Here is a 121,896-nt window from a genome sequence, read left to right as displayed (position 1 = left end):
TTTTATTATATAATAATTAATTTATTATATTAAAAATTAACTTTTTACATAAAAATTTTTGAACTTCAACCATTAAAATCGTATTTCGTACAAAAATATTAATAGTTATTTAAAATTCATTTTACTATTTTTTTAAAATGTTTAAGATTTTAAAATTTATATTTATCATATTTTCTCTAAAAATTAATAATTTTTAACAGTATTTTTTAATTAAAAAAGTCAATTATTTTTTTAAAAAATTATATATATAAATTTTTATTTTTATTTTTATTTTCATATTTTGTTATACAATAATTAATTTATCACATTAAAGGTACATTAAAAAAAAAGCATGTGACACAATTTTTTTATTTTTATATTTTATTGTATAATAAAAAAATCATATTAAATATTAACTTTTGAATTTCAACTATTAAAATCTTTGTTTCATAAAAATATTTAAAATTATTTAAAATTATTTTTACTATCTCTTAAAAAATTTAAAATTATTAAATTTCTGCCGGTCACAATATCCCAAAAGTTAACAATTTTTAATTACATTTTTATTAAATTAAAAAAAGAGTGAATTATTTTAAAAATTATATTAATATATACATATTTATATTTAAATAATTATTCACTAAAAAGTTAATTATAAAATTTAACCATTTACATTTAGAAACATTTCTTATTTTAAAATTTTAAAAACTTTGGTAATCATATTTTAAAAATTTCCACGTGTCATATAATTTTTTTACTTTATTTATTCGCTTATTGGTACATGTCAAATAATTTAAAAATAATAAAAATTAATATATTAATTAATTTATTTATTTATTAACACTTAAATAAAATTATAATTAATTAAGAATTTTTCATTAACATTTTATAATATGATTATAAAAATATAAAATATAGAAAAAATATGTTAGATTGATTTATTAAATAAAAAAATATATATTAATATAATTGTTTTGAAAAATAATTCATTCTTTTCATAAATTTATCATTGAAGCTATAACTATTTGAAGTTTGTTCACTTAGGCTCTGTTTATTTTAAGTAAAATATTTTTCTAAAAAATATTTTTTATATTTTCTAGCATTTGAGACATTCAATAAAATAGATTAACAAAAAATATTTTTCTGATTAGGAAGAAAATTAAGTTATTTTTAAGAAAAATAATTTCCTTTTTTAGAAAATGTGAGTTTGTTTTTATTTTTTAAACTTTGATAATCTTATTAAAATATGAACACTTATATATACATAATATAAACATATACCATTAATTTAATATTAAAATCAAACAATAGAAAATACTTTCATGGAAAATATTTTTTTAGAAAACATTTTCAACGAAAAATATTTTTTGAAAAATTTTATTAATTTAGAATTTAAGTTATATTTGTAAAAATATTTTAATTTTTCTTAGAAATCTTTCAATCAAAATAAAATAAGAAAAATAAGAATAAAAATAACTTATTTCTAAGAAAAATTTAATAAGCAAAGACTTGAACTTATTAAAAAACTAGAGATAAAACTAATTTAAAAAAAATAGAAAAAGGTCCATAAACTTAATTTTACCTATGTATCCCTTTAGGATTTAGAGGAATCAAAATTTTCAGTTATAAGTTGAGAGAAGGGAGATTGAGGTGGTTTGGTCATATGAAGCATAGAAATAGGAAAGCTCCAATTAAACAAGTAGAGCATATTGGGTTGAGGATAGAATGAAAATAATAGGTAGACCTAAACCTACTTAGAGGAGAATAGTACAATATGACCTAGAAGCATTACATATTTCCGAGGATTTAACCCAAAATCGTTTAGAGTGGAGAAAGAATCCATATAGCAGACCCCAATAAATTTTTGGGATAAAAGCTTAGTTGAATTGAGTATTATTTGCCCTTTTTAAAAAAATTATATGATAATAATTAAAAAAATATAAAAGAAAAAAAAATCAAAATAGATGGTATTGAAAATTTTATTGAAGATATAAAATAATAACAGAGTAATTGAGATAGTATTAAAAATTTCAGTGAGTATAAAAATAATAAAGTAGGGGAATTGTGACAGTACTGAGAATTAAAAGGAGTTTAGAAAATAATTATTTAGAAAATTTGAGAGAAATTGAAAGAGTATTAAGAATTAAAGAGAGTGTAGAGAATTAATAATATATATATATATGAATTAGGAGTAGAATGAAGTATTTATTGAATTTTTTGTATTTAAATCGCCGGTTTGGTCCGGTTGAAAATCGTCGGTTCAATCCGGTTCGGAACCGCCGGTTCACGGTTTCTAAAAATTATGAACCTGAACCAAACCGTCGAAGGACGGTTTCGGTCCGGTTTGAAGCCGGTTCCGGTTTTGACCGGTTTCGGTCCGGTTTTGACCGAACCGGTTCCGGTTCGGTTCCGGTTCGAAACCGAACCGTGGCCACCCCTACCTTTATCCCAAAAATTTCTCCACTTTCTCCACTTTCTCCACTTTCTCAACTCAGCTATATGGATTCACTTTCTCCACTCTAAATGATTTTGAGTTAAATCCTCAGAAATTTGTACATTCAATAAAATAGATTAATGGAAAATATTTTTCTGATTAGGAAGAAAATTAAGTTATTTTTAGGAAAAATAATTTCCTTTTTTAGAAAATGTGAGTTTGTTTTTATTTTTTAAACTTTGATAATCTTATTAAAATATGAACACTTATATATACATAATATAAACATATACCATTAATTTAATATTAAAATCAAACAATAGAAAATACTTTCATGGAAAATATTTTTTTAGAAAACATTTTCAACGAAAAATATTTTTTTAAGAAACATTGATGTGGCTTAACCGCAAGTGCACGAGTCATTTAAGTAGTATAGAAAAGATATCGTTCGCTCGAAAAGTTATGTTATAAATTGAATTTTTTGATATAAGAAATATACTAATCTAAATTGAATTTGGACTAACAAATAATTAAATGAAAAGATTGGGAATCAAAGGGTGTATTTGTAAATTCAATGAAGAAATTGCTTGACTAGAAAAATTCACTAAAATTATAAGAAATAGATTGAGCTAAATGCAATATTGTAAGAATAAAAGTAACAAGTAATTAAAATCAATTAACAATCAACAATGGTAAAAGGTGATTCCGAAGTTATGGGGTTCATATTTAAACTATTTTGAAATTTTGAATGGTTAACCAAACATATAAAAATTATGTGTTTCAAGAATATTAATTTTCATATCCTTTGAAAACCCTTTTGAGTGAGAGAAATAGTGCCTTAATTAATTTAATCCTACTTTCATAGAGTTAAAATTAATAAAGACCCATTAGGTTCTTTAATCAATCTATTAATCATCTTAATCCTTAGTCTATTTTTAGATCTAAATTAATTAAGTCTAATCTCTTAATTATCTATTACTGGATTTTATCCTTTCGGTGCTTCAATCAAGGATATAGAATATAACTTAATAGGATCTTACACTAAGCATTAGGCACACAAGAAATGGATAAAACTTCATAATAATTATAAAATCTGGATTAACCAGGTCAAATCTATAAAATATCTTAAATATTACATACCCAACTCCAGAATCTTAAAAGAACTACTCATTACTCATGTTTAATGCAAATGCTCTAACAAAAGAAGAAGTAAAAGATGAAAATAAAACTAAAACTGAGAAAACCCGATAAAAGAAACACAGAAAATGGTAGACATAGAGAAAAATCAAAGCTTCAGATGGAAATAACAAGATTCGTGGCTCCTTTTTCTCCTACCTTCCGAATCTTTCTTCTTACAGCAAAAATAAGATAATAATGCTTTTATACCCCCTGACATAAACCCTAAAATGAACTAAAAATGGTGTGTGGTGATGTCATACACGTGTGACAAGATCTTGTTCCCTCAGCCAATTAATGAGAAAGTTCATGATCGAAATTATGCCCATATAGCATCTTATGCGGAGTCAGAATTGGAGAAAATAAGTGGAAATAGCTTTGTATGGCCATGCAAGTCCTTGCGCATGTTTTGGCAAGCTTCAGAGAAATTTCCGTGAAGGTGCATAAGCAAGTGCATAGGCTATGCAAGAGGATATACACATTTCGACAAACTTTAGAAATTTTTTGGTACATAACCTATGCATGAAACTTTGCAGGTTTTGGCTGGTTTGAGTTCATCCTCCGTGAAGGTGCATAGGCTATGTAGGAAATTATGCATATTTTGGCATACTTGCAATATTTCTCCAGTCTCTTGCATCAAATGGTGCATAGGCTATGCAACTTTCGGCAACTTAAGAATTTCTTTCATTTTTTTGAACACATGCTGCATAGCATATGCAACTCTTTATGCAGCTTTCAAGAATCTTCAATTTTAGGCTTTATTTTTGGCATTTTTGAATCTGAAATTTACTTCTCACTTGCACAATTGCCTTTCATCCTTCAAGAATATCATTTTACCTACAAAATAAAACAAAATTATGAATTAATCCAAAATTTAACAATTATAAAAAATAAACTAAATAACTAATAAAATTAACTAAAAATGCCTAATAAAAGAATAAAATAACTTTGAAACTTAACGTAAATGATTATATGAAATACATATATCAAATAACATTTTTCATGGAAAACTTTTCAATACATAGATTAATTTTTGCAAAACAAATGTAGCATTAATTGAAAAATATTCAGCTTGCACAATTCAATACAGAAACCAAAATGATACAGATGATAAATATTGCCTAATTATTCCTTTTCCATTACAAGAAACGAGGACCATAATAACCAGTCTTGTTCCGTAAATCAAAGCACATAATGCACATACATTACAACACCAATTAAAAGAATATTGCAGCATCATTAAATATAAAACTCACTTTCAGCGAAACTCCATTTTTGGGTCTATGCCACTACGACCTTCATCTATAATGGCCAAACTCAACATTTCTGTGCAAAACTGATCGTCCAGTTTCAGCCATAAAGCCTGATTGAGAAGCAAATTTTAGAGGAGACGAAAGTAATGGTTCATAATATAATCAAGCTCTCCTCACATCATCAGATATTAAAATGCAAGTGAAATAAATATTATTTATCAGCTAAAAAAAGAGATGTATGCATGCACGTGTATGCCAGAGAGGCAGAGACAACTGAAAAAAAAAAAATTCCTTACACATTCAAAGAAACAACAGCGAAGGAAATTCCAGATTACAAACGTCGTGATGGCACGTAATTGCAGCAGTAAAATTATCCTGCACGAGGATAAAGAAAGAATGAGATAATACTTAAAAATCTAAAAGACAATGGAACTTGAAAATTTAAGGTTCTGTTCAATGTAGGAAAAATCTTACTACAAATAAAAGGGAAAAGGAATTTTAGTAGGACAAGAAGATGGGATATAATTGATCAGTTTTTGCTCTCAAAATTTCTTGTTTTGCAAGTTTTATAGGTCTAGTAGTTTATTATAAATTTTGTTAGTGGGCTGCTACTTCATATCACACCATTCATCTTAGCATTTTATCCTAATTATTTCGTGCTCGTGAATGTTGCCCTCACGATTGAGAATTGCAGTTTGCCTCTCCCAGTGGGGAAAATTCCTCAAAATAAAAAGGGATCTTAGTAAAGGTGTACAAATGCCAATTTCTTAGATTACACCCAGTTTGGTCATTCCCCATTCTCCTCATCCATTTCACTATGGTTACCAAAGCCAAATAGCTAAGGAATGCAAATGAGGACTTGATTTTTGTTCCTTATATGCTATCCTACAAGGTTATTTATATCAAGTGATTTTCTTCTTTGTTGTCTTCTTCATAGAAAGTTGCAAGTACTTTTTCTTCCATAAACCAAATTAAATGTTCAGTACATTCTATATATGTCAGAATTTAGCATGTTCATTTCCCACATCAACTCTTTTGTATCATAAATAAAATGGAATGTTCAAAATTTTATTTATAAAGTTTGGCTGAGAAAAAAAATTTTGTATCACTAAAAAGCATTAAATATAAGAGAATCATAACTTACGAAAGCTAATTTCATTATATTTTATACATTTTGTAAGTACCTTCAAGTTCAGCACTGACTCTCTTGGTTCATCATTACTTCCTAAAACTAGCAAAAATCACTACATGATTTTTTTCTCATTTATATATTTCAATCAAAACTTCAAATATATTACCATTATTTGTCGGCGCACATATGTTAGTGTAAAAATGATTTTTATGCATAAATAACTAAAATGGTATTTGCCTCAACTTGTTTCACCAAAAGAATTTGCCGAAACAGAAGCCAAATTTAGAAACGGATTAGTGTTGGTTTATAATTTGAAACGACTTTTTAAACGGAAATTAAGTATAAGGTGTCAAATATATTAGAAACTCCTTAGAAACTAATTTGAAACGGATTTGAAACTGAAATTAGAAACAGAACCTCTTCCGTTTCAAAAATATGCACCAAAGTTTGACGACAATTTTAGCATCGGTTTAGAAACCAATTACAAACCGAATTCTCAAACCTAAAATTTCGATTTCAAAATCCGAAACCTCTTTTACTTTTAATTAGAGATTGTTATTAGGGGCGAGCATTCGGTTCAAATAGAACTGAATCAAATTAAATTATGAAAACTGAATTACATATTTTAGAAACCAAACCAAACCAAACAGAAATGGATGAAAAATCGAATCGAACCGCTCTATTTCGGTTTGGTTCTGTTCAAATCGATCGGTTTTGATTTTTGATTGTTTTTTTAATTTATACTTGATTTTCAAGTTATTTAGTCTAATTTTGACTTTGGTTTTAACCTAATAACCATTAATCAATGAAATTAAACAATTTATATATATATAAAATTAAATATAATTCATAAATTCTCCATAAAAATAAATCAATTCAAAAATCGATTCGGTTCAATTTGAATATATAAAATTACTATTCGGTTAGGTTTGGTTTAAATGATTTTTTTTCTCTTCAAAACCGAACCGAACCGAAATAACTGAAATTTTTATAATATAAAATCGAACCGAATCGATTGATTTTTAAAACTGAATTGATTAAACCGAATTGATTCGGTTCAGTTCTGTTTTTCAGTTTGAACCGAAATCTGCTCACCCCTAATTGTTACTATTTTAGAAACCAATTGGTTCGGTTTCAAACTTTAAGGTAGGATTAGATTTCATAGTCATATTAGAAACTAATTTCATCGGTTTCTAATCCATTTATTTAGAAACCGAATGATTCGATTTCAAAATTAAAGGTAGGATTGTAAGATTTCATGGCTATATTAGAAATCGATTTGGTCAATTTCTAAACCGATTTTGTCGGTTTCAAAATTGAATGTAGGATTGTAAGTTTTTTTGGCCATATTAGAAACCAATTTTATTGGTTTCAAATCTCATACTTAGAAACTGATTAGTTCGGTTTCAAAATTTAAGGGAGAATAGTAGGATGTCATTGTCATATTAGAAACTGATTTCGCTGGTTTCTAATCCCTATATTTAGAAACCAATTGGTTCAGTTTCAAAATTTAAGGGAGGATTGTAGGATGCCATAGTCATATTAAATACCAATTTAGTCGATTTCTAATTCCTTTATTTAGAAATCGATATGTTCAATTTCAAAATTTAAGAGAGGATTGTAAGATGTCATTTTCATATTAGAAATTGATTACGTCGATCTTTAATTTCTTTATTTAGAAACTGATTTTTTCAGTTTTAAAATTTAACGGAGGATTTTTGGATGCCATGGACATATTAAAAACCAAGTTCATAAACCGATTTGTTCGGTTCCAAAACAAAGAGGATTGTAGGGCTCCATGGTCATTTTAGAAACTAATTTCGTCGGTTTTTAATCCTTTGTTTAGAGACCATTTTGTTCAGTTTCAAAACTTAAGGAGGATTGTGGGATGTCTCTATTCATTTTATTTAGAAACCGATTGGTTCGGTTTCCATTATGATTAAATAAAGTTAATACTAAATATGAAACTGCGTAGTTTTGGATTAAAACCTAAATGAGCCTAAAGTAGTAACACAATCATCTGTCTCTTTCATTTGCGTGTAGCCCTCGCCGCACACCAGATTCCTGTACCCTTGCCTCATTCCTTCGATTCCATCCACTTGCTGTTTTGATTTCTCCTCTTCGAACAAGGTCAGCGTTTCATCTTCGATTCCATCGGTATCAACACAGTGGGTATTTTGATTATTATTATTAGCTGTGATTGAACCCCATTCATTCGATGATAGTTTTTCATAGTGGGTATTTTGGTATCGCGATTTGAATATGTGAATTTTTGTGAAAGGAGACACATATATCACTGCCTTGTTTCTTTGCCTTTAGCATTCCTCAAGGAGGAGAAGAGTAACCTTCGCTGTATTTTCATTTTACAGAGAGAGACACGCGCATAGCTCTACCACTATCAGCTTGGCCTTGCCAAAGTGGAGCTTGAACCTGGATTCCTCAGTCCTTCTAATCCCTCTAACTGAGGCTACGGTTTTCGTTTGCTTTCCTCCTCCTCATCTTTTTCTATAAATATGATTCATTCGTGGATCCTCTTTGTGATTATTATTAGTGGATTTGATGTAAATATCACTGTTGTGCTTCCTTGTTTGAGTTACTGATTTGAGATTTTGAGATCTTAAGTGTGTTTTGTTGTTCATTTAAGGGACTTTTCACTCTGCTAAATATACCTTGAGATAGGTTTCAATTAGTTTAGTTAGTGACTGCAAGTTTAGCCTTTTGAGTTATTTTCTTAATGTGCTTTTATATTCTAGAAGTTGTAGGAGTAGAGGTTAGATCATCCGAAATTATTTTAGGAATTCCATACGATAACATTTGTCATTTTCTTTGATTGTAGAGTGTTAATTGTAATGATGGATTACTCACTTAAAGGTTTACCTTCAATATGAATTGCATAAGAATTCTCCTTCTCCATTTCTCTAATTTTTTTTTGTCTAAAATGATTATCACCTTAATAATATCAAAAAAATCAAATTAGCTAGGAATATGATTGTCGAATTGGATTAACAGATTTAGATAAAGTGGGAGTGAAATTTTCGATAATTGACAGGGAGCCAATACATCATGCTATAGCTGTTTATTAGAAGCTAATGATGCAGTGGAGCAAACCCCAAATGACACACTGCAATTCGTGTGATTAATGTTTTCTTAGTCCCCAAATTTCACTTTGATCCCATCAAGATGCAATTTTATCATAATGTTGATTTTTCTTTTTCCTTCTCAAATATTTATTGTTGTCCTGTCTATGAAAACTTGTTATCTTTTTTATAGAAATTGTACACATAAAATGTTATATTATCTATTCTCTGTTTTATATTATGTGGAATCTGTAAATAGTTTCATTTAGTAGGGGTTCCCAAAATAGTGAGGTAACTAATCCTTGTATGGTTTCCTAGAAAATTTATGAATAAGGAAAGTTGCTATTAAGATGCCATTATTAATGTTACTGAACTGACTATCTGCCCTCTTATGGGCCAATATTATAATTAGTGATGGGGAAGTTGAACATAATTTTGCTGTTAGCATTTTTTTTTTGTTTTATGTTTTATCTGCAGTTCAATTGAAATTGGAATGGCTTTTCTGCTATATTGGTGACCTAGGGTTGCTGTTTCTAGGATGCTTATATTGAAATGCTGGAAAAAAAACTCAAATATGGCTGATTTTGTGTGGCTGAACTCTGCAATTATTTGCTCAATTTTAGATCTGATTGCTATGATAGGTAAACAAAACTAAACATTCTATGCTTTTCATTGAGAATTTCATAGATAAAGTATTTTTTAAGAAAATTAAAATCATGACTAAGAATATTTTTAAAATAAAAAAAATGATAAAAATTAAAAAATTATCTTTAAAGGGAATTTCACTTTTATTCCTTTTACATTTATCGATGAAATTAAAATTAAAGAACTTATTTGAGACTAATTTTTTCCAAGCATTTTCAAACAATTTCAATTTTTTTAATGGCTCTTTAATCCACATCGACTTGATCCAGTAAAGTTTTTATCACTTTGCACATCAAGAACAATTTAAAATTTGTTTCAAATAAATTTTTGTACACTTATTTGATTTAATTTCAATGAATTTTTTATTATTAAAATTAATCTTACTTGAATTATGGACTAACATATTAATAAAAGAGAAAATTACATGTTTCGGAAAAATATATAGACCGTGCTTAATTAAAAAATTTTCCTAGTACTAGTTCTACTATTTTGGCACCATTAAGGCCACTTGTTGAGTACTGTGATTATTGTAGAATAATTTAGATTTACCACCCAACACATTTGAAAAGTTTTCCTAGTAAATTTTCTATGCATATTTATTTAAATTGCATAGCCTTAAAGTTCACAATAGGGAAGTTTCCTGGAACCTTGCTACTGACACCAGCCAATAAATAATCCAAATTTTCTGAATTATGGAGCTATCAATTCTAATTAAAGAGTAATGGTGATTTATCTATTTATTAATTGGCTTTTTACTTTTATGTTTTAATGGATTAATTGTTATGACCAATTCATGAGGATATATATATTGAGATTAGAAAAAAAAAAAAAAGAATCTATATATGTATACTCCAAGGGCTAGCTCCATGAAGAACATTTTTTTTCTATTAACTTTAAATATTAATTATGAGATGATTAAGTGCTTTCTCTTCATGACTCAATGAAATGATAGTTGACCATTTGGGAACTAAATGGTATTATTGCTTCTCTGTTTTTCTTACGCTATACATCTGTCAGACGTTTTCATCATCGTGCTTATTTTCTTTGTTTTTCCTAATCTGATACTAATAACCTCATAGAAATGCGCCTGGTTGTATGCCTTGGTTGATGAATGTAGTTGCTGGTTGAGAGCTTAATGTCTTATGAGAATATCTGTTTTTCCCATTCGAAAATATATAGGTTGTCACCATTACCAGTAATAGAGGTTGTGTAGGTAAATTAGACTAATGCGCTTTAAATTGACTTTAGAAGAATCTACAAGAAAAGATCATGCTTCATAATTGATGATTTGGTCATTGTCACTCCTTACAAATTGCCTCCTTGGTTATGTATGAAGGATGAGTATATGTTCCTAACGGTAATAGTTCCTGGTCTGAGAAACCCGAAGGACAAATTGGATGTGTACTTGTAGCCCCTTATTGCAGAGTTGAAACAGTTGTGGGAAGTTAGAGTTGAGACATACGATGCATCTAAGAAGAACAATTTTACAGCCCCAACTCCAGATGCGACTCATCAGGATGATGGTGGAGAGGCCGATGGTGGTGATGAGTGATGATATTGTTGATGACAAGTAGCTTGTTTTCTTGTTATTATGATATTTTATTTTTTCATACAGTACATTATTGTCATAACTCATCATTGTCATATCTATATATAATATTGACTGATATTTGATAGCCTGATATTGTAAATATTGTGATATTGAGCATTTAAAATTAATATTATATTATATGCTTCAATGTAGGAAATAATGTATTAAAAAAAATAAAAATTTTTCTAGTAATTTGAAACGGATTAGAAATGAATTTTCGTTTCTAATCTAAAACAGAAAAATTTTCGATTTCAAAATAAAAATAATTTTAGAAACGAATTTGAAACGAAATTTCTGTTTCTATTTAAAAATTAAATGCATTTCAGTTTTAAAAAGTGTTTTATTTGTTTTTACAATTTAAAAACTGATTGAAAAAGGAAATTCGTTTCAGATAAATTGAAACTAAAAATATCAATTTTTAAATTGAAACGGATTTTGAAATTGAATTAATGTGGTTTCTAACTTTGAAACGAAATAGCGGTTTAAAAACTGTTTTAGAAATTGAAATGAACCTCATTTTCCGTTTATAATTTATTTAGAAACATGTGAATTTTAAACCGAATATTTCGGTTTCAAATCAATTTCTAAATGATTTAAGAAATCGATGTTCACTTATATTCAAATCTCCTTTTTTCTTGTAGTGTTTTTTTAACTCAATTATCTCGCTTGACATGGCATTGATTCATTTATAATAAAACCTACCTACGTGTGAATTTTCAGCATTGAGTGTGCCAATGTTTACCAATAAGTTTGTGCCATGTTACGTGGTACAAAAATTGGTGGGATACATAGAACTTCTGCGTGTGTGTGTTTGTAAGATGTACACCAATAGAAGGAAATCAAGATGTACCTGCAAAAGATACGTATAGGCAAGACCAGCATAGGTAATTAAACTTCTGGTTGACAGTGTCAGTGCTCTGTCATAGCATGAAGTTGCTTCATGATACATCCTGCACAATGCAAGGTAATATAACTAGCATCACAAAAATGAAAAGTCAATTTTCCAGGATGAGGGCTAAGGGCACCAATAATAATAAAATTGCTGGCATCATTATATCAGCTTCACTGAATGAAACAGCAATCTCCCATAAAAGGACATTGTGACAGTTCAACATTCTACAGAGACACTGTAGAACATCCAATTCCTCTTCATGCTCATTGCAGATCTAGAGCAATTTTATTCATCTAAACATGCAGCTACGGGTCATAGTAAAGTGCTTTTATTTCCTTGTCAGGTTGCCAGAGACCTCAGCCAGCTACAGAATATCTACAATAACAAGATTGTTTGAAGAAGTGAAAAAGAAAATCTATTTTCCCACTTGTGGTTGAGATAAAGTATTTGGGTTTTCCATTAGGTAAAGAAACAAAAGTCACCAACATCAAATATCCTGAAGCACCTAAAAGGAAAGTAGAAACCAAGAAACGTGGGTAAAGCAAGTGATTCCAACATATTTTATAACACACTTTTAACTTCCTGCATGCGTGGGCTAGATTAACCACAGTCGGCTCCCACAATTGGCTTAAAGATGGAATGTGTGCCAAAGTCTTTTCAAACCACAGTGCAGCCTTATTGTACCTGAAAGCATTTCAGAAGAAAAAATTATACAAGACCAAATCGCTTAATTAGAATGACATAAAAAAATTTGTGGCCAGTTACCTAAAGAAGCCTTGCTAGTAAAATAATGACGACTTTATAACAGATTATTCTGTCATCGTGTAAAAAGCCTTAAATATTAACAATGTAAAAAAGCCTTGCTAGTAAAAGTTCCAAATCAAAGTCACTTCCAAAAAATAGATAATGATGGCGGCAGTGGCGGTAGCAATGAAACTATACCATCTAGTGAGGAGCCAACCTTACTCTTTCATGTTATAAGCAACAACACCTAATTCATTATAGACAAGTGGATCTGAAGGGCATATTGTCTTTGCCTGCATAAAAAACTGGAAAAAGGGGAAAGAAATTAGAATCCTGAAAACGATGAAAAGAACCATCAAGAACAATAAATAACATAGCTATTCCAATTACTGTTTTAGAGAAAGACAAAGGAAAATAAGACAAAAATACCAGAGGATTCCAAACAAGAAAGCATGGGCAAATTAAGAGTAATTTTATTAGGACCAAACTCCGTTTGTTTTATACATTAATTTAAAATAATTGTTCACAATCATTATTTTCTACTCTGAAATTGAAAAACAATGAAAATATTTAAATCTAAAAATTCCATTTTAACCATTCAATAAAAGCAAATATCTATAGTACCCAAAATAAAAATATATAAACATTAGAAATCACAAATTATAAATAATTTTCAATTGTTCTTTTTTGTAATTGAATTCATCTATTATAGAATTTTCTCTTTTATCTAAATTGAGAAAATATGCTAAAAATACATTTTTTAGTGAAAACTAATAATAGTACACCTGCAAAATATTTTGCATTTTTTTGTAATATCTCTTGGACTTCGTATAAAACAAGAAATAAGTAGTACAAATAAACTTTTTCTTTCAGGGCTTTGGTGGACTATATATATACTATAGAGCTCTCTTTTTTAGCTTGTGGAAGCCTAAGCTTGTTTCTGCTAGCTTAATATGATTATGTTCATAATCGATCCGTTATACATCTGTTTAGCAACCAAGCTGTCAAATTTTAGCCTCCTGGACTGCTATACCCTCACGCAATACGGTATTTGCTATTTTGTTCACGTAAAAGGGTCATATCAGCTTCAAATCCAAATGCAAGTTCAAAGGTCCAGGATTCTTGCACTTGAGCTATTAATGATTAAATGCCAAGCTTTATCCAACTTGGGAAGAAATTATGCTATGAAGTTAACAAAATGATTGGCTTCCTTTGTGCTTTAAGATTGACTATTTTTATCAGCATTCTAATACATTTTATTTAAAAGAGCTGAATTCTTTTGAATCTCTTCTATGAAGCCGCCACTTCATATCTTACGAGTTGCAGAGCAAAGTTAATTTTCTTTTTCCAGAGCCACTCACACCTATTGGATGTCTTTGTTGCCTCTCTTAAATTTTGGAGGGTTGTCACATTCCTATTAAGTAAATTTTTTCACCTGTAATGAATAATAAAATTTATAAATGCCCAAAAAGGGGTGCACATATTACACACGACAGAAAAATAAAAGAAATCTCCAATTCACTAGAAAGATCGATCAAAAGTCTAGTGGAATTACAAAAGGAGGCTTCTCAATATCCCTGTGATCAGGAAAAAGAGGAACTTCCAGGTGCGACAGTCCTATAGCTCCTCCCCACAATCACGTGAATCCCATAACCGCATGTTGGGTGGGGAGCATGAGAGTATCCTAAATAATATATTTCATAGTAAAAAAAAGCTTCTCAAGGTCACAGTTTTTTAAGAAGTAACCTCCACTCTGTCAAAACCCCCATAATTCCTTCCGAGAAGTAATCATAACTTTTCTCACCATGTTGAGGCATCAACTAATAAGCCAAAAGAGGACAACAAGATCCCAACACCAATTAATACAAAAAAGTGATTCTGAGGCCTAATTTGTGCGATGCATCTCCCAGCAGTATACTTTCACCTTTCCGCAAACTGACTATTCTAAGTAACCCTTAACCTTCAAAGTTCTACACAAATGCCATGCCCCTTAACTCTAAATCAATTTCCATTCATAAAATTACACTAACCCAATTATTTACATAGATATATTGCAGTTGTCCCTGCAGTCGAAACACAAATCTATCATAGCAGTTTTATCCTTAGGTTGCTGCGTGAGAGAAGGAAATTTAATTTGCCCATCTCGTTGACGTGGTGGTCTTCACTACATGTAGAAACACTAATTTGACAAGACTCTCTCTTAAAAATGAACAGTTCTGAATAAAATTTCGGTGGACGCAAAGGTACCAGAAGTGGTTCTCTGGTTACTAGGCAAAATGTTTGCACAGTTCTTAAGAAATCAAACAAATTTCGACCTTCTAACCATGTTCCATTTTTTGATCCATGGCTGCATAGTGAGTTGGTACTCACAAAGGAGATCACCCTCCTTGCTTGTGGATGATTTTAGGATCACATAAGCCTAATTCAAAATTTCATTATTGCAAGATAGCAGGCTCTCCCTTTCTCACACTAACCGGACAGAGCACAATGAAAACAGGTTATCAGGAACTCAAAGCTGCTGAAGCAATGGCAGTGTCACAACTACTAGACTCTTGACTCAATAGTACAAGAGAGATGGTTCAATCCCTAACCTCATAATAATCTCTAAAAGTAATGTACAAGACAATACTAGACGAGACTAGATCATCATCAGTACTATATTAAAACATTCATTACTGGTTGCTGATGCATAAAAATCAATAAACAAAATATGTTGATAGAACCATATACTTGCTAACACTTTCAGGTCATCTTTATATTTGCTAGGAGCCTGAATTTGATTTTCTTCAGTCGAGTAACTGCATCTTCCATATTGATCCTCTGCTGAGGTGAATTTGGGGTACATTCCAGAGCCAAACTAAAGATAGATGCAACGCATTGCTCCTTGGCAGCAAAATCTTTATCCTCCCTTCCCATTAAATTGCTGTCCGCAACTTCAGAGACTGAGTGAAGCAGAGAGTTACTCACCCAATGTGTCAGGCTCATTTCATCACTGAAAATTTCATCGGTTGGCTTCATTCTTGTGAACACCTCCATCAGCATAATACCATAACTGTAAACATCAGCTTTTGTAGATACAATCCCCTGTGCTCCATACTCTTCGCATGATAATATAATTTAATGAAAAAGGGGAAAAAAACAGAGAAGCAGCTTGTAAATCATTCTATAGGAAAAGAATAAAAAAGAAAATCTGAGCATGAAGTATATATAATATAGAACTAGGAAACACCTGGTGCTATATACCCCACTGTGGCAAGGGTGTTTGTTTGTATCATCTGCTCCTCTTTACCTAGGAGTTTTGCAACACCAAAATCACTTACATGTGCAACCATATCCTCATCTAGCAAAATATTGCTGGGCTTCAGATCGCAGTGTATTACAGGAAGAGGTTGATGATGATGAAGATACTCCAATGCGGATGCAACATCTATCATGATGTCTAGTCTCTGCTGGATATCCAAAAAATAATTGTAAGAATACAACCACTTTTCTAAGCTTCCATTAGGCATGTAATCGAGGATTAAGGCTTTGAAATCATTGCTGGAGCAACTGCTGATGATTTTGGCAAGATTTCGATGACGAAAATTGCACATCACTGCACATTCAGAATCAAAACTCCTCCAGGCCTCGTTTTGTTGCAAATTGAAAACCTTGATAGCAACATTCATTCCATCCGAGAGTGTTCCTTTATAAACAGAACCAAAACCTCCTCTACCTAGCAAGTTGCTTTGATCAAATCCATTTGTTGCTTGTGAAAGTTCTTGGTATGAGATTTTTCTCCATGTCATTGAGAGAGGCAATAAATTTGCTTCTACTGGAGATCTTCTATTCCTGTCTTGGCATCTGGTCAATGCAAAAATGATAACCAAAAGAAGTAGAACTGCTACTGCTCCAATTGGCAAAATAAAATTCAGTAGATGCATAACTGCTCTCGGATGTTGTTTCCCATTTCTGCACGGTGGGACTTGCAGACGGGGAGCACCACAAAGTGCATCATTCCTCATGTACGACTGGGCTGAGAAGTTCACAAAAGGTCCTTGTGTAGGAATTGGCCCCCGAAGTCTATTGCAGGAAACGTTAAAATATTTGAGATTTGAGATCTTCTCCAATGACATGGGTATCTCTCCTGAGAGATTGTTGTTGGAAAGATCCAAAAACTCCAGGCTTATCAAGCCATCAAATGATTCAGGTATAGACTCTTGCAATTTGTTATCTGCCAGGGAAAGGAAAACAAGATCTCTGAGTCTTCCGATGATGTATGGAATGTCACCTGACAATTGATTCCTTGATACATCTAGCTTTGTAATGACCCTCAAGTTTTTTATTTCTAATGGGAGGTAACCGCCAATGAAGTTCGATGATAAGTTCACTTCCAGGATATATGTTAGGTTCCACAGACTTAAGGGTATCATGGAAGTAAGCTTGTTGGAGCTCAAGTTTAGATACCTTAGAAAAGTCAGATTTGACAAGCATGGCTGTAAAGGCCCATAGAGCTCATTTCCTCCCAATGATAAGCTGCCCAAACTTTGCAATTGGCAAAGCTCAGGCGGTATTGATCCTTTTAATTCATTGCCTTCGAGACGCAAAACTTGCAGCTTCTGCAAACTTCCCACGGTTTTGGGAATAGGTCCTGTCAACTCATTGTTCGAAAGGTTCAACACAATAAGGCTGCTTAAATTCCCAATTCCCATTGGAATGCTACCCTTGATATTGCAAAAATCTGCATAAATAATTTCAAGAGATGAAGAAAGATTCCCAATTTGAGTTGGAAGGAAGCCGTTTAGCGGATTCTCTGAAATCCATAAGTTTTTCAAATACTTGCAATTTGTCAAAGATGCCAGAAAATTAATTTCTGATGTGGATGATTCAGTTGTCAGAAAATTCGCTTTGAAGGCGAGGCTCTGGAGGAGTCTCAAATTCCCAAGCGCGGCAGGAACAACACCAGAGAATGAGTTCCATGACAGAGCCAGCATTGTAAGCATAGAAGCATTAGAGATGGAGCTGGGAATTGGTCCATCAAGCTTATTTTCCCATAGAGTAAGCACTTTCAAGTTTGGAAGCCAGCGGCCGACGGTTGGTGGAAGACGGCCAGAAAGAGAGTTGATAGGCAGTTCAATGACTAGTAATTCCGAGATATTAAAGATTGAGGATGGAATGGTGCCAGTAAGGTTGTTTGCTCCCAATTCCAAGATCTGCAATTTAAGTAGTTGGCTAATCTCATCTGGTATTTTACCTGTGACAAAATTAATGCTTAGGATTCGATACACCACGACACTTCCAAATCTCTCTTGAAATTTTTTTTCAGTGTTTCACAACACCTCCCAATTTAAATAAAAAAAAAAACAATTAAATAATAAATACCAAATGAGATTCAACTGAATGTGGGGCTGTGCGGAGGCAGATGAAGCCTCTAGTCTCCAACTTTATCTCAGGTTGAGCTTATCCTTTTTTTCATTTTATTTCTCTGGGAGTTATTCTCATAATAACCGTATATCGAGGAATGACTATTGTTAGAATTATGATTCAAAATTTTAGTAGGATTTGGAGAAACCTTAATTTGAGTTGGAGAAATATTTCTCAATAGGATAGAGGAATATTTCTTATATAGAGTAAAACTATTAATGTAGTATTATTCCTAAATTGAGTGGAATTAAGGAAATTAATATTATAAATAAGAGAATGACAAAAAAAATTATTTGACTTTTAACTCATGGAGTGAGGCTGTCGCCCATTGTGGAGAGGGGTTTTGCCAATTGCTGAGGATTTGACTTTACCCATTGATGAGGAGGGGCTCCTACCTATTGCAGTCCCATGGAAGGAAAGAGGCTCAAAGAAAAAGCATAGAATTCAAAAGAAAGTAATTCTTGTCCATTGGCGAGAGGGCTCTTGCCCATATAATTAATGTAGTAGTAAATATATTAGGTCATGTCTAGAGGAGACTGAGAGGACTAACTAATGTATTTACTATGAGCAATTTGTAGTGTGGGTTATCTTGGGTATAATTGGGATGATGCGTAGTATAATTTGAGCTTGTAAATTGATGATTATTTATTTGAAGATGCTGGAAGATGGTATGCCTATGGATGTAGCCCTATGTTGAGAGGATGAACCACGTAAATATTATTGTTTAGTGTGTTTATTTTATTTCTTTGCAGTTTATATTTTTCTGCGGTACACAACAATTGTTATCAGAGTATGAGGATGATTTTGGTGAGTTTGGTTGAAGGTGGAGCTATTGTGATATATGTGGAAAGTTGCACATGCAACAATGGTGATGCAAGTTCAAGGTGATGGAGAGTTAAAATTCAGGCGGAGCTCTTGATGTGAAATCAAGATGGTTGATGACGCGAAGATTTTTTGAAGAAAGAAGCTAGTTACACCCAAGATGAAGATTGAAGAATGGAGATTTGAAGGGTTCAAGCTCATGCATGGAGATTTGATGATTTGATGACACCCAAGAATTTGAGATATGCAATGGTTGATGGATTTTGAGTCAAGTTAGAAATTGTTAGAATTATGACTTAAAATCCTAGTAGGATTTGGAGAGACCTTTTCCTAATTTGAGTTGGAGAAATATTCGTTAATAGGATTATGAAAATCCCAACTCTAGAATCATCTTTTGATTAATTAGCTTGTGTCTAAATAAATTAGTTTTAATTAGTTTTTCTTTCAACTTCTTTACTTTTTATTACTCTTTCATTTATTTAGTTGATGTGTGATAGTCTAGATAATCAATTTAATCATAGTTTTGTAATCAACACGATCCTCGTGGGAACAATATCTTTACATATTATTTATACGATCCGCGCACTTGCAGTTTTTGCAAATAACATCTTCTTTAAAGAGTTTGTCCATTTCTAAACATGGTCTGCCCATCTCACATTTACTATTTGCTTATGATTTAATTATCTTTTCTAAAGCTTTAGAAGTGGAAGTAGAGGAAATTAAGCAAATTCTTCATTGCTATGCTGATGCAAGTGGCCAATCAATCAACTTTAGCAAGTCTAGCTTGGTGTTTAGCAAATATACACCAAGGAGACTCCAACAACAAACTGCATCTAGTCTTCACATTAAAAGATATTAGATGTCCCAAAGTATTTTTTGGGGTTGTTTGTTAAAATTCCTAGATCAAAATGACATATCTTCCCCATAATTAAAGATCTCATGTACCAAAAAATAGCAGGTGGAAGGAACAATTGTTCCCCAAGGGTGGTAGATAGGTCTTGATCAAGGCAGTCACTTACGCCATTCCAGTCTATGCAATATCTTGCTTTAAGCTGCCTGCTACATTATGCTATGAGATCAATGATCTAGTCTCAAATTTCTAGCAACAAAATGAGAGGAAAATTCACTATATGCTTAAGATAAATTATGTAAACCCAAAACTAAAGGAGGGATGGGCTTTAGAAATCTAGAAGGATTCAATATGACATTAGTAGCAAAATATGGATTGCACATAACCCCAATTCACTGTTGGCCTGGTTACTCAAAGGGAAGTACTTCCCATTCACCTCCTTTTTAAGAGCACAAATAGGGAGTAGACAATCCTGGGGATGGCAGAGCATCATGTGGGAAAGGAAAATTCCAAAAAAAGGCATCCAGTGGCATGTGGGGAATTAGGAGTCCATCTTATGCAAGGATGAAAAATGGATACTGAATCCTTTACAACTCTACCCAAAGTTAAAGAGCAATGCTATCCGAAGATTGTATTGGTCTTGCAACTTATTGATCCTAATTCAAATTCTTAGAACAAACAAACCCTTAGAGCCGATTGTAAGGAGGAGGAAGTAGCTAACATCCTAGCCATTCCCTTGGGCATTCATAGGTAGGACGATAGACTGGTTTAGCATTTTGACAAAAGGGGATTTTTACTTGATTAAGTCTAGCCACTATGTAGCCTCGACAATTAGCATTTGATACAAGGTTAATAATGGTTAATTATTACTCTTGTAACTTTTAATCTCTTATTAATATTGTTTAGATATTTAAAAAGATTATATTAACTTTTTACTTCATTAGGTTAATATTTACCCTCTAAAGATTAAAATTTATAAGAGTAACATTTAACATTTAATTTTTTAACCTTGTACTAAACAAATTATTAATGGTAAAAAAATCATGCTAGACATTCAAAATGTAATCGGGAACAATACTATTATAGCACAAACATATTATATATATATATATATATATATATATATATATATATATATATGATGAGTAGAGTTTCATAATGCCCAAAATTTTAAAGTGAAGAATTTTAAAATTCTTAATAGATGTAGTAAAAAAATTGTTAAATAATTATATTATTTTTTGTATGAGATAAGGTTTTTAGTAGTTAAAATTTAAAAACATTTAGATATAAAATTAATATTGTTTAATATGATAAACTAATATTTTTAATATAGAAAATGCAAATATGAAGATAAAAAAGGCTATGCAGCATGTAACTTTTTGTAAACAAGCTTATTTAGGTGACTTACTCTCCTAAAGTGATTTTTACGATTTAAATTTAATATATATGAAAATTAACTCGCAGAATGATACCTGTCAAGTAATTTTGACGGAGCGCAATCTCCACAAGCAGGGTACAGTTACCAATCTCTGTTGGAATTCTTCCTGTACAATTAATATTGTAATCAAACAAAAATTAAGTTCCATATTTACTACACTTGGCCTTGGTGAATGAAAAAGGTTTTTTTTTTTTTTTTTTTTTTTTTTTTGACAGTTGCTCATACTAGAATTTAATATATAAAAATAATAAAAATTTAATGTTTGTTACATTTGACTAATAATAATAATAAAAAAAAAATAAAAATTAGAAAGATTAAAATTTATTTTCTTTCTTCAGTTTTTTTTAGGGTCTAAAAATAAAAATTAATAAATGTAATATAAATATACATATATAAAATTTTTTTTTTTTTTTTTTTTTTTTTTTATGACTACAAAAATAAATTTTTATTATTAAAAAATGATTTGCACAGAAATTTCATGATTTTTTTTTTGGTTTCATTGAATGAATATGAGAAAAAATAAAAAAAAGAGAAATTTGATTATTCAAAGTATAACGATTGATATGAAATAATTAACAAAATTAAATTGATTGAATGCTGGGATCAAATGTATACTGATACTGTGATACCTGTCAGCTTGTTGAAGCCAAGATACAGCCCTTTTAGGTTGGTCAACTTTCCAATATCTCTTGGTATTCCGCCATCGAATTTATTATCCCAGAGAGACAGGATATTAAGCTCTCTGCACTGAGATAAATTATTGGATGGAATGGGACCAAAAAGCCCATTACCAGCTACCGCGAGCACTTGAAGAAGAGTAAGTTTTTGGCACAAATCATCAGGAAGGCTACCAGACAGCCCATTGAATCCGAAGGATATGAGCCGCAACAAGGACATGTTCCAGAAAGTTGATGGAATGGAACCTGAAATCTGGTTCCAGCTCACATCTATCTCCTCTATATTACCAAACTCTGCTGGTGCTGGAATATTCCCGTGTAAAAGATTATGGGACAAATTAACATGCTTCAGTGTGGAAATGTTGAAGAGCCAAGTTGGAAGAGTGCCCATGAAATTGTTTCCATGAAGAACCAACCTTTCAAGCTTTGGCAAAAAGTTGAACAGTGATGGGATTTCTCCGCTGAAGTTATTGTTTGCGATATCAACGATTTTCAACCTGGGCAAATGAGCCAATTCACCGGGAAGAGAGCCATGAAAACTGTTGTTCGTGATTGTGAACGAAGAAAGGAAAGATAATTTTCCAATTTCAGGAGGGATGGTGCCCCAAAGACCCATGAACGAAAGATCCAACGCCGTCACTCTTTGGTGGCGAGCATCGCAAGTCACGCCAATCCAATAGCAAACAGAAGCGGTGGAGGTCCAATTTTCCGCCAAGAAATTTCGAGAATCGTGAGTGATGTGGGCTTTGAGAGTAAGGAGGGCATATTGGTCGGTGGTTATGTTCGTTCTTGAACGAAAATCTGGGGTGATATTGGTTCTTGTTATCGTCAAGCAGGCCAAAACATAAAGCACCGTGAAAGATGTGGAAAGTCCAGGTCTGCCACCCATGAAGGAAGAGATTTAGCTAACAAACTAGAGAAACAAGTATTTCACCAATGTATTATGTAGAGGACAAGACTTATCAGTGTGAAATATATTGCTCTCAATTAATGAATATAATTACTATATAATTTAATTGATTTAAAATATTCTAAATATTTTATGTGCCATCATTTTCATTCATAACATTTATCTATCAGCTGAATATAATATATTCGATGCAACCAAGTTTTTTCCATTCATCACCTAACCTACTTTTCAACAACTAACTCTTATATATATATATATGTTTAAAATTTGATGATTGAAAGCGGTCTTCGTCCTTCGTCAAAAATTATTAAAAAAACGATAATTATTGGCATTACTGACCTTTTTTTTTTGTCTGAAAACGATATTACTGACTTGTTACGCAGTAGAAGGTGTGAAGTAATGCGTAATGCATGAACTTGGGGCCGTGAAATGCACTCTGCCAGTAAAAATTAAAAAAAAAAAATAATAATAATAATAAAAGAAGGTGCAAAGTAGTTTATTCACCATTATCTAAATAATGTGATTTTACAAACAACTTATCATGATATTGTAAAATTTAAATTATTTATTAAAATAATATCTTGCTCATAAAATTATTAATTAAAATGGTGTTTCAATGTGTTATCATATCTGACAAGAGCAATAATTTTACGCAAAAAATATAAATTCGACGGATAATTTCAAGAGCACATTATAGAGTATTGTACAATGTCTAGTGTGTTATCACATCATCTGACAGGGCAAAAAAATTAAACATTGAACGTCATCTCAACTGCCAACTTCAAGAGTGCACGTAGCATTGAAAAAAAATTGGCAGTAGAGTGTAGAGAATTTATTCACGTAGAACATCCACGTTATTGCATGTAGATGATTATAAGTTAATTAGTACAAGGAAAATAAAGGAGGCTTGGAAAAAGGATAAGAATTTTTGAAACTAAAAATTTAAATGATTTGATAATTCTATTAAATAAGAAAAATATTTATATTAAGTCAGTAAAATTATTTGATGATAATATAATTATAAAAATAATTTAATATATAAATAATATAGAAGATTAAATCTATTTAAAAAGTATTATTAAGCTGTAATCCAAGATTTTTTCTTAGTTAAGAAAGAGACATGATAAAAGCAAGTGTGTATTTTTTTTTTATCAAATAATTTTTATTGTCACTAAATTATTAAAATTTATAGCTTCTAGCACACTAAAAAATAATAATTTAATTACTAAGCTTTAATTTAATTGTATTAGAATTGTTTATAAAATTGTGAAATTAAAGTTTGAATTCTAATAAAAAAAACTCAATAAATAAGTTTAAAAATATTTGAGCTCTAGTTTCTTATTGTTTTAGCATAGTGACAGCAATGAGCTCTAATTATTGTTCCACAAAATAATAATTTAAAAGATAAAATATATTTCAATTTTAAATTTTAGATACTAAAATATAATTTAATTTAAAAAGTTGAAAACTAAAACATAATGGAATGTATAATTATAATAAATCTCTATTTGTTTTGCAGTAAAAAAAATTAAAGATTAAAATATAAAGCAATAATAAATAATTTAAAAAATTAAAAAATATAATAAATTTTCTGCAATTTATATATTTTAATGTTTTAACGCGTTTTAACACAATCTAACACAAATTTAAAAAATATCATTTTAAATAATATTTTTATAAATAATTTGACACACCTTACAAATAGTCATTTTGATTAGCTATTTTTAGGTACCTAAACTGACACATCTAACACATATAAAATTACTTTTTCAATTAGCCATTTCTTTTTAAAACTGCTTTTTCAATGTTTTTAGCGAATATTATTTTATTAAATTCACATTAAAGTGGTAAATAACTTTTAAGCTTAAAATTTTCAGCTTAAAATTTTTATTTTAAGAAGGAAAATTTATTTTTTATATATATCTTGCTCCTTTGATTTCACCCTTATTATTTAATTAATTAAAACTTAAAGCCAATTAATAAAAAATAAATTTATTTATTTATTTTATAATTATAATTTCTTTATCCTTTTATTTAAACAAAACAAAAAATATTTTCCTTCCCTTCTCTTTTTTATTTAAATTTTAATTTTCCAAACACAATAAAGTAAACATTTTTTTCCTTCTCTTCAATTCCCTAATTTTTCCTTCCCTTCCCCACACATCATATAGCCATGCATCATATTAAAAAAGAGGAACCTGAAATCAATGTTTCACATCTACCAATTCTTATTTCCACACGACTCTTAACTTCATTCATTCTCTATCTATTTAACAATTAACAGACCCTTTTGATAAGCATTAAAATTTATTCATTAGATTAAAGAATTTCTGTGTCCTTAATGATTTTAATTTTTCTGTTGCATGCAAGTAATAAATATGATTTTTCTCAAAAATTGCTTGAATGAATCTAACTTCGTTAATGGTTTATAGACAACCAAATTAACTCAATTGACCACTTAATTCATTAATTAAGCTGATTGTTAAATTTTGAATATGTATCAAATTTTCATATATTAATTAATTATTTAAAATTAGAAAAGTATGCAGATATCTAGACTTTTTTTTTATGCAAATTGACTCTTCGAAGCGCATTGATTGGTTGGCAAAAAAAAAAAGTGATGCACAAAGTCAAGAAGTATTTGGCATTTGACTGGTTGATTGGTTATATGCAACAGATTTTTTTTTTTTTTTCCTTGCAGCAGATGTAACCTAATTTAGCCTGAAAAAATCACCCGCGTCCAGTGAACTAGCCTGGAAGCCCATGCATTGAGTCGGTATCAGCCATGGGCACCGACCGCCGCCAGAACTTACTGACATTTTGCCACCAAGAACAAACCTGGCATAGCACTGCCTCAGCTACTTTTGAATAATATAATAACGATGAATCTACAATGAGAATACCATTTTAAAAAAAAAAAAATTATTTCTATGAAATATGAAGAGATTAGATAATTATGATTTAATTATATATATATATATATAACCTTCTTTATATGTAAATTAATTTAGAAATGTCCCCTCCAGCATATTACAACCTAACTTACCAAAACTAAAATTAATTTTAAAAATTATGAATATAAGATTTATTTAAATGTTAACTCGAGATATACTAACTGTTATAAATAAATATTATATACATAACCTTCTTCTTTAACCAAACCTTGCCAGAATTTTCAGAAATTAAGTATTTGGTCAGAATTTTCCTTTTTGTTTTGTATAATCTGTTTTATTTTTTTATTTTTTTTTTATGGAGGTAGATTTGATACATTATTCCATGGAAAGTATCTATTAATTTGTTTCTTTTCTCAAGAATAGGTTAACAGATTACCAAGACTACCATTACCACAATGAATAAAACTAATAGAATTAATAATTGATATGCAAATAGATCCACACAAGCTCTCAAAATTCATTGCAAAATTTAACACTGAAGCTAAACCTATTCGAAGTTTGTTCACTTAATTGAAAAATATTCAGCTTGCACAATTCAATACAGAAACCAAAATGATGTAGTACAGATGATAAATATTGCCTAATTCTTCCCATTCCAATACAAGAAACGAGGACCAAAGTAACCAGTCGTAAATCATAGCACATAATGCACATACATTACAACACCAATTAAAAAGAATATTGCACCATCATTAAATATAAAACTCACTTTCAGCGAAACTCCATTTTTGGGTCTATGCCACTACGACCTTCATCTATAATGGCCAAACTCAACATTTCTGTGCAAAACTGATCGTCTGGTTTCAGCCATAAAGCCTGATTGAGAAGCAAATTTTAGAGGAGATGAAAGTAAATGGTTCATCACATAATCAAGCTGTCCTTACATCATCAGATATTAAAATTCAAGTGAAATAAACCTTATTTATCAGCTAAAAAAAGAGATGCATGCATGCAAGTGTATGACAGAGAGGCAGAGACAAACTGAAAAAATATTCCTTTCATATTCAATGAAACAACAGCAAAGGAAATTCCAGATTACAAACCTTGTGATAGTGCGTAATTGCAGCAGTAAAATTATCCTGCACGAGGATAAAGAAAGAATAACATGATACTTAAAAATCTAGAAAACAATGAAACTTGAAAATTTATGGTTCTGTTCAATGCAGAAAAATTTTACTACAAATAAGAGGGAAAAGGAATTTTAGTAAGACAAGAAGATAGACTATAATTGATCAGTTTTTGCTCTCAAAATTTCTTGTTTTGCATGTTTTATAGATCTAGTAGTTTATTGTAAATTTTTATTGGTGGATTGCTACTTCATATCACACCATTCATAGTAACATTTTATCCTAATTATTTCGGGCTAGTGAATATTGCCTTCACGATTGAGAACTGCAGTTTGCCTGTTGAACACCATTAATTTTTCTCCCAAAATTCCTCAAAATAACAAGGGAGGTGTACAAATGCCAATTTTGCAGATTACATCCAGTTTGGTCATTCCCTATTCTCATTCTCATTCATTTCACTATGGTTACCAAAGCCAAATACCCAAGGAATGCAAATGAGGACTTGATTTTTGTTCCGGATACACTATCCTACAAGGTTATTTATATCAAGTGATTTTCTTTGTTGTCTTCTTCATAGAAAGTTGCAAGTACTTTTTCTTCCATAAACAAAATTAAACGTTCAGCACATTCTATAGATGTCGGAATTTAGCATACGAATTTTCCACATTAACTCTTTTGTATCATTAATAAAATGGAATGTTCAAACTTTTATTTAAGAAGTTTGGCCAAGAAAAAAAAATCAGCATCGCTAAAAAGCATTAAATATAAGAGAATCATAACCTACTAAAGTTAATTTCATTATATTTTATACTTTTTGTAACTACCTTCAACCTCAGCACTGACCCTCTTGGTTCATCATTACTTCCCAAAACTAGCAAAAATCACTAAATGATTTTTTCTTATTTATATTTTTCAATCAAAATTTCAAATATATTACAATTATTGGTGGGCGCACATAAGTTAATGTAAAAAAGATTTTTATACATAAATAAATAAAATGATATTTGTCCCAACTTGTTTTTTAACTCAATTTTCTCACTTGACATGGCATTGATTCATTTATAATAAATTTGTGCCAATAACTACCTACGTGTGAATTTTCAGCATTGAGTGTGTCAATGTTTACCAATAAGTTTGGTGGGATAAATAGAACTTCTCATGTGTGTGTGCGTTTGTAAGATGTATACCAATAGCAGGAAATCAAGATATACCTGCAAATGATAAGTATATGCAAGACCTGCATAGGTACTTAAACTTCTGGTTGATAATGTCAGTGCTCTCTCATAGCATGAAGTTGCTTCATGATACATCCTGACACAATGCAAGGTAATATAATTAGGTTTGAATAAATGTTTTCTCGTTCATATTCTACTACAAAATAATACCACAAATAAGCATCACAAAAATGAAAAGTCAATTTTCCAGGATGAGGACTAAAGGCACCAATAATGATAAAAGTGCTTGCATCGTTATATCAGCTTCACTACTCAATGAAACAGCAATCTCCCATAAAAGGACATTGAGACAATTCAACATCCTACAGCAACACTGTAGAACATCCAATTCCTCTTCATGCTCATGGCAGATTTAGAGCAATTTTATTCTTCTAAACATGCAGCTATGGGTCACAGTAAAGTGCTTTTATTTCCTTGTCAGGTTGCCAGAGGCCTCAGCCAGCTACAGAATATCTACAATAACAAGATTGTTTGAAGAAGTGGAAAAGAAAATCTATTTTCCCACTTGTGGTTGAGATAAAGTATTTGGGTTTTCCAGTAGGTAAAGAAACAAAAGTCACCAACTTCAAATATCCTGAAGCACCTAAAGGAAAGTAGAAACCAAGAAACATGAGTAAAGGATGTGATTCCGACATATTTTATAACATACTTTAATTTCCTGTATGCATGAGCCAGATTAACAACAGTTGGCTCCCACAATTGGCTTAAAGATGGAATGTGTGCCAAAGTCTTCTCAAACCACAGTACAGCCTTATTGTACCTGAAAGGATTTCAGAAGAAAAAATTATGCAAGTCCAAATAGCTTAATTAGAATGACATAAAAAAATTTATGGCCAGTTACCTAAAGAAGCCTTGCTAGTAAAATAATGACAGCTTTTCTAACAGATTATTCTCTCATTGTGTAAAAAGCCTTAAATATTAACAATATAAAAAAGCCTTGCTGGTAAAAGTTCCAAACCGAAGTCACTTCCACAAAATGGATAATGATGGCAGAAGTGGTGATAGCAAACTAGCAATGAAACTATACTATCTAGTCAGGAGCCCTCCTTACTCTTTCATGTTATAAGCAACAACCCCTAATTCATTATACACAAGTGGATCTGAAGGGCATATCGTCTTTGCCTGCATAAAAAACTGGAAAAAGGGGAAAGAAATTAGAATCCTGAAAACAATGAAAAGAAGAACCATCAAGAACAATAAATAACATAGCCATTCCAATTATTGTTTAAGAGAAAGACAAGGAAAAATAAGACAAAAATACCAGAGGATTCCAAACAAGAAAGCATGGGCAAATTAAGAGTAATTTTATTTGGATCAAACTCCATTTAGTTTATACATTAATTAAAATAATTGTTCACAATCATTATTTTCTACTCTCAAATTGAAAAACAATGAAAATATTTAAATTTAAGACTTCGATTTTAACCATTCAAAAAAAGCAAATATCTACAGTACCCAAAATAAAAATATTTGGACATTAGAAATCACAAATTATAAATAATTTTCAATCATGCTGCTTTACCACTTGTTCTTTCCTGTAATTGAATTCATCTATTATAAAACTTTCTTATTTATCTAAATTGAGAAAATATACTAAAAATACATTCTTTTAGTGAAAACTAATAATAGTTCACCTGCAAAATATTTTGCATTTTTTGTAATATCTCTTGGACTTCGTATAAAACAAGAAATAAGTAGTACAAATAAACTTTTTCTTTCAGTGCTTTGGTGGACTATATATGTAATATAGAGCTCTTTTTTTTAGCTTGTGGAAGCCCAAGCTTGTTTCTGCTAGCTTAATATGATCATGTTCATAATCGATCAGTTATACATCTGTTTAGCAACCAAGCTGTCAAATTTTAGCCTCCTGGACAGCTATACCCTCATGCAAAACAGAATTTGCTATTTTGTTCACAGGCTAGAATAAAAAGTCATATCAGCTTCAAATCCAAATGCAAGTTCAAAGGTCCAGGATTCTTCCACTTGAGCAATTAATGATTAAATGACAAGCTTTATCCAACTTGGGAAGAAATTATGCTATGAAGTTAACAAACTGATTGGCCTCCTTGCTATGTACATTAAGATTGACTATTTTTATCAGCATTCTAATACATTTTATTTAAAGAGCTGAATTCTTTTGAATCTCTTCTGTGAAGCAGCCACTTCATATCTTACAAGTTGCAGAGCAAAGTTAATTTTCTTTTTCCAGAGCAACTCACACTTATTGGATGTCTTTGATGCCTCTCTTAAATTTTGGAGGGTTGTCACTCTCCTATTAAGTAAATTTTTTCACCTGTACTGAATAATGAAATTTATAAATGCCCAAAAAGGGGGTGCACATATTACACATGACAGAAAAATAAAAGAAATCTCCAATTCACTGGAAAGATCGGTCAAAAGTCTGGTGGAATTACAAAAAGAGGCTTCCCAATATCCCTGTAATCAGGAAAAAGAGGAACTACTAGGTGCGACAGTCCTAGAGCTCCTCCCAACAATCATGTGAATCCCATAAACGTATGTGGGGGGGAGCAAGAGAGTATCCTAAATAATATATTTCATAGGCAAAAAAGCTTCTCAAGATCCCAGTTTTTTAAGCAGTAACCTCCACTCTGTCAAAACCCCTATAATTCCTTCCGAGAAGTAATCATAACTTTTCTCACCATGTTGAGGCACCAACTAATAAGCCAAAAGAGGACACCAAGATCCTAGCACCAATTAATACAAAAAAAAAAAAAAGAGATTATGAGGCCTGATTTGTGCGATGAATCTCCCAGCAGTATACAACAGCAGAACAGGCATCGCTTTTCATAACTGACTATTCTAAATATCCCTTGACCTTCAAAGTTCTACACAAATGCCATGCCCCTTAACTCTAAATCCATTGCCATTCATAAAATTACACTAACCCAATTTTTGGAAGCTAAGCAGCTTCTTGGCATAATCACTAATTACATATAGCCACATCCCCACATTGATGCTCTCATTTGCCACCAACCCTAGTCCAAAAACTTTTATAAATCTGGGACATCAATAAACAACTTTAAATAGCATTGCTCTGAGGTTCATCTATCACCCCGCATCAAATTTTGAAGTATAACAACTATATAATCACTTGACAATATCCGTACTGTAGTACACCACGTGAACATTTCTTACCAGACTAACATATCAACATGGTGTTCCTACAATGGAGCTAATTATAAATGAACAACTTGAACAAAAAAGAAAGTCATTTCAAACCACAAAAGAATTTATATAAAAATTAAGCATATTAACTAAAAAATGCACACATATAATTACTATTCTCCAATGTCAAAACCAAAAATGCAATCTGCCTATGTTAAGAACACTCACCTGCTCAGCAAGCTTATAACTGTGTGTTCGCATGTACTCCATCCCAATGTACAAAGTTGGTAAATGGCACCTGGAATAACAGAATATCAAGATTCAACCTGTAAAAAGAGAATTTATAAATAATAAGAGGACTTTGACAATCCATAACCTTAGAATCAAATCAAGAATGAGGGTTTATCATTATTAGGAAGCATAATTAAAATAACTGCTGTTGTTTAAAGTTTAAACTGCAATTTTGGGGTTTTTTTTATTTGGTTTCCTTATCTGGGAGAGAGGAAGGTGTATCTACTTTGGTTTTTAAAATTAAGATCTTTTAGTTTTCCACCTCAACTCAAAAACTCCTATAAAACAAATAACAGATCAACCATTTAAGACAAAAGTTACCTATAAACTTTATAACAATTGAAGAAGGAAGAGGAGAAGGATAATTCAAATAACCAAAACTGCCATCATTTAAAGTTTAAACTGCAATTTTGCGTTTTTCTTTATTGGAGGAGGAGGAGGACTGGAGGAGGAAATCAAAAGGTAACAATTTGACAAGTTAATGTCATAAAGGTATGAAAAACATTCTTAAAAGTAGACAGAGAATTACAAGCAGGTAATCATTTTTCAAAAACTTAGTCCTTCCCACTTGTTGCCTTTTAGGTTCCAAGCAGGATGAACTCCATTCAAATAATCATGAACTGAAGGATAGGATCTTGACTACCAACATTAACATTCTGAGAGGAAATTTCTCAGATTGCATGTGCACACACACACAGAACACAATGTCCATCAAATGACTAGGAAGAGGAACATTTTACAAACAAGTAGACCTAACATTCTTTTAAAAACATTGTTGGTAAACTAAAAGTATAAAATACCCTGGAAATAAACGAGCTGCAGTGCGATATGCTGACATTGCTTGATCACCCTCTTCTTGAGCAGCATAAGCATTGCCATAGCCTATCCAAGCAGATGCAAAGGTTCCATCTAGACTCGTAGCCTTGCTGTAGTATAGAACAAGAAGAAATCAGATCTACTTTACAACATAATAAATTAAAATGAAAAGCATGTAGAATAACACGCAACATGTATGGTTTGGCATATAGTGCAAGCACCATATCCATTAGCTTTTTGGGATCTATTTATCACAATAAAACAAACACTAAATTATCAGAATAAGATAGTGAAAAAACAATTTACAACAACGACATTACAAATGAATGAAAGCAACACAACAGATTATTAGCATTTCTCAAAACCAGGGCTAAGTTCACTTATGGTTGTTTAATGTTACCTGAAATAGCGCCGTGATTGGTCATACTTCTTAATACAATAGTAATAGCAACCAACAGCAAACCATGAAAGAGCCCTGAAAAGGCGAGTTGAAAATAAGTAAATAACTTCATGCAGAAGATAATAGTGCCTAAGTGCAAATTCAAATGACCATCCTTGAAATATCATGTACCATCTTCAAGCAGGAAATCATAACATGATCCCAAGAAACATAACCTCTCTCTCTTATTGATTTTGGAAATAAATTCTCAATTCAAACAAGCATCTACGGTATATCATCCAACCACTACTTCAGGCAGGAAATCATAATAGCTGAACAAAAATCATCTTTTCTTTTCTTTTTGTCTATTTAGAAACATCTGCTTTCCTTCCAGCTAATTTATACCAGCACTTCTCTTTTTTTTTTTCAAATTTTTAGTTTGGCAATTTGGAGAGCGTATGTACAGCCCACATGCAATTTTTGTTTGGAGCACTCCCAATTCAGAATGCCATATCATAATATGTTTATACTTAAATATTCTTTCAATACATACATACATGAAATTTTAGCTAACAGCTATTTATCAGGCAGATAAAGGATGAAAAGAAGTCCAAGAGGTTAAACAATGCAAAAATCTCTAGTCCTCCACATTATACTTTTTATTGGAAAATGCATCAGCAAACACCATGCAGTCTTTACATATTATTGGACTTTGATCAATTGTACTTTGGTAGTCTCATTAAGAGAATGATTATCTAGAATTTTTCTGGGTTTACTCCCCTCTCTTTTACACTTTTGCCTTCTTATATCTTTTATTTTTCATGTACTATCTTCAAGTCTTCAACTGCTGCTACATTTTTAGAAGCTGGGTGTTGGTTTTCTTACTAAACCATCTAAAATGATTGTTCAATGTGTGTTAATGATGGTATGGAGATGATTCTGTGCCACAGACTATGCTTGATGAGTATATCTAGAGCGCAAACAAAAATTCTCATTTCTGAATTCTCAGAAAATCCTTCACCTAGAAGGATAAATAATACATATGAAATATAAAAATTGAAGAAAACAATATAGTGGAGGCACCAATAAGCTTTAGCTCAGTAGTATTAGAGCCACTCCAGGGCTGTGAGATCTCGTGTTCGAGTCCTAGTTGGAGCCAATTGCGCGCGCGCGCACGTGTGTGTGTAGTGGAGGCAAGTTATTAAAAAGAAAACGGAGACATGGAAAAAATAACTCACTTTTGAGGATAATCCTTCACCAAATTACATGCCATAAGATATAGCTCATTTGAATTTCCAAGCTCCATAGCAGCAGCTAAATGCACCAATGTACATTTCAAATGGAAAGGGTCCTTCTCAAGTAGTCTTTTGAAAGAACAAAACATAAAACTTAGATCAGCAGAGGCATCTAATGTCCTAAATGTTCAATGTATTCCACTCAAAAACCAGCCAAACTTACATGGAAGTTAGTTCAAAACATTTGTGATATTCACCACATTGATGGTAGTATTCAGCTTTGCAGGCAAGCAGATCTGTATCATTCTTTAGCGTATGCATGAAAGATGGGCTTGTAGAGTTACCATTACAGCTTTCTTTTTCAAGCTCTCTGAATTTGGCCTCTATAACACTTTCTTTGTCATACTGGATAACCATCACCCATAGAAGCAGAGAATTAAAGGTTAGTGTTTATAAGCAGAAAGAATTACTGACATATCCTGAAAATCCAAAAATTTGATGACTTCATTATCTATCTATTTTGACCCCTAGATATTCAAGTTGTAAGTGTTTACCTTTTTTATCAAGCATGAGTAGAAGGACGAGAGCCACCCATCTTCAGGGCCAAATTGCAATGATGAAAGTAAACTTGTTTCTATATTACAGAAAAAAAAAAGAAAAAAGGACAAATAAGAGCATTGCATCATCAGAACCAAACTAGATAGCTATTTTAGAGAAATTTACAGTTAAATCTAATGAATCAAATGCTTCCCAGAGCTTCTAAAAGCTCTTTAAAAAATAGATACTACAATTGTTCTAAATAAAGAAAATTAGAAATTGCAATTGGTGATCTTTTACCTTCTTCACACGCAAGCATGTGATTTTCAATAAGGCACTCCAACGCCTGATCCATGGAAACATGAGAATCAGTCACATTTCCAACTAAGGAAAGGTGAAAGCAATCAGTGTGCCTAATAAAGACACATATATTATGTCCAAAAAACAGAAAGGGAAAGATACAGAACGAATTAATCATAAAGAACAGAAATCTTTCTCAAGTTCTTAATATGGATATTCAAAATATTGCAGAGAAAGCGAAGCCCATATATTCTGCAGCTTCAAATGCTATAAGGAAAAGGGAGTCTTGAGCAAGTTATCTCATCCTCCAAACTAAGAACTATGATAAATGGCTAGCATACCTCATAACATAAAGGATCAGCCTTGATAGCAGCTTTGTACCTAAAATCAACAAAATGTAGATCAAATAAGCTCTCCCACAAAAACACCAAGTTTTTCCATTTGGCATTGTTATCCACTTTGCAGTAAACAGCCCATGAAATTTTATAAATGCTACTTCTTGCAAAAATTGTTTATGTTAACATTCAGTATCAAAAAATGACTTCAATAAGTATTAACTTTGCTTCTCTTTATTACTTTAAATGTTATAAATGCTAACAAGTAAAAGAGAAAATTACTGCTTTCCCATCTTCAATAAAATAAGCATAAATAATCCCCCGGTTATGTAAATGGAAAGAAAAAAAATGTTTGATAAATAAAATGATTAAAAAGACCAACCACTGTCGAGCTTGAGCACGATTTTCCAGAGCTTCATAAGCCCTACCCCTTAGAAAGCATATTGCTGAAGAAATCTGTCAAAATTTGAATAATATTTCAGTTTCACTAGTAAAAATTTGTGGTGATTTGTACATCATTGAAATACATCCTCAAGTATGTATCTCACATGTTAACCAAGTTTAGCAATGAAATGATGAAAATAATCTTTACAAACCCTCAAGGTGAAAACAAGCAATAAAAAGAAGGAATTAATATGCAATAACTAAAATGAACTAACAGCCACAAATGAAGGCAAAAGAAAAAATAAGAAGTCCACAAGTTTTAAATAAAAAAGTTCTGGTAGGCAAATCTCAATAAAGCTTCAAATAAAACTATTCAAGTCTGCGGAGCCATAAAAACTTGACAAATACATATGAAAGTTAAAAAAGCAAATAAGATCTTCCAACTCGATAAAACCATTTTTCTAATTTTGTGTGACTGTGAAATGGGAACAATTAAGCACAAAAGGAAATTAAAAATTTTACTGACACCTTGGTGGTGTCAGTCCTGCTATGAGCCAACAAGCATGCTCTCTCATCAGGTGTGGCTCCATCTGGTATGTAATTTCAATATTTTACTTGTAAGTGTAATTGTGTAATTTGCATTTGTAAGTTCTTAGTCATTAAAAGTTTCAATTTCTGATTTGTCTATACCAACTAGCCACCAACTTTTAGAACTCTGATTGTACATGTACTCCTTATGATTGATGATGATGATGATAGGTGTATGATATTAGCTACAACTCTGGCTCCAGAGATACAGAAAGCTAGCAATGGAGATAAATAGATTCAAGCTCATCCTGACTCTCACAATAATGTTCTTCAACATCTTTGATTACATATATATTTAAAATCCAAAGAGTCCTCCAATGGGAAGGTTTGATTTTTCTTTCCTCCAGGATAAAGAACTTGAATTGTATAAACATACACATATGTTATAAACAATTAAATATTCCATAAAAAAAAACCCTTAAAAAATCAACGTAAATCTAAGGTTTCTTCGCTTAGGGGTGGGTCAATAAAATCTATAATCCAGTTATCAAAATAAGGATTTTGTTGATTTCCTGTTAAAAGTGGATTAAAAGAATGAACTTTTTCTTATGAATCCAAAATATTAAGCAACTTATAAGTATCATGATTGACTTTCTTAATTCTTATTAAAAATAGATCAATCTACGACCAACATTTAATAGTCAACTTCTTATAAGTACTGGTTCTTGGGACCTTTCCCAACCCATGCATATGAGTTTTAAGTGCTTGTACTTAGATATGCTTCCCTGATCTAATGGCTGCCAACAATTAAGAAACTCTTAGCAGTGACCAAAAGGTAGAAAGTCAACAATACAACAAAAACACCAAAAAGCCATATCAATCAAAAATAGGATATAGGACCAAAAACAAGGAGTCTTACATTGATCTCACGATCTTCTCCATCTTTATCTAAGTACATGACATTGCAATCTTTAGTGTCATACACATTCCCATGTTCATCTACCCTAGCATCACCAAGCATTGACAAACATTGATCCCACTCCTTCAGTTCCTCCTGATAATAAATTCAAAAAACATTTAGAAAAAACAGAAGGTTCTATCAGCTGAACAAGATTTAGAAAATAATTACTCATCAAACAAATGCAGCACAAAAACCCAAAACTCCCAATTGACCAAAATCCACATTTGAAACAAAATGCAGTAAATACAAAATGTACAAGAAAATTGAAAGAAATAACAGAGGACGAATTACACAAATCTAAAATTAAAAGTAACCAGAAGTGATCGAAATGCAATTAAAGGTGAAATTCTTCGGCATTTCGAAGTTCGGTTATTCATAGACCAAAAAAAAAAACAGTACAAATAAACCGATTCACAAACCAAAAACTATACCCCGTCTCCCACCCAAAATTATACATAGAGGTATCACACAGAGAGAGAGAGAGAGAGAGAGTATACAAGGCATTTTGCAGCGAGGTAGCGGAAGCGAAGGTCACGGAGGACGATCTTCGACGCATTGAGGAGGTGAAAGGCACGGCGATAGTGGCGGCCAAGAAAAAGGGCCTGAGCCTGCATGTAAATGTCGGCGGGATCGTTGGTGAAAGCGGCAACCTTATCGGCGAAGAATATGGCAGAGGAGTACAAGTGCTTGCTCACGCAGTCACGCACCACTCCGCGCAGCTTCTCTATTTGCTCTTCTTTCATCTTCTACTTTCTTGTTCTTGATGGGGGAAGAGGATTTGGAGGGAAGCTGTAGACGGAGGAGAGTGTGGGGTTTTTGGAGTTCAAAGTTCAGTGATCATTGGGGCTTTGCTTCTTTTATGTGATTGGGAAAGAGAGCCGAATGAGCGGGAGGGTTTTGTTTCCGAAAATTTATTGAGAACCAAAAAAAAATATATATATATATATTTATATATATATCTTTTGGCTAAATTATTACTTTATTGTAATTAATTAACTAATTTATTGAAAATTCAATTATTTAGTGCCAACATTCAATAAAAAAAAATTAACGTTTAACTTATTAATTTAATCATTCGGTCTAAATTAACTCAATAGATAGAATATCTACAAAAATTAACTTACTTATACATGAGCTAAATTAATATTTTTAAAATCGATTTCATTGTAAATTTAATTAAAATTTATCTCAACTCAAAGTCAATTATTATTATTTAAAAAATATTCATAACTTTAACATTTTAATTAATAATCTTATCTTAAAAATTAATAATTCTGCAAATTTTTAAATTTTATTTATTTAAAATATAATATATATATATATAAATATTATTATAAAAAATATATATTTATATTTAATTAATTATTTATATAAACAGATTCAATCAATAGATATCTAATATATTGAATCCGAAATCAATTTGAATTCAATATAAATAGGTATATTCTATTATTACTTTATTTAAAATAAATTAAATATTCTATTATTACTTTATTTAAAACAAATTAAATATTACTTTATTATTAAAAATAAGATGATTTAATGAAATTTTACAATTCATTTCATCTAATTTTTATAAAATGATATTTTTTTCTGTAAAATAGTCAATTACAAAAAATTTATTAACTTACCAGAAAAAAAAATTTTCTTCACACAACATAACATATATAATATTTTTTAATAATGTTAAAAAATATTATAAATAAAATTAAATAAGATATACTTATTTAGTACATATACTATTTTAATTAAAATTTAAGATGTCTTGCAAATATGATAATTTAACAGAGTAAAGAAAAAAATTTTTCCTTAAATTAATAAAATCTTTTGTAATTGATTATTTTACGGGAAAGAAAAGTATTATTTTACAAAAACTTAATGAGATAAATTTTAAAATTTCGTTAAATTACCTTATTTTTTGTAACAAAGTAATTTTACTTTATTTTAAATCAAGTAACCATAGAATACACCTAACTAATATTATTTATCAAATTCAAATCTATTACAAACTTGATTATTTATTATCAAAATTTGTCTTAATATGACTTGTTAAGTTGGGAATCCATAAACATTCAACTTGTTGTCATCCCTACGCCTAGCCTGACTTAATCTAATTATAAGTGAGTGGATGATGTTTTTCCTTTTTCTTTTTGGCATGGATTTTTTTTTTTTTTTTTTTTAGTAAAGGAATGCGGGAATGAGGACTTGAATCTGACTCTACCATGTAAATAACATGTATTTAGCCACTGAACCAATTCAGGCTATGTTCTTTGGTATAGATCTTGAAATAAATATAAATACAACTTTTTATTATGAAAAATATAATAAGAATTGAAAATAAAAATATGGGAGGTTTGCAATCTCGAGTGCAGTGGTTTGATAAGATTTTAACGACTAGTTATCACGAGTGATAATAATTTCCAAAACTTCATATTGCATTAATATCGGATTTTGGTATATCGACAAATTTAAAAGTGAATGGTAATGTTTTTTGTCAATAAAAGTGATCATTAAATGTGGAAATAAGGAAAACATGCTTGTTTGGAGTCTTGTACTTAGAGTAAGGCACATACCTAGGTGCCTAAAGCAATGACTTTTTTCTTATAAAGATGCTAAAATTAAAATCTCATAATACTACGGGTACATTGTAACGGTTCGGAAGTTCCCCACTCCTATTCTTGGCAGTTGGCAAGGCCGTCACAAGCTGTCTCTTGCCCTATGGAGCTAACTAGTGTGAATCTGTACAGGTACGTGCCAGAAACCTCGAAGATGCTTATTATTTGGGCTTATGTGAGCTTGCCAGATAGGGGGAGGCTGACTTAGGGGCCCTGGCCAAGGGGGACCTAGGTGCCGCACGGGGCTAGAACTCCATTCCCGTGACAACGTGGCATCAGAGCAAAGCCCCAGGCGATCCGAATCACGCCAAGCGCCCCAATGGGACCGGGGTAGGCAGGGTGCGGATGGCAACAAGGTGTTGCTAGAATCAGGTGGGGGAGAATGTTAGGCCTCAATGGGACAGAGGTAGACATGGGTTTCTCAATCCCACATCGGACAAGAAAGGGGTCGATCCGAGGGACAAGTGCGGTCTGTCATGCAGCTAGTATGTGCATCTGGCGAGCAACGTGATGAATCTTGGCAGAGGCATTTTAGAGGATGTCTACGTGCGGAAGTGGGTGAGTGCACTGGAAAACTGGTGGCCAACATGCTGCACAAGTGTTTGCATTGGGCAAGCGCAACGAATGGTGTGTGGACTCCTATGTGCGAGGTAGTGTGATCAAGTTGCGCAGGGAAGCGACGCGAATGCACGCAAACGAGGGCGTTTGCGGGATTGGGTGGGGGAGAATGTAACGGTTCAGAAGTTCCCCACTTCTATTCTTGGCAGTTGGCAAGGCCATCACAAGCTGTCTCTTGCCCTATGGAGCTAACTAGTGTGAATGCATGCAGTGCGTGCGGAAACCTCGAAGATGCTTATTATTTGGGCTTATGCGAGCTTGCCAGATAGGGGGAGGCTGACTTAGGGGCCCTGGCCAAGGGGGACCTAGGTACCGCATGGGGCTATAACTCCCGTCCCGTGACAACATTCATCGGGAGCAATATCAATTTTGTTGTATTTATCAGCTGCGCTATTGTTGGCTGCAGTTAAAGTCACGGTGAGGAAAATTATAAGGGTGGCTTTCCCATGGTCGACATGGTCAATTGTTCTAACATTAACGTGGGGTTTCTCTCTATCGAATTCCCGTGGGGAGACATTGATAATGAAGAAGCAGTGGCCGGTAGTGGAGGTTGAAAGGGAGGAGGTGGGGAGGTTGCAAGGTAGCAAATGGAAGAGGGGGAAGGTCATAAAGCAAAAGGATGAATGACGAGGAAATGGGAGAGAACAAAGAGAAAAAAATTAACTCACATTCAGTGACAGAGTCAGAAAAATCTATTTAGGGGGACCCAATTAAAAAAATATATAATTCGTAAAAATAATATAAATTGATAATAATTTTTTTAAAAAATAAAATCTACTTGCTAAAAATTAAATAAAAGTTATCGTTAATTAAAAAAATAAATGCTTAACATTAAGAATTATTGTACTTACTATATATTAATGGCTTAAAATTAAAAACTTTGTCTAATTTATCTCAAATTTATTTTTTTTCATAGTAATCACGAAAAATTAAATTTAACTAAAAGTATAAATTAAATAAAATAAATGATATGGCTTTAATTTATAAAAGTTTTTTTTTTTAATTTGAGTCTAAGAAAATTATAGTAAGGGAGAAATTTCAATAATTGCAATAAGATTACGAGAAGAAAGCCACTAAAATTTTAAATTGATGAAAAAAATGACAAAACAAACGTACTAAAATTTTATTTGATAATTTATCCAATAATTTAAATTTAAAAAAAAAAAAGAAATTAGTGATTGCAATAAAGTAAATTTGATGGTAAAGAATAAGCCAACAAATAATGATGTCTTAAATTTTTTTACATTTGCATTTTTCTATTAATATCATTCAGTTAAAATTTAGAGTTTTATTTTTTATAAAATTAGTAATACTCTCAAAAAATTTTAAAATATTAGGACAATAATTAATTTTTGAGAAACTACTACTATATTATACCTCTAAAAGATTATAAAATACTTATTAAAATTTTATGAGGCCTAGTACCCCCATAACATTTATATAGTAATAATTAAAAAATACTAATATTTTAAAAAATTACTATTATACCCTTAAAAAAATATTGAAAACTCAGGGGTGCAGTGCCCCCTTGGTCCAAGGGTAGCTCCGCCCCTGCTCACATTAAATTACATATTAATTAGAAGAAATGATCAAATTATTGAGGAAATTAAATATTATAATCTAAGTCATTAAGTTTTCAAATCATATAGACCTATTTATTATATAGTATGATAAATTATAATAATTAAATAATAAATTACCTTCTTAAGCCTTAAAAATATAAAAAAGAAATAGCAGCAAAATCTGCAAACAGACCTTAATTTTTATAATTTTGTTTGAGAAACTTGGCCCGCCCTAAATAAACCTTGAAAAACAAAAATAAACCTTAGGCACAAATTTTACTTCATCATTTAACATGATAATTTATAGTATAATTATTAAAAAGTTCAATCAAAGTGGTTCAATATATAGGCTTTGTTATTATATTCTTTTTAAAAAAATAATTTTATCACACACATATATATATATATTATGTATTTTAATATATTAATATTTATTTTGACTCTATTATATTTCATTTTGGTAAGTTTTTGCACCATAGTTTATGAAATGTACCAAAAGTTTGAATGATAGTATGTACTATCATCAAGAAACCTCTGGCGATACGGCCCTTCGTAACTCAGAGAAAGGTTTCATCGTACCGTATTTACCGTCTAATATTACCATACACTCCAGATTCCAAAGAAATTTATTCATGTGTGTTCCATGGGGACGCATAGACCTCACCTCCACCGTGTGAAAAACCTTTCTAAACCATTCAAAATTCAAAATCGCTTTCAAAAGTAGAAATTATATATTATTTAAATTAATAAAATGACAATTAAATAAAAAAATTATAATTTAAAAACCATAGATAAAACTTAATTTTACGAGATTCACGAAGAATGAAGACAATATTTTTTTTTAAGCGAATGTTATATATAAAATTAATTTAAAAATTAATTAAGTATATTAATTATTTATGTATTTTGAAAGGATAAATATTATATATAAAAAAATATATAATTGTTAAATTATAAATTTTTTTGAAGATGTCAATAGCATAAAAATTTAATGATAAATAGTTTATTTTCCATGGTCCATGCCGAATTTAATAATAAAAATGAAATTATTTAAGACAGATATCCACTATTTTTTTAATAATTTTTATCTTTTTTTTGTATAAAAAATATTGAAGAAATGGGAATTTAAAATCTAATGAGTTATATAGACTTAAATTATGTTAGGTTTTTAAATTTAATTTAATAAAAATTTATTTAATAATAAAAATATTTTAAAAAAATAACAGTGATAATTGAAGAAGATTAATTCAGTTTATTATGAAATTTATTTTTAATTTTTTTTTATCTGAAGAATACCAAAAAATAGATTAACCAAATTTTTATTAACTAGTGAATCCATGATTGCCGTTAATAAATTTCTTTCTCCCTTTTATTTGTCTTGTTAAATAAATTAATTAGTCTTCAATATTCCTAAATTTAAAAAAAAAAATTCTTACTTTTTTTCTCAAAGTAGAGGCACACGTGATTTAATGATACGATACACCCTTTGATAAAAATATGACAATTTTATAAAAATATGCTAATCCTTATAAACCACGCACACACACTATCTACTATTTTTATGGGAGCACTAAAACTTAGTTCTACCAAGAGATTTATGTGAATTGGGCCATACTCATACATAACGGCTCACTCCTTTTGACTTTAAGATTTTTTTTTTCTTAAAAATAGATATACACACATATAGTTCAGGAACGTGACACGCTCCTTAGTAAAATTATAATAATTTTATTAAAATATATTAATTCATAAAAACCACACGCACGCATCATCTACTATCAAAATAAATGCTTAAAAGCTTAAGAGCTTTTATTTTTTTTCTTACATATGGTGAGGTATTTTTGAATCGCACATTTTAAAATTAATTTTTAAAAATAATTTTAAATATGCATTTTCCTGTATTAACTAATGCATTTAGAATATTTTTAATTAATATTAGAGTGCTCTCTAACAAATCATTGATAAAAAAAATAGCTATTATTTTTATTAATTGAACCAGAACAACTGCTTTTTATTATTAATAATTTGTTTTATTCGTGTTTTATTATTTTCACTATTAAATTAAATTTATTAATGTATTAAATAGTAATTATTATTAAAATAAATTATACTGTGTAAAAAAATGAAATTACGGTGGAAATTTTGAATTAAAGAATATACTAATTCAACATGATAAATATTGTGCGTGCGTGAGCGCGTGGAGGATATATGATCTCAAAAAAAATATGTGAACTGTGATGATCAGCATCTGATAACAAAATCTTGAGCAAGGGGGGTCCCATACAAGTACGGATAACAGGTGATTGAGTCTGGCTTTTAATATTGACCAAACCATTTGTTCTTTTTTCTGCTATACCTTATCAAAGTACTTTCATTCAACCTAACTTCTGCTCCACAACAAAGCAAGCAAACCAGTTTTCATATACATCTCTCTCTGATCTCTCTCCTTGAATGGCGAGTATATCAGAGGTTTCATCAATGGCATTGTCGACGTCATCATCATCATCATTGTCGCCAGGACGAAGTTCTTCTTCACTGACCTGCAGCACTCCAAGCATTCAAATGGTTTCGAAATCGGTATCTGAGAGGCTTCTCGGGAAGTTCTTTGATGCATCACAATATGATTTTGATTACGAACAAAGTGGTCTATGGTCTCCTCCGATTCCGAGAAGGGTTTTCTTGGCATCTTCAGGCAATGTTTGCTCTCAAGACGAGTTTTTCTCCAAGCTTAAGAAAGCAAAGAAGCCTTGGAGAAAGCGCATTGCTTGTTTTCGTGTATGTCTCTTTATTGCCTAATTAATTTCTCTCAATATCATGTCCTTATCTGAGTGATGCGTACTGAGTAGTTTAGAATTTGGATTTCTTCCTTATTTTTCAATTTTACAAGAAAGAAATATGCAATTTGATGTTTAGATGGTAATTAATTAATGATTATATGATAAATGTTTGGAATAATGCTTTTTGGTTGTTTGTTTGTAGGCGTTTTGGTGCTCTTAAACCAAAGAGACAGCATTGATTGTGGCGAACCTTGATCTCCTTTTACAAAGGCATGTTTCGTCTCAATTAAGTTGCCATTCCCATTATATCATAAAGCGTATGGATTACACTTCCCCAACTCATCACCAGTCAACAAAAGATTCCAAGTTAAAAACAAACAAAAAAGAAACCATATACAAATTTCCATGTGTATTTCTTCTATGAAAATGCCCACATATACATATATGTCTAATATAATACCATGTAATGCTCATCAATCAAGTCAATTTTTGTTGAAAATATGAATTGATATGTGTATTCTGTTTCTCTTTTTGCATAAGCTGAGAGTACACTGATTAGTTGACATCCCTAATAGGTGCTACATAATTTATTGTATTTTAGTTGGGACATAAAGTAGCTGTGTTTATTTATTTGAATTTGGATTGTAAATGAAGATTTTGAATTATATATGTACAGAAAACAGTGAGTGACCCGTCACGACTCATGAAACATTCTCAGAGAAACAAAAGGGATTTTCAGACTGCAAAAGCTAGGGATTTGCTTTTGAATCTAGGAACACAGTCGCAACTCACATAACGGTTCACTTGCTACGATCCAATTCCAAAGCCAAAGGTTGCATGAAGAATAAGCATTGCTTTCTTCTTTTTGTCTGTTTATATATTGAATAAGATTCCCCCACCACATGCCTTTTTATGAAAAACAAAATACAACGAAATGTATTTCACCATCTGAGTAACAACGAACATTCTTTAATATATGGTTGCTATTTTATGTTTGGTTCTTGGGAAAATTTCTATATTTTTCTATTTTGATTGCTAGAAAATTGAATGGGATAAAATGTAGTACTAGCGCTTACATTGCGTAGAAAATCTAGAATTTTGTAAAGCACTAACACAATCTTACATAATTGATAATAATTGAAAAAATAATTTTATAATTTATAAATATATTTAATTTGTAATTAATTATATATGGATTTTACCCATCAATATAACTTTATATATCTATAAATAATTAAACTACCAACATTTAAAACAATATTAATAATTAATTAACTTACACTTACAAAATAAAATTTTGATTTAATATTAAAACTTTATTTTTACATATTGATAAAAAAATTAATTATTATATTAATATATATTTGATATAATTAAAAAATAATAGTTTTATTTAAAAAATATATAATATTTGAAATTTAAAATATAAAATATTTAAAATTTCATCATTAGAATGCATCACAATATAATAATAATAATAATAATAATAATAATAATAATTTGCACATATTTGACCAGCCAAAATGTATCACTATGCTCTTCTTTTTTTTTTTTTAATTAATGTGAAATTATCAGTGACGATTGCACTTGAAGCTTTGTATTTCAAATACAAAAATTTATGGAACCCACCAGCGTGATCGACTGCCGGTCGATAACAGGTTGTCAGATTTAATACCGGAAATGTTGATAACGGACAACTAGTGAAATAGCATTTTTTTGGCGGGAAGCAGAAACACTACTCCGTTTGCTCATTCCATTTGTCAAACCTCTGCAACGCAGAAATGAACCCACCAAAACCCACCAACTCCTACAGGCTTTCCTCTCTCCTCCGTCTCCAGAAAGACCCTAAACTTGCACTGCATCTCTTTGAGAACCCAAACCCTCAAATACCCCAGCAACAGTTTCGCTATTCCCTTCTCTCCTATGACCTCATCATTACCAAACTTGGGCGTGCTAAATTGTTTGATGAAATGGAGAAAATCCTCCTTCAACTCAAATCTGAAACACGTTTTGTCCCCAAAGAAGCTCTCTTTTGCAATATTATCAAATATTATGGCCGTGCACGCCTCCCTAATAATGCGCTCCAAGTGTTTGACAAAATGCCTTCTTTTCGCTGTCAAAGGACTATAAAATCCTTTAATTCCTTGCTAAACGTATTCATAATGTGCAAAGAGTTTCGTAGAATGAGAGAGCTTTTTGCATATCTTGAGAGACATTTGAAATCGGACGCTTGCACTTACAATATACTGATTCGTGGGTTATGTTCGGATAGGAGAGTAGATGATGCATGGAAGGTGTTCAACGAAATGAGAAGGAGAGACCTTTTTCCTAATGTGGTGACATTTGGGACTTTGATTTACGGGCTTTGTTTGGATTTAAAGTTGGAAGAGGCTTTCAAGTTGAAGAATTATATGGCTAAGGTCCATGGGGTGTGTCCTAATGCTTATGTCTATGCATCGTTGTTAAAGGGGGTCTGTGGGCTTGGTGAGTTAAGTTTAGCTTTTAGGCTTAAGGAAGAGATGGTTAGGGATGGAATCAAATTGGACTCAGCGATTTATTCTACTTTGATTAGTGGGCTCTTTAAAGTTGGAAGGAAAGAGGAGGTTCATGGAATTTTGGAGGAAATGAATTTAAGTGGCTGCAAGCCTGATACTGTGACTTACAATGTGATAATTAATGGCTTTTGTAAGGATAAGGATTTCAAAGCAGCTTATAAAATTTTGGTTGAAATGATGGAGAAGGGATGTAAACCAGAAGTCATTAGTTATAATGTGATACTTGGTGAGTTATGCAAGGATGGGAACTGGAGCGAAGCAAAAGATTTATTTGAAGATATGCCAAGGCGTGGCTGTGCTCCTGATGTTGTGTCATATAGGATTCTTTTTGATGGGCTTTGTGATGGGATGCAGTTCAATGAAGCAGCATTTATTTTGGATGAGATGATTTTCAAAGGTTTTACACTTCGTTCTCCTATTATATGTAAATATGTTAACAGGTTGTGCGAGGAGGGGAATGAGAATTTATTATGTTCAGTTTTGAATAGTCTAGTTAAGGCAAATGTAATTGATACAGATTTGTGGAAAATGGCTATTGCTATGGTATTCAAGGACAATAAACTCTCTAATCACTCTGAGGTCATTGACAGTTTGATGATATCATGAATCAAGGTTTTTATCTTCTGACTGAGAGTTCAGAGATTCATTGCAAAAAATGCTATGCCCTTTTGCATCTCCTTGCTTTCCATATGGCTTGCATTATTTGTGGCTGCATAAGCATTATATGCTACTATTTTTCTTTAATATTAAGATTTTATCTTTTGATAGAAGTTCCTGTTGCTTTTTGCTGTAGTGTTTTTTTATTTTTTCTTTTTAAATAAATGAGTGGTAAGTTTTTGCTTTTTTATTTTTCTTTATATATAAAATTGATGTTTATATTGTGTTTAACACTTCAGTACTGGGATGAAAACTAGCGTATTGATATTTTAGAACTGTCTTGGTTATATATTGTTGTACATTAAACAAAATAAAGATATAAAATATCAATATTTATTTAGTTCACCTCCTTTACGTAGGATTACATGGACATGTCATTTTATACTGTCAATTACAAGTTCAAGGATATCAACCTATTAGCTCTATACCACTAATAGAACTCTCACAATAAATGGCTCACAATAAACTATTCATAGTAAATATATTAGTTAATTCTTCTTATTTTTTCTAGACATAAAAGGTGTCTCAATTATGTGGGCAACAGTCTCTCACTAATGGACAATAATTTTTTTTTCTCTTCAATTCTATGCCTTTTTTCACTTTAGGTTGAAACTTTTTTTCCCTCCATGGAACAGGACAATAGTTTTTTCTACTTGGATTATATTATCTCTCTATCTTAAATTAAAACCTCTCTCTTATCATACTGCATTGAGTAGAGTCACTAGTCAATAGGCAAAGTCTCTCTCTGTAATGAACAAGGCCACCCTCTTTGTAACAACCCAACCTATGGGCCGGACCGGCACTAGGATCTGGGCCAGCCTAAAACCCCTGAGGCCTCTAGTAAGCCTAACTATTCCTCAACCCAACTCTAAGCCCCATTTGGGCCCAATTTCAAGAATTCAATCGGACAGAGTCTGGCCATAAAATAGACCCTTTAACGGGGAGTTTTTGACTCGCCTGACCTGTAAACACAATATATAATAAATTGGGGAGCTCAGCTTACCCTACTCATAATCAAATGTCATAAAAATAAATGGGAGCTCGGCTCCCTCATCCAGTCCAACATACATGCTTTTAATAAATTTACAGGTCTAATATGGCAATTATATTACAGACCCAAATCAAATAAATATTTCTAACATATGCGGAGTCTAAGAATTTTAACCCAATAGAACAAACACATTTAAAACTATCAATAGATTTGCGAAGAAGAAGAACAGGTTAGGCACAACAAAAATCCTCCTGTATCCTGAAAAAATAGATGAACAGGAGTGAGCGTTCAACTCAGAGAGTAAAATATCAATTTTAACCATAATCTCTATAGTTATCTAAAGCTAATGTACCCTGTGAAGTGAAATGCAATACCGTCATAAATTTCATACAAATCACATAAAAAAGACAATTTAGAGCATTCACACACCCGATAATATCAAACAATAAATATATGGGAGCTGATTCCTTATACAACCCTCTTAATCCAACTTCTGCCAGCGAAGATCTCAAGCCGGACTTTCGCTTAATAAACCAAACAGGGGGTCTTAGCGAAGAACTCAAGCCGTGTTTACCCGTCTTGTCCATATCCAACACTATACCACACGCACGCCAACGCACGCACACTGCTCCAAATTACCACGAACAACATCCATGACACTTTAACATTTATGAATGCAATGTAAAACATGCCTAGTGTTTAACTACATAGATACATACGTATAAGTGATGCATGGGCATGCTTGAACATATAATAATATCGAAATTACAAGTAAAATTAATATTTTACTTACAGACTTAACCGTAGTCACTGTGGCGGTTGGGCGGAGGAGGAAGGCTGTCCCGGCTCACCTGACAATTTTATTATAATTATTTAGTACATTTAACTCAATACAAACTAAGAAAAAGACCAAAGATGTCCTAAGTCGTGCCGAAAATCCGGCAGAGTCTCTCGTATACCTAGGACCTACCCAACCTGCAAAAGGGTTTAAAACGCATTTCTATATCCACAAACCATACACCCATAACTCAATCACATCACACAGCCCCTCCTGGGCTCATCCAAACAGTCATCAGTCACAATATGTAAAATTACAGTTTAGTCCTTATAATTGACCCTTTTGCAAAAACTACCCAAATGAGTTCTAAAAATTCTAAAACTTTGCCCCGCGGTCCTTAGCATTATTACTAAGCTAATGCCAAAAGGAATTATAATTTTCTGAGCTACCACGAATATTTTAGATTTTTAATCCCATTCAAGTACTAGAAAATTAAGAAAAAGTAAAGTTCGAGTTTACCTATGCCGATTCCAACCCTGGGCACACGCTCGAGACGTTTGACAATGGTGGGGTAGCCAAAATCTCGACCCAATTTCAAAACTTTTTCGGTAGTCTGTCTGTCTAGCCGGAAATTTGCAGACTTGGGCAACCGTTGAATTTTCACAAATTGAAGGTACCTACACGAAGCCCACAACACGGGGGTTAATATTAAATTTTTACTGAATTTTCTAATCTCATTTAGTACTCGGAAAAATGCTACGAAGTTTCATGAGACCCATCGAAAAACAGTGTCGAAAAATTTTGAAATTTATATTGCCGCGAAGCTCTCAACGAGTGGAGCGCTCTGGTACTCTCGGTTTTCTCGTGGGGTTCACGATTTGCGAGAAATCTAGCCAAAAAGTCGAAATGAGCTAAAACTTCCCAGAAAAAAATTGGTAAACCGCTCGATGAATTTTGGTGTTCTTGGTGGCTATGGAGAACTCTCGAGGTATAGATGAAGTTTGACATAAGACTTGGTCTGATCGGTGGCCGGATCGGCCGGATTTTGGCCGAGAAGCCGAAACGGCACGGGCGCGCAGGGGAGGATTTCGCGCATTGTTTCCTGCCGCCTGGAGCTCCGGCCGGTGGTGGGAAGGGTTGGGGCGGCGTGTCGGCGAGGTGGGGAGGCTGGGGTGGCGGCTGGCCGGCGAGGGGAGGTGAGATGAGAGAGAAAACGGGAGGGGAAGGAGGGACCTCGGGCGCGCGCGAGAGAGAAAGAAGAAGAAAAGAAAAGGCCGGTCCGATTCGATCGGTGCGATCGGTCCTGTTCAATTCAGTCGATCCGATTCAAAATATAAAATTTTAAATTTTTACTCTGCCTTGTGACCGAAAACGAGACCCAAAAATTTCGAAAAAATTCTAGAAAACTCAGAAAAATTCGTAGAGTCCAAATATATTTTTAGTTTTGTCACGTGGTCTTTAAATTAATTTTTAAAATTCATCAAGTTTTATAATTTCGGAAAATCGAACCCGATTTCTAAAATCTAAAAAATTTCAAATAATTTCCTAAAATTTAAATAAAATAAAATATTAATATTTTTTCACAAAATAATAAATTTAAAAATTTTGGGTGTTACACTCGTTAATGGGCAAGAGTCCTTCTCTGCAATAGATGGAAGTCCTTTTTTATGGAAAAAACCAAATTAGTACATGTTTGGCATTGAATTTGAAGGGCCAAACTGTTATTCTGAATAAAAGTACTATTTTAGATTCTGTTGAAAAAAAAGTTTTATTATTTTAGTATTCTTATGACTAAAACTTATCAAATTAATTTTAAATTTTTCTAATACTCTACAGCTAATATATTTAAAAAAGTGATTTTTTAAATAGTAGTTTCAACAATAATAGTAAATAGGCCCTTAATCTATCCATAATTCTCCTATTTATAAAATCTAACTCAACTTAGGAAATATAGGAAATATCCCACCCCCTCCCCCCCTCTCTCTCTCTCTCTCTCTCTCTCTCTCTCTCTGTGTGGAAAAAATTCTACAAATTTTCTTCTTTTATTAAAAAGTTGAGTTTCGTATAATTATGCTTATATGTAATTGGAATTCATTTAAACCAGTTTTGTTAAACTAGTGTTTTGAAAACTAGATTGTAGTAGACAATCTAACCAAGAATTAGTTGTAATTCAGAACCTTTTTTTTTTTAACCTTAATCAAGAATTTTGAAGTTATTAGACCACTAATTCGGTAGTATAGAAGGTCGATGGTTCAAACTTTGATTAGTCTTTCTTTTCTTAATTATAATTATTTTATATTTTAAATAATAGAGTCAAATTGATTGAAGTAGTCAGATTTGAATTTGAGAACTCCTAACTCACAAAAACTTCAGAGATTTAACTTGGGAATATTATTTCTTGAAATAAGAGAGTATGCAGTCTCCAAATGGAGTGCAAGTGATCCCTCGAATATTTAACTGTTGCAACAGTAGTTTGATCATCTCACATTGTAAAGACTTGCACGTAACCAGCATATATAGTATTCAATATATATCACTAAAAACACTGTTAATTGTCAATTTTTTGGCTTTCATTTCTGTTTTTAGCCACTGAAAATGGTCATAATCTTACTCCAACAAGTAATTAGATGCACAACATGTTGCTTTAGTAGCCTGTAGATGGAAAAAAGGGTTGCTTTTTCTACCTAGATTTACAGATCAAACTCCATATGATACATTGGTGTGCCAAAATGGAAAAAGAACCAATTACCTGGTGTATGTTTTGAAGATCAGTGTTCCTTTATCAAACACTTTCTATTGAGCACTGAAACTTAATGAAAACTCTCCTATTACATTTTCAAATTAAATTTCAAAAAAAAAATCTTTAAACATCATTATCTCTGTATATTTTATGTTGATTATTAGCTCAATTGCCAATTAATCCTAATCAGTTGCTTGATATAATGGTAGAGATAAACGCAGATTGTTACAGCAGATCATAAGATAGATAAAATGTAGTTTCAATATTTTGAATTATGTTATCATAATCCTTATTACGTGGATTAAAAAATGTCATCTAAAATAATATACATAAATGGAAAAAGAAATCGGCTCGAAAAGAGATGGCCTATTGGCATGCTTAGTTCGAATGTACCTAACTCAAATGACTTTGGGTCAAATCCCACCATGAAAATTTCAAGATTTTGCATTACTATACACTATTCATTCTTTTGTCAACTGCAAACATTCATTGACTCAGCCAAACGTATCTTAAACCTCACGTTTCTCGACCCTTTCTTAAGCTTATAAATGGCGAACCCACCCTGCCAATTTCCTCATCTTGTAGACCCCAAATCTTAATTAATAATCCCTTAACTACCATAGTAAGATTTGCATGCATGGCTCGTTCAAGTGCAGCCATATTCGTCTTTGTTCTAGTGGTTATCTGCCATGTTTTACCTTGTTTTGAAGGAAGGAAGTTGCTCCCTTCTTTGAAGGACAATTCTACTGCTTGGAGTGCTCTTCTCAAGGGCTGCCATACCCCAATTTCTTCGCCTAGTGATAAAGGGCATGCAATGGATGTCTATGATGAAAGGCTAATAGCGTCCCATCTTTCCAAGATTGATCGCATCTCAGGTTCTGTCCCGAGTCCTGGAGCTGGCCACTAGACATGTCTCTCTCTCTCTCCCCCCACACCCCACACACACACACACGCACCTGATATGTTCTGCATTTAGTCTTATGAATAAGGGGAATCATTTGATCTAAAATTTGGTGTAAATCCAATCGTGTATGTTTCGTATGCACGCAATAATATGCAAATGAATACTCTTCTTCAGTTCGTTGTTAGCATGAACGTGCATGCTTCAATTTTATAAAGCCGTTCACATTTTCTGATCGTTGTTAGCATGGATTTTAACGAATCCAAGGATTTAAGTGAAACCAGCCATTTAGCTTAAAAAAATAGGGACAAAATCATGAATTTTAGAAAATTCATTACCTTCTATAATCCCTCAAAGTGAGGGTTTTAAAATCCCATTTCCCAAAATCCATCTTTAAGCTAAATGATGAATTATACTAATATTTTATTATTATAGAGTTACCCTTCCTAATCTTCTAGTACACCAAAATTATCCTTTATCCCACTGTACAATATGTATTCTATTTCCAATGCAAACAAATTGAATCTATAAATTCCATTGATTTCACAATTTATGGATTTAAAATCCATGAATTTTGTCAAAATATATAGATTTTAAAATCCGTCAATGTAAACATTGCCTAATATTGTAAGCTCTAATTTTATGAATTTATAAAACCTTTCTTGCTTGGTACCTATGTTAGATTCATATTTAAAAGGTATTTTTTAAACAAAATTTATTTATAAAATCTCTTGTTGATTAAAATGAGTGATTTCATAAAATCCCAACTCTTTCTTCCTCTCTCTATATATATATATTAAGTAGGAGATTAAAAAAATAGGAACTCAAATCTCCGTACAAGTGAATGATATGTCTTTGATCATTAGACTAAAGTAAGTTATGTCAAATATTAACGGTCATATAATTTAATTTAGAAATTCGATTAGATTTGATAGAATCACCTTATAATCTAATTATATATATTTTAGGTAAAATTAATTATAGTTTGATTTAGTTCAGTAGTATACTATTTGGAAGAAGAACAATAAAAAAACATATTTGCATACCAAATATAGAACAATCACAATGGTCTATTTTTTACTATATAAACACTTGACCAAAACAAGCAACTGCATACAAACGCGCATGCACATTCCTCTCTATCTTAACATAGCTCGCTTTACGACATCGTTTTTCATCTTCCTTCTCATATTAGCATCTCTTATGCAGTTTCTCATCCTTGCAAAGAATGCTAATGTTTTATCTTATGATATGTCGCAATCCCACCAAAGAGGACTGGCAACAAAAATTTTGCACAAAATCCATCCAAGGAAGGGCTCCTAGGGGAAGGTCCATCAGCCCCTGGCCGTGGCCAAACTGTCAGTAGACACATGAATGCGAGAAGATAATAGAGAGCCCTGAGAGTGATAATGGTTTTAAATTAATTTTCATACATGTTTTAATTAAAGTAGTCGGAGAGACTCTCCTTGTGGGCTAATTATGTATTTTTGCTGTATGTGCACGCATGCATGTGTGCACATATAGTTTTCTATATCATTTCAATTAAAATAAAGAGTAAAAATCCCATCAAATTTACCATAATATATACTTTTGTCCTTTGGTTTTTGTGTGTTGTTAATAACTATATACTTTTAATCTTTAATATAAAATTGTTTGCACTCAATTTGATTTATTCTTGAATTTATTAAATTAAAATTAATTTAAATTTTTAAAAAGCCCAAATGAAGCTTGGCCCATAACCCAAATCCATGGTCCATTTACCTCGAAACTCAAGTGCAGTAGGATCCAAATTTGAATATCCAATTATAGCCTAACCCAAATTTATAATTCATCCGCCCAAGACCCGAGATCAATGACCCAATCCATTACCCTGGTAATCCAAGAATCAACTCAAGAAACCCGTGAATCAAAGAGCAGTATGTGGAACATTCAAGGCGCAACTTCCCCTAGTGGAACTCGAAAGTGCAGAGAAGTTACACAAAAGAGAACGTCGTGGTTACTTGAATGTGAGTCGATGGTGAGCAAGTGCAGTTGAGATAATATTAAGATGTAGTGAAAAATTATAGAATAATATTGTACACACAAAAGTAATACTTAGGAGAACAAGTTCTATGTGATTGTGAGATATTGTGTATGTGCACCTAATAGTTCTCCTGGTTATAAGTAGTTATCTTTTCTTGAGAAGTAAGCAGAACGTATCACAAAAACTGAGCAGTAAGCACAAGTGCAGCTATAGATAGCGCACCAGGAGCAACATGAAAGCCTCCCCCATTTAATCAACAACACAGACAACACAATGTTTTAGTTCAGATCCCTTAGTTCAACATTAATCTTAGTATAGTTCAACAATTAATTTCAATTTCAGCTTTAATTTGATTATCTATTTCTAATTTTAGTCAAGCATTTCAATTCCAAGTTCAATACATATTTTTAATTTCAAGTGCAATCAATTTATATTTTATTACAATACGTAGACTTCTACAATTTCACAGCAAACAATTTACATTTTCAAGAGGACTCAATTTATATTTTCTGCATAATATTTACATTTCAAGGGCAATCCTTTAATTTTCAGCAATAAAGCAATACTTATTTTTCAAATGCAGTTCTTTTACACTTTCAGCAATAAATAACCGTTAGCACAAGCGTGCATTTTACTTTTCAACAATTAGTCAATTGTTATTGTAGATAAAATTTTGATGAAACAATGAACTCTTGAAAAAAAAAAAGGTCCTAAATTATTTAAATTAGAAGTTAGACCGATGTATTCACATTATACAATTTGGATTCTAATATCTTTGGCATGCTTACAATATAAAACATATCATATGGAAGCTTTTATGGGTTTGATTCAATTGACCCACTAAAATCATTTTAAAAAAAAGTAAGGAATTAAGGTAAAATTTGTATGTTCACTTGAACAAGTTGCAACTTGCTCCTCCTAATTACAGTTAGAATAAAATTTAGTGAGACTATAGCTATTACCAATTAAAGATCTAATTCGTGTTGACTTGAATTAATAGTTAACAAGTCTGAAAGGATGATCTTTTTGCATTGCAAACAGAAAAGAAAGGAATGATGTCTTGCATCCTAACCCTGTAACGGGAAAACCAAGCCACAGAGAGAAATTGAACAAACCAAAAGCCAGGCAAATGGATACAGTACATTACAGCTGATCGCAAACCAAAAATGTGCATGCAATTGCTGAATAATAAGAAATTGGAAAAACATGAACTTATGCTAGACGCGGGCGCAAGTCGGTTCTGGTTTGATCTTCAAGCTGAACCAGGACTGAACCTTATAGGTTTGATTCTGTACAGTTTTGGTCCTAGGTGGTTCCACTCCGGTTTGAAAGTGATTCCGGTTCAGTCCTGAGTGCCACGTTATGCGTTCCTAGGATGCCACCTTTTTCTTTTTTAGTTTTTTTTAACCAATTCAAAAAAGACCAAATCAGTGGGTCAAACTGGTAGTTCTGATCTGATCCGGTTCAAGGTTCAGAGAACCACCAAACCAAATCCAGCCCTAAACTACCATGGATTCAGTCCGTTTCGGTCTCACGAAACGTTGACCAGTTCTGGTTCGACTCTTGTTCCAAATCAGATCGGGCACATGTCCAACTTATGCTACTCTGGTATGTTTCTAGAATTAAACTACAGCATCTATCTTGACATTGCTAATATAATGCATATAATGACACACCCACAATCGTCTAGCATATCTGATATCTGATTTTATAAATTTGTGAAGATAGTAGAATGACACTAGCTCGGTTATTCATCACCTGTGCAATAGTTTAGACTTTACACTTGCATTACATCTGCCAAATACAAGATCCTGAACAATCTTTCAACAAGGACATAAAATCAGAGACAAAGGCATACTTAATGTCACCTTTTCAAATAAAAATTATGTGTCAGGAAGGATATCCACAGCTGATATCCTCAATATGATGACCATTGCTAATGAAAGTATTGCAAATCTAATGGTTTTATGTGACTTGTATTTCAATGAGATCCCCCATTAATAACTGAAGACAAATTTCATTTGGGTGAAAAATGACAGCATCGGGCAAAAAATGTAAATTCCACAGGCAAGCTACTTGTCTTACGAAAACTTGAATATACTAGCATCTGCAAAACTGGAGCGGGACTGCAGGATACTTGTCAAGTATGTCTTTCTAGGAACTTCTCTATCAAAACTGAGAATGCAGCAAACCCAGCACAACCAACACATGCTGCTTTCGGACCCCCTGGAAAGAAAAGCAGATACATAACGTAGTGTGCAGAAACAGAATATAAATAAAAAAATGTACAAACAAGTGCTGGATTATAAATTGTCAGTTCAGAAGGACATAACTGGTTTCCTTTTCCATTATGACTCCTAAACACATTAGAGTTTAATGCAGCTAAAGTATGACAAGTTCACAATACAGGTAAGGTTAGAGCAGAATGTAGAGCTTAAAGCTAAGCTTCCATAGCATGTCCCATAATTGGAAAATTGGCAGTTTCTAAAATTCAAGCCACAAATTTCTCTCCAAATTTTTTAGATGTTATGCTTAAAGTGAAATTATAAAAAAGTGTCTCACTTAAATCATGCTTGATATGAGACTGACAACAGAATGCAGGCGGTGACAACAATAAATGATTTCAAGATGACCAAAAAGAATTGCTTTTTGCATGTTAAATTGCTAGTTAGGAGTAAGACTCAAAAGTTTTAATTTTCAAAAGCCAAAGAGATCCACTACAATTTCAATCACCTCTATATACCAGTTCTTTTTAAGGCAAACATATCAACTAATTGGGAAGTTTGAAAATGCCAAAAGGATGATGCAAATAAATTGGTGGTTACTATTGTGATAATACTTGAAATAATTTCAATGCGAACAAAAAGAATTGCTTTTTGCACATTAAATCACCAGTTAGCAAAAGACTCAAGTTTCACAAGCTAAAGAGTTCCACTGCAGATTAATCATCCCTACCCTGGCTCCTTTCACAACTAATTGGTTGATTTAAAGATGCCAAAAATTGAAAAAGCATCCACTTTTAATAGATAGAAATAGGGGTGGCCACTGTCCGGTTCAGAACCGGAACCGAACCGGATTGGTCAAACTCGGACCAAAACGGGTCAAAACCGAAACCGTTATTCAACCGAACCTAAACCGTTTCTCCATGGTTTGGTTCAGGTTCAAGATATTATGAAACGGTTGAACTGTCGGTTCGATTTGGTTTAAAACCATTGATTTAGAACTGAATTGAACCAACGGTTCGATTTAAACCTGCACAGTCACACTGCAGAGCTGTAGGCTAGAGTGGAGCTAGCTTGCGCTGCGCCAGCAGTCCTATACCTCCCCTGCACTCTGCAACTGTCATTCATGGGTCATTTCCTTATTAAAAAAATATTCTAATCATTTTTTATAATTTCAACGGTAAAAATGCAACAGTTTACATTTTTTTTTAATTTCAAACGGTAAAAATTGTTAACGTTATATATATATATATATATATATTTTAAATTTTATTATAAAATTACTCTTTAGTCCCTTAAACAGTAAAAAAAAATTTTTTTAGGGATAATTTTGAAAATAAAAATTTGTAAAAACTCTATAAATACCCCAACTCACCCCTTTAATTCATTTACATAACTCTTAAATTCCCTATACAATTATTCTCAAATCTCTCTTTAATTCTTAATATTCTCTAAATTTCTACATTTTTTTATACACTCATAAAAATTTCTAATACCTCATTATTTTACTCAATAACTCTATTATTTTTTTTTATACTATCATTAAAATTTAATATTTTCTCTATTACTCTATTTTTTTATATCCTCATAAAACTTTCTACTACCTTTATTTTTTTTAATATTCTACACTATTTTTTTTTTATTTTCAAATTTCTAGTATCTTTTTTTTTTTTATATCTTCTACACTTTTTTTTTTAAATTTCTAGTACCTTCTATTTTTGTTATCTTCTACACTATTTTTTATTAATTTTCAAATTCATCATACCATTTTTTTTTTTTGGAGAAAATAACAAGTAGTAGATTTGAAAGTTCATCAAGTAGCAAGGGAAAAGTAAGTTTGGTGAATCAACATACCCAAATCCAAATGAGTTTACTGCAGTTGATCTAGACAACATAATGGAGCAAATTGGTGATGATGATAATGATGCTGAAGTTCAAGAGTTATTCCAACACACTCAAGAAAGCCAAAATCAACAAGCTGAGAAAGACGAGGCCAAAAAAAGCACTCACGTCCGATATTTTCAAAGTCCATTTTACAAAAAAACGAAATTTCGAAAATACATTTGATATAATTTGAAACTACTGTGGCCAAGTTTACAAGTTTAAAATGGAAGGTGTATATGGCATATTCAAGAGGCATTTGGAGCAAAGCATCCGATCAAAATTGAGTATGATAAGTCTCAAATTCAAATATCTAGGTATGCAAATTCTAAATTTCAATATTTATTTCAATATTCTGATTAGAAAAATATAGAGGAATTAGTAAAAATAATTTGTATTAAGCATTTATCATATAATTTTGGTGAAAAACTTGGTTTTATTAATTATTGTCAAAATGCTTTAAATCCTAATGCAAAACGCATTCCTAAAATTACTTTAAAACGCAGTGTTTTTCCTTTGTTTAGAAAAGGAAAAAAAGAATTACAAGAATTTATTTTAAATATGAGTGCATGAGCTTCTATTTATAGTGATATTTGGAGTGATCATTGGCAAATACATTCATATGTGGGTGTAACATGTCATTGGATTATTGATGATTGGATAATACAAAAAAGAATAATTGCATTTCGTGTTTTTGATGAAAGACATATTGCTAATTATATTTATAAGATGATTAAAAATATTTTAGAAGAATATAGATTAGTTTATAAAATTTTTTCAATTGGTTTTGATAATGCTGCTGCAAATTCTTCATCAATTAGTGACCTTAAAAAAATTTGCCAACACAGTTTTGGGAGAAAATTTTTTCATATTAGGTGTGCATGTTATGTTTTAAATTTGTGTGTGCAAGATAGTTTAAGAACCTTTGATGAATTTATTTCTCCTATCAAAAAAGTAATTTCATTTTTATGGGGATATTCCCAAATTATGAAAGAATGGGATAGATTTTATAAAATAAATAATAGAAGACAAAAAAAATTTTCAAGAGATGTTCCCACTCGTTGGAATTCAACATATGAATTAATAAAAAAGTCATTTGGATATAGAGATTTATTGTGCACATTTATTAGCAATAATATGCCACAAGTTCAACTATAGCCACAAAATTGAGATATTTGTACAAAATTTTTGGATATTTTAAAATTTTTTAATAATGCTACATATACATTGAGTAGTGTTTATTATCCTACATCTTATTTATTTATGATTGAATGTCTTAATATTGTTGGTGCATTGCTAGACTATGAAAATGATGTTAATTTAAAAGATTGCATTTCTAATATGAAGAAAAAATGGTTGAATTATTTCAAAAATATTCATCCACTTTATCTTGTTGCTTGTATTTTTTATCCTATATGTAAATTAGATGGTTTAAATGATTATTTGTCTCTTTATCATTTATGTTTTAATCTTGGTGATGAGATTAATTTTGATGTTTATACAGTAATTGTTGAAACTAAAAAATTAATTTTAGATTTATATAGTGAATTTTGTTCTTCTAGCCAACAGTTAGTTTCTCAATTTCAGCCTTCTAATAAAGTTCAGAATGAACCATCCTCTAGAATAAGCATGGGTGATCAAGCTTTATTATAAAGGCAAAAAAGGCCTAGAGGATTCCTTGGTAATAATTCTAAATTTGATATTTATTTAACCACTATTTTCGAGTTTGGTGATAATAATGTAGGTAAAGAATTTCCAGCACTTGATTAGTGGCATCGACACACAAATACTTTCGCTACCCTTGCACGAATTGCTAAACAAATTTTAGCAGCACCAGTTTCCACAGTTACAGTTGAACAAGCTTTTAGTGCAAGGGTTAGTATGTTAGATGAGACACAATCCAAAATGGTTCCTTAATTATTAGAAGCTCAAACATGTTTAGATGATTGGATTAGGGCAGCTTTAAGGCAACAAGAGATCACACACGAAGAAGATAAAGATTTATATGACATAGAAACTGATGAAACAATAACGGAATCAAGCAGTTATGGAAGTGATCAGGGTAAGGGGGTTATCTAACTCTAAATAGAAGGTAAGAGATGAGCTTTGATTCCTCTAAAACCCAAGAGGATACGTAGGCAACTTAATTTCTACAAAATTAAGTTCAAGCCCTTCTTTCTTTTTTTTTTTTTAACTAAAATTAATTTAATAATTTTTTCAAATTAAGCCTACACATTTCTTATTAATTTTTATTACAAACACAAATAATATAATTTTCTTCTTTTCTTATTTTTTTTCCAAATATTTATTTTACTATTTTTTTTCTCCCATTTTTTGATAAACCGCCCTAAACCGTCTCTTGAATCGTTCCAAACCGCCCAACTTTAAATCGCCTATTAAACGGTTTCAAATCGGGGATCGAACCGAAACCGGCGGTTTACAAATCACCCCTCAAACCGTCCCTTAACGGTTCGGTTCAGGTTCGATATTTCTCTAAACCTAAACCAGTGGTTCAAGAACCGTAACTAGCGGTTCCTAAACCATAGCCACCCCTAGATAGAAACGTAATAGACCAAGAAATGCCAAAAGCAATTGGCATTTGAATCTTTGAATGATTTCCTTCTTATATGGTTAGATAAAACAGGTAAGTTAAATTATTGAAGAGTCACCCTTAAAACTGCACCTCTGTTATGTTTTGTATTATGGGCCACACAATCTCATTAAACTTGGTGATTGAATAGGACCTCCATGAAACCATATTTATATAATGTAAAGCAATCAGCCATTAGTTCCATCAACTAATGAATGTGACACAAAAATACAAAATAAGGTTAAACAATGATTATAAGAAAGAATAAGAATAAAGCTCAATGGCTGTGAAAGAAGTCAGTCCTTTTCCACTCTTCAGCAGGTAAAAAAAAATAAAAAAAGGCAAAATATTAGGAGCCTGCCAAAGTATAATATTCTATTTGCTTTCCTCCATTCACCAATTGGTGTGAACTTGACTAGACAAGGAACAAATATACAAACACTGGAAAAACCATTGTATAACAAAGTTAAAGAGTTTTTGCTAATTAGGAAAAAAAAAAGGTAGAATCGAGTCTTAGTTATTCAAGATAAGAACATAATAATTGGAAATGTATCTTCAATGTGACTAACAAAAATAAAGTATATGACTACTAGTCTATTGCCAAACAATGCATGCTACAGAAAAACAAATGGATTCAAAAACAAATCTTTGTAAAACAAGTGGACAAATGGATAGATAGGTTGGTTCCACCTCTCCCCACTTAACCTCCTTTTACAACCCCATCCCAAACACACACAGTTACACACACAGAAAACCTCTTTTTCTTTTATTGGAAAAGCTAGGATGGTATCATTAAGCATGAGTTGAGTTGATAGAAATAAATTGCTGGATCCTATAAGAGAACCCAATATCTGACTAACCATTCTCAAACTGGATATCATCATACGTAGAAAATAGAAAAGGAACAAAGAAAAGTTACCTCTTGCAGACATTGAACCACCAGTTACACACCCCGCAACAACTGTATTTGTAGCATCATGTTTTGCCCGTGCCTTAAAAAAAAAGTTTTAAGTTCCTATAGCAAATATTCATAATCTAAAGCAACATACAATCATAAATTTCTCCTTCTTTCTTTCATTTTTTTTTTTTAATTTACTTATTCTCCAAGATACCTTTTCAACAATACACTCGGCAGCTGAGAAAATCAACCCCATAACAGCAAATGCCTTACAAGAACTCCAACTTCTACGCCCCATTTGCTTTGCAGTATAAATGAACTGCTCCCTTGCAGTCATCTCTTCTTGCATTAATGGATTATCCAACGCACCTAGAAACAGACCCATGAACAACCCAAGCCCACCTCCTACAAACATTTCCAGAACACAAAAACAAACACATCAATTTACCTAAGAAACCCAGGAAAAGAAAAAGAGCAAAAAGGAGATTGTATATTTGCCGAGAACCAAATGGAGAAGCAATTTTAGGAATGTCAAAAGTTAAAATCATTTATTCATGAATATTAGATATAATTAAGACAACAGAAACTTATTTTATCTCCTTCGAAAGTCTTTCATTCTTCCCTCCTTCACTTTCTTTTTCACACACCTTCTAACTCACACATATCAAATTCTATTTATTTCCCAACCACCCAAACCTCAAATAAGGATACCAAACAAAATACTTATAAACCAAATGAGTTCTGCTTCAGTTCTATTTACCTGGAAATAAACAACATTAACCCATTCTATTATTTAAAATTGATAAATAGATAACGTAAGTTTATGTTGCCATAATTGGGAAATAATTAAATTAAAAAATACACCAACTCTCACCAAAGGTTAAAAGAACCAATTGCTTGGATTGAGCAGACTCGATCATTTCAAAAAAAAAAAAAAAACATATTATTCATCTCAATAGGGGAATTGAACACACACACACACACACACACACACACACACACACACATATAAAGGACTTCCAAAAAGGAGAGTACCATAGTCTCACCCATCACTCCACTTGCAACACTGCGAATAGCACAATTGTTCCAGACTTCTTGGGCACCGATCTCTTCCATAGTAGGCATTCTAAAAGGTGGAATCTGAGGCGTCTCAGGCTCAGCTTCTTTTGAGCTTGAAAAGCCATCATTGGATTCAATGCCAGAACTAGTAGCCATTGACAGTCAACTAGTGCACCAAAGTAATAAATCAGAAATCACTAACATGACAAAAAAAAAAAAATCACAATAATGTTTTTGTGAATTTGGGTGCTTCAATGGACGCTTCCTTATACTAGTAGTATTGAAAATTTGCGGGCGATCCACAAATCCAAGCTTTATGAATAAGAGAAACATGTGTTTGAAGCCAAAAAAGCAGACAGAGACAAAGGAAAGTACCGTATCTGTGAGAAGGACTTCAGCCGAAGAGAGAATAGAGATTGGTGAGTTATGATTGAAGCGAAGGCAAGGAAAGAAAGAAAAGCTGATTGGATTCAATGAAAGTACGAAGAGAAGAAGTAGACTGGACAACAACCACAATGGGGCGGCGGCTCAAGGAACAAGCAGCTTCGGTTCAGGGTTTGCGTTTGAACGGAGTTCAATCCAATTGATGATGGGCTCAACTTCAAAAGTAAACCGACGCAGTATTCCGTTAAGGCCAAGTTTTTAGCTTTCCTTAGATAGAAAAAGGATTTAAATAATTTTGGGAAGATTATTTATTTTTCCTGTGATATTAGACGGTTTCTTAATATCTAATTACTTTTTTAATTTTAAATTAATTATGTTATTAAGGTTTTTTTAATAAAAAATTAAAGTAATTAGAATTTTTTTATTAAATGAATAATATATTTTCAGTATTTGCACCAAATTAAGCGAAGCATCAACTTTTTGAAGGTGATGGGCCTTCATATAGCTCAAATTTAAAATTTAATAACACAAATAATAACTTGACCTTCATGAATCAAAGCTAATTGGTATTATAAATTTTAATAATGATATATTAAATTTTATTTAATTTGTGAAATAATTTTTTTATTTAATTAACTCCAATTGATCGGTACACTGGTTTAATACAGTGGCCATTTTCTTCGAGGCGGGCTCTGGCGTTTTAAACCTCTTGTCTTGTGCGCTGTGCTAGGGTTTAAGCTATCAGCTTCAGAACTAACACGAATAGGAGTAAGAACAAATAAATATGGCGAGGAGGCCGACATTGGCCGGGATGGAAGTTCCGATCATCGGAAGCGATTCCGTCAAATGGGTCGAGCTCTCCGTCGCCGTCGATGGTGATTCTTCTACAACGTACCCCACTCCATCATTGCCTTTGGCCCCTATAACTGATGATTGCGCCTCCTGCTCCGTAATTGGAGATCCCCCTCTTTATGTTATTTGGTCCGTTAGTTTTCTCTTTCCTCTCCAATTCAAATTCCACTGAGAGCAACCAATTGAAACTTCAATCGACTAATATATAATGCCCCGTTCTTAATTGCAACAGGAGGATTCACAAGAACCTGCCTCGAGCTATTGAATTACTTGAGCTCTCTGCTAATAAAGAATTTCCCAGAATTGGGCTCCGTATCGCCTTCCCAGATGCCCTTTGCCCTTTTGCTTATATCTGCAAGAACGAGGTCAGTCCTTGTCTATTATTATGTATTTTGTTTTAGAAATTTTGGACACGAAGTATTTATTTGTAATGGAAATGCAGATAGGTTCGCCTGCAAACCCCTATTTGCTCTACACATTGACCATCTCAGGAGTTGCTTATGTTTTCAAGCTAAGGAATGTTTCTGGTTACACTTCCTGCACTGCTTTTCCGCGAAATGAGGTTATAGTGTTTAATTTACAGAGTTATTTAAATAATTCAACAATAACTAGTGTAGCAGCGACACCTGGATGCCTTGTTGTCGGAAAAAATGATGGGTCTGTTGCTTGTTTCCAACTTGGCTCGCTTGACCAAACTGCTCCCGGTATGTTGCTACTTGTATGACTGTTAGCATGTTTTCTTCTGCTGTCTCATGGTCCCTGTTTTCTTTTTCTTCTTCCTCTTTAATTTAAATGCAATTGCACACTTATCCAAGATGTTCATTGACTCTGTGGCTTGGGAAGCTGTATTGGGTTTGGGCTCTCAGCTCCATAAGACAAGTTCATATAACGATAATAACATCAGTGAATTTCTTTTCATTTGGGCAATTAGTTTGCTGCTGCCTTGTCTACTGGTTTTCCTGGTTTAGGGGTGGTAAATGGAGAGAGATTATTTAGTCAAACCATCTTAAGTAATGGATGAAAAGAAATGCTAGCATTTATGAGAATCAGGCTTTGTCTTGTGGGATAAGATGATTTTCTTCACTTGTTTCGGGGCTTATAACATGGGGGCTTTTCGAGAAATGTCATTTGAGTGTTATTCAGCTTGATTGGAGGGCACCACTTGTTTAGTTGCTGTTTGTACTGTTCTTTTTCTATTGTTTTTGTTTTTATTTTTTATTTTCTTTTGTTTTTGGAAGATATCTTATAGTACATGTTATATTCCCCCTTCACTGGCCAATAAATTTTCTTTTCATATGGAAAAGCATATTTCAGTTGCTGTATTTTAGCTCTTTGACAATGTAATATGGGACTCTACCATGTTTTGCTTCTGCCTTTTACCAGGAAATTCTTTTGGTTAGATTTGCTTCTCTTGTGGATAATGCTTTTTCCTTTTTTTTTGGCTCTTAGGTTTTGTGTACGAGCTGCGGAATGATTTGGGCATCAGTCGTTTGTGGGGATTCGTGTCAAGGTGCTCATTATTTTTAATAAACTGTTCAGTAATATAAGAAAGTTTTTACACTGTGTAACCTTGTATTCATTCCTATAGACTATTCTTTAGCGGGCAATACATGGCCCTAAAATAATTTTTAAGAATAGCCTTTTGAAGAGTTCTGAAGCAACTAATTTAACAAATAGTTCTGAAAAATGAAATCTGGGAAGATTCTTGATTTGGTGCTTCTCAACTCTCACCATAGTTTTAAATGGAGTTTGTATAAAGTGCACAATGCTAAAGATTGATATTCATAGCTCTAGCACAATGCTAATGATTTATAGTCATAGCTCTTATAGCTCTTAATCTTTCTGTTAATAAAAATAAAAATAAAGCAAATGTATTGGAAGGGGAGGCCTTAGATGACGTGGAGGAAATTAGTATCAAAAGATTTACAAGTTTTGGATATTGATGTATACCTGATGTCTAACAAAGTTGAATGGTGAAAAAGGATCCATATAGCAGATCTCAACTAGTTTGGGATTAAGGCTTAATTGTTGTTGCATTGGACTTTTGCTCTTTTTTTTTCCCCTTTTAATGACCAGCAAAAGGAGTTTCTAGATTCTGAACAAATTGTCAAAAAAAGTGTGTAGATGTAGTAATTTTAATTTAAATTTTGCTAAGAAAATCTGAAACACTTGAATGTTACTGTCATGGTGGTTATGTAATTGGAAATTGTCATAACTCTGTTGTTATTTATTTTGTCTTCTTTATTCCAATGTGATTGAAATACCTTTTTCCTAAACATGCTATGCAGGGTTCAGATGTTAGGCTCTGTGCAGGATTTGGTAATACAGCAATTGCATGGGCTAAAGCTATTGTTTGGACTTCATTCTGATGGGACTTTGCAAGTATGGGATTTGTCATATCGTGGCAAGATCTTAAGTCACACCATGAGCATTCCAAATTCAGAAGGCAATACCTATCACTTTTGCTTTTTGTAGTTTCTAAATCTGTACTGATAATTTGATTATTTTTTTAATCATAAAGCGTAGCTTCTGATTTGTTCTTCGTAATATCTTTTCAAAATTTCAACGAAATGGTCTTGTTACCTTAATATGCACCCTGTCAATATGCTTTGGAAGTGGAAGTGGTCCTTCATTTCAATTTCATTATCCAGGCTGATTCAAAAACTTAGGAGGGAAAAGTCATGTAACAATGCCACTTGCTTAATTTCATCTAAGGGAGTGTGTTTGTGATTAGTACTACTATAGTGTATACAAGTATTTGTTCCTTTGAAGATGGGGGATTTAGATTTTGTGAATTTGTTAATCTCATTATATTTTATTTTTCCTTCTATGTTTTACTTTCAGGTGCAACATTGCGAAGGTTATGGGTGGGTGAAGCTACTAAGGATTCAAGCTTAATTCCTTTGGCTGTGTTGTACAGACGTACTGTGGTATCTATCTTTGAAACTAAGTTATGATGCTTGAATTGTTTTTTAAAGCACAAAGTATGTTATGGCTCTTATTTATCCTTTTCAGCTGTTCTCTTGCATGTTTGTGTATGCTGGAGTTCTTAATTGCTGATATTTTCCTCTTGGGGATGGGGGGATTCTCTTGTCAAGTTTAAGTTTCTTACACTAACCTTTAGATTGGGAGAACAAGAACCCAGTGCATTTATACATGCTTGGGTTTTGGTTGGCTATTGCTCAGTAATAATGTTACTAATTAGTAACTCTCTAAAATTTTTTGTTTTTAGTAATTAATACCCTGTTTCTTAAAATTTCAACAACTCAACTAAATTTTAATCTGAATCTAGTTTGCCTGGACTATTTGGAATTGTGGATCCTTTTTCTCCAATCCATTAGGTTCAGAGCTCAGAGTTACATTTGTAAAGAGGTCTAGCAATGCTAAGTCCTTCATAACTGCTTTGCCTGCATCTTCCTAGTTTACCTCTCATCTTCATCACTTCTCTAACTTGGTTATGCTCAGTCTTACATACTGGTGCATCTGCTGGTCTATGCTGGAAATGGCTAACCATCTCAATTGCTTCTATGTCAGAGATGTCAACATCTAGGAAATTCAAAATTTTAAGGAGACAGCATTGGGTATTAATCAATCTCAATTGTCAAATTCTATAATTTTTTTGATAAAAGGTGGAATTTATTAACAAGTAACAAGAAAAGAAGGAATAATTCTGCAGTCATGTTGGATGTCAGATAGGGACACCTCTGTAAAAGTTCCTAGACAGAAATCCATAGAGAAGCAGAAAAACAAATTTACAGCTCAATTATTGGGGATGCAATATTTGGTTCTTAAAGTTCTAGCATTTGTCTCATCCAGGTAGCTCAGTTGTCAAATACAGCTGAATCTATATACTTTATGGTTCGTCTCCCTTCCTAGTACAGTATTATTGCTTGAACTATGATATGATGGAAATAATAGCAGTGGTATTAGTAGTATTAGTTACCAAATTGCAGTAGATATTGAAGGTGATGTTTCTATGTCAAATTTATAACTTTGTTTCACTTTTCAGTAATTGATCATAAAACTGCCTCTCTCTCTCTCTCTTTTTTTTTTTTTTGGTTTTTTTGCATGTTTTAGTTCCATGTTTTGTGGTAGTACTGATTAATTTCTTGGCTGTACTTTGAAGGATGTTAGCATGGAGATGATCTACGTTTGTAAGATTCGCTGTAGTTTGGGGGACAAAATCAGTTTGTCAGTAGAGTCTACAATTCAAAATATTCTGTTGGAGGAGGTTACTGATTGCTGTTCTGATTGTTTTTATGGTTTAAATTTACTCGAGACAAAGTTTCATTGATTGCATGCTCTCTGCTGATGCTCTGATTTTCAGGGGGAATGCATTGATGTCAAACTTACTTCAGAGAAAATATGGATATTGAGGGATAGTGGATTATCGGTTCATAATTTGTTGCATACAAATAACAATGTGTAAGTTTAATCCTTGAATTAATTTTTATTATATTTGTGAAGCGTATTCTCTTGTTACTATGTTGGACCATGTGCATATTATTTTTCACTTCATTTGTCCTTGGAACTTTATGCTTCAAAGTCCTTGCTTCTTATTTTTCATGCTGTTTGGTCATTCTGAAACCTTTTTCCCCTCATAATATTGGCCATTTAAATCACTTTAAGCATTTGTAATTACTATATAATATGGTTCTTCTTATTGTTCCATAACGTATTGAAATTTAAGCCCTTTGATGCTTTGTTTACTATTACATTAGGATTTCCGAAGGCATGCCAACACATTGCTGTATGTTTGTCATGCTAATTATGCACTCTGACACAAGGAGAGTAATGGTTAGCAAAGGAGGAGGAGGAGGAGGAGAAGAAGAAGGGGAGGGAGAGAGGAGGGCGGGGGTGTGTATTGTGTACCTTGAAAGAGGGAGGCAGCGCTATATGGATTTCCAGATCCTTTTTTTTTTTTCAAATTAACTTGTGGAAGAGGACCAGGTAATGGGGTTGGCACAAGCTATTGATGGAGAGTGGAATCAGAGGATGTGTTTTGGATATTGATGCGGAATTGGTTTCAAATAGAGATGAATGGCGAAAAAGGATTCACATAGCCAACTCCAACAAGTTTGAGATTAAGGCTTTTTATTGTTGTTGTTTTTGGTTTAGAATTTCCTTCTAAAACCCTAACGTGTGATTGCGGTGTTCATTTTTTTAGAACCCTAATGCATGGTGGGCTTTCATTTAGGTTTGTGTTTGGATTGTCACTTTTAGCCCTGCATATAAATAAAAGCAATAATTTTGAGCACAAAGTTATTTCAAAGTTTATTTCTTTTTTGGACCATCATCACTATTGTCAGTTCTTTTTATAAACTTTTTATAATAATTTAACAATTTTGTATGTCAATCCATTAATAAAATATGATCTTTATAAATATTATTGTCATAAACTATATCTTTGAAATTTATTTTTTTTCCTATTATAAATTGTTGTACTTTTATCTACAAGTTTATTAAGTTAAACTTTTAGTTTAATGTTGATTTGACTAATTTTTATAATTATAGAAAGAGAAAAAATCAAGATAGTGGTGGCTGATTCAGTCTGATTTGTTTTGATTCTGTGGCAATTAAAACCCTATACTGACACGCACACACACACTCGCAAATACATTATTGCTTGTGGTACTGGCAGCTGATTTAGTTAGGCAACCACTCCTCTCTTTATCTCTCTCTGTGTGTATTATGTACGTATAAGCTGAATTTTTTTTTCCATGTCAGGGAAGAAATGCACTGCTATGCTTTGCAGGAAGAATTTGTTGCTGAACAACTCTTTCAAAGTCCTGAACTTTCTTCAGATGATCTTCTTTGGATTATCCATTCAATATTCTCACATACGAAGGTGATGTTCCTATTTCTTTTATACTTCTGTTTAAAAATTGCTCTCTTTTGATGAAGTCATGTGTTGGGACTTTGGTATTCTGTTCTACTACTGGTGTTGTAGATGCTGCAGTGCACCACTTCAGTTTGTGGAACTACAATATTAAGTATTGAAAGGGAGAAAAAGAGTTGTAGTGAGTTGGGTTCTCTTTTCTTATGCCTAATATTAGAACATTTTCTAGTTTTTCACGAAAAAAGATAATGGGAAGGCATCCGTTTTTTCTTTTTCTGTGCACTTCTTTTTATCCTGTAGAGCCCAACATGATCATTTGGGACATCAACCTGCCCAATGGATGTAAATTTTATAAGATTGGCCCTGAAAATAAAATTTTGAGAATATGATGATCATCCAAAAATTTGAGGCAGATAGTCCACTAAAATGCATTATTCAGCTCTAGGAAAAGGAACTATTAGGGATTGGTTGAAATTACTATTGATAGTTATCTTTAAATGAAGGAATTCTTTTTAAATGTTTTAAATTTTTGTAATGAGCAAAATTTTAGATAAGCTTTTCATTTTGAGAATCGGTAGACCGTAGATGAAATGTAATGTAGAATTTTTTATGCACCTTGTGTACGGTAGGTCTTAGGCACTTTTACTAAAATACTTTATTTTTCTTGTAAAGAAAACCTCCATTATGAATATAGCTATTTATTCCAGATTCAGCAGACTCTTCTTGTTTTGCCTCTTTTTTTTTTTTTTTGTTGCAAACTTCCATAAGACTAAAACTGTATTTAGAATTGTTGCCATAACTATGGTCCATGTGTAAGTGCTTTTGAATTGAATTGTCATTCTACATGATTTTGTCTGACCTGTCTTTTGCAAGTTCGTTTATGACTCAATGGCTTATGCTGCTTTTGGTGTTATGTCACTCATGTGTAAGGTGTTCTTGTCAAATATTTGTTGCTTACAATGCTTTTTTGACTGAAATTTTTACAGGATCATGTGGTGCCATTTATCTCTTCTATATTTTCACATAGGCTGCTTCACCATGGGGTTCATCACAGTACTATTTTGCGTGCGACATTCATGGATTACAATAAGCACTGGACTGACACTGAATTCCAGTCCTTGACTGTTGGTGGATTGAAGAAAGAAATTCATTCCCTAATTTACCATGAGGTGTTTCTTTCGGCAACATTATGTTTAAAATTTTGGCTCTTCCTTTCTTTAGTGATAGGAGAATTTGAAGGTTGTAAGCAGGACTGATATTCTATATGTCTGGTCAGGGTGTAAGTGAAAGTCCAATGTCAATATTTTGTTCCTGGAAGCATTTCTGCACACGCTATTTCCATAATTGGTGCAAGCACAATTCACCGTGTGGCTTTTTAGTTCAATCCTCTGCAAGTGTTATTGGTTTGGTCAGAAAGAGTTCAGTAACTTTATTTCGTGATATGGAAAAAATTGAGTTGCTTATTGATGGTATGATTTACATTTCTATTATTTGAAGTGTACGAAATATACTTTCAATTTATGAGCATCCTTTTTTACTGTTTCTTGCATTTTTTGCTGTTCTAATAGGTTCTTCTGATGAGCTTCTTGATCCAATCAGCTTTGGATTGGATTTATACAATGATGAATCTGAACGTGAGATTCTTATGGAAGTGCTCAGATGCATTATTAGTGTCAACCAACAATTGGGAAAAACCGCTTCTGCTATATTTTATGAATCACTTGTTGGCACATCAATTATCTCATCTGAAGAAATTATTCCTCGCTTACTGAAGATTCTGGAAACCGGATGCAGTTCATTGGTGTCATCATTTCATGTATCAGATCTTGGAGGTGATTTTGCTTTGGAGAAGGAACTGGCAGATCACAGAAATCTAAGGAAATTCTCTATTAATTTGTTATTTTCTCTTCATGCCTTGTCCAAAAAAGCTGATTCATGGGGCAAAATTTTGGATGTCATTGAAAGCTATCTACAATTTCTTGTACCCCGGAAGGTCATGCAAAAATTAGATGCTGGAATGTCATTTAATATCAATGCTTCAATTTTGGTCCAAGCTGCTTCCCCAATTGCAAAGTCGATGTTTGATTCTGCATTTGACATTCTTCTATTTGTGAGCTATCTTCTCAATATCAGTGGACAGGTAAGCTTTTTCCTTCCTTTTTTGTGACCTTGTATTTTGATTTTTGATTGAAAATTGAAATTCTCTCTTCTTCCTCCCTCCCCTCACCCCTCTCTCTTTCTTTCTATTCTCATTTGTGGTGCATATAAGGCCTGAGAGGGTATTGGCCAACTTGTTCTATGTCTTCAACTTTGATATTCTTGTTGTACTATATTATCTTAGCATAATCCAAAGTGAAGTGTTGGAACTGTTGGCAATGGGCTTTCTGTGTCTTCAAATTTTCACTCTTCAGAAATCTTAATGATTAGGAGATAGGGGAATCTTGCTTTTTTCCTTGATATCCTTAATATAGTTTGCAGTTGCTTTATATAGTTTTGATTTTGAATATTTCTAGGGTGTTTACTTGCAATCATCATATACTTGTCTATGTTTGTTTCCATGCCTACAACCAGCAATTGGAGTTAATCCTATACTGGACTTGGACACTGGACAGTGATTAGACAAAAAATTCTGACTTTATCTGGAACTTTAGCCTGTCTTAGGATAGTTGGCATTATCATCTGGTGGTGTACGTCTGCAAAACTGGAAGTGAGTTTCAGATATAATCTATTTCCAAATTGCTTTATTTTTTTGTTGCATCTGGAATTTTTTTTGGAGTGTTTTTGAGCAGCATTACTTGCGTAATTCAAGGGACTTGAAAGGGGAAATGAGGCAAAAATTAGTGTTGTCCTGTTGTGTGATGTTTTATAATAATTTCTTGTATTTGGCCAGATTAGGGTTTTGCATTTAGGCTAATAACTCTAACCCTAGGTTTCCAAAATGGATATTTCATGATTTCTCCTGTAACTGTGCAAAATATGCAGATTCATCATGCCCCTATATTTAATTGGGTTTGTTATGAATTTTTGGTTTAAAATACACTGAAATTTTTTTAGTTGGCTTATTATGTGTATTGTGTTGCCACATTCTCAATTTTTAGTTTTCCTTCTAGCAGTTATGAGCATCAAAGTACATAAGAACAAATTGTATAATTCACGACTCAATTCACATTGTTCTTCCTGTTACTTTGTAGTGCTGTATGGTTATTGTGCATGTATGGGAGATACTTAACATTGTCGAGATGAGTTATTGAATTTGAGATTAAAATCTTATTGCACTTTTCCATGCAGATAAATATGTCATCTGATGATATATCCAGAATACAACTGGAATTGATTCCAATGATTCAGGACATTGTTTTTGGGTGGCTGATAATTCATTTCCTTTGCACCACACCATCTGAATCTCCAGCAATTGAAGATTTCAGTTCCCAACTCTCACTGTTGCAAATTGGTAGGTTGGTGGGATAATGTTCTACTGAATGTTATATTGTCAGCCGGTTCTTCTTGTTTGCTAGAGGCAGACTAACTTTACTATGTTATTACTTAAGTTAAAATCTTAGTTTATACACATTGTTATTTATTTTGAAGTCATATACCAAATTGCTATTGCTAGTCCATTTTTTTTTTCTGATGGATAGGGAAATACCATCCATGGTTCTATAATTATGTGTCAGTTATTAGCTAATTAAAATGGCTGTAAGACTAAAATTCATCATATTTCTGGTTGTGAAAACTGAACTACATGGCTACGGTAGTTTTGGGAGTAAAAATACTTAAGCCATTGTTTTTGTCTTCTTTCATCTTTCATGTTTTTCCATTCCAGCCAGACAAATACTGTGTCATTACTGTAATGCTAGTTTATCTTTGAAAGTTACTGAAATTGACATTGTATTAGCTAAATAGTTCCCCTTTTTGTGTTCCCTAAATCAGATGGCAGCACTGATAAAAGATCATGGAATGAGAGACTGGGCAAATGTGATTTTCCATTGGCTTTTATACTTTTGCTAAATATTCAAATCTCATTTGGCGACCCAGATCAACGTTCTCCACAATATCTCCCAAATCCACAAGACATTATTGGTTCAGTGCGAGACTTTACAAGCTGGATTATTTGGGGCAAATCTGGAGAAGAATCTAATTTATTCTTAAAACGTTCAACTGAAATTGCATTGATCCTCCTTAGACATAGCCAGTATGATGCTGTTGAGGTTATTTATGTGCATCCTGTTCCCTACTATGAGTAATTTCCATTAACATTCGAGGGAGTGTAGCTGAAATTATTTCCCCTTTATTTTCTCTATCTTTGATTTTTCAGTACCTTCTAACTATTGTGGAGGCCAATTCACAAAGGGAGAAAATATTTAGAAGTATTCAAGATACTGGCGGTGATTGGTGTGTACTTCAACATCTTTTGGGATGTTGCCTTCTTGCTCAGGCGCGTTATGGCTTCCATGGAATGTTGAAAGAGAGGAAAGTTTGTAAAGCTATTCGCTGTTTTTTCAGGTACATACTATAAACATTTGTTCAACTCAGAAGTGCCCGAACTGGTTGTGCCATCTGCACCACTGTATATATATTCATGTTAGTTGGTGTTTTAATTTTGTGAGGGAACTCTGAATTGCAGAGAACTAGAACTAGTGAAAAATTAAGAGTTAGTAATGGAATGAAAATATTTTACCACCTTCCCAAAATGTTATGCAGTAATATTATTGTGTCAGTGGATCTCTGGTCGATAATGTTTCTTTCCATTTTTTCTATGTTTGTCAGATACTATTTCATTTTTTGTCCTGTTAACCAGGGAGTAATTATCCATTCCATCCATAAGATTAATTGTTGAATCTGTGCATTTGCTATTCAGAGCAAATGTTATGTGAGGTTTAATAGTTGTTGTTATTGTGCTATTCAGAGCTTCATCTGGGCAAGGAGCTTCTCAAGCTTTGCAGGATTTGTCTTATGATGCAGGATTGCCGTATCTTGGTTTTGGTGAATTTTTTGGATGTAAAATCTTAATTTTTCTCAGAATATATAGCTAAATGATGGTTTTACTTATTCACCTTTTCTATATAATTTTTGTACAGATGGTTGTGTAGCATCGGCTGCATGGAAGCTTCATTACTATCAATGGGCAATGCAGATATTTGAGCAATATGGCATTAGTGAAGGTGCTTACCAATTTGCACTAGCTGCACTTGAGCAAGTAGATGAAGCTCTTAGTCAGAAAGATGATTCTGGTGGGAGAGATGTGCTCAATGAATCAGCCACTGCCATCAAAGGACGACTTTGGGCGAATGTCTTCAAGTTTACCTTAGATCTTAATCATTTATCCGATGCATATTGTGCCATACTTTCTAATCCAGATGAGGAGAGCAAGTACATCTGCTTGAGGCGTTTCATAATAGTTCTCTATGAGCGTGGAGGGATGAAGGTTTTTGCCAAATCACTGGGATTCCTCTTTGTTTGTTTCATACCAACGTTCTTGCTTAAATGTCTGCCTTTATAAAGTTGCAAAACAAGTGTAGCATTCAATGCCATTTTAAACAACAGTTAGGAAATGTTGACACTATATTTTAAGGTAGCATAACTGTTGTTCTAAGGTGTCAAAATTAATTCAATTTGCTACATTTCATAAATTAGGCTGAAAGATTTTAGTTGTCATTAATTTGGCTTATTAAGTCATCTGCATGTCTTTTATCTTTTAAACTCTATTAGAGCATGAGTTGAGGTACATGCTATAATGTGAACTAAGTAACCAAAACAGTAAATAATAGCAACTAATTTGTGGTTTCTGATGAGTGTGTAAAGATATATGCTGCCTTTACTAGGACCATGAAACTACTAATTTCTATCAACATTTTACTTGTTTTGGAAACTTTACTCAATTATGTACACTGCAGATACTTTGTGGTGGTCAAATTCCCTTCATAGGATTAGCAGAGAAGATTGAGCAAGAGCTTGCCTGGAAGGTATGCTGCTCAGGAGAAAATAAGCTTTGCAGCCTGTTATATATATATATATATATATATATTTTTTTTTTTATGCTATAATATTTTGAAAATTTTCTTTATTGAAATATTTAGGCAGAGCGTTCAGATATCTTGACGAAGCCAAACCCATATAAGTTGCTCTATGCATTTGAAATGCATCGGCATAATTGGCGAAGGGCAGCAAGTTACATATACCAATATTCAACTCGCTTGAGAACAGAATTAGTTTTGAAAGATCACCAGCATGTATCACTGGTGCTGCAAGAGAGGCTGAATGCGCTTTCTGCTGCTATCAACGCACTGCATCTTGTTCGTCCTGCATGTGCTTGGATTGATCCCCTGCTTGAGGGAAATTCTCTTCAGATTGAGTGTTATCCTAGTAAAAAGGCCAAAAAAACAGTCAAGGAACAGCGTAAATATTGCAACAAAAAATTTTGTTTATTTATTGATCTATTCTTTTATATTTGCATCTCTAATAGTTCTGATAACTCATTATAGTTTGCATCCTTGGGAACAAACAACTTTGATCGTGAAATTTGGAGCTATTAATCCCTCTCTCTCTCTCTCTCTCTCTCTCTCACTCTACCCCTTTTTTCAAATAATTTTTTGCAGTGTCATATTGTTGAGCCAATAGCGCATGAATACATGCATGCAAACATGTGCTTGCCATACTGATTGAAACAATGATACATTTTACTTGTGTTGCAGTAGTGGGCGATGATGTTCAGCCTCAAAGGCTGCAGTTTTACATTGATGTTGAGAAAATTGAAAATGAATTTGTGCTAACTTCAGCGGAATATTTGCTGTCATTAGCAAATGTCAAATGGGCATCCACTGGTAAATCCTTTTTTCTTTTCCTTTTAGTAATAAAGGTAATTTTCATTGTATAATTTCATCGTTGGGTAAACATCATGAATAATCTAATTTCTTGGTCATTTTAAAGACCAAATGAAATTTTCTGAAATGCTCCTACATATTTTTATCCTTAGTAATGGCTTAAGTCGACAAAGTGTTAATCCCAAAGCCAAGCTGATTTTTGTAACTTTGTTAATGGATATATTTTCTTCTGCAACGTTTAAATCATGATTTAGTTGAATTAGAAGTTTGAGTGTTTACTTTTGTTTTTAAATTATTTTTGTTGTTTTCACCCTCTGAATAATTCATATCATCATATGCTTTCCTTTTTTAATATATTTTTATATTGTTTTTCAGGAAAAGACAATGCTCCGTCAGATTTGGTTGATCTTTTGGTCCAAAATAACTTATATGATATGGCATTTACAGTTCTTTTAAAATTTTGGAAGGGCTCCGGGTTGAAGAGGTGTGGTGCTCATACTTTCAGTTGCATCATATAATTCTGCTGTTGGTGTGAATGATTCCTTTGGAATATTGCGAATGTGACTTGGTCCTTCCTTTGCCTAGGGAATTGGAAAAAGTTTTCTCAGCTATGTCATTGAAATGCTGTTCAAATAAAATAGGCTCCTCATCGGCAGGGTAAGATAAGTATTGTCTTTCTTATTCTGTTGCACTCCTTTTCTGTTATTTTCTCCCTTTTATCCTGAATTGCTTTAAACTTGGTATTGTGTTGTAGACTTGTATCCTGTATGACGTTGGTATTAACTATATGATTTGTGGCTTTCAGAAATGATTTGAGGATGCGTGGTCTTTTGTTGACATCCTCAACGGAAGATATGGTTGTTCATGGTTCGCCTGATACAGGCCCTATGCCACAGCAGTCTAGAGGGAATACCCAATGGGAAACTCTTGAGCTTTATCTTGTATTTACCTTCTGCACTTTGTTTTCTTTCCCTTTTTGCCATTCTGAGTTCTCAAATAGATTGCTCTTCTCCTTTATTTGAAATTGAAGTAACTGGAAAAGAAGTGCCTTGACAAAATATAATGTGCCTTAGAGTCGGGATTTATGGCATATGTGTTTTTTGTGATCTCTTTCTCAGTTTGCTAGCTGGTAATGGGGTTGCTGCATTAGTAATCTGCTAATATCTAGCAACTGCTGCCAATTTGAGCATGGTTGCTAACAGAAGCTGGGATTGTAGTTTTCCTCTGTCACTTCTTTTATTGCCCTCTTCTATCTCATATGCTTTTTGTTGATATATTTCAAGTAAGGTGTGAGGTAGTGCAGAGATTTTACCTGACAAAGAATACAGAAATGATATCATGACCAGATCTTTGTATTTGATAATTTTACTTACGGCATCTATAAGAGGCACACAGTGTGTTAGGATGGTTTTGTTGACATGCATGCTACCTGTGTGAGTGTGGGGCTGGTAAGTTAGTTATCTCCTTGTAAAGAGTTGTGGGTATTTTTGGGGGACAACATGATCATTTAAAGGAGAATTGTGGGTTTAGATGGGGTTGTGACCACCCCCCCACCCCAACCGAAAAAAAAAAAAAAATCCTTTTGCTTCCTCTTATTATTTTTGTTCAGTTTGCATGGAACGTGTTGGAAGACTGTTGATTGGAAGTGCTGTTAAACTTTGTCATGCTAGATATTTTCCTATTGTGGATGCTTTTGATTCTGTGGATTTTGTTGATTTTCTTTCTTGCAAAAAATCTCTCTACTGGGTTGCACCCCCAAGGTGTCATCAGTATTTCTTTCCTCAATAGGGATAAAAAAGTGCTTATCAACTTTGACTCTGGATGACAAAAAATATTGAAAGCCATTTGAATGCCCTGAATAAAATGCTATAAACTTATCCAGAATTAATAAAATTTATGACTAACTAATGGAAGAAATGCCCATAGGGTGGAAATTATCAGTAGAACTCATTCTTTTATTTGCAAATATTTGTCAATATCAAAAGGAAAAAAAGGTGCAAAAATATTGTCCCATAACTTCACATAGCATCTCTACAGAAACTTTGGTTGAGTAATAAAAATGGATTAGGTTCCATTCAGTGTGCCAAATTGTTCCAAACAGCTAACAAAGCATCACAAATGTTTTTCATGTTCATCATTTTGGGCATCTTAGAGATTTTTTCCTCCTATTTTTGCTTGGTTCACATTTTAGTTTAACCCTGATAAAGACTTGATACTGTGTACTCCCTTTATCTCCTTAATTAATCTCTCTCAAGGAATAACACGTCTTTACTGCAGGAAAAATATAAAGCTTTTCATACTGGATTGCCAGCAACTGTTGCTGAAACACTTCTTCGTACAGATCCTCAGACTGAATTACCTTTATGGCTAGTACATATGTTCAAGGTAATTTCTGTAGTAATAAATGGGATATCTAAATGTTTTTACTTTCTATCATTAAGCTGCTTTTAGTTTCATTATAAATTTGATATATGAACTGATATTTTGCAAATATAGAATTGAATATCTAGCTTTTCAAATTCTGTTCAATTTAATCCTTCTGTTAAGATAATATTTTCTATTTTAGCATCTTCATTTTTCATTGGAATATCTTTTTAGGTTCTGTGTCTTTAAATAAACAACCTTTTAATCTTGCTTTACATGAAATAAAGAAATAATGGGGATTAAAAGATTGTTTCATTTGAAAGTGAGGGATTAAAGAGCTAGATATTAATGAAAGGACTAAAGTTTAGTGGATTTGAAAAGCCATGAACCATATTATTCATTTTGGTAAAAGGAAGGCCCAAGTGTATATTTTTCCAAATGTGTACGCTCTGTATATACAATCTGTTAAAAGCATACGCAGGGCCATGTTCCTCAAATATTTCAACGTCAAACTTGCCGTCAGTATGATTGTATTTCCCTGCATTTATAGGCTTGATTACAGGATTTTCACTGTTTAAGCCTAACTTTTGTGATTTTATCTGAGTTGTTTTTAGAAAAGATTTTGATAATTTCTTAAATGATATTAATATATTTTCTTCTTGGGGAATATTATGAAGCTTTTTTTTTTTCAGTTAATAGAATTAAATTAAGGAGTGATTCAAGGTCCTTGTTGATCTTAGTAGTTCATCATATGGTGAATAATAGTGCTAATGATTTGTTGCCAAAACGTGGCCTAAAAGATACTTTTTCCTGAATGGAGTTTCATGTGTTGAAGTAGAGAATTTCATTCTCACTTGTACTCTCATTGTGAAGTGGCTTAGGATGTTGGGAGTTGTCATTTGATATATAAGGAGAGTTGACATGTCTTAATATGGAAAGGTTTTGGTGGGAGAAAGAATGCCAAACTACTTTAAAATTGCTCCTTTTATTTTTAGATTGACATGGAAGATTTGGAAGGAGAAGAGTGCTAAAACTTTTATAAATAAGAAAAAATTAGTTTATGTTGGGATAAGGCTGGTTTTCCTAGCTTCTTTATGGTCTCTTGCCATCAGATTTTTAAAAATAGGGCATTATGTAAAGACTTAATTGGTCCTCCTTTCTAAAGTTTTATGGTTTCACTAGAGCTTTCTATCCCCCTTCTTTGTTATTTTCTAATATGCATAGATAAATATATGGCTTGTTACAATTGAACTGCACATTGTTCATTGTTGTGTCACAATAGAAAGTCATGCTGAAGTGTGTTAATTGCATTTTCATGGGTTGGCAGGACTTTCGAAGGGATAGAACATGGGGAATGACTGGCCAAGTATCGAATCCTGCATCTTTGTTCAGACTATATGTTGATTATGGTCGATTTACGGAAGCTACAAATTTGCTGCTCGAGTATTTGGAATCGTTTGCGTCAGTGGTAAATGGCAACCTTTTCCATCTCACGAGCATATTAAAACTTGTAATGAGAGAAATATTGGTTGTTACACTGTTAGATTTAGAAAACTTGTTTGTTATAGAGTTGTTATGCATCACATGGGTATTGAGGCTGTTCTTCTCACTCAGGATGGGGAGCTTTTGGACTTTTTTAGTGTTAGATTATTTAGTACTTCAATTCTGAGATGACAATGGGATACTTGCAGATTTCTAGAGCAGGTGATCTTTCATCCCAAAAATGATGAATACTGGTCATAAGCTTTGGAAATGCTGTCTGGGCTGCATAATGGTTTTTCTGTGCAATTGCACTCAATTGTGCTTGCTTTTGCACTATCCACCTTTTTACCCTATATTTCCTCTGTAAACTAGCCAATATTTTCTTTCTTAGAAAATGTAAAGCAGCTAACGTCTTAATTCTTTGAAAACACCTATTAATCCACCCTGCTGGCTATTTACATCACCAATCTTCTGCAGAGACCATCGGAGCTGATACTTCGGAAAAGGCCATTTGCAGCATGGTTCCCATACTCGACAATAGAGCGTCTTTGGTGCCAACTTGATGAATTGATCAATTTGGGCCACATGGTGGATCAATGTGATAAGCTTAAAAAACTATTGCATGGAGCTTTGCTAAACCATCTGAAGCTTGTAAGTAATATTTCGGTTAAAACAAGTCCTTGAGGTTTGCCTATAATACATATTAAATTATGCATGTAATACTAATTTTTTTTTTATTAATGTAACAATTGGCTTTTTGTAAAATTTTATTGTTCAGTTTGCATTGTAAATATTTTTTAAAACATCTACTACTATCCATATCATATTTGGCTAATATCAATTGCTAAACTAGAGATATCAATGTTGTCATTGCAATAAAAATTATATAGAATGGTAATTTTTGAAAAATATTTTCTTGGTTTGTAAGAGCGGGCAAACCTCAAGGACTAAAATATAGTTTACCCTATTATTGATCAGCTTACCATTTTCTTGAACCGAACTGTCCACCTCTTCTATGCATTGTTCTCAGCTAAAGGTGGACTCCAATGATGCAATTTTTTTCTGCTGCCTGTTAAGAAATGTTGTGGAAACCTTAAAAATTAATGGTTTTCATGTGTTTTTCTCAGCTAAAGGTGGACTCGGATGATGCATTATCTTCTGCTGCCTGTTGAAAAAGTGTTGTGGCAACCTTCAAAATCAACAATGAAGATGGTGAAACTGAGGATTAATCTGGATAGTTAACAGCTGATGATTCACTTTTGTTAAGTGTATAGCTTAGCATCGGTTTGCTTTCGTTACATGGCAATTTTAACAGGAGTAAAGCTGCAATTCCGAAGTCAAATATCCATACATATACATATAGCTGAGCGCCTATCATTGAAAAAAGAGTAAAAATGGAGGGACACTCACTGATCAAAGGAAAGAAGAAATATTTTTGCCTATGTTCTGTAATGTTGTGGCAAACGTCTGCCAATTGTGCGGGCCTGAAATTGACAAGCAGAAACATTTTTGCTTGCTACCGGCTCGAGTATAATAGAGGGAGAGTTGGTAGGGATAAGTGTACAGAGTATAGACCATTCAAGCAGTGTACCTGATGTCTCAAAGTGTTGAACCCTAGGTTATCTCTTATCCCCTCCACTTGTATGTTACATTGTGAATTCTATGTTTTTGTATGCTTTACTGAATATATGTAGTTATTAATTTGAATTATTTGGGTTTAATATAACTGGATCTTGATTCCAATTTACTGGGGAATTATGCACAAATGGTTTCCTCCATTTTGCTTTTATTACTTGGTGATATTTTTGACGAGGCTTTCTATTTAGATAAAATCTGAGATCCAAAGTATTGGTCTTTAATTGTTTTTCTTTCTGCTTAAATAAATTCTAACTGCAGATAGGTACTAGGTGATCTTTGAATTGTTAAAACCAGGTTACTATCCTCCATCCCTTTTGACCGCAGGCCAAATCCTATTGACAAAAACAAAAACAATATTGTTAGTTGATAAGTTAGAAGGCTTTGTCTGTTCTTGATTGTTGCTATGTGCATATCAGCAATCAGACTAAACAAGAAAATCTCAGTTGTACTGAAACAAGACAATCATGCAACAACAAAATGTCCTACTTTCTTATATTATATATCAACCCATGTCTCAATTAATTATTTATTCCTATTAAAATAAATAAAGAAAACTCTTTAAACAAATATGTTTGCCGGCTGAATTATTTATTCCTCCTTTATTAGATACTAGAAGAAAATAGCAAATCAAAGAGCATGATTTTGGATCTTAGATTTGAGTCTTTGAATACAATTTCAATGTGTTACAAATTAATGGGATTAAGATTAAAACAAATTTTTTGAAGGAAGAAAATCACAATTTATACAGAAAACACCAAATTGGTTATTTTTGATGAACAAGATGGCAGAAATGATATGAAAGCTGGTTTGGTTTCCTTGAAAAGTCCAGTGATGCTAAGGATTTTAGAACACCAATACAAGCAAACTTTTGCCTACAACTATTAACACATAATCACATCTGAAGCCGACTTACATAGCTATCCTGTAAGTGAAAGACTTGCTCGCTGGGGAGCAGAAGCCCTGCAATGAAGCCAAGTCCCACATTAGTATTGAATGGTTTGTGCGTTGTTTCAGCTTCCATGCTTCTGTTTGGATCAAGAGAATTATTTAATAGCTAAAATTTTCTATGCATGATAAACAAAAATATATTTAGTTTGATCCTCTATGTCTCGTCGGCTTGCATTTGTCTTGTTTAGCAAAAATTCATCATTTTAATATAATTTTTTCTATATGAAAATCATATAATACTGAATCAAATGTACAAGAATTTGCTTTCAAAATAAATAAAAAAATAAATCCTTAGAAATCAACTAAAATAATTTTTTTTTTTCCTTTACATATGCTTTAATATAAATATTATTAACAGCAAGAGATAATGTGAAACAAAAATTAAAGTTAAAACTAGAAGAATATTTCAAATTATAGAAAGAATTTATAATCAATATATTACATCATCAACTTTACAATTTTTATAAAATTCTTTATTTTTGAGTCAACAGAAATATAAAATTCTTGCTGGCAACATGGCCTTCTATAAACTCTATATAAATCCACCAATTAATTAACCAGTGGTATACAATACAAGACCTCATTACCTCTCAAGCCTCAATAATAACCAAAGCAGCTAATGGCAAACACAAGATGTTTTTTGGTGTGCTCTTCCTCTTTGTTTTGATCTTCCAAGCTCCATCATCTTCAGAAGCCAGCCACAGAAAGTTCATGGGGAAGGACATCAAGATACCATTGAAGACTTCTTTGTTCGCTAGTGTCCTTCCTAACCCTACACTAACTTCTTCTCTTGGTGATTACAAAAGCCACAATATCAATGAACAACATCTTCACTCTCATCAACTTGTCAAATTGGATCGCATTTTAGAGTCTGCACCAAGTCCTGGAGCTGGCCACTAAATTTTTGTCTTAATTTTTCCTTAATTGCAAAATGATTCCCCCTATTGGATTCATTAATTTAGTGGGTGTTTAGGTATACATTACAATATATGTAATACACTTTGTTTACATTTACAAATTTTCATTAATCCTTAATATTTATTTATATAGACCTTATAGCAGTACCCCCAATGATACCTATGTTTAATGTGCCTCTTTAATTATTATTATTATTATTATTATAATAATAATAATAATAATAATAATAATAATAATAATTATTATTATTATTATTATTATTATTATTATTATTATTATTATTATTATTGTTTTAAATAAGGTTTCTGTTCTTTTATATTCATGGGGCTAAACTAAACAATACGTCTACATGAATACATTACACCATTAATTAATTATGTATACTATTAAATAAGTAACTTTTAACATATATACTATTAAACTTACAGGTAATGAGCACAAATGTCATTGAATGAGACTGAAGTTAGTCAAAATTATTACTTATGCCATTGAATGAGGAAATTAAAGACTACATATGTTCAAAAAGAATGATGTAATTATTAATTAACCCTAGGAATAATGGGTTTCAATTGTTAAATAGAGCAAACTTCCTGACTTAATAAATTGCAATATAATGATTATGTGCTAAGCGTAAATGCTCTATATGTAGATTGCCTATATTTTCAAAAATAAAAACCATTTTCTTTAGTCTAATTTGACAAATTTATTTACTCCAAATTTTATTGATGAATATTGAAATTTTAGATCAGAAAATAATTAATATTGATATTTAGTTTCTTTGTGAATCTTTATGACAAAATATTTTTATTTTAATAAAAAAATAGATTTAGTATAATAAATAAAAAATAATCTCAATATAGGGAATTCAATTGACTAGCAAGGCTTGTGCATATGGCGTCATGAGGCAATGTTAAACAGCTACTCCACTTCACATTACTCATTCTATTAGCTTTATAAACAGTAATGCCACTCTACACTTATTTTGATTTCATCCATGAATTCAATTAATTGAATTTATGCAATCCAATTAAAGCGACTATTAATTTATTTTAATTTAAAATGTCTAATAAATTTAAAAATTGATTTATTAATTATATTTGTATTTATTCAATCTATAATTATCTCATTTAAATTGATCTGATCAAATAATCTTTTAATTTAAATATTAAAATAATAAAAAAATTATCTATTATTTTGACTTGAAAGTATCCTACGATGTCCAAATTACTCAAAATTAGAAATAATCTGAACCTACTTAACCCAACCCATTTGCCACCCACAGTTGGGAGAGAAACTAAGAAGAGTGAGGCGCCAGCCGCCCGCTAGTCCTTTAAATGCATGAACATGTATCAGATTCCTGCATGGAGATCTTCCACAGCTTCAGGAAGTAGGACTTCACGTAATTGGCTAGCACCTTAATTGGTTCATATATACCAAACCCAAATTCTAAAGCACATGACAAAAGTAGCTCTTAGTACTCTTGCCCAACTTCTTCACTCTCTCTGATCTCTTTCCAATCTCCTCATATATATATGTGTGTGTGTGCATATGGAAGCACAATAACTCATCTGTCTCAGGATTAATTCTATATTTTCTTGATATATCACTCAGGATTCTGGATGGCTCGTCTAAGCGCAGTGGCACTTGTTCTTCTCCTTCTTCTTGTGTGTTTATGCAACGGTTTGGAGGCGAGAAAGCTCTCATGCATGGAGGAGAAGGAGAGCTTGATTTTGAACGTACTTACTGCGCCACCTTCCTCTCCTAGTGGTGGAGGTAATTATGAAGCGAGCTGCAATAAGAAAAAGAAGATGTTTGCCATGCATCTTGCTAGGGGTGAGAGATTTCCGGCGGAGTCGTCGCATCCAAGCCCTGGAGAGGGGCATCTTGAACATGATGAAAAATTTTAGTTTTAGATGTTCTCATTCCTATATTGTCCCACACTTTGAAGGCATTGGAATAATTGCATGCATCCAATCTCATGTATACATTATGCTTCATTTATGTCCTGTCCAATATGCAAGCGTCTATGGAATAATAAGCGACTAAATTAGTTGCTTCATGAATAATAATGTATTGATTTCTTTCATCATTAGAACTTGTTTCCTTTAAAATTAACCAGGTTTTCTTCTTCTTCTTCTTCTTCTTCTTCTTCTTATATATATATATATATATATATTGGAGGCAATTTAAATAATTGAATGAGATAAATTTAGATAAAAATCATGATTTTTAAAACTAATTAGGGGGTAGTTAATCCACTGTTCCCAATCTAATATAGAGAAATTGGAATAAATATTCATACTTGAAAGATTATCAGCAAAAAATTTGATTTGGGCATACTTCTCAATCTAATTTTTCCCATAAAAACGAATGACAGTTTTTATGTATAACATTTCAAAGTTTGTGGTTCAAATTTTTTGCTGCCACAAATTACTGATGGAAATGTGATTTGTTATATAGGTTAATGAGTTAATGATATTGCCAATTAAGAAGTTGGTCAAGTAAGTTTCAAGATTCATAAAATTAAGTACAAGAATAATTAATATGAAGGGGTTAGTTCAGTTTATGAAATGAATTTGCTCCTGACCAGTTCATTGATGAAGATTCAAATCCTAAAGCTGAGTAGAGAATGATATTGATATAGCTCTTCAAAATATATATAGTTAATTCAGTAACTTGGGTTTTAAATAGCCCATGAGCCTAATGATATTTAATAGTTCAACCATATAACTCGTTCAATTGGTTCAACTACTGTAAGATCCACTCAATAAAAGGAAAAAATCTTAATTAAAGATAAGTAATCTTGGTACGGTTGCCAAATATAGCAATGCCTATAATTATGCACTTTAAATAGAAATATAATCCTATAATAATATTAGCTAATAATATCCATATAATTATATAGTTGACTTATTATAATCAATCATTGTCTATATAGTATATAAAGAGATCAGATTATCTATGAAAGTTTGTTCTTTCTCCCTAATCAATCTAATACACTATTCTCTCATACTAGTTCTAACTTGAGTGTTAGAGGGTCTTCACCAAGTACATACTTGGTGGACCTCTGACCCATTTATTTTCTGTTTTGCAGGTCTATACCATAAGAAATTTATGTGGACTACAATAGTAGCACTATCTATGGAAAATGAAAAAAGAAGCTATGTCTCTCCCTTATATTCTTTATATTTTGAACTTAAAATAGGAGAATGAACTAAGTGAGAGAATGACTTGTGGTTTGCAACAATCCAGCTAAAAATTTTTTTATCATGTTCAGGAAATTTTTAAATTTACTCAGGTACGATCTAAAAAATTTATTTACAGTCATATGAATTTTGTTTTAAATTTTCCAAAGGGCTATATATTCTATTGGATGATCAATTAATGACATTCCTTTTGTAGTAATTATAAATACTTTATAATTGCGTCACTTTTTCTTCTTTGCTATTACTACCTATATATAACCCATATGCTTTAGACAATGTTTTTATATTTTATTTTACAAAGATTTGATATAAGGAAAAAAAAAATTACATTTTCAATTGCTATAGAGTATTTTTAATAGTTTAATAATTGATGGGAGATCATTGTGAAGTTCCACAACTTTTAAATTATTTGAACTTAAAAAAATTCTTATTTGATAATTTTTGTTTATTTTACAAAATTGTCAATGTTTCTATAGTAAGAAAATAGTCTCGATTTATGCTAATAGCTATAAAAGAGCCATATTTAATAAGTCCATCACCGCACCTTCAATTTTGTATTTTGGGCCATTGCTGTGTTTTGTTAGAAATTACCTATAATGCTCTCAATCAACATTATATGAATTTTAGTCAATTTTCTTGACACAAATTTCTATTATTATCAAAATTAAATTCATTACTTGACTTTAAACGCATGGAAATTATGATTATATTTTAGTTTAATGGACTTGAAAAAATTATATAATTCTAAAAATTAATTTTTAGAATTATTTGGGGACAATAACATAAGCTCCATTATATTAAATTATAGTCTAAGTTTGTCCTTTAGATTAATGGTAATTGAAGGCACTTGAAATTATTTTAAATTTATCACTCTAATTTCCATTATTTAGCATTGCTTTTGATTTCTATTTAGCTCGTACTTATTAAACTGTAGAATTTAGATGTGATTGAGATTAAAATTCATTTTATATCTATGTATATATGAATATATGTATATGAATAACATATCACTCTTAAATATTCTTTAAACCTGAAAACCTTTATTTTTTATCAAAATCAGTTAGTAAACCCCCTGGAAATGGACATTATACATTCCATTTGTAATACTCTTTATTGAGAAATCATGGATAAGTTTACAATATGCATTATATGGATTATCTTCACAAAAATATTTGTACAAGTATTATTTTTGCAGATAAATTTTAAAGAGTGTTTAGTCCATTTATGGAAATAGGGGCTAAGCTAAATAAACTGAGAACAATTAGCCCATTCACGATGATAGTTCGCTACGGAAAATAAACTAAGGATGCTTAACCCATCAACGGCGATAGTCCGCCAGGCTAAAAAATCTAAGGGTGCTTAACCCATTTACTGTGATAGTCTACAAGGCTAAAATAAAGGATACTTAGTCCATCCACGACGATAGTTTGCCATGCTAAATAAACTGAGAGTGCTTAGCCCATTTACAGTGATAGTCCGCTAAGCTAAAAAATCTAAGGATGCTTAGCCCATCCACGGTAATAATTCACCAGGCTAAAATAAAGGGTACTTAGCCCATCCGCGGTGATAGTTTGCTAGGCAAAATAAAATAAGAGTGTTTAGACCATCCATGGTGATAGTCCACTAGGCTAAAATAAAAGGTGCTTAGCCCACTCAAAAATCTAAGGGTGCTTAATTCATCCACGATGATAATTCGCCAGGCTAAAACAAAGGTGCTTAGCTCATCGATAGTGATAGTCTACCAAGCTAAAATAAAGGTGCTTAGCTCATCTACGGAAATAGTCCGTCAGGTTAAAACAAATGTGCTTATCCTATTTAAAATGATAGCTCACCAAGTAAGCAAATTAAAGGTGCAAGTCCATCTAAAGAATAGTTTACCCAACTAAGCAATTCGAAGGTGCAAATCCACCTAAGGTAAAAAATTCTACCATTGTCAAGCTTATTAAGACGATAGTCCGCACTAAAAAAATAAAAATTAGGGCGATGACCAAAGTTTCGACTTGTAAACAAAAAAAAGATTCATACTGGAAGGGGGAGATTAATGATATAGTTCCTCAAAATATATATATAATATATATAGTTAATCTAGTAACTTGGGTTTTAAGATAGCTCATAAGCCTAATGATATTTAATAGTTCAATCATGAGATTCGTTCAATTGGTTTAACCACTGTAAAATTCATTCAATAAAAGGAAAAAAGCTTGATTAAATATAAGCAATCTTGATAGGATTGCCAAATATAGTAATACCTATAATTATCACTATAAATATAAATATAATCTTATAATTATGTTAACTAATAATATCCAGATAATTATATAGTTAACTTACCATAACTAATTATTTTTTATATACTATATAAAGAGTTCAAATTATCTATGGAGGTATATTCTTTCTCGCTAATTAATCTAATACACTATTCTCTCATACTAGTTATAACTTAAGTATTGGAGGGTAAGGTACATACCTATTTTCTACTTTGTAGGTCCATACCACAAGAAATTTTAGTGGACCCCAATAGATATAATTTCTTTCATTTATTAATTTTGGCATGAATAGTTGGGAAGGCTAATTAAAAAGGAAGAAGAAAAAGATAGAGAAAGAGATAAAAAAGATAGAGAAAGAGATAGGTAGAAGATTATTATTGGGTATTCCTCTTATTCTTTTTTCCATTATAATGCCTTAGAAGCAACGTTTTCAAAATCAGCCAATGAATATAACAGGTTACTTGAGTAGTTGCTTGAACTACTGGTGATGTAACCCTTAGTCCATTGTTATGACCTACCATTTCTAGTACTTATACGGTGTGTGTGTCTGTATATATATATATATATATACATTCCTACCTAACTTGGAAAAGCGTTATTGTTCAACAGTAATGCCACTAAGAATTCCCAAGCAAAGCCACCAATCCTTCTGGAGAGCCTAGTCTCAAGAACTCTGAAACATAATGCAGCAGGCACTAGCTGCCAGGAGGACAATGGCTGGTGAACAGCTTCTTTCATATCTGCCCAAACCAAATTCCGCAAATCACTTGCTACAAGCTACAAATATATTTGCTCTAGAATAATTCACAGTTTCAAAATGTACTCTGGCCAATTAACTTGTCCTTTACGCATCTCTGTCCCTCTCTTTATGATCAGGCAAGCTCTCTCTCTCTCTCTCTCTCTCTCTCTCTCTCTCTCTCTCTATATATATATATATATATATGGGCTGCTAGCTACCAGACCACAATCAGCCCAATAAGTTACATACAATCCAAAGCTCACTACCTTTCCAAGCTTAAAGATTATTTTTCTTTCTTTCAGCATTTTAAATGGCCCGTTTAAGCATCCCTGTGAATATTTCTTCTTGCATAACTGCGCCTTGGATGCAATAGGAAGCTCTTGGAAATGAAGAAAGATTTAAGCATCCTTCCTAGTGAGAGAAGATTAATATTAATATGTTATAGGAAGTTCACACCTCTCGCACATATATGATCATGTGCAAGACAAAAGTGACCATTATTTATCAATTGACTGATAGTGAAATAGTTAGAAGTCTGTTTCACAATATAGAATTCTTGAATTTAAACTCTAGCACTCCTTAATTATTCAATGAATTTCAAATATAGGAAAAGAAAAAATCAGTGTCTCTAGAATTCTAGAATCAACCCCCTCAGTGTAGGAAAAGAATTCTTGGGTGAATTGACCTCCTATTGGAACTTGTAAGATGAGTATGAGGCAAAATTCGACATCGGTTGAGCAATTATTTAGTGTAATTATACTTTAAATTAATTATACACGCAATAAGATTGATACATCAGTTAAATATTTCTTTAATTATCTTTTACAATTAGTTATTTAATAATCACTTTATAAAAAAAAAAATTTACCTAAACTCAATCTAGTGTGAATTCAAGATAATAAATAAACTTGCGTATTTAATAAATACATAGCTATTTAAAAAAAAACTAAAAAAAAAATTGTGATAGGTTGAGAGTGTGACTATAAGGGAGAAAAAGAAAATGAATAAAAAGATTTAGAACGAATGAAAAATCGCCGGGGGCTTAAGTTGCATACGTGAAGGGTACAATCAATTTAATGGTCAATATGAAAACCTTGTCACGTAAAACAGGTCATCCTTCTATTTTCATCTTGGGGCACCAACATTTGACCAAAACCTTCATCTTGAGGTTCAGAAAGAAGTTCATGCAGAATTGAATTGATGGACATTCTTCAACTCAAAATAAAAAATGACATTCTGCTTAATTTTTTTTCACCAACATTCACTGGCATGCGAAACAAAGGTCACAATTTAAACCATTTTTATATCAGTAAACATTATTTATCTTGCATATAATAATAATAAGGCCATTAACAGAAACAATTTGCTATCAGTATCATGCAGAATTGCTCCCCATCATTTTGATTTCTTTCCTTGTTTCCTCTTGATCACTTCATCAATGTACATTATACCCTTGCCCTTGTAAACTTCAGGAGGTTTGCAGCTACGAACAGAAGCAGCAAACTGGTGCACCCTTTTCTTGTCAATTCCAGTGCCACAAACTACATTGTTCTTGAAGCAGAAAACATGAACAGCGGGAGGAACCGTGAGTTCAACCTCATGACTATATCCCAATTTGAGAAATAAGAGGCGTCCTTCTGCTTCAGCTCTTGCTTTGTATCCAACACCCACTACCTTAAGAAACAGAAATGTTTGGATTCCATTATGGTAACAGCAAATTGATCACCTTAGCTCTCCTGAAATATAACTAGCGGTATGAGTTCGTAGCAGTATTGACATGCAAATAAAACCTTGATGAACGGGGAAATTAACCGCAGAAACAGCTAATCATCTTTCTCTGGGGAAGTTTCCTTTTTTATTGTACATGTTAAGTTAGGATTGCCTCTAACCACATAAGATTAAACAAATAAACTATAACTTTTATAGAGAAGTCAACAATCGTTATCTCATTCCATCACTATCACTTCCATCACTACCACCAATACCGGTCCCCTACCCACAAAATCTCATCCAAATTTGCTTATACTAAAATTAACATATACACATGCAGCGAAACTTCAATCATCAAATGAAACCGAAATTGGAAATACAAGTGCATTGCAAAAAGCTTAACTTCATTAAATTTAATAATCTAATTAGACCAAAATTCAAGATACAGTGCAAGCTAGAAATTATCATAATAACAGATAAAATAAAGCATCAAATCCCCTTTTTTATTAATTTTTCAACCCAGCATTGTTTTTACAATCTTCCATTAATTTCAACCCAACATTCTCTTTACAATCTTCCATTTCTTTTTAATAGAAGCTGAAGGATAGTCAAAAATTAAAAGTTTAAACAGAAAATTCTTCCTTGTTTAGAATGAAGGGAAAAAAAAAAAAAAAGCTAAAATTTGAAGAAGTACCTCAAGTTTCAGGAACTTCAAGTTTCCGATTTCGCTTGAAGCAATTTCTAGTAAAACCGATGCTAGGGGAAGTCAATAGTATTCTGTTGAAGCGTGGAATGGCATTCGCATATTGGATCGTCGTTGGAGGCAACCAGACTGCTTTACCAGACAGTAATTTTCCGCCGACATTTCTGTTCGCCGGAGGTGATTCTCTAGTTGTGACTAAAATTGATCCGAATCCATTTGGTCAAATAGGTTTACAAAATGGGTTGGGCTAGGTCTCGGACTCTAACTTTAACAACCTATAAAATTTGGATTGTTGGGCTCAACGGGCTCTCTTTTCTTTTCTTCTCTTTTTATTTTTTCTAATTTTGAGTTCTATTTTGTTTTTTTTTTTCCTTTTTTCTTCTGCATTTTTCTTTTATAAAAAAAAAATATCAACTATTGAAATCAAAATAAATCCTTGAAATCAAAACTTTAATACATAGTTCAGAAAATCTAAATCTTTGTCTTTTTTTTTTTTTCTTAATTTTGTTCAATCATTCTAATTTTAGACGTATTATCTTGATTTATAATTTTAATTGCAATTGTATTCAATTGGTCAAATTTTAAAAATTTGAATAATTTATTATGAATTTAAATTAGACATAATTTGATTGTAATATAATAGGGAATTACAAGTTACGGCTAATTTTATATTCAAATTAGTGATGAAAATGTTATCTTTTGTATGTTTTTCAATTTTATTCAAAATTTTTTTATTTGAATAATTTATCCGTTATTATAAAATTACTGAATTTTACTTATGATCAAAATTGAAAATTATAAAAAATATATTATATTTTATTAAAAAAATTATTTTTAACAAATTTTTTTCTTCTTTCTCGCTCCGAACCCCAAATCCTCACCCTTACACCACAATTACCACCACAATCATTTCTCTCTGTGTGAATGTGAACCTGAATATGGCTTTGTAGAGCCAAACCTTAAAGAGAACCTACAAGCCAAACCCAAGTTTTTTCAATACCAAATCTTGAATGAGTTATTTAATAAGTTTTAAGATCCATAAAAAAAATACGAGAAAGCCCTAACTATAAGAAGGTAAAGATTAGTTGATTAAATATTTAGTGATGTCATGTAAGCCTTAGTCAAATATGGACTAATTTCACTTTTAGGAAAATAATTTGGCCCAAACTTATGCACTGCATGGAGTTATTCGTGAGATTTGAATGGTGAAATATGACTCTCTCTCCCTCTACGTTTTTAGAAAGAGAAAATTCTCTCATTATGGGTATGGTTTTTCTGCTTGAAAGGAGTTTTTGCTTTTGTCTCCATGGTTCTCCCTTACCCTTTTTGGGTGACAGAGGGGCTTCCTTTCCAAGTTGGTAATGAGTTTTACCTTACCTACTGTCGGTTGGGTGCATATAGTTTTTGGATCTTTTATTTATTGGTTGTTGCATGGAGAGTAGTGCTGAGAAAGTTAGGCTTCAATGTGAGGGTGAAACTACTTTCCTACAATGGTTTTTGCATAGCATGAGAGTGAGATTTCTATTTATGGGTCGAATATGGGGGTAAAACAAGAACAGAACGCCAAAATCAAGGTTATTATCACTCCATATCCTTCACCAATGTGGTCTGCCAATCCTGTTTAACCACCTTTCTAGTCTACTTTATGGGTTTCATGGCCTAGCTCTCCTATTGTGTGGTTGTTTTTCAAATGTCTGCATTGCGACTCCCTTCAATTGGTTTGAGAATGGCTCTCCCGATGTTGCATGCCTCTAATCTAGGTGTTTTGTGACTTGAAAAAAATGGACGGCACTACTAGTTTTGGTTGTTGTGTTGGTGCCAGGTTATCACAACCCAAATCTGGGCTGGATCGGTATTAGAACTTGGGTCAGCATAATGCTCCCAAAGCCCATAGTAAGCCTAACTATTCCTAGCCTAATCATAAGGCCCATAACTATAGTCCAAGTTCAAGAAATCAAACGGACAGAATCTGGCTATAAATTGGACTAAATTTTTGTCTTAATTTTTCCTTAATTGCAAAATGATTCCTCCTATTGGATTCATTAATTTAGTGGGTGTTTAGGTATACATTACAATATATGTAATACACTCTGTTTACATTTACAAATTTTCATTAATCCTTAATATTTATTTATATAGACCTTATAGCAGTACCCCCGATGATACCTATGTTTAATGTGCCTCTTTAATTATTATTATTATTATTTTAAATAAGGTTTCTGTTCTTTTATATTCATGGGGCTAAACTAAACAATACATCTGCATGAATACATTACACCATTAATTAATTATGTATACTATTAAATAAGTAACTTTTAACATACATACTATTAAACTTACAGGTAATGAGCACCAATGTCATTGAATGAGACTGAAGTTAGTCAAAATTATTACTTATGCCATTGAATGAGGAAATTAAAGACTACATATGTTCAAAAAGAATGATGTAATTATTAATTAACCCTAGGAATAATGGGTTTCAATTGTTAAATAGAGCAAACTTCCTGACTTAATAAATTGCAATATAATGATTATGTGCTAAGCGTAAATGCTCTATATGTAGATTGCCTATATTTTCAAAAATAAAAACCATTTTCTTTAGTCTAATTTGACAAATTTATTTACTCCAAATTTTATTGATGAATATTCAAATTTTAGATCAGAAAATAATTAATATTGATATTTAGTTTCTTTGTGAATCTTTATGACAAAATATTTTTATTTTAATAAAAAATTAGATTTAGTATAATAAATAAAAAATAATCTCAATATAGGGAATTCAATTGACTAGCAAGGCTTGTGCATGTGGCGTCATGAGGCAATGTTAAACAGCTACTCCACTTCACATTACTCATTCTATTAGCTTTATAAACAGTAATGACACTCTACACTTATTTTGATTTCATCCATGAATTCAATTAATTGAATTTATGCAATCCAATTAAAGCGACAATTAATTTATTTTAATTTAAAATGTCTAATAAAATTAAAATTTGATTTATTAATTATATTTGTATTTATTCAATCTATAATTATCTCATTTAAATTGATCTGATCAAATAATCTTTTAATTTAAATATTAAAATAATAAAAAAATTATCTATTATTTTGACTTGAAAGTATCCTACGATGTCCAAATTACTCAAAATTAGAAATAATCTGAACCTACTTAACCCAACCCATTTGCCACCCACAGTTGGGAGAGAAACTAAGAAGAGTGAGGCGCCAGCCGCCCGCTAGTCCTTTAAATGCATGAACATGTATCAGATTCCTGCATGGAGATCTTCCACAGCTTCAGGAAGTAGGACTTCTCGTAATTGGCTAGCACCTTAATTGGTTCATATATACCTAATCCAAATTCTAAAGCACATGACAAAAGTAGCTCTTAGTACTCTTGGCCAACTTCTTCACTCTCTCTGATCTCTTTCCAATCTCCTCATATATATATGTGTGTGTGTGTGCATATGGAAGCACAATAACTCATCTGTCTCAGGATTAATTCTACATTTTCTTGATATATCACTCAGGATTCTGGATGGCTCGTCTAAGCGCAGTGGCATTTGTTCTTCTCCTTCTTCTTGAGTGTTTATGCAACGGTTTGGAGGCGAGAAAGCTCTCATGCATGGAGGAGAAGGAGAGCTTGATTTTGAACGTACTTACTGCGCCACCTTCCTCTCCTAGTGGTGGAGGTAATTATGAAGCGAGCTGCAATAAGAAAAAGAAGATATTTGCCATGCATCTTGCTAGGGGTGAGAGATTTCCGGCGGAGTCGTCGCATCCAAGCCCTGGAGAGGGGCATCTTGAACATGATGAAAAATTTTAGTTTTAGATGTTCTCATTCCTATATTGTCCCACACTTTGAAGGCATTGGAATAATTGCATGTATCCAATCTCATGTATACATTATGCTTCATTTATGTCCTGTCCAATATGCAAGCGTCTATGGAATAATAAGCGACTAAATTAGTTGCTTCATGAATAATATTGTATTGATTTCTTTCATCATTAGAACTTGTTTCCTTGAAAATTAATATATATATATATATATATATATATATATATATATATATATCATTTAGAATAAAGACATTGTATAAATAAAAATAATTATGTATTGGAGGCAATTTAAATAATTGAATGAGATAAATTGAGATAAAAATCATGATTTTTAAAACTAATTAGGGGGTATTTAATCCACTGTTCCCAATCTAATATAGAGAAATTGGAATAAATATTCATACTTGAAAGATTTTCAGCAAAAAATTTGATTTGGGCATACTTCTCAATCTAATTTTGCCCATAAAAACGAATGACAGTTTTTATGTAACATTTCAAAGGTAGTGGTTCAAATTTTTTGCTGCCACAAATTACTGATGAAAATGTGATTTGTTATATAGGTTAATGAGTTAATGACATTGTCAATTAAGAAGTTGGTCAAGTAAGTTTCAAGATTCATAAAATTAAGCACAAGAATAATTAATATGAAGGGGTTAGTTCAGTTTAGGAAATGAATTTGCTCCTGACCAGTTCATTGATGAAGATTCAAATCCTGAAGCTAAGTAGAGAATGATATTGATATAGCTTTTCAAAATATATATAATTAATTCAGTAACTCGGATTTTAAATAGCCCATGAGCCTAATGATATTTAATAGTTCAACCATATAATTCATTCAATTGGTTCAACTGCTGTAAGATCCACTCAATAAAAGGAAAGAATCTTAATTAAAAATAAGCAATCTTGGTAGGATTGCCAAATATAGCAATGTCTATAATTATGCACTTTAAATAGAAATATAATCCTATAATAATATTAGCTAATAATATCCACATAATTATACAGTTGACTTATCATAACCAATCATTGTCTATATACTATATAAAGAGATCAGATTATCTATGAAAGTTTATTCTTTCTCCCTAATCAATCTAATACACTATTCTCTCATACTAGCTATAACTTGAGTGTTAGAGGGTCTTCACCAAGTACATACTTGGTGGACCTCTGACCCATTTATTTTCTGTTTTGCAGGTCTATACCATAAGAAATTTCTGTGGACTACAATAGTAGCACCATATGTGGAAAATGACATAAGAAGCTGTATCTCTCCCTTATATTCTTTATGTTTTGAACTCAAAATAGGAGAATGAACTAAGTGAGAGAATGACTTGTGGTTTGCAACAACCCAGCCAAAAATTTTTTTATCATGTTCAAGAAATTTTTAAATTTACTCAGGTACTATCTAAAAAATTTATTTACGTCATATGAATTCTATTTTAAATTTGCCAAAGGGCTATATATTCTATTGGATGATCAATTAATGACCTTTTTTTTGTAGTAAGTATAAATACTTTATCATTGCGTCACTCTTTCTTCTTTGCTATTACTACCTATATATAACCCATATGCTTTAGGCAATGTTTTTATATTTTATTTTATAAAGATTTGATACAAGGAAAAAAAAATACATTTTCAATTGCTATAGAGTATTATCAATAGTTTAATAATTGACGGGAAATCATTGTGAAGTTCCAGAACTTTTAAATTATTTGAACTTAAAAAAATTCTTATTTGATAATTTTTGTTTATTTTACAAAATTGTCAATGTTTCTATGGTAAAGAAATAGTCTCGATTTATGCTAATAGCTATAAAAGAGCCACATTTAATAAGTCCATCACCACACTTTCAATTTTGTATTTTGGGCCATTACTGTGTTTTGTTAGAAACTACCTATAAAGCTCTCAATCAACATTATATAAATTTTAGTCAATTTTCTTGACAAAAAATTCTATTATTATCAAAATTAAATTCATTACTTGACTTTAAACGAATAGAAATTATGATTATATTTTAGTTTAATGGACTTGAAAAAATTATATAATTCTAAAAATTAATTTTTAGAATTATTTGGGGACAATAACATAAGCTCCATTATATTAAATTATAGTCCAAGTTTGTCTTTTAGATTAATGGTAATTGGAGATACCTGAAATTATTTTAAATTTATCACTCTAATTTCCATTATTTAGCATTGCTTTTGATTTCTATTTAGCTCATACTTATTATACTGTAGAATTTAGATGTGATTGAGATTAAAATTCATTTTATATCTATGTATATATGAATATATGTATATGAATAGCATATCACTCTCAAATATTCTTTAAACTTGAAAACCTTTATTTTTTTATCAAAATCAGTTAGTAAACCCCCTGGAAATGTACATTATACATTCCATTTTTAATACTCTTTATTGAGAAATCATGGATAAGTTTACAATATGCATTATATGGATTATTTTCACAAAAATACTTGTACAAGCATTATTTTTGCAGATAAATTTTAAAGGGTGTTTAGTCCATTTACGGTGATAGCCCGCCAAGCTAAATAAACTGAGAACGATTAGCCCATTCACGATGATAGTTCGCTAGGCTAAATAAACTAAGGATGCTTAACCCATCCACGGCGATTCGCCAGGCTAAAAAATCTAAGGTTGCTTAACCCATCTACTGTGATAGTCTACAAGGCTAAAATAAAGGATACTTAGCCCATCCACGGCGATATTTTGCCATGCTAAATAAATTGAGAGTGCTTAGCCCAATCTACAGTGATAGTCCGCCAAGCTAAAAAATCTAAGGATGCTTAGCCCATCCACGGTAATAGTTCACCAGGCTAGAATAAATGGTACTTAGCCCATCCGCGGTGATAGTTTGCTAGGCAAAATAAAATAAAGGTGCTTAGACTATCCATGGTGATAGTCCACTAGGCTAAAATAAAAGGTGCTTAGCCCACTAAAAAATCTAAGGGTGCTTAACTTATCCACGATGATAATTCACCAGGCTAAAATAAAGGTGCTTAGCTCATCGATAGTGATAGTCTACCAAGCTAAAATAAAGGTGCTTAGCTCATCTACGGCAATAGTCTGTCAGGTTAAAACAAATGTGCTTATCTAAAATGATAGCCCACCAAGTAAGCAAATTAAAGGTGCAAGTCCATCTAAAGAATAGTTTACCCAATTAAGCAATTCGAAGGTGCAAATCCACCTAAGGTAAAAAATTCTACCACTATCAAGGTTATTAAGACAATAGTCCGCACTCAAAAAAAAAAAAAAAATTAGGGCGATGACCAAAGTTTCGACTTGTAAACAAACATAAAGATTCATACTCGAAGGGGGAGATTAATGATATAGTTCCTCAAAATATATATAATTAATTCAGTAACTTGGGTTTTAAGATAGCCCATTGATATTTAATAGTTCAATCATGTGATTCGTTCAATTGGTTTAACCACTGTAAAATTCACTCAATAAAAGAAAAAAAACTTGATTAAATATAAGTAATCTTGATAGGATTACTAAATATAGTAATACCTATAATTATCACTATAAATATAATCTTATAATTATGTTGGCTAATAATATCCAGATAATTACATAGTTGACTTACCATAACTAATTATTTTCTATATGCTATATAAAGAGTTCAGATTATCTATGGAGGTATGTTCTTTCTCCCTAATCAATCTAATACACTATTCTCTCATACTAATTATAACTTAAGTATTGGAGGGTTCTTACCAGGTACATACCTATTTTCTATTTTGTAGGTCCATACCACAAGGAATTTTAGTGGACCGCAATAGATATAATTTCTTTCATTTATTAATTTTGGCATGAATAGTTGGGAAGGTTAATTAAAAAGGAAGAAGAAAAAGATAGAGAAAGAGATAAAAAAAAATGGAGAAAGAGATAGGTAGAAGATAATTATTGGGTCTTCCTCTTATTCTTTTTTCCATTATAATGCCTTAGAAGCAACGTTTTCAAAATCAGCCAATGAATATAACAGGTTACTTGAGTAGTTGCTTGAACTACTGGTGATGTAACCCTTAGTCCATTGTTATGACCTACCATTTCTAGTACTTATACGGTGTGTGTGTGTGTATATATATATATATATATACATTCCTACCTAACTTGGAAAAGCGTTATTGTTCAACAGTAATAATGCCACTAAGAATTCCCAAGCAAAGCCACCAATCCTTCTGGAGAGCCTAGTCTCAAGAACTCTGAAACATAATGCAGCAGGCACTAGCTGCCAGGAGGACAATGGCTGGTGAGCAGCTTCTTTCATATCTGCCCAAACCAAATTCCGCAAATCACTTGCTACAAGCTACAAATATGTTTGCTCTAGAATAATTCACAGTTTCAAAATGTACTCTGGCCAATTAACTTGTCCTTTACGCATCTCTTTCCCCCTCTTTATGATCAGGCAAGCTCTCTCTCTCTCTCTCTCTCTCTCTCTCTCTCTCTCTCTATATATATATATATATATATACATATGGGCTGCTAGCTACCAGACCACAATCAGCCCAATAAGTTACATACAATCCAAAGCTCACTACCTTTCCAAGCTTAAAGATTATTTTTCTTTCTTTCAGCATTTTAAATGGCCTGTTTAAGCATCCCTGTGAATATTTCTTCTTGCATAACTGCGCCTTTTAATTTATCCTTGGATGCAATAGGAAGCTCTTGGAAATGAAGAAAGATTTAAGCATCCTTCCTAGTGAGAGAAGATTAATATTAATATGTTATAGGAAGTTCACACCTCTCGCACATATATGATCATGTGCAAGATAAAAGTGACCATTATTTAAACTCTAGCACTCCTTAATTATTCAATGAATTTCAAATATAGGAAAAGAAAAAATCAGTGTCTTTAGAATTCTAGAATCAACTCCCTTAGTGTAGGAAAAGAATTCTTGGGAGAATTGACCTCCTATTGGAACTTGTAAGATGAGTATGAGACAAAATTCGACATCGGTTGAGAAATTATTTGGTGTATTTATACTTTAAATTAATTATACACACAATAAGATTGATACATCAGTTAAATATTTCTTTAATTGTCTTTTACAGTTAGTTATTTAATAATTACTTTATAAAAAAAATTTATCTAAACTCAATTTATCGTGAATTCAAGATAATATATACACTTGATTATTTAATAAATACATAGCTATTTAAAAAAAAAAACTAAAAAAAAAATTGTGATAGGTTGAGAGTGTGACTATAAGGGAGAAAAAGAAAATGAATAAAAAGATTTAGAATGAATGAAAAATCGCCAGGGGCTCAAGTTGCATACGTGAAGGGTACAATCAATTTAATGGTCAATATGAAAGCCTTGCCACGTAAAACAGGTCATCCTTCTATTTTCATCTTGGGGCACCAACATTTGACCAAAACCTTCATCTTGAGGTTCAGAAAGAAGTTCATGCAGAATTGAATTGATGGACATTCTTCAACTCAAAATAAAAAATGACATTCTGCTTAATTTTTTTTCACCAACATTCACTGGCATGCGAAACAAAGGTCACAATTTAAACCATTTTTATATCAGTAAACATTATTTATCTTGCATATAATAATAATAAGGCCATTAACAGAAACAATTTGCTATCAGTATCATGCAGAATTGCTCCCCATCATTTTGATTTCTTTCCTTGTTTCCTCTTGATCACTTCATCAATGTACATTATACCCTTGCCCTTGTAAACTTCAGGAGGTTTGCAATTACGAACAGAAGCAGCAAACTGGTGCACCCTTTTCTTGTCTATTCTGGTGCAACAAACTATTGTTCTTGAAGCAGAAAACACGAAAAGCGGGAGGAACTGTGAGTTCAACCTCATGACTTTATCCCAATTTGAGAAATAAGGGGCGTCCTTCTGCTTCAGCTCTTGCTTTGTATCCAACACCCACTATCTTAAGAAACAGAAAAAATTTGGATTCCATTATGGCAACAGCAAATTGATCACCTTAGCTCTCCTGAAATATAACAAGCGGTATGAGTTCGTAGCAGTATTGACATGCAAATAAAACCTTGACGAACGGGGAAATTAACCTCAGAAACAGCTAATAAACAGCTAATCATCTTTCTCTAGGAAAGTTTCCATTTTTATTGCACATTTTAAGTTAGGATTGCCTCTAACCACATAAGATTAAACAAATAAACTATAACTTTTATAGAGAAGTCAACAATCGTTATCTCATTACATCACTATCACTACCACCAATACCGGTCCCCTACCCACAAAATCTCATCCAAATTTGCTTATACTAAAATTAACATATACACATGCAGCAAAACTTCAATCATCAAATGAAACCGAAATTGGAAATACAAGTGTATTGCAAAAAGCCTAACTTCATTAAATTTAATAATCTAATTAGACCAAAATTCAAGATACAGTGCAAGCTAGAAATTATCATAATAACAGATAAAATAAAGCATCAAATCCCCTTTTTTTATTAATTTTTCAACCCAGCATTGTTTTTACAATCTTCCATTAATTTCAACCCAACATTCTCTTTACAATCTTCCATTTCTTTTTAATAGAAGCTGAAGGATAGTCGAAAATTAAAAGTTGAAAAAGAAAATTCTTCCTTGTTTAGAATGGATCGTCGTTGGAGGCAACCAGACTGCGTTACTAGACGGTAATTTTCCGGCGAGATTTCTGTTCGCCGGAGATGGTCCTCTAGTATCTAAAGCTGTGGAAATGAAGGCTGTGCCTAAAATTGACCCGAATCCATTTGGTCAAATAAGTTTATAAAATGGGTTGGGCTAGGTCTTTAACAACCTATAAAATTTTGATTCTTGGGCTCAACGGGCTCTCTTTTTTTTTTTTTTTAAATTTTGATTTCTTTTTTTTTTTTCCTTTTTTCTTCTGCATTTTGCTTTTATAAAAAAATATATCAACTATTGAAATAAAAATAAATCCTTGAAAACAAAACTTTAATATATAGTTCAGAAAATCTAAATCTTTGTGTTTTTTTTTTCTTAATTTTGTTCAATCATTTTAATTTTAGACTTATTATCTTGATTTATAATTTTAATTGCAATTGTATTCAATTGGTCAAATTTTAAAAATTTGAATAATTTATTACGAATTTAAATAAGACATAATTTGATTGTAATATAATAGGGAATTACGAGTTACCGCTAATTTTATATTCAAATTAGTGATGAAAATGTTATCTTTTGTATGTTTTTCAATTTTATTTAAAATTTTTTTATTTGAGTAATTTATCCGTTATTATAAAATTATTGAATTTTACTTATAATCAAAATTGAAAATTATAAAAAATATATTATATTTCATTAAAAAATCATTTTTAACAATTTTTTTTCTTCTTTCTCGCTTCCAAACCCTGATCCTCGCACTTTAACATTTATCAATGCATCATAAATCATGCCTAGAGTTTAACTACATAAATATATGCATATAAGTGATGCATGGGCATGCTGAACATATAATAATATCGAAATTACAATTAAAATTAATATTTTACTCACAGACTTGACGACAATCACTGTGGCAGCTGGGCGGAGGAAGAAGGCTATTCCGGCTCACCTGACAATTATATTACAATTATTTAATACAATTGACTCAATACAAATCAAAGAAAAGACCAATTACGCCCTAAGTCGTCTTGAAAATCCCAGTGATCTCCTATACCTAGGACCTACCCAACTGCAAAGGGTTCAAAACACACTTCTATACTCACAATCCATATATCCACAATTCAATCATATCACAGCCCCTCCTGGGCCCATCAAATCAGTCATCCATCACAATACATAAAATTTCAATTTAGTCCTTATTATTGATCATTTTTGCAAAAACTGCCCAAACAAGCTCTAAAAATTCTAAAACTTTGCCCCGCGGTCCTTAGCAATATTACTAAGCTATTGCAAAAAGAATCATAATTTTCTAAGCTACCACGAATATTTTATGGATTTTTAATCCTATTTAAGCACTAGAAAATTACGAAAAAGAAACATTCGGGTTTACCTTTGCCAATTCCGACTTCGAACGCTCGGGGACGTCGACAATGGGGCTAGCCAAAACCTCGGTCCAATTCGGGGACTTTTCCAGAACGGTCCGTGCATGCGGCGAAATTTGCAAACTGGTCAATCGCCGAATTTCCGCGAATCGAGGATACCTACACGAAGCCCATAACACGGGGGGTAGTACATAAATTTTTCAGAATTTTCTAAGCTCATTAAAATGCTCGGAAAAACACTGCGAAGTTCGTGGGACCCACCAAAAGCGGTGTCGGAAAAATTCGAAATTTATGTCGTTGCGAAGCTCTCGACTAGTGGAGCGTCTTTGGTAGCCTCGGTTTTCTCGTGGGATTCACGGTTTTCGAGAAATCTAACCCAAAAGTCGAAATGGGCTAAAATCTTCCCGAGCAAAAATCGGACAAACCGCTCGATGGATTTCGGCGTTCTTGGTGTCTCTGGAAAGCTCTCGCCGAGTCGATGATTTTAGACACAAGACCCGCTCCAAGTGGGGGTCGGATCGGCCGGATTTGGCGGGAAGGCTGAATCGGCAGCGCGTTGTGGCGCGTTTTCGGCCGTTTGGGCGGCGGCCGGCTGGGTGGGTGGCGTGGCGCGGTCGGTGGGCTGGTGAGTAGGTGGTGGCCGCGGTGGGTGTGGGGAGGAGAGAGAAAACGCGAGGAAGAGAGAAGGAGGAAGGAACGCGCGCGGGAGGAAGAAAAAGAGAAGAAGACCGGTCTGATTTGACCGGTCCGATCTGGTCCAGTTCGATTCGGCCGGTTCTATTCAAAATACAAAATTTTAAATTTTTACTCTTCCTCGGGACCGAAAACGAGGTCCAAAAATTCCGAAAAAATTTCAGAAAACTCAGAAAAATACGTAGACTCCAAATATATTTTTAGTTTTTCCACGTGGTCTTTAGATAAATTTTTAAAATTCATCAAAGTTTATATTTTCGGAAAATCGAACACGATTTTTAAAATCCGAAAAATCTCAAAAAAATTCTTAAAATTTAAATAAAATTAAAATACCAAAAATGCTCATAAAATTTAAAATTTTGGGGTGTTACATTCTTCCCCCCTTACAGAAAATTCATCCTCGAATTTTACACAAGGCAGAATAAAGCACATGATTATACATTGAACAGATAAGGGTACTTGCTACGCATGTCCCGTTCTGACTCCCAGGTGCACTCTTCCACTGACTGACTCCTCCACAAAACCTTAACCATAGGGATCTGTTTTGATCTCAGCTGTCTCACTTGGTAGTCCACTATGGCTACAGGCTGCTCCTCAAATGTCAAGTTCTCTTTTAGCTCTATCACATCCGGCTGCAGTACATGAGAAGGATCGGGAATGTATTTCCTGAGCATGGAGATGTGAAACACGGGATGAACGTGAGAGAGGTTGGGTGGTAGCTCCAACCGGTAGGCAACTGCTCCAACTCTATCAGTAACCTCAAAAGGTCCGATATACCGAGGTGCCAACTTGCCCTTCTTTCCAAATCTCATGACTCCCTTCATTGGAGAAACCTTCAGGAATACATAGTCGCCCACTGCAAACTCCACATCCCTCCGTCTGGGAGTGCATAACTCTTACATTTCTTGAAAAGTGTCCTCGATCGTTCCACGATTAAAGGAACTACCTGCAAGTGTCTTGCACTAGGTCTACATCATGCACCTTTGCTTCCCCCATCTCTGTCCAACACAGAGGAGACCTACACTTTCTTCCATATAATGCCTCATAGGGTGCCATCCCTATGCTGGAGTGGTAACTGTTGTTGTAGGCAAACTCCACCAAAGCTAGTTGCTCATCCCATTGACCTCCAAAATCCAAGACACTCATGCGAAGCATGTCTTTGATGTTTGGATTGTCCTTTCACTGTCCGTGCATGCGAGGGTGGAAAGCCGTCTTGAAGTTCAAGCTGTGTGCCAAGTGCCTCTGCAACTTTCTCCAAAACCGAGAAGTGAATCAGGGCCCTCATCAGAGATTATGGAAGCCGGAACTCCATGCAATCTGACTATTTCTCGAATGTAGAGCCGGGCATACTGTGCCACAGAGTATGTAGTCTTTACAGGCAAGAAGTGAGCTGATTTGGTTAGACGGTCTACAATTACCCATATCGAGTCATATCCTCGCGTGGTACGAGGCAACCCAGTCACAAAATCCATAGTGATCATTTCCCACTTCCATTCTGGGATAGGGAGCTCTTGCAGCTTCCCTGACGGTCTCTGGTGTTCAAACTTCACCTTCTGACAAGTCAAGCACTTGGACACAAAGTCTGCTATGTCTCTCTTCATGCCATTCCACCAGTAGCTATCTTTCACATCATGGTACATTTTGGTAGAACCTGGGTGGACGCTGTACAGTGTGCAGTGTGCCTCTCGCATGATTTCATTCCTGAGGTTGTCCACATCGGGCACACATATCCTAGAACCTTGCACTAGGGCGCCATCATTGGCAAATCCAAACTCACCACCTTCACCTTGCTGTACTCTTTCTATAATCTTCATCAGTTGTTGGTCTCTGTGCTGGGAAACTCTAACTCTGTCCCTCAAGTCTGGCCTCACTGAAAAGTGAGCCAACAATACCCCCTCATCTGAAAGATCTAGGATTAAACCTTGATCCATCAACTCATGTACCTCCTGAATCAATGGTCTCTTCTCTACTGAAATGTGCGCCAAACTGCCAGAAGATTTTCTGCTCAAGGCATCTGCCACAACATTGGCCTTTCCAGGGTGGTACTGGATGGTGCAATCATAGTCTTTCAGAAGCTCCATCCATCTCCTCTGTCTCAAGTTCAAGTCCCTCTGTTGGAAGATGTACTTCAAACTCTTGTGGTCGGTGTATATCTCGCACACTTCACCATACAGGTAGTGTCTCCAGATTTTTAGTGCAAAGACTACAGCCGCCATTTCCAAATCATGGGTGGGGTAGTTCTGCTCATGCCTCTTCACCGCCTTGAAGCATAAGCCACTACCTTTCCATTCTGCATCAAAACACACCCTAGGCCAACTCGAGGCGTCACAGTACACGGCGTATCCTTCTCCTCTGACAGGTAGTGTCATCACAGGGGGAGTGGTTAGACTCTCCTTGAGCTTCTGGAAACTCACCTCACAGTCATCTGTCCAAATGAATGGAACATTCTTCTGGTCAACTTAGTTAGGAGCGGCTATCTGGAGAAATCTTGTACAAAACGCCTATAGTAGCGGCTAAACCCGTAAAACTTCGCACCTCGGTGGATTGTAGGCCTAAGCCAATCGATTCTGACTTCAATTTTCTTGGGATCCACTTGAATACCGTCACTAGAAACCACGTGTCCCAAGAATGAGATGCTTTCTAGCCAAAATTCACATTTCGAAAATTTGGCATATAGCTGGTGCTCCCTCAAAGTCTGCAACACCATTCTCAAGTGCCACACGTGTTCTTCCTCGGTCCGAGAGTACACCAAAATGTCATCTATGAATACGATGACAAAACGGTCCAAAAATGGCTTGAACACCCTGTTCATCAAGTCCATGAAGGCTGCTGGTGCATTAGTGAGTCCAAAAGACATCACCAAGAACTCATAATGACCATATCTTGTCCTGAAAGCCGTTTTGGACACGTCCTCATTCCTGATTCTCAACTGATGGTAGCCTGATCGCAGGTCTATCTTGGAAAAGAATCTAGCTCCTTGGAGCTGATCAAACAAATCATCGATCCGAGGAAGTGGATACTTGTTCTTCACAGTCACCTTGTTCAGCTGTCTGTAGTCGATACACAACCTCAATGACCCATCCTTCTTTCTCACAAATAGAACAGGAGCGCCCCAAGGTGAAGTGCTCGGACGTATAAAACCCTTGTCCAGCAGCTCCTGTAGTTGCTCCTTTAACTCTTTCAATTCTGCTGGGGCCATCCTGTAAGGTGGCATTGATATGGGGTTTGTACCCGGAACAACATCAATGCAGAACTCTATTCCCCTTTCTGGTGGCAACCCTGGAAGCTCCTCTGGGAAGACATCCATAAATTCTCTGACAACAGGAACATTTTCCATGCTGACACCTTCTACAGATGTATCTCTCACCAATGCCAAATACCCTTGGCATCCACGCCTCAACATTTTTCTAGCACTAATTGCTGACACCAAATTATATGGAGCCACGCTCCTGTCACCATCAAAGCTAAACTCTTCCACACCAGGTATGTGGAAATACACCTTTTTGTTCTGCGGTCTAAAGTGGCATAGTGAGTTGACAACCAATCCATCCCCGTGATTACATCAAAATCCATTCTTGGTAGAGGAACCAAGTCTCGGGAGGATCTTTCCATCCACTACTCTTTGGGCTACCGGAAAAATCATATCTACATCTATGTTGTCGCTAAGTGGGGTAGCTACTGACAAAGGGCACTCTAAAGTTGTAGGGTTTCTACCCAACCTCATGGCAAACATAGGGGAGACAAATAAGTGCGTAGCACCCGGATCTATCAAAACACGAGCCTCATAGGAACAGACCAGAAGAATACCTGCCACAACTGCATTTGAAGCTTGAGCATCCTGGTGGGTCAGGGTGAAAACCCGAGCTTGACCCCTACCCTGAGTGGCAGAACCCTGATACTGACTTCTACCTCCTGATCTGCCTCCAAATCCACGTCCCCCTTGTCCTCGGCCCTGTTGGCCATCGATCACTGCCATGTTGGAAGTACCCGGATACAACTGGCGAGGAACATTTGCAACAGAACCCTGTGACCCCATCTGTGGCTCACTGAAAACGGGGCATTCTCTAGCAAAGTGACCGGGTTGGCCACACCTGAAGCATACTCCTGATCCCATCAAACAAGGTCCTGAATGTCCTCTTCCACACTGTGCACAAGGTGCCAAGGAGGATCCTGAACCAGACCCAGAACTGCTGTACCCTGAACTGTGACCACTGCTGGATCCGTACCCTGGTCTGAATCCTCGAGGTTTGTGTCTAAAACCACTCTTCTTGTTCCTACTTCTTCCTCTGTAATTATTCTGGCCACCACTGTCTGGAGTACCCATGGAAGGGACACCTGAGGAACCCTCTGCTCTGTTTTTCTTGGCTCTCCCGCTGTCATCCGCAGCATAGCTGATCTCTATCTGTCTAGCTCGATCAACTACCACGTCAAAAGACTGATCAGACATCATGGCTAGGTTCGCATACCTCCTGTCAAGCCCCCTTAGGAATCTCTTCACCTTCATAGTTTCTGTAGCTACTGCTGCAGGGGCATATCTGCTCAATTCGAAGTGCAGCATATTCGTCTCTGGACACGCCATTACGTCTTAAGGCCTCAAAGGCCCACTTCGATCTCGAAGTTTTATGGCACAAACCTATTGATAAAAATTTCCACATGGCCAGGCCCATGTCAAACCCTCCATCCGGGGTAACACGTAGTCATTCATCCATTGTCTAGGCATAGGCCCCATGACATGCTGCATACACTCTATCAATCTTCTATCAGTCAACTGTAATTCTGTTCCTGCCTGTCTGCAGGAATCCAAAAACCGATATGCATCGTCTGACACATCATAGGTACCAGGCACCAACTTCTTGAAATTTATGATCTGTTTGTAAGATTCCTCTCTTGGTGCGGTGGACTGCTGCTGCTGTGGAGGGTGGACCATATACTGCGCCATCATGTCGATGGTTCTCTGCAGACCAGCTAGAGTAGCTGCCATGGGGTCCATGGGACCCTGTGCCATAAAGGACTGATCCTGTACTGGGGGTGGCTGCCCCCGAGGCCCGTAGTAAGCCTTAACTATTCATTTACCCAACTCTAAGGCCCATTTGGGCCCAATATCAAGAAAACAAACGGACAGAGTCCGGCCATAAAATAGACTTACCAACGGGGAGTTTTCGACTCACCCGACCTGTAAACACAATATATAATCAATTGGGGAGCTCAGCTCACCCTCCACATACTCATCAACATAATAATAAATGGGAGCTCAGCTCCCTCATCCAATCCATCAAACATGCATATCATTATACGTTTACAGGTCCAACATGATAATAATATTACAGACCATAATCAAATAAATACTTCTAACACATGCGGAAATTCTAGGAGTAAATAAAATTACACAAATATTGATAAACAACTGCGAAGGAGAAAAGCGAGTTAACCAAAATAAAATCCTCCTAGCCTTTGAAAAATATTGAACAGGAGTGAGCGTTCAACTCAGAGAGTAAAATATCGATTTTAACCATAATCTCTATAACTATCTAAAACTAATGCACCCTGTAGAGTGAAATGCAACATCCACATCATTTTCACATCATAACATCAAAAAGGTAATTTGGAGCACTCACGCACCCTGTAGCATCAATCATAACATATGGAGCCGATCCCTATCTGACTCTCTTAAATCCAACTGGTGCCGTGAAGAACTCAAGCCGGACTTTCGCAATAAGCCAAATCGAGGTCCCAGTGAAGAACTCAAGCCGTGACTACCCCTCGAAGGATCGGGTCCCAGCGAAGAACTCAAGCCGTGACTACCCGTCCTATCCATAGTCCACACCACATCACACGCACGCCAACGCACGCACACTGCTCCAAATTACCACAACAACATCATGCACTTTAACATTTATCAATGCATCATAAATCGTGCCTAGAGTTTAACTACATAAATATATGCATATAAGTGATGCATGGGCATGCTGAACATATAATAATATCGAAATTACAATTAAAATTAATATTTTACTCACAGACTTGACGACAATCATCATGGCGGTGGCGGAGGAAGAAGAAGGCTATCGACTCACGACAATTATATTACAATTATTTAATACAATCGACTCAATACAAACAAAGAAAAAGACCAATTACGTCCTAAGTCGTAGAAAATCCGTGAGTCTCCCTATACCTAGGACCTACCCAACACAAAGGGTTCAAAACACACTTCTATACTCACAATCCATATATCCACAATTCAATCATATCACACAGCCCCTCCTGGGCCCATCAAATCAGTCATCCATCACAATACGCAAAATTTCAATTTAGTCCTTATTATTGATCATTTTTGCAAAAACTGCCCAAACAAGCTCTAAAAATTCTAAAACTTTGCCCCGCGGTCCTTAGCAATATTACTAAGCTATTGCAAAAAGAATCATAATTTTCTAAGCTACCACGAATATTTTATGGATTTTTAATCCTATTTAAGCACTAGAAAATTATGAAAAAGCAAGGTTCGGGTTTACCTTTGCCAATTCCGACTTCGGGAACGCGCTCGGGACGTCTGACAATGGGGGGCTAGCCAAAACCTCGGTCCAATTCGGGGACTTTTAAAACCAGTGCATGCGGCGAAATTTGCAAACCCGGTCAACTGTCGAATTTTCGCGAATCGAGGATACCTACACGAAGCCCATAACACGGGGGTTAGTACATAAATTTTTCAGAATTTTCTAAGCTCATTAAATGCTCGGAAAAATACTACGAAGTTCCGTGGGACCCACCGAAAAACAGTGTCGAAAAAATTCAAAATTTATGTCGTTGCGAAGCTCTCGACGAGTGGAGCGTGCTGGTAGCCTCGGTTTTCTCGTGGGATTCACGGTTTTCGAGAAATCTAGCCCAAAAATCGAAATGGGCTAAAATCTTCCCGAGCAAAAATCGGACAAACCGCTCGATGGATTTCAGCGTTCTTGGTGTCTATGGAAAGCTCTCGCCGAGTAGATGATTTTAGACACAAGACCCGATCCAATTGGTGGCCGGATCGGCTGGATTTGGCCGGGGAAGCTGAATCGACGCGCGCGCAGGGGGGGCATTTCGCGCGCAATTTTCTGGCCGTTTGGGCGGCCGTCGGTGGGAGGGCGTGGCGTGGTCGGTGAAATTTGGGCGGTGGTGGCTAGCGGTGGGGTGGGAGAGAGAAAACGCGAGGAAGAGAGAAGGAGGAAGGAACGCGCGCGGGAGGAAGAAAAAGAGAAGAAGACCGGTCCGATTCGACCGGTCCGATCCGGTCCGGTTCGATTCGGCCGGTTCGATTCAAAATACAAAATTTTAAATTTTTACTCTGCCTCGGGACAAAAAACGAGGTCCAAAAATTCTGAAAAAATTCCAGAAAACTTAGAAAAATACGTAGACTCCAAATATATTTTTAGTTTTGCCACGTGGTCTTTAAATAAATTTTTAAAATTCATCAAAGTTTATATTTTCGGAAAATCGAACCCGATTTTTAAAATCAGAAAAATCTCAAAAAAATTCTTAAAATTTAAATAAAATTAAAATACCAAAAATGCTCATAAAATTTAAAATTTTGGGGTGTTACACTAACTTATGCATTGCATGGAGTTGTTTGTGAGAGTTGAATGGTAAAATATGACTCTCTCTCCCTCTAAGTTTTTAGAAAGAGAAAATTCTCTCATTATGGGTATGGTTTTTCTACTAGAAAGGAGTTTCTGCTTTTGTCTCCATGGTTCGCCCTTGCCCTTTTTGGGCGAGAGAGGGGCTTCCTTTTTGAGTTGGTTGTAAGTTTTACCTTACCTACTATCAGTTGGGTGCATATAGTTTTTGGATCTTCTATTTGTTGGTTGTTGCATGGAGAGTAGTGCTGAGAAATTTGGGCTTTAATGTGAGGGTAAAGCTACTTTCCTACAATGGTTTTTACGTAGCATGAGAGTGAGATTTCTATTTATGGGTCGAATATAGGGGGATAAAGCATGAACGGAACACCAAAATCAAGGTTATTATCACTCCATATCCTTCACCAATGTGGTCTGCCAATCCTGTTTAACCGCCTCTCTAGTCTACTTTGTGGGTTTCATGGCTTAGCACTCCTATTATGTGGTTGTTTTTCAAATGTCTGCATTACGACTCCCTTTAATTGGGTTGAGAATGGCTCTCCCGATGTTGCATGCCTCTAATCTAGGTGTTTTGTGACTTGAAAAAAATGGACAACACTACTGGTTTTAGTTGTTGTCTTGGTGCAAAGTTATCACTACCCAAATTCTGGGCCGGACCGACACTAGGACTTGGGTCAGCATAAGGCTCTCAAAGCCCGTAATAAGCCTAACTATCCCTAGCCCAACCATAAGGCCCATAATTGTAGTTCAAATTCAAGAAATTAAACGGATAGAGTCTGGCCATAAATTGGACTATCCAACGGTGAGTATTAACTTACTCGACTTGCAAACACAAAAATAACTCAACTTGAGGAGCTCAGCTCACCCTCAAATCCTTAAAATAATAAATAATCAAATGGGAGCTTGGCTCTCTCATCCAAAGTGAATACTCATCTCATATATTCCAACATATCTATATAATAAGTTTACAATATCAAAAGAAATAGATTATTACGATCCCAACAAGATTAGAATACTGCTAGAGCATGCGGAGTTCTAGATTATAAATCAATAAAATAAAATACAATAAGCTGTTATTGTGTAAACCTGTAAGAAAGGAAGCATGTTATTCACAAAAAGAGTTCACTTGTTACCTGAGGAAAAATAATTGAACAGGAGTGAGCGTTCAACTCATAGAGTAAGATATTGATTTTAAATACAATGTTTATAACTATCTAGAATTAATGTATTGCCTGGATATGAAATACATCATAGTCACATAGTATCAAACAATTCAAGCAATATTTGCACAAAAGATAATTTGGACCACGTGCACACTCGTGTGTCTCAACAACGTATATACATATGGGAGCTGATCCCCTATACAACTCTCTTAATTCCAATACCTGTTAGTGAGATCAACTCGAACTAGACTTTTTCATAATAATCCAAGTGTAGGGGTCAGCGAAATCAAGTCAAAACTATACTCACTCTGACTTATCTACATATAAGCATCGAGTCTCAGTGAGTTAAGCTTCAACCGTGACTACTTATCCTACCCATATCCATAAACATATCACACGCATGTCGACACATGCACACAGCTCCAAATTATCTTAAGGCGACATCCACAATAGTTTCATCAAATAAAAATGTAATACAAGGCGTGCCTAGTATTTAACTACACACACACACACACACACACACACACACACACACACACACACACACACACATATATATATATATATATATATATATATATATATATTTTATAAGTGAATGCATGAGCATGCCTTAAATATATAATAATATTGAAATTATAAATAAAATCAATATCTACTTATAATATATTAGATATCATTGCGACGGCTGGGATGAAGAAGAAGGTTGATTCTGATCACCTAAATAATTATATTAATGAATTTATTAGTATTAACACAAAATAAGAGTTTAAAGAGTCAAAGACGTCCTAATTTATGTCAGAAATCCGACAGAGTTTTTACTGTACCTAGAACCTACTCTGAAGGAGCGGAAGCATGGTAATTGGTGCATTGGAGCATTGAATTTCAAAATTTTTTTTTTAGGGTTTCATGCATCATGCCACATCTCTTATGTGCCTAATTAATTTCAATGCTCAATCATTAGGATCTTCATTTGTCATTTAAGATTGTGAATTAACAAATTAATTCAATTAAACCCTAATTTGAAAGTGGAATTTGGGCACTAACCTCTTTGATGTACTATGGATGCAATTGACACATTTAGGAAGCTCCTAGGACCCCAAGTGTTGTCCCTCTAGTTTGTCCACACCAAGATCACCAATGGCAGCCCCCAATTTTACTTCTCAAGCATTACCAACCAATTATAATTTGGGGTTTTGCTTTTAGAGAGGTTATATGTGGGTATAGGACACTAGAAACAATTCCTAGCAATTTTAATTCAAAGGTAGCAATTTTAATTCAAAGGGAATGAATGATTCTCTTTGAATTGATAAAGAAAACAAGAAGAGGGAGAGGGAATAGTGGTTGCCACCACCCTTAGGATAGAGAGAGTTCTCTTTTTAATTTTTCTTTCTTTCCCTTTTATAATTAGCTCAAATAATCACTTAAACCCTTTGCTACATATCACCACCACATTGCATCTTATTTTAATTGACTTAATCTCATTAAGCCAAGTGTCAAAGCTAGATTTAATCTTGACTTTGATCATCTTGCATGATAGGAAAACAAATGGCAAGTTTATATGGTGCCATATGCCACTATCTTATGGTGCCACATGTCACCATGTGAAATGACTAAATTATCCTTATGTTGTAATTTTGAGTTCTCAACCCAAAATCATTATTTCTCCTCTTCTAATCAATTTATATCAAATATAAATTAACTAATTAATCTCTATTAATTAATTTCTAATCAATTCAGACTGCTTGCATTAGATTTGTGTTTAACATTATTATCTAAATAATAAAGTCCATCATGCATAAAACCTGAGCCAACATATTTATTTCCAAAATAAATATTGCAAACATCATTTGTGAACTGAAATTCATAGCTATTTCTAGTCAAACTAGATATAGAAATGATGTTATTAAAAACATTAGGTACATGCAAAATATTATTTAAATACAAAACATGTCTACACATATATAAATATTTAGATCCTATGGCTAAAGCTTCAACAGTTGAGCCATTGCCAATCCGGAGTCTAACATCTCATGACTGCAAGCTGCTACTACTTGTTAGTTCCTGCATATCAAAAGTAATGTGAGAACTAGCACTAGTATCTAAAACTCAAGCTGTAGATAAACTATGAGCATCATTAGAATCTAAATAACAAGAAACAGACATACCTTCTGAAGGTTTATCCTTCTTGTCCTTTAGAGAAGCAAGATACTTTGAGCAGTTCCTCTTCCATTGCCCATCCTTCTGGTAGTGCAAACACTTTCCCTTGCCTCTGTCAGCTTCGGTCTTGCCCTTCTATTTGGCTATCTTCTTGGAAGGTCCAGGAATTTGAGGTTTCTTATCCTTATTGCCCTTCTTCTTTTTGAACTTTCCAGCAAAAGAAGAAGATGCAATCAAAACCACCTTTTTTCCTTTATTTTCCAGCATATTCTTTTGGGCAATAACCAGTATGTTAAGCAATCCAGCCAAAGTGCATTCTTACTTAGTCATATGGAAATTTGTTACAAATTCTCAAATGACTCTGGTAGGAATTGAAGGATCAAATCCGTCTGCAGTTGGAAATCCATATGAAAATCAAGATGTTCCAGTTGCTCAGTAAGCCGAATCATCTTGTGGACATGATCTCCTACATTCTGTCCCTTAGACATCCTTATGCGGAATAGCTGTCTAGATATCTCATACCTAGCATTCTTGCTATGCTCACCATATAACTCTTGCAGGTGAAGTAGAATCTCACTTACACTTTGTATATTTTCATACTACTTCTGTAACTCATTACTCATAGAAGCAATTATGTAACACTTGGCTCTCATATCATGCTCCTTTCACTTGTCCAAAGTATCATGTTCCTCTTGAGTGGCCTCTGGAGGTAAGGGACCAGGAACCTTTGAGTCTATAACATATCCAATATGTTCTAAGTTCAGGATAAGTTTTAAATTTCTTAGCCCATCAGAAAGATTAGGTCCTGTCAATCTATTATGATCAAGTATGCTCGCAAGGATATTGGATGGTGGTGGTTATTGTGTGCTCATTATTATCAAAAGAATAACTGCAGAAAATAACTAAATTAATTAGTAAATGTATTATGTAATTAACCAAAATGATTATGGTCTTTTAATCAAATTGGTCCTCCCACTAACTTAGTGAATCCTACACTTCCAAAGTAGAAAATGGAAATCTTAGTTGGATGGATTTCTAGTGGGAGATTGAATTCTTATAGTCTTATTGATCATCCTCAGGCACATCCATTATTGGAATTACAATAAACTGTAAGTGAGCAACTCATTGCCCATCACATCTCATGTGAGGTTCAATCATTTACCTAGCCCCTAATGCTCAAAATCTCAGGCATATCTATTATTGATTTATCTTACATTAGTTAAGTTGATTCCATTGAACCAGTAAACATGCAAATAATTTTAATGTCCTCAGGCACATCCATTATTAGCTACCAAACCATTTACATATTTATAACATCTCATGCTTAACAATTATTCTTAAAAAAATCTCTTAAATTAATTGCATCATATGCAAGTATTTAAAATTTCTTAAAATAATTGTCTCAATGGAGGGCCCATAATATAATTACTTTAATTATACCATTTCCAACTTAATCATTTGTTTGAAAGATTTAGTGGTCGGCTTAATTGCTATTATGGTCTCACTTTGTACATTATCCAATTAGCATGCATTTATCATATACTTGCATATATTCCCATACATCTCATGCATACATGGATAAACATATAATATGGTATGATCATGGACTTTCTAAGGGATTCAATTTTGAGCCACCAAGAATTGAATCAGGGCATTCCTAGGTGCATTCCATTCATTCATTTTACAAGAGTTGCTGAAGGAGTACATAATCAACACTTGATCTTGAATTCCTTCCACTGGTCCCACCAATGCTCTTGACCTCCTTGATCTTCTTGCAATCCAATTACATTGTAATCTTTGGCATATCAAGGCGAATTTACAAGAATATGGACTTTAAAGTCCTTAAATAAATAAAATTACAACCCAAATTATTACAACACTTATAATACGTACCACCAAAAATAAAATTAATTATTTTACAACCCAAAGAAAAATAAAAGAAATAAATCTAATCACTTTGGTCTTTTATTGTCCATGATCATCCATCATGCATATTACTATTTAATAATTAAATAAAACATACATGCTAAAATTAAATTGAATATCTCAAATTCAACTAAAAAATTCAGATTTGAATCTCATTCAAACAAATTTAAAAATTCAAATTTGAATCTCATTCAAACAATTGAATCAAAATTTAATTGTGTGATTAAAATTCTTAATTAAACAATTTAATTAAGCATGGGCTTAATTATGGGCCTTAAAACCAAGCCCATACTTCTCATAAACCATGTGCACCATCAATGGTATAAGAGGGCCCAAAGCATGCGCACCCTTCGGTGCATTTAAAACATGCCACCACCCATGAGCACCATCACATTCAAGCCACCACACATGAGCACCCAAACAGCTTTAGATCAATCCAAATTTGATCCAATCACACAATAAAACATCATATTCAATCCTAATGGCAAATATAACCTGGCTCTGATGCCAATTGAAGGAGCGAAAGCATGGTAATTGGTGCATTGGAGCATTGAATTTTAAAATTTTTCTTCTAAGGTTTCATGCATCATGCCACATCTCTTATGTGCCTAATTAATTTCAATACTCAATTGCATATTAAAACACTTTTAATATGCATTAGGATCTTCATTTGCCATTTAAGATTGTGAATTAATAAATTAATTCAATTAAACCCTAATTTGAAAGTAGAATTTGAGAACTAACCTCTTTGATGTACTATGGATGCAATTGACACCTTTAGGAAGCTCCTAGGACCCCGAGTGTTGTCCCTTTAGCTTGTCCACACCAAGATCACCAATAGCAGTCCCCAATTTTGCTTCTCAAGCCTTGCCAACCAATTATAATTTGGGGTTTTGCTTTTAGAGAAGTTATATGTAGGTATAGGATACTAAAAACAATTCCTAGCAATTTTAATTCAAAGGGAATGAATGATTCTCTTTGAATTGATGAAGAAAATAAGAAGAGGGAGAGGGAATAGTGGTTGCCGCCACCCTTAGGATAGAGAGAGTTCTCTTCTTAATTTTTCTTTCTCTCTCTTTTATAATTAGGTCAAATAATCACTTAAACCCTTTGCCACATGTCACCACCACATTGCATCTTATTTTAATTGACTTAATCTCATTAAGCCAAGTGTCAAAGCTAGATTTAATCTTGATTTTGATCATTTTGCATGATAGGAAGACAAATGGCAAGTTTATATGGTGCCATGTGCCACCATCTCATAGTGCCACATGTCACCATGTGAAATGACTAAATTACCCTTATGTTGTAATTTTGAGTTCTTAACCCAAAATCATTATTTCTTCTATTCTAATCAATTTATATCAAATATAAATTAACTAATTAATCTCTATTAATTAATTTCTCACAATTAAATTCATATTTAAATACTTTAAATATAAATTTAACTTATACTATACATCCAATAACCTAGATTTGGTTTCAAGTCATGCTAGGGACTTTGCAATCTTATTGTAAACCAAAACTATTTAATTAATCAATTAAACTCTTTAATTAATCAATTAAATCACATTTTACTTGGTGATTAACTTGTGTATGTGTGTGACTCATTAGGCTCATCACTAATTGGCAATGAGATATGATATTAACTCTTAATATCATCAGAACTCTTTCTTACCATAAATAATTTCTCTAAATCATTTTAGGCATCTCATAGACCATGGTTGACACCTGGCATAGCGTGCCATGGCCACCCAATCAGTAATAAGGAATACCTTAAATGAACCTTTAATCATATGTTACGATGCACTAGAATCTCTCTGTTACAAAATCCCAATTTGAGCTGGAGTCATGGTTTATGTCAAACCTCATTTGCTATGAATATTATGTTCTCTTTTAATTCCAGTTCTTGATTAATTAGATTTTCTTGTCAGAAAATCTTTTCTAACTAAATCTGTCTGTCCTGACCAGGAACTTAAAACATCAAAAATAATTAAATGAACATAGGATTTTATCCCTATTTACTTAGGGTAACAGATTCCATCTTAATCAACACCTACCTTCATATATAACTAGTAGAAGCCAACACATGCCTATATTGTAACACCCCTATTTGTATAGCCTGGTATATTTCACTGTTCCGGTGACCGGTGTCGGTCCGGACAATTAAGGGGATTAGAAACACACTTAAGACAACTAGATAAGCTATGAACACAAATAATTAGTAATTGCCAATTAGTTAAGTATAAATAAGAAAAACAAAACATAAGAAGTTAAACGAGCCGAGAGTCACAGCGATGGGTGACCTTCTCGGGAACGACTGCGAAGTCGATTTAAACTCAAATTTCGAACCGTAAAATGTGACGCCGCGGTCCTTAGGACCCTTATGAACACAGTGGAAAAGAGAAAATCACGAAAAAAAAAAACTGTTAAGCCAGTCAAATAATTAGGTCAGGGAGCCGAAAGAAATATTGGATTATTTGCAAACCAGATCGAACCGGAGAGGGGCAATTTGGTCAATTGACCCCGAGAGCTGACTCCTGACCTAACTGTCAAATAAAATCGGAGAAAAGAAAATTTCAGAATCGAGAATTA

The 121,896-nt window shown here is 33.1% G+C and overlaps 8 protein-coding genes, 1 long non-coding RNA gene and 1 pseudogene across 13 annotated transcripts; 4 read left to right on the top strand and 6 right to left on the bottom strand.

Annotated features, from left to right (window-relative positions):
- Nucleotides 1–4,791: 4,791 nt before the first annotated feature.
- On the bottom strand, nucleotides 4,792–13,222 carry LOC131173787 (anaphase-promoting complex subunit 6-like). The gene is made up of 5 exons (XM_058136112.1): nucleotides 13,146–13,222; nucleotides 12,750–12,863; nucleotides 12,138–12,237; nucleotides 5,182–5,217; nucleotides 4,792–4,952 (listed from the first exon to the last, which is right to left on the bottom strand). Exons 1-5 carry the CDS (start codon nucleotides 13,220–13,222, stop codon nucleotides 4,848–4,850), a joined length of 432 nt encoding a protein of 143 aa, XP_057992095.1. The 3' UTR covers nucleotides 4,792–4,847.
- LOC110670356 (uncharacterized) lies at nucleotides 7,750–11,372 on the top strand. The gene is made up of 2 exons (XR_002497868.2): nucleotides 7,750–8,104; nucleotides 8,344–11,372. It is a non-coding gene; the product is annotated as an uncharacterized LOC110670356 (long non-coding RNA).
- Nucleotides 13,223–15,367: 2,145 nt separating the features above from the next.
- Nucleotides 15,368–23,073, bottom strand: LOC110670351 (probable LRR receptor-like serine/threonine-protein kinase At3g47570). Its single transcript, XM_058136111.1, has 4 exons — nucleotides 22,066–23,073; nucleotides 21,471–21,542; nucleotides 16,153–18,156; nucleotides 15,368–16,021 (listed from the first exon to the last, which is right to left on the bottom strand). Exons 1-4 carry the CDS (start codon nucleotides 23,000–23,002, stop codon nucleotides 15,666–15,668), a joined length of 3,369 nt encoding a protein of 1,122 aa, XP_057992094.1. The 5' UTR covers nucleotides 23,003–23,073; the 3' UTR covers nucleotides 15,368–15,665.
- A 3,386-nt stretch (nucleotides 23,074–26,459) lies between these two features.
- On the bottom strand, nucleotides 26,460–38,091 carry LOC110670390 (anaphase-promoting complex subunit 6). Its single transcript, XM_021832432.2, has 16 exons — nucleotides 37,669–38,091; nucleotides 37,130–37,264; nucleotides 35,681–35,754; nucleotides 35,305–35,344; nucleotides 34,964–35,009; nucleotides 34,681–34,760; nucleotides 34,350–34,531; nucleotides 34,130–34,255; nucleotides 32,913–32,987; nucleotides 32,497–32,622; nucleotides 31,634–31,703; nucleotides 29,331–29,413; nucleotides 28,929–29,039; nucleotides 28,256–28,355; nucleotides 27,021–27,056; nucleotides 26,460–26,793 (listed from the first exon to the last, which is right to left on the bottom strand). The coding sequence occupies exons 1-16, from the start codon at nucleotides 37,912–37,914 to the stop codon at nucleotides 26,689–26,691; spliced, it is 1,635 nt and encodes a 544-aa protein (XP_021688124.2). The 5' UTR covers nucleotides 37,915–38,091; the 3' UTR covers nucleotides 26,460–26,688.
- Nucleotides 38,092–44,295: 6,204 nt separating this feature from the next.
- On the top strand, nucleotides 44,296–45,716 carry LOC110670310 (uncharacterized). 2 transcript variants are annotated; one of them, XR_002497861.2, is made up of 3 exons: nucleotides 44,296–44,741; nucleotides 44,946–45,060; nucleotides 45,420–45,716. XR_002497861.2 is itself a non-coding variant. In XM_021832313.2 (2 exons), the coding sequence occupies exons 1-2, from the start codon at nucleotides 44,418–44,420 to the stop codon at nucleotides 44,961–44,963; spliced, it is 342 nt and encodes a 113-aa protein (XP_021688005.2). In that variant the 5' UTR covers nucleotides 44,296–44,417; the 3' UTR covers nucleotides 44,964–45,716. The 2 variants fall into 2 exon arrangements, 1 of the variants encoding a protein (XP_021688005.2); XM_021832313.2 differs by having other exon boundaries at nucleotides 44,946–45,716.
- A 575-nt stretch (nucleotides 45,717–46,291) lies between these two features.
- LOC110670309 (putative pentatricopeptide repeat-containing protein At1g53330) lies at nucleotides 46,292–48,068 on the top strand. The gene has a single exon (XM_021832312.2). It carries the CDS (start codon nucleotides 46,525–46,527, stop codon nucleotides 47,902–47,904), a length of 1,380 nt encoding a protein of 459 aa, XP_021688004.2. The 5' UTR covers nucleotides 46,292–46,524; the 3' UTR covers nucleotides 47,905–48,068.
- A 9,007-nt stretch (nucleotides 48,069–57,075) lies between these two features.
- On the bottom strand, nucleotides 57,076–64,706 carry LOC110670347 (mitochondrial import inner membrane translocase subunit TIM22-4). Of its 2 annotated transcripts, none has more exons than XM_021832374.2 (5): nucleotides 64,414–64,706; nucleotides 64,026–64,235; nucleotides 63,194–63,384; nucleotides 63,001–63,073; nucleotides 57,076–57,614 (listed from the first exon to the last, which is right to left on the bottom strand). In XM_021832374.2, exons 2-5 carry the CDS (start codon nucleotides 64,192–64,194, stop codon nucleotides 57,529–57,531), a joined length of 519 nt encoding a protein of 172 aa, XP_021688066.2. In that variant the 5' UTR covers nucleotides 64,195–64,235; nucleotides 64,414–64,706; the 3' UTR covers nucleotides 57,076–57,528. The 2 variants fall into 2 exon arrangements, with proteins under 2 accessions (XP_021688066.2, XP_021688068.2); XM_021832376.2 differs by having other exon boundaries at nucleotides 64,026–64,183.
- Nucleotides 64,707–65,069: 363 nt separating this feature from the next.
- On the top strand, nucleotides 65,070–83,527 carry LOC110670305 (nuclear pore complex protein NUP160). 3 transcript variants are annotated; one of them, XM_058136983.1, is made up of 27 exons: nucleotides 65,070–65,403; nucleotides 65,507–65,639; nucleotides 65,717–65,978; nucleotides 66,724–66,784; nucleotides 67,563–67,720; nucleotides 68,119–68,204; nucleotides 69,401–69,505; nucleotides 69,602–69,699; nucleotides 71,002–71,122; nucleotides 72,100–72,282; nucleotides 72,390–72,582; nucleotides 72,682–73,253; nucleotides 74,402–74,564; nucleotides 75,044–75,321; nucleotides 75,429–75,616; nucleotides 76,020–76,096; nucleotides 76,192–76,538; nucleotides 77,008–77,076; nucleotides 77,191–77,509; nucleotides 77,809–77,934; nucleotides 78,310–78,418; nucleotides 78,520–78,591; nucleotides 78,740–78,875; nucleotides 80,212–80,319; nucleotides 81,626–81,766; nucleotides 82,258–82,431; nucleotides 82,908–83,527. In XM_058136983.1, the coding sequence occupies exons 1-27, from the start codon at nucleotides 65,207–65,209 to the stop codon at nucleotides 82,950–82,952; spliced, it is 4,521 nt and encodes a 1,506-aa protein (XP_057992966.1). In that variant the 5' UTR covers nucleotides 65,070–65,206; the 3' UTR covers nucleotides 82,953–83,527. The 3 variants fall into 3 exon arrangements, with proteins under 3 accessions (XP_057992966.1, XP_021687997.2, XP_021687998.2); XM_021832305.2 differs by having other exon boundaries at nucleotides 76,020–76,111; nucleotides 77,806–77,934; XM_021832306.2 differs by having other exon boundaries at nucleotides 65,071–65,403; nucleotides 77,806–77,934.
- A 9,218-nt stretch (nucleotides 83,528–92,745) lies between these two features.
- On the bottom strand, nucleotides 92,746–93,215 carry LOC131174087 (60S ribosomal protein L6, mitochondrial-like; the record flags this gene model as incomplete). Its single annotated transcript, XM_058137145.1, has 1 exon — nucleotides 92,746–93,215. A coding segment is annotated over one exon (324 nt), but the record flags the coding sequence as incomplete, so codon positions are not given.
- A 10,175-nt stretch (nucleotides 93,216–103,390) lies between these two features.
- On the bottom strand, nucleotides 103,391–103,697 carry LOC131174169 (60S ribosomal protein L6, mitochondrial-like; annotated as a pseudogene).
- Between the last annotated feature and the right edge of the window lie 18,199 nt (nucleotides 103,698–121,896).

The sequence above is a fragment of the Hevea brasiliensis genome, chromosome 15 (genome assembly GCF_030052815.1).
Source record: "Hevea brasiliensis isolate MT/VB/25A 57/8 chromosome 15, ASM3005281v1, whole genome shotgun sequence".
Taxonomy (NCBI): Eukaryota; Viridiplantae; Streptophyta; class Magnoliopsida; order Malpighiales; family Euphorbiaceae; genus Hevea; species Hevea brasiliensis.
The sequence above is the reverse complement of the archived record's forward strand: the minus strand, read 5'-3'. Positions and strand labels throughout refer to the sequence as shown.

What these genes read in the sequence shown, in the direction of transcription:
- LOC131173787 (XM_058136112.1), bottom strand. Translation starts at nt 13,222, where the DNA reads ATGCAGGCAAAGACAATATGCCCTTCAGATCCACTTGTCTATAATGAA. An exon ending in GTTGCTTATAACATGAAAGA is followed by an intron (nt 12,864 to 13,145) that starts GTAAGGTTGGCT and finishes AAATGCTTTCAG; the next exon opens with GTACAATAAGGCTGCACTGT. An exon ending in CAATTACGTGCCATCACGAC is followed by an intron (nt 4,953 to 5,181) that starts GTTTGTAATCTG and finishes CTTCTCAATCAG; the next exon opens with GCTTTATGGCTGAAACTGGA.
- LOC110670351 (XM_058136111.1), bottom strand. Translation starts at nt 23,002, where the DNA reads ATGGGTGGCAGACCTGGACTTTCCACATCTTTCACGGTGCTTTATGTT. An exon ending in TGGCTTCAACAAGCTGACAG is followed by an intron (nt 21,543 to 22,065) that starts GTATCACAGTAT and finishes TTAATTGTACAG; the next exon opens with GAAGAATTCCAACAGAGATT. An exon ending in AGTGGGGTATATAGCACCAG is followed by an intron (nt 16,022 to 16,152) that starts GTGTTTCCTAGT and finishes TATCATGCGAAG; the next exon opens with AGTATGGAGCACAGGGGATT.
- LOC110670390 (XM_021832432.2), bottom strand. Translation starts at nt 37,914, where the DNA reads ATGAAAGAAGAGCAAATAGAGAAGCTGCGCGGAGTGGTGCGTGACTGC. An exon ending in TGTTTTGAACTAACTTCCAT is followed by an intron (nt 34,256 to 34,349) that starts GTAAGTTTGGCT and finishes TTCTTTCAAAAG; the next exon opens with ACTACTTGAGAAGGACCCTT. An exon ending in GTTGCTTATAACATGAAAGA is followed by an intron (nt 29,040 to 29,330) that starts GTAAGGAGGGCT and finishes AAATCCTTTCAG; the next exon opens with GTACAATAAGGCTGTACTGT.
- LOC110670310 (XM_021832313.2), top strand. Translation starts at nt 44,418, where the DNA reads ATGGCGAGTATATCAGAGGTTTCATCAATGGCATTGTCGACGTCATCA.
- LOC110670309 (XM_021832312.2), top strand. Translation starts at nt 46,525, where the DNA reads ATGAACCCACCAAAACCCACCAACTCCTACAGGCTTTCCTCTCTCCTC.
- LOC110670347 (XM_021832374.2), bottom strand. Translation starts at nt 64,194, where the DNA reads ATGGCTACTAGTTCTGGCATTGAATCCAATGATGGCTTTTCAAGCTCA. An exon ending in TGTTGCAAGTGGAGTGATGG is followed by an intron (nt 63,385 to 64,025) that starts GTGAGACTATGG and finishes AAATGTTTGTAG; the next exon opens with GAGGTGGGCTTGGGTTGTTC. An exon ending in TGGTTCAATGTCTGCAAGAG is followed by an intron (nt 57,615 to 63,000) that starts GTAACTTTTCTT and finishes TTTTCTTTCCAG; the next exon opens with GGGGTCCGAAAGCAGCATGT.
- LOC110670305 (XM_021832305.2), top strand. Translation starts at nt 65,207, where the DNA reads ATGGCGAGGAGGCCGACATTGGCCGGGATGGAAGTTCCGATCATCGGA. An exon ending in ATGAGCGTGGAGGGATGAAG is followed by an intron (nt 76,539 to 77,007) that starts GTTTTTGCCAAA and finishes TGTACACTGCAG; the next exon opens with ATACTTTGTGGTGGTCAAAT. An exon ending in TGTCAAATGGGCATCCACTG is followed by an intron (nt 77,935 to 78,309) that starts GTAAATCCTTTT and finishes ATTGTTTTTCAG; the next exon opens with GAAAAGACAATGCTCCGTCA.